Genomic DNA, 142,633 nt, shown 5'->3' on the forward strand with positions numbered 1-142,633 from the left:
GTGACATGGTCATGTTTTGTATACAGGCCTATGTGTTACTGTGTATGTGTGCGTGTTGTGTGGACACCAGAAAGAATATCCTCTGCATGGAAAATGTAAATGGAGAACATCAAATGTGAACTTAAAAATGGTGTTTAAGACATTCATTTATTCTGGGCCGAGACTGCCTCGTCACGGCAGCAGCAAACAGTTATTTACACTAACAGTGCTAACAGCGACCACAGTGCTAACTTCGGCATTAGTGCTGAGAGTGCTTACAGTGTTAAATGTTCAGTAAGTAACTTTTATCAAAATAACTTTCTGTCATATTTGCTGAAACTGTCACGACATCTTGTCAGCAGCAGTTAAGACAGACAATCTCAGTCAGGAGCTCCTAGACCTCATTGTTTTTTCCAATTCGTTGGCCACTGTTCTTCTTTGTGATTCCTGCTAACTGCTATCAGCTAATTTTTAAATTGTGTAATGCGTCGTCAAAACGTCACACCCATGCTGACAATGATCTCATCCTGCCAGCTGACCCGTTTAAAGAAAGATCATTTCAGCGCTATTACTACCTCCGATGCAAGCTTAAAGGCTAGACAACTCTGTTCCCCCATTCTGCAATTGCACCTTTTATACAGAATGGTAAGGCAGCATAACGGCACGGTATTCCCACCTTGAACAGGTAACGTAAAAGAAGCTACTCAGTCAGGCTCAATATCTGCAGCATGTGGCTTTATTCTCCCTATTTATTTGTCTTTGCTGTGTATGATGTTGTCGGCAAAGGAGGGAAGTTCAGCTTTGTCACTGCTGTTGGTGTTTCTCAGTTTTACAGACTCCACCTGGCTCTGATTAGTTGTTTTCAGTCAGGTGTGGTGGATTCTTCTTAATGTCATTAGGAGCACTAGGAGGAGCCAAAAGAACATTAATTCCTCATAGATTATCTGTCGCATGTACTACAGTCAGGATATCCTCCTGAGACTCAAACTTTTGTTTGGTATGCATTTTTAATTTCTCCTAGCTATCTGGGATTAGTAGGACCCGATAAGTATAAAAAAACTAAACATTGTCAACAATAATTAAGTCCCAACATCCTCAAATGACTACTACCACTACATGGCACAAAAAGTGTCAACAAACGAGGACAACAGGTCTAAGTTGCGCAGAATGAAGTATAAGGTCCAGTAAACCCAAAATGTGATGTCCTCATATCAGGACACAGGGTCTCAGGAAGATATAGTCACAGTTTATGCAGATATCACAAAAAAATGATTTCTATAAAAGTCACCTGCTGAACCTTTGGGTGGAACTGGAGGATGGGCGTTGTGCCTCCATGGCAATGCTGTCCTGCCACCGAGAGTGGTGATGGTGGTATCAGCGGTAAGCACGTATAAGCACAGATGCAGTGGTAAATTCCTAGCCAGTAGGATACACACACGGGACTCACATGCACTAACATGCATGTGTGGCTGGCCCGTCTACTACAAGAAAGAACAGAGAAGCTCGGATAACAACACACAGAGAGAGTGCATGACATCATTCTCTGCTCAGGACGCCATTACTCTGATATCGTCACATAGCAAATAGTTGTTTGCTGATACAGTATATTAATGTTATGAATATCGTATACTGAACCTGGTTAATTCCATTTGTTTGTGATCACCATTTTGTATTTGTTTAGCACATAAATCATTGTGTCTACTTGTCTTTTCTAAAGTCAGTATGTAAATAAATCATCTCCCCAAACAGAAAGAAATGTCACAAACATAGCTGCAAGTCCTCATCACTCCTAAATTATGTTCATAGTGTTCTTTTTTTCAATTATGCACAATGCTCTAAAACATATTACCTCCATTAAGTTTAATATCTTTAAGTACTGAAAAACATCCAACTCATATGTCAAGACCTTGCAGGGCTGCACTCAGTTTATGTTGTATGTCTCTGTGGGATACATCCATCTTGTTTATGAGTTCTCTGCATCTTTAACGACGGCTGGTAATTCCACGCTGCTAACCAGTGTTTTCACTGCTGATTGAATTGCTTCCAAAGCCGACAAGAATGTTTAAAGTAGAAGCTATGGAAATGGACCAATTGACCTTTTTTGTGACCCTCAAGATCCCCACGCCCTGTGGGAGCAGAAACTGTCAGGCGGCACCAGAGTCGGGAAATCAAAGGGATCTATGCTGTTATTAGAGACCTACTGCCACTCCTCCATCATGGCCTCCACACACACATTATTGTCACACAGCTATCATTTCAAAAATGATGATTTAATTTTATAATGAGAATGTCAAACTATTTATGGAACATGTTGGCAGATTTATGGCCTTTCTTGGCTTGATTGCTACCAAAATTTTACCAGGGAGCTATAAACTCTGTGTATGTGTATGTGTGTGTGTGTTTGTGTCTGTTGTGTGTGTGTGCCCTGGCGGGGCAGTCCAGCCGAGCAGTCCAGCAGGGCGATTATGTCCTGTAGGGATAACCTGTCATGGTGCTGAGAGCCTAATTGATGCCTCATGCTTTTCAGGGGCAATTATAGCGCCCAAATGTCAAGACCTAATTTGTGACTTTGTAATGTGGACACATGGGCCAGAAGAAGGGGTGACACGGCTGCTCCGGAGGGACTCACACACTGGTTTGGTCAGCAGATGTGAGGGGCTGGGGGGTTACAGCAAGAAGAGAAGGAGAGAAAACTTAACCTGAGTGTCCAGATTATCAGAGACAACTTTGTGTTGGGTTACTTTTTTGAAAGATAAATGATTTTAAAATGTCAACAATAGTTACTTTCTTCTCTCTGTGTATCTTACCTGGATTTCTTTGCGTAAACGTAACAATATAACAATTTAAAACTGAATTCAGACTTTGAAAATGTGTAGGCCATTGTCAGAAAAATGTACTCACCCATCAAAGGTAAAGGTGCTCATTGTACAGAATCGGTCCTTTCAGATTGTTATGTTATTACATATAATATAACTGGAATATTGTTACAGATGCATTAAAGCTGCATCTATCAATATTCTTAACATTTAACATATTAACAATGTATCTTGTAACTTGTAGTGACAAACCTACAAAGGACTGTCTCCGACTGCAGTCCCACTTAGCTCTGTGGACCATTTTTAGCATCTTTCAGCTCATTGTTTTGGTTTTAATGTACTGTTTTGGTTCACTCTCACTGCTCTCATCAAAGAATCATATGTTTTATATTTAAAATCTTAATCTTCAAATACCTGTCACATATATTTCTCTCTGAAATGTAGAATAAAGTAGCACAAAAGTAAAAATCCTAAATAAAGTAGTACTTATTTTAAATCACTGCCTCTTCAACCTGATCTCATTACCAGGGTGTCACATGTGGCAACTTGGTCAGTAGCAGTTAACTACTGATTCTGACACGCAAGGCACCTTTAAGCATCTGTATGAGACATACTAGGTCTTCATATAACCATCATGTAAAACCTTTCGCAACAATGATGTAGTATAGCGACAGAAAAATTAAATAAACACAGGACTTTCACCCAGGAGACCAGTTTTGGTGTCCCGTGCGAAACCAAAAGTCAACGCTTAGTTTTTTAAAACAAAAACAAAAACTATTTAATGTAGTTAATGTGACACATACGTCACATGATGTACTCTTTACCTTACTTACTGAAGTGAAGTGACATAGCAAACATAGTTTCATTTTAACCCAAACCACAATCTTTTTGCAGTTCCATGCCACTGCTCTGATGGCACATAATTCCAAAACTCCATTAGTCTGAAAAAATGCCCCATTGGACTGAAAGCCCATTTCGCCAACAGAACCGTAATCCCAAAAACAACCGGCCATTGCTCTGAAGTCCCACACACTACCACTCAGTTTTACTTTCCCAGTGCCGTATGAGCCAGTGAACCCAGATGTTTTCTGCCAACCCATTCATGCTTTTCCAATGACTTATGTGCCACCTAACGTAGGTGTTTTTTAAGCCGATACAGGCTCTTTTCCTAACCATAACCAAGTGGTTTTTGTGCCTAAATCTAACAACATCCATTACAGTGATGTTGACAAAAGTAATGAATCCGTGGTTTACAGAAATGTAGCTATGATATGAACATCTTTTCTGCTGATTGGGTTGTCTAACTGCAGGGAGTGTGTATTTCCAGGAGAAACTGGACTTTGGAGCAAAGGGCATTTGTTTTGGGGGTAACGGGCTGCTGGAGAAATGGGCTTTCGGCCCAATGGGATATTTTTCTGAAAACAATTTTGGACCATCGGAACAGTGGGCAGGTCCCCTTTTTTCTAGACCTAACCCAGTAGTTTTGTTGCCCAAACCCAAAGTAGTTTTGGTGGTGAAAGTTAAGTTTCCTGTCATTACCAACATTTTTTTGAAACACACATGGCATCTAATGAGCTGAAATTGACATGGAAACTGGCATGTCCAAAGCTGATGCTAGAGGGGTATGTAGAGTGCCATAGTTTGAAGCGTGGGCCACAGACCAAGCTGCTACATTTGACAAAATAGGAGTGAGAGAACATGTTGGCCTCTCATGACTGAACTTTAGGAATTTCTCAGTCTCTTGACATTCAGAGTATAATATTGTTGCGGTTTAACACACTTTCTGTGATCAATATTGCAATAAATTTAGTATATACTCTTATATAAGAATAGAGAATTTCAGTGTTTTTCAATGATGATTAAAACCATGTTGAATTTAAACCAAACACTGCCAAAATCCTGTTATTTAACAGTTTAGCATTTCACAGTATGTCATGTGACTTACATAACTACACCATTTCCCCTTTACCTCTTGTCGACCTGTATGCGGGCTGTATTAGATGCTTCAGATGCCTCCTCCAGGTACTGTGTGTTCAGATCCCTTTAGTTAAACAAAATGTCAGTCAGTCACTGGCAGCGCCTGCAAACGCACCAGGCTGTTGTTCAGTGTGTGTGCCTTGTTAGAGCTAAACTCTGCAGAAGTGACAGTGCCTCGGCTGCTTCTTCTTTTTTCGTTCCCCACAACACCTAAACATTGTTGTTTTCTACTAACGTCTCCATGGAGATGCAAACAGAGGAGCATATTTTCCACTGGAGCTGACAGCTTGCAATGTGGAGTGTCAGTAAATCAGGTATGCTGCTCTAATTGCCGCTTGCGGAAGGCAGACCGCAAAATCCTCTTAGCTATGACACTAAAAATGATTGAACCCAACGGGAGTACAATGCAGCAAGTGTGAAAGATGATTTTGTTTTCAGGCCACAAAACATGCAGGATGGAAGGATGGATGATATTTGGGACCACTGGCTGCAGATTTTTTCCAGAATGCTTCTCTCCTCTCTCTCTGGACACGGATGAAAGCCCAAAAGTATCAAGTGGATAACGCTATACTTACACTTCTGCTGTAATCCCTATAAACACACATGCAGCTCATAATTTGTGCGCACAGCAATTTACTAAGGAATAAACAAACAACAAAGAGCCTGAAATCAATAGTTGCAGGATTGAAATGACACAAAGCTGCAGACACCATCCCTGCACAAACACACTCTTAGAAGTGGCCATGGCTTTAGAGCAACAGGTGAGCTTCTCGGCACCTCCCCTGTCTTCCCCTACGCAGCCTTCTAAATATAGAAATTATGCTCTCTGATAATTGGGGGCAGACAACAAAGCCGACTATATTTCCACCCTCCTCCTCCTGCCGCTGCTGCTCCTGCTGCTAAGTCATATCCCCAGCTGACAAACAGCAGGCCTTAGATCAGAGTGTGAGAGCTTGAGTGCTGAGGGAACACCTGCGCTGTCTGACTGGACTGCGAAGATAGACACAGAAGATCACTGACTTCCACACCTGCCCATGGACCGATGCCATACACACACACACACACACACACACACACACACTTGATTGGGTTTCCTCGAGAGCCCTTTAAGGCCGCTGCTGAGGAGGTGATGAAAGTCAGGGAGCATCCATTAAGCGTGTGAGACGGCCTTCCAGAGTGGGTGCGGATGAGGGGTTTAAGTGTTTTCAGCAAGGAGCCACAGACCACCTGGAGGAGGCGGAGTAGGTGGAACAAAAGCATCTGTCTCAGGGCCAGGTAGACTCCAAAAACACCAGTTTAACAAGTGCCAAAGAGCACTTCTGGGCATCAGGTATCACAAGTCAGGATTTCCAGTGTGTTTAGAGGGATGACCTTCAAAAATGTCAAAAGGGGGGCGGAGGGAGTAACGCTCTTGGATTTGCACAAAGTCTGCTTTTCATGGGCACGAGGGCGATGGCGACGAGCCCTGCATTGAGATTTTAGTCTTTCTGGAGGTACTGCAACAACAAAAAGTAAAGCAGCGGGTCAAAGTCATGGACAAACTATTGCAGCAACACGCTCTTTAGCTGGGAAAGATGGGACAGGACAGGAATGAAGCACGCCCCGTCCATCATTTTCACGCTTGTTAACTTCTCTATCAAAGCTAAAGAAAGACGAGCAGTGGCAGCATCCTTCCAAAAACAAGCACCAGAATCCTTTTTTTCATGTTGCAATAGGCTCGCGTGTGTTTACCCGGTGGACAGGGGATGTCCACGCGCACGCAGGTTATAATACACTCTGCGGTGCTGTCATTAATCGACGACAGAAGCGTGTTGATGTTCAAGGTGTGCAGGTGGGAAAGTCCCACAGTATCACAGTGCAGACAGGAGAGAGTTGGCAGCGGGGTTGACTCCCTTGTATCGAGACAACCCCCCCAACTGGCTCGCCATCACACACACGCGCTAAGATCACAGGCTGAGCTTTCATGCTTGGACACAGATCTTCCCCCAACCGTGGAGGAACCTGTGCAAAGATATGAGAGTGCCTTTTTCAAAATAAAGGAGTAATTCAGCTGTTTTTTAACCTCCTAATTCACACTGTTACACACTTTTAGTTGGTTTAAAATTATGAGACAGTAAAACAATCTTACATTTTTGCCACAAAGAAACAAAACCTGTCTGAAAACAAGAGAATAAGGCATACGTGTCTCATTTAATAGGACATTTCAACAGGTTTATCATCCCCAAACTGTCAGCAGAGGTTACTTAATCCTTATCGCTCTGACCTCCACTTTTACACAGCTGCTAAAGTTGCTGGGCCTGAGCTAAAGGTCACATTTTATTTGGCTCTGATCGTGTTGTTGCGTGACCTCTACATTCAGAGGACTCAGGACTGAGGCTTTGAAGTTTTATGCGTGCATCAGGCCTACGACTCCTCTCTCGGCGTAATGGTGTCCATAAAGAAAGACAACATTGGTCTCGTAAGCGGGTTTATATGTTTAAACTCTGAAAGACAAAGGCAACCAGTAAACTTCTCTTAAAATATTGGTCAGTTAAAATTAAAAATGTTGTGAATATTGGTGATAATACCTTCATCTATGTTCATATAGGCTGACAAAAAATGATTTTAATCACATTTTGAGCAATTTATTGATTGTACTGTCAGTTTGTTGACTTCAATTCCTCCTGCAACACATGTAATAGTAGTTTGGTCAGAATTAATACGTCAGTGTTACAAAGATTCTTTTAAAAATGGATTCACAGTTGCCATATTGTAATAAAGAGCATTTCAGACGTGGGGATCTTTTTCAAAAGTTGCCAATATGTTTCATACTTTTGGTCATATTACAGTATATCAATAGCTTTTTTTTTTTTCAGAATAAAAGACATAATGGTACAGTGTCTCAGTCTTTATATAATCGATACAGTTTCTAGTGGTTTTTCTATATTTTAATGTATCTAACTGTAAAAATATATTCTCAAATAAATAAATATATAACATAAATATATGTATCTAAAATGAATAAATAAATCGTTACACTTTTGCTCTTTTCAAACAGGTTTAGACACAGGTAAGAAAAAACAGAATTCCTTCAAAGTCCTTCTGAACAAGCGACGGCTCTCTGATACAGGACCCAAATTAAAAGTACCATCTCATGATTCCCACGGACTCAGCTGACGTCCCCATCTGACCAGAGGGGAGATGCTCTCTGATCATTCAGCTCCGTTTCCCATTCGTCTCCTATTCCACGCAGGTACTTTTTAGGGTCGTCCGGCCTCTGAAACAAACGCCCCCCTCATGCCGAGCGTGCAGACATTCTAGCCCGTCTTCCTGGCTGCTGAGAGATGGCCCGTGCATTCCTACAAGAGGCCCCCGGTGCCTTTATCCCTGCCGATCGGGCTGCTGTCCACCAGCCTGCACCGGACCACATCCCTGCCTGCGTCCCTCTTCTCTTCTCTCCTCTGCTCCCTGCCTGCCAGGGCTTTAGCAGCTATTCCTGAACTGGACCGGGCCTCCAGCTCTCAGCTGTGTCCCAGGATATCCCTGTACAGCTCTGGCACACGGTCAGGGTCCACAGGCCTGGGCAGGAAGTGTGTAAATTTCTGGTGCCGCCTGGATTTAGTCCCGTCCCTTGGTGTCCCGTCTTTGTTTAATGCCACAAAATAACGTGTCCCTTTGTCTCCGTGTTTGTACAGGTTGGAAGAGTATGTGTTGTACCAGTTCTCCTCAAACTGCTCCCTGAAGACACATTCAGCTGTGAGCTTCTCCTGCAGACAAAGGGTACAACATAAGATGAGTCCTGGCTCATGATGCAGACATAGGATAAATATGAGAAGTGACAATAAAAGCTCCTTGTGGGTCATCACATGGTCAAACATGAGGATTTGGGGCAACATGAATAAGCAAAGCTGGTACTTACAGAGCCATACAGCTCTCCTTTGTCGTTCATCCCCAGATAGAGTCCACTGTCCACCCCTCTAATGCTTATCAACCCAACAGCGAGGCTTATGAATTCCAAAATACCTGAGGAAGAATAACACAGTTGTTCAGTATTTCAGACTTTGACAAAGATAACAGAATATTATCGAAGAAGATCTAACAGTAATAAACTCTGACTGCAGCCTATTGGCACAATAAATACATTTTAACTTTACTAGCATTATAACATTGTAATTTTCAGCACTTTTTCACTCTTTTCTTGCTGCTGATTGTTTAAATAATTATAGAATATATGAAAAGTAATTGTCAGTATTTACCAAAACGACTGTGGTCCTTCCTCGTCCCTTGCACTGTGCCATCCGGAAGTATTTCCAGATGAAACCCAGTTCTGCAGTACAACTGTCTCCTCCTGAGAATCCCTTTCAGGTGCGTTAGATCCGCCGTGGTGCTCCGGGAGAGCCTGTCCCCAGGCAGGAGGTGCTCCCCTAGAAGCGTCGGACTGTCCCCAAGAGGGGTCAGGTAGAAATGGGACCCGACCTGTGGGACACCATCGATGCCGTGCAAGACGCCTCCAACTTCCCCCAGAGCAGCAGCAGCAGCAGCAGCCATCGCGTCAAAGCTCAGCGGGTAAAGTTCAGTGAGGAGGTCCGGAGGGAGCGCTCTTGCGTAGTACACTACCTGGTTGCCACTGTCACTTATTGCATGTTTACGTCCACCTCCTCCCGTTACTTAGCGCGTGTACCCGTTGTGCAAGGACACGCGCGGATTTCTGTCCCCTGACATGAAACACTCACCAAATCTCCGCTCCCGGCTGCACCGATTTCTCCTCTTTCTCACCGCTGCGTCTTCATCAGTTGCGGGTGGGCTGCAGTTGCTGCTCACAGACAGCCCTCATGTTGCATACCTGTTCACAGCGTGATGCCTCAGAGGAGTCGCGGAGGAGACAGGAGGAGAGCAGGGGAGGATTCAGGAGTCAGGGCTGAGTAAACGCTGCAGTGCAGGTAGAGGAGCTCCTGGAAGGTTTTGCGCTCAAAGTGGCAGGGGTGGTGAGGCAGGTGCAAAACCACAGGACTAGTAATGGGCGGGGCTGTCACAGTTCAGACGTGCCCTGGCAGGGATTTTTTTCTCCCTTCTCCTAAGGCATAAAATAAGAGACACAGGGGGAGAGTTGACTGTGGGCTTAAACTGAGCACTTACATCACTTAAAATTAAATTAAATCTGTGAACACAAATATGTGACACTTTAAATCAACCCACAAACAGAAGAAATATTTCAGCGTCTGTTTCTGTGTTTATTTCAACATTTTCTTCACTCATACACATTTGACGCCCTTTAATCCCACAGAGACTTGAAATACCCACGGCATTTCTCGCGAGCTCGGAGCAGCAGGCGTCTCGAGCGGTTCTGCTCTTTGCTGTGTGTGTGAGTGTGTTATCGGTTACGACACCTCAGTGTAAACAGCTATGGCTGCCCTGCGCAGGCTTATCCCTTCACTCACCAACAGCCTCAAAACAGGGACGTTTACGGCGCGGCAGCAGCAAACATCCTCGAAGGCGACAAAAGCTCTGAAAGTTCTCGCGGCCGGAGGGTGCGTCACCGCCGTGGCCGGTGCTGCTGTTTACTACTGCTGCTCGACTACCGGCAGGCGCTCCGGGCTCAGGAGCCATGTCGAGGCTCGACTCTTTCATCTGGCGCTGCCATCAGTTTCTGCCACCGATAAGGTACCGTGGGACATTTGACAAGCTGCGCGGCTTCAGTAGCGACATTGAGCTCACATACCAGCGGACAGAAACACCGGCTGTCGTTAAAATGTTTCAGTTTCAGCTTTGTTTTCCTCATATAAACACAGACTAATGATTGGAGCATCTGCATATCCAACATAATTAGCCTACATCATTAAGTGCACTTAAAACTACAGTAACGTTAATGTGTCGTCATCATCAGGAGCTATCCCGACCTTTGGTGCTGAAGTGGCAAAATGGTCATAGCAGTTCTCACGTCACGTGACCTTCTGGCTGACATGAGTGAGGGTCTTACCTGCTTTTCTGCATATATGTCGATAATTACTACTTACCTTAACACATTAAGAAGAAATAGATGTTATGTTTACATTGTGTTTACATCTAGGGGTTGGACAAAATAACAAAGACACCTGACACCTATATGTGTAATGTTATCCACTACAGTAGCCTAGCAGAGCTCTGTGAAGCCTTTACTGTATGCTTTTGTGCACACTATATGAGAGAGTTTGTCTTATTTATTCAAGTTTATGATCATATAACATATTCCTATAATTTAATCATTTTAAGTATCTACTGAGATGAACTTGGCTACAAAAGTTACTATGGGCCAGGGGCGTAAATACAGACAGTACAGGCAGTGCAGTTGCACTGGGGCCAGTGGGGTGAAGGGGCCCAATTGCCACCTGGAAATATGCCCATGTTCGAAGAAGAACTCACATTAAATCCAAAATGGTGTGATTTTTTTTTTATATGTGCATTCAAAAAGGCAGACCCATCTCCATCATGGCTTTCTGTTTTTGTAAAATATTATCAATCTATAGCACATTTCATGCTTATTCTGCATAAACTATAATTTAACTATAAAAAAAATAATTTCAACTAATAATTTCCTATTGTCTTATGTAGTTTTTGTCATATACAGATATGTAATGATGATTGCTGGGTGATATGTATGTTGATTTTGTCCAATATCAAGTCTCTGTTTAATCATGTTATGATACAATATGATTTAGAGTAACTAGTTTAGGTGCAAAATCTCTCAAGACTGACAAGGTGGGCACACTTTTAAGCAGATGTAACATAAAAGTGGCAATAAGACACGCTGCTGGTAAAATATATGCACCTAAAACTCTGTGTGTGTGCTTCAAAAGTAGTAACTAGAGCACACTGGGGCCCATCATAACAAACCTACGCCACTGCCATGGGCTCCAACTGAGTATTTTCATATTGATTAATCTATTCATTATTTGTTTAATTAATTGTTTAGTCTAAAATATAACAAACTAGTGACATCACAACCTCCCAGAGCTCAAGGTGACACCTTCAGTTTGGCTTTTTTGTTCTACTGTCAGTCCCAGACCTAAAGGTAATCAATTTACAATGATACATATAACAGAAAAGCAGCACATCCCCAAATTTGGAGGCTTAAACCAGTGTATTTAAATTAGAGCAACTATTAGTCATTCTGCAGAAAATCAATAAGGAACTATTTGGAGAATAGATTAATCTTCTAAGTTGTTCACCAAGCAAAATGCCAAACGTTTCCTGGTTCCAGCTTCATTTCTCTATTTTACATTAATGTTATTAAAGATTTTGGGAGGGTTTTGGACTGCTGGTTTGACAAAGTAGGGTTTTTTGGCACAATGTATCCTACTTCCAGTCACGGTGATTAATCAAAACAATTTAATAGATTGATCAGTATTAAAAATAAGCATTAGTTGCTGCATTAGGGAACAGTAGTGTCGGCATATTTTTTTGAGTAACACTGACTAACTGATTATTCAAAGTGTTGATACACTTTATTTCAATCAATTAATTGACTTCATCATTTCAACACTGCTGCTTCACATAGGTTTTTGCAGCATGATTAGTAATAATTAATTTTGCACTATGTCAGATGCTGTTAGAAGGTGTTTTGTCCAGCTTGTGTACAGCGTGTATTTGGTCCTCATTAACCTACATACCAGCACTTCTACAGTCTCTTTAGCTTAGACATGTGCTGACATTGTTGACAGGAGTTTCATAGATCACAGGGGCTGTAAACACCAAACACACATGTTACACAGGTCTGGTGTGCACACGTTGAGCTACAGAAGATTCCTTGTCTCACATTAGAGGGAGGAAAGCTCAACTGGTGTCTACAGGCAGCAGGAATCCAGGGACACAGGAAACTGGACACTGAGTCTTGGCGGAGGGGCTGACATTTGATGAGAGGAGGGGGTGGTTAGAGGGGGTTTAATGGTTAAGCAGAGGGGGGCACACATTCCCTGGGTGTTTGCTCTGTGCCCAGTGGACCTGGCACCGTGCCACCTGACAGAGAGATCCACTCTGTCTTCACCAATCCAGCCTTCTGATCTGGCTGGGTCTGAACAGTTGTAGGGACATTATCTGGTGCACGGGGATGAAAAATAGGGCTGACATAACATGCACCCCATTACTGAATTAAAGCATGGGCCTCTTTGTTGGTCCATGTGAGCGAGGCTTTTCGTGACAAGCTTCCGTGGATTTCATAAAAAGCATCTTTCAGACGGTATTATCACCGTTGTAATGATTTGCAATATTTCCTGATGGTGTGTGTGTTTGTGTGTGTGTGTGTACGTGTGTTTGTGTGTGTTTACAGGCCCGGCCCTATGGTCTGGATGATGGAGATGTGTACATGTCATCCTATGAAAACAGGTTTCGCCTGTTCAGCTCGGTGGAGTACGATGGTCAGCTCTACATGACGCCACACAACTTCATCGAGTCCGTCACTTTGAATGAACCCAAGAGTGAGTGTACTCATATTACTCAGATCGCTCCCACAATACTAAACATCCTGTGGAGGAAGGGAGGCATCGTTGTTGATGTTTAGGCCTTGGACAGTCAGTCAAGTAATCAATACATTGCTGTAGCCATAAATGTTTACATCAGCGCTGTCATGAGCACAAGCCTCTCATCCAAGAGTAGATGTGTGCTTCCTTCTGTGCGGTGATACAGTTGGCAGGTGTAGCTCGGTATCTGCTATGTAGTTCCTTTACATCATCTCTTTGGCTGATATCTCTGATATTTGGCAACTCATACAAAACAATTAAGAGTGATAAATAGCACTACATGTAAGAGGAAAAATATGTGTTTTTGAATTTGGAGTGGACTGTCCCCTTCAACGTCAACAATCTTTACAAGAACTCATCCTAATATTGATTCAGTGGCACTCAGTGCTTGCTGTCCGTGTGATTAAATTGTAGCAGCCTGAGCTCTGTTTGACCAGTGAGCAACATTAAACCCTGCAAGCTGCCCTGATAGTTCCCGAACCATCGGAAAGTACCAGAAAATTGACGTATTTGGTGTTAGCAGCTATATTTAGATCTCGGTGTTGCTTGTTGAAACACAAGTAAGGTTCTTGAGTTACTAAGAAGGTTTCTGGGCTCCTAGAGAAGTTCCTGCAACCAGGCTTATTCAGTATGTCTAAAATGCATAGGACACAACTTTAGTTTTCTTATGTGTTCTTAAAGTGCTTAAATCTGTTTTAAATGTTAGCATTTAGAAGACTGTAACACTGTGCTGCACTGCAGAGGCTACAACACCTGTATAATCTTTGCAGCTCTGTGAAGAAATCAGCCACCTTTGTCAGGAAGCATTTACTTAATTACACCTCCGTCACCTCATCAGATAAACCCCTGCTCCTTCATCCTCCAATTACTTGAGATTGAAAAAAAAATCCCTGTGTTTTTTTCCTGGAACATGACTTGTTGCTGAGGGCCTGTGAAGTGTCATCAGACAATAAGTTGCGGCTTGCAGAGCTTCAGTCATAACACCTGCATAAAGATAGACATCTTTACCAGCAACCCCACTTTTATAGCTCATTTATGTGGCAACAAACTCTCAGAGACCCAGAGAGACCAAACAATTGGGTATGGTTGTCATAAATGTAATGATAAGACACTCTGATTACTGTGATTGATTATGATTTAAGGTGTGTGGCCTGCTGTAACGTTCTCTAATGTTCACTGACATCTAATGAGGAAGGTAAATAAGGAGCGCTAATGTATTAGCGTACCGTGTGCCATTTATCTCTGGTGGCTAATGTGTTGCAATATAGTAATCATGGTGTTTTATGGTTATATTGGGGCTGTAAAAAGAGATGTGCCATTCTTATGGATGTGTAGGAAGGCCTTGGACGTGACCATTATGCACCACTGATGGTTTTATTCCAGAGACAACACATGAAGCAAATGCCCAGGTTCAGTAGTGAACCATCAGAGTCACAACACAAAGTGCTTTAATGTAAATTATTCATATCAGGTTGTCAAATACATCCTCAAATTGAGGACAACATGCTCAGAGCAGGCCATCACATGGCAATCATAATCCCAGCTTTAGACGCAGGCTCTAAAATGTGTCAGCGGAGGGTTATTGTCTCTGTTATCAATGTGATTTCCCGGCCAGGTTTTTTTTTTTTTTTTTTTTTTTTTTTTTTCAACACCTCCATCTTATCTTCTCCTTTATTGACCATCGGAATGCATTCATAGAGATACACAGCTTGTGTTTCTGTCCACATAAACACCTGTTTTCACTTTTGTTCCTAGTCCTATAGTGCTAATATACGCTGAGCAAAAATATAAGGACAACACTTTTGTTTTTGCTCACATTTGTCATTAGTTAAAATGAAACATCAAGACAAGAGTTTTTCTACGCACACAAAAGACTCCATCTCACATTTTGTACACAAATTTGTTAAAATACGTGTTAGTAAGCACGTCTCCTTTTCAAAGATAATCCATCCACCTGACAGGTGTGGCATGTCAAAATGCTAATTAAACAGCATCACTATACCCAGGTGTGCCCTAGGATGGTCACAGTAAAAGGCCACTCTAAAATGTGCAGTTTGATCTCACAACACCAGGGCTGTTGCCCGTAAACTAATGTTCATTTCACCACCATGAGCCATCTGCGATATTGTTGCAGAGAATTTGGCAGCACATCCAACCATCCTTCCTACTGCAAACCAAGTGTAACCACAGACCAGCTCAGGACCTCCACATCCAGCGTCTTCACCTGCCGCCTGAACAGCTGATACAAGAATGAGTTTGCACAACCAAAGAATTTCTGCACAACCGTCAGAAACTGTCTCAGGAAAGTTCATCTACATGCTCATCATCCTCATCAGGGTCTTGACTTGAGAGCTGTTTGTCAGTATAACTGAACTGCTCTCCGTTGATGGTGTCTGGCACTTAGGAGAAGTGCTTTCTTCACAAATCATTCCCATGTGACCAAAACATGCATATCTGTAGCCCTAGCCATATTAAATCCACTCTTGAGAGTGCCTAATAAATGTCCAGCCCAAATCTCACCTGATGTAATAATGATGCTGTATAATCAGCATCTTGATATGTCACACCTGTCAGGTGGATGGATTATATTTGCAAAGAACCACTCACTGATGTAGATTTTGAGACATTTGTGCACAAAAATTTGAGAGACGTAAGTCATGTGTGCATAGACAAAGTAATTTGTTCAGTGTAGAACTCACCATTAAAACATCTCCCAATAAGTCACACGTACATTCACTAACTGTTACCTTGTTTTGTTTAGGCAGGAGAGCGTGGAGGTCCCTCACAAAAAAGGTGAGTTGTTCTGTCATCAAGGTACTTATTGCTGTTTTACACATTCTCCTCTTCATCTGTGTAAAACCTCTGTAATTACTGTAATGCCAACAAACATTGCATTACGCTGTGATTACTCAGGATTTAGAAATGAATGAGTGATTTGGGATTTTCTTCTATTCTCCTAGGATTTAGATAAGATGCTGGCTGATACCCCGCCTGTTTGGAAAGGATCATCTAATATGTTTAGAACGCTTCGTGAACAAGGTGAAGTAACCCGCCGGATGTGTTACAGCTCTACACATAAATCCACTGAGTTTAAGTAATTCCCCTGTGTACTCTTATAAAGGCCCTCCATATATAACAGTGTGCTCTGTTGTGCGTGTCAGCCTTGTATAATCCAGTGTAGTGAGTGTGTTGTAAATACTATCTTATCTCTCCATCGCCCTGGTAACATGTTGTACATTTATTCTCAGGTACCCTCTGCAGGAGGGAATGGTGCATTGATGATATACATAATTATCCATCCCTGTTCCTTGAATACAAAATGCAGTAACTATGGAGGTTCCTGGAAGGAACTAAATTAGTAGTAATTATAGGGAAATAATTTCCTTTACTGAAAACCTCATTTTAACTGTTACAGACAGCATACTTTTTGGTCATTTTCTCAGTGCTAGCCTACTTCTGTGCATTATACCATGCAAAATATTTTTTTTAGAGCTGAAACAGACAGGTCACAGGTAACTATTCTCTTAGTTTATCAGATGAAAATTAACTGGCAATGGCTTGAATAACCTAAAAATGCTTTCAGTCATTTCTTTGCTTTACGGTAATGGAGCCTTTAAAACCAGGAAAAGACAACACTTACGATATTACGATTTCCAAAATCTGAGATGATATGTGGTATTGTATCATGATATTGATATAATATCGATACAAGGTCCAGCCCTACTTACAAACACATGGAATGGTCACGAGCAAATGCAGGCAAGTGACCATCACCTGCAGAGACGATATTGGAAGTGAATGTGGTCAGTGCAGGATGTGACACGCATGGAAAGTTAGCTTGTTAGCTAACGTTAGCCAGCTTTCTAATAAATACAGCAAAATATGAAGTTATTGCTACATTTTCCATTTTTCTTACATACCATGCCTGTCTCCTGACTCACTGCCAGCCAGTGAGGGGCAGGTTGTATTTTTCATGGCCAGTATCATACAGTGTGGGCTGGTTGAAAACAGGAACAATCATTAGGTTTTATGCTGCAGGTGCTCATACAGTACGTTGACATGACATTAGAGAAAAACGATTTATTGTGATAGTCCGACCAAAACTGGACTTTCAAAATACATGTAAACATGTTAGTCTGACTGAAATTTTACTAAATCGAATTTCTCAAAGTCGGACTAATACAACACAGATAATGCGACTGGGAGTCAAATTACTCCTGCATGTATACAGTCACTGGTACCCAAACTAGCCCTAGGCGCTCTGTCCATGCTCCACAGTTTCCATCTCAGGCTTGGATCCAGAAGTGGAATAGCATTAAATGCGTAACAGAAGAAGAAGTCCGTAACAGCATGGCGAAATCTACATCCAGAGCTGTGCGTTTTTGGATGAATGAAATGTACTGAAACTGTAAAGTTGTCCACCATGGTACCAGTTTGCTGCTAGCTAACCACAGCTAACTTGTTTATTGCCTGTTGTTTGGTCTGTGATGTAATAGGTCAACTGTAAAAAGGTCCAATACCAACAAGCTGAAAGAGGCCATATCGCCACCTATTGTAGCGGAGTCAGACATAGGCCTACTTCAGTCAATAAATCGATTCCTCCCTTGTATACTTGGACAAGGACAGGAGTCCAATTAAATGGCCTAGTGGAGCTATAACTGTTGCTCGACTTAACTGCGCATGGAAACGTAGTGAGTAGTGTCTCCTTCACAGATTCTTCTTTGCTTTTGGTTGACGCCAAGACTTTGCTGGTCACAGTTCACCAAAGTTGAAGCAAATATGTGAATTTGCTTTGCCATCGGAAATGAATGCTTTATTCGCCCCTCCACTTCTGTTGAATGGAAGCTAACAGAAAGCGAATATTCGCCAATCTAAATTTTATGAATGTGTAACTGTGCCCTTAGACTATTCATGAGAATCTCTCTTTGCTTAAAGGGGCTTGTGAAATGAGTGCACTCTTCACCTGCAGACCTCAGTAATGTTTCATCAATAAAAAGAAGTTGTTAGTGTGAGTGATGATCTTTTTAATTTTCCCACCTGGGCCTGCACACTCCTGCTCAGTAGGTCATACGAGCCAGTGGAGCATCAGATCTCACTGTTCTGCTCTCTCCTCTGTTGCTTTAGCTAAGTGCCAATGCTGGGATTTGGGGCTTTTAATCCTGCTGTTAAACGTTGCGGCTTTGTCAGGGGAAAAAAGGACTGGATTGATCTGTGAACAAAGCGTTGCTTTAGAGAATGAGGGAGCTGTTTGAACCCAGCTATGTCGAGACATGTCTCACTGGCCACCCCCCTGATCACCGCGGACATTATGAAGCCTAAGAATGGCATTGGATTACATCTCCGGGACTGCCACTCTGTATGAAGTGTTTCTGTGGAATTCTTTGTATTGTCTAACAACATCTACTTGAGCTCAGAGGCTGAGCTGCAGGGAGGAGGAGGAGGAGGAGGGGCGGGCTCCCTCCAGGAGTGAAGGTGTGTGGTATTGGTGAAACATGGCTGGAATCTTAAAAGTTTTTTTCTCTCTTCAACCCATTTAAGCTTTAAAGGCTTTGAAGCTAGAGATCTGTTGTCATTATAGGGCCGTACCTGCCAAACAAAGAGTGCTGGGATGGGCAGAACTTTTTTACATGAACTGTGTCTAATGGCATGCATCACTAATTCTCTTTTCACACCTCAGTTTGTACACGTGTTTCACTTGTCTTTACATCATCGTGCTAGCAGCATAGTTGCAGCCCCTGAAGGAGAGCAGTGTAAAAATGACATCTTTGTTCACCAGTTTTTTTTTCCCTTGAGTGTTCCTCTCTCTGGAAATATCTCCCTGCAGCAAACCCCGTACCTGAATTCTTTTCCCATAACACCCAGAGCAGTCACCCAGAACTATCTGCGCTCGATTCTCTATCTTCCCGAGCAAACAAAAGCTTGGGAATGCTTTCAGAGTCAGAGGGGAGAAGCCTCCTGAGTCGACTGAGTTGTCTCCTGACACTTACTCTTCCCTTCTCCGTGTCACACAACAAAGGGAGCTGAAGGACGTGACACAAAGCCTGAATCGGCCATTCTCAATCAGTGACAGATCACTTGAGAATGTATTACACCTTGTTACCCAAACACGATCAGAAGCCGTAGGCCTTAAATTTGTTTGGGTTTGTGTCCAGATAGGTCAGCTCAGTTGTAAAGCCTGTGTTTGTGTGAGGGGAACACCAACCATGAAGTAAAAGGCACCTTTTAAGATGTTATCAGTGAGCATGAGAAGATTACTGTCTGTTTCTGTGGATGCCGTATTCATCTCAGGCGTATGACTTTGATCGTCTCTAAACACCCTCAGCTTAGTTAATGCTATTTGATGCCGACTTGTGTGGAGAAGGGAACATCTTGGTTTTTGTTTCTCAGCTTGACAAATCTTTCTCTTTTTTCCAGGTGTCATCAGCTACACAGAGTACCTCTTCCTGCTCTGCATTTTAACAAGTAAGAATATATTTCAACTAATTAGGCAGAATTATCCCGAAACATATTTAGAGATTAAAATTCAGTGTAATTAGTTGTTGTTTGATTTCAGAGCCCCACGCAGGCTTCAGGATCGCTTTCAACATGTTCGATGCAGATGGGAATGAAATGGTAGACAAAAGGGAGTTCTTGGTGGTACGAGTCTCTTCTTGATAATCACATATAATAAAATGCGTTTGATCAGTTACATTCTGGGTAATAATTTATCGTCTTCTCACCAGCTGGAAGAAATTTTCCGTAAGAAGAAGGACAGAAAGGAAGTTGCTGAAGACATGATCAGATTTGATCAGCAGGTATGAGCTCCTTTTAAACGCCTGCTCATGGTCATTAAAGCTGCTGTTTTCAATATCTCTTATATTAAGGATGGACCAAATGACTATGCGCAATGTAAAAGGGGTTTTTTGTTGGCAAGTATGGACCCACAGAGGGTTATTGCAGACTTTGCAGTTACCCTCGTCCCTCAGGAGTTGGGGTAGACTAAAACAGAGCTGACAGAAGAGTGAACATTGGACTTGAAGCCAATTCATACTTTCCACATCTGCATATCCATCAGGGTCCTCTTTGGTCCACATGAAGTGAATGTCGTCATCGGCCCATATCTGAGAGAGTCCAATCGGACCCCTAAATGGATGTCTGCATGCAGCCCAAAATTTATGACCATGTGGACTGTATGCATAGCAAGTGTGCCAACTGCGTGCGCTCCTCATCTATGCTTCTCATCTCTTGCACCACTATACTTTAGTCCCAGTCCCTGGTCCTATGGTGTCATTCGGAGGTTGCACATTATATTTTATCTTTTTGCGTTTTTCTTGTTGTTCAGCCAAAAACAACAAACACAGGAGCTCTTCTTGCTGCTGTTAGGTCGCCATTTTCTTTCTTAGTGCTTCTCTTTTTCAACCATTTGATGGTTATGCTGATTGGCAAAAAACTTTACGGTGCATTACTGCCACCAACTGAAATGCAGTGTGACTCAGGAAATGCACACGTGTGTGGGACGCCAGACCGACGTGGACCCTCATGGTGCCATGCAGTGGTGTAGTGGTAATTGATGAGGTGGGTGTACTACTAGGTAGATAGTGGGCATCCTCTCCTATGTATTACAATGGCTTTTTAGCTCATAGGTGGGTATACTGTAACTGGATAGAAAAAGAAGTGGGTATACCCTGTATACCTGAGTATACCCTCCACTACACCACTGGTGCCATGCATGTTCACGTCTGTGCGACAGGTACAAGTCCGCAGCATATCTGAGCCTTTACTTTTGTCAGATGACAAAAACAACATTGCTCTGTCGGCTAGATAAGTAACTGCTAACACATTTGCTTTTAACAACTTTATATGTCCGGTATTGCCTTTCGAGTTTGGTCTGCTGCCCTCAAGTGGCCAAACAAATGTGCAATTTAAACCTGCGCTAATTCATTTGAACACTTGGGGCAGCGCAACAAACTGTAAATACAACAATGACATATTATCACTGTACAAAGTTGACATGGCTAATGTGCTAGTAATAATTGGCCTCATTCCCCATCCAGCAGACACAGAGCAACTTAGCAACTCTCGTGGAGTTGTGTTCCTGCTAAGCATTTTCACATTTAGCTCTGTTTAAATCTACAACAACTCTTAAGGGAGATATCCGGCTCTTAAGCTTAGATACAACACCATGTTCACAATATGTCTAAATTTGACCATTAGTCTTACATGACAACACAGGCTGCACTGAGGTGAATGTGGTCGTACAGGGTAAAACATGCCTGAGGCTTTCATCTCTGTAGGGCTGTCTTGTGCCACATGCAGGTGGATGTAAACAAGCAGAGCTGAAAAGAGCGATAAGAGCGACTCTTTGAGGTCTTATCGCACAAACACAACATGGAGGAGCTTATGCTGCCGAGACACATGTTAGCATCTTTGGACAGTCTTGCATTAATCTGAAGCCCGTATAAGCATCAAAAAGATCATTAGAATGGGTACTCTAGATTTGGAAATATAATGATGCTTTGCAAGGAGACAAAGTTGAGGGTGAAGACTCGGGGTGCATTCACAAAGCTTAACAATAAGAATCTTGGAAGTCATGTCACATAAATTTGATGGCTTTGACTTTGTCAATTGAAGCTTGAAAACTAACCAATCATTTCCCTGTCCTCAAACATTTTGTGAATTATAAATGAATCTTCTCCCTCTGTGCTGAATTTCAGAGCCTGCAGCTGTACGGTCAACGTAAACCCCAGCCGCACAGTGTATGTATTTCCCTGAAGGAAAATGAACTGTTCTGCTTGTTGCATGTATTTTTGGCATGCACTCTTCCTAGCCTCTTGCAGAGTGCGTTAGCACAGGAGACACACACAGGGGCTGACACCACCCGTATTTGTTTCTGTTAACACCAGATAACCTCAGTCACATTCACTGGAATTGAAATACACCACTGTGTACTTCAGCATCATCTGACACATTGTCTTTGTGTGTGTGTGTGTGTGTATGCGTGTGTGTGTGTGTGGTTGTGCAGATGATTTATGTACTCGCCTTTTGTCAGTGAGAGATTCCACTTCAAAAAGCTCTTACCTGAAGACTGACAACGCTTCGCCCGGACCCCCATGTTTTATTTTTACAGTTTCTTGAGGAGTGGTATTTGGGCTCAGGTTACCTTTTGTGATGGGTTTGACCATGAAGATGCCAGTCAGAGAGGAGAGCTGAGAAAAGCACTCAACACACACACGCACACACACACACACATGGAAGAGCCCACAGCTAACAGAGGGACAGACCCATCTGTTTGAAGACTTCACCTTTAGGTGTGTCTTTTTTTGTTTTGATTCCTTCTGTCGTACTGTAGGTATCTTTCCAGCAAAGAGTTCAAAAGTCAAATCTTTTTCAAAAAGACATAACAGGCATGTCTTAAGTGCTGCGGTCGGGCTTTCCCCTGCATATTCTAATTACAAGTGTATCAGGATCTTTTCATGGGATGAGGTGGGAACAGCGCGGTGCATTAAAGAGCTGTTCCGTAATTAGCTGTGGGATCATGTCGTAAATCTCTGTCTCTGGTGAAAAGCGATGAGGCGCAGAGGAAGAGCTGTTTTATCAGCTGTCTCACATTCCCCCTGAGGGTTGAGAGATGAAAAAAAAAGTTGATAAGATAAATAAATATTATGAAACGGAGCAAGCCATACCTAAGCGCACGTGTGGACAGCGGCTGGCTGTTTCTGGTTGGCTGTGCGCTGATGTTGCTTTTGAGTGAGGTGATGTTGAGACTTGAGAAACATTTAAACTGAAGAATTGATAAGTTGAAAGACAGAATGAGAGCAAGAGGCACCGACATGGTTTGGTTTAGAACTAGGAGTTAGACATCTTAGTTTTTACTACCACTCAAGATGGATTTCATGTGATCTTTCCATTGCACAAATTACAAGAACATTGTTTCTGACAGTTGTGTTTCAGTGTAGCTGTAGTTATAGTTGTACCACAGCAGCTGGGAGAGTGAAGGCAGCCGTGTAAACTGTAATAACGATAATGATTGGTTAATCCCAGATCAGGAGCCTGACCTCATTAAGAAAAATAACAGTGTCTTCTATTTCCGAGGCAGAATTGAGCAGGAAATTGGTATTGGTAAAATCTGCACCATTAACTTTAACGTTCAGAACATATTTCACAACAGTGGATGAAATGTGTCTGATAACCTGCATTTACTTTACTGCTTGGCATCAAATGGCATGAATCACCCTTCAGCTCTCACGCCCTGCATGCTTTGGACATGTGCTAGCTGTGTTGGCTCAGTGACCTGCCAAGAGGCTGCATGCATGGCTGCAGAGCAGGCTCACGTCAAGGCTGATGGGCCTCAGATACACTGGATTCAGCCTCGGTCTGTTTCTGCCTGTTTGAGCGTAGATGGATGTCAGTCTGTCTGTCCCTCTGTCTCTGACTTTTTATGTTTTTATCTGTTACTCCACATGTCTGACTCTTTATCTTCTTTCTAGTCTGTGCATCTCTGTTCTCCTGCCTACCTCAGTGCGTCCATTAGGGATGGTAAAGTTTAACCCTTTAATCGTTAACCAACAATAAGAATTTTTGATCAATTAATGCAATCAAATGAACACTTAAAAATATATTTTAGATATAAAACTGTTGCTACAATGGGGAGATGATGAGACAGGGAAGTTTACTGCAGTCCAGGCTGGAGTTGTACAAAGCCACCGGGGCAATGCCATGATGTTGCTCCTGGAAGATGACTAGCGAATGACCCAGAGACAAAGGCTGACACCTATAGGCGTGACAATTTCCTTCACTGGATACTTCAACTTTTCGCAGTACCAAGAGTTTAACGTCTGCCCAGTTAGCCCAAGCTAAGGATCTATGTCCACATAGTGTTTTTCTTCAGCAGAAAAGCAGTGGCAAGGGGGCGTCGGTGGCTTAGTGGTAGAGCAGGCGCCCCATGTACAAGGCTGTTGCCGCAGCAGCCCGGGTTCAACTCCAGCCTGTGGCCCTTTGCTGTGTGTCACTCCCCCTCTCTCTCCCCCTTCACGCTCATCTGTCCTATCAATTAAAGGCTTAAAAATGCCCAGAAAATATCTTTAAAGAAAAAAAAAAGAAAAGCAGTGGCAAGGTGCTGGGAGCACTCATACAGAAATGCTCCTGGTGCTTTTTTAAAGTGATGCACTGTGCATGGGTTTTGTTTCTATGACAACAATAACTTGACGTTGACATTAGCTAGGTAGCTACTGCAACACTATGTTAATAGATGGTTGACTACACAGTTAACGACAAGCTTACAAAGCGAACTGTGATAAAAGCACAACACTCACCAGCAACGTCCCGTGTCCGCCGGCCGATCTGCTCTCACAAATGGGCTTTTCTATCTTTGTTGTGGCAGTAGCCCAGCTTAAAAAGCGGCAGTGATGACAGCAATTTCTTTCTGGAAAGTTCCTAGATTTTCAACTTGAAGTGCTTGGAGCTACCACACAAAAAAGGCGATGCGCTTTGATAAAAAAGACGCTGGTTGCAGCACTAGCGGCTGCATACGCTCTCTCCTCATTGGGAACAATTAAAAAAGATGCAGGTGCTGAGAAAAAAATGCTATTTGAACACAGGCCCTAACACAGCACCCATTAGGTGATGTCACCTGTCAGGTAAAGTTAGCCATGTGATACTAACAGTTTGCCCTATCACTGTGTGTGTGCCTGTGTGGAGCTCACACTCCTGCAGCAGTGGCCTAGTGTCATGACAAACAAAGAGAGAGCGACAGCAGGGCAAATAGACGTGAAGTGAAGCATTTAAAGAGGTACAGCTCTAGATTTTAGCCACTTCAAATAAATAAAGAAACAAAAGTCATGTTTTCCCCTTGAACTTGTCGGTTAACGGTTAATGATCGGTTAACAAGTGTCAGTTATCACTCACTAAAAACCAAAACAAAACAAAAAAATCTAGATTAGTATCCCTAGCCTCCTGCGACCCTGCGTCCTCATATGAGGACATCATGTTTTGGGATTACTGCACATTATACTTCATTCTGCTTAAATTAGACCTGTTGAGGAGAGCACAATACACTAATCCATGTAAAAACAAGATGGCAGCCATCTCAGCCAAATTAGTCTACAGCCGATTCCAACACAAAAGTGGACAAGGTACAAAACCTGATTACAATTTAGTGTTGAAATATATTTATGTATGCTTAATAATGTTTGTAGTTTGATATTGCATTCAAATTTGAGCAATTTTTAGCAATAGTGACAAGCTAAGGAGCCGTTAGGAAGCCGTTTGGAAGTACTCGTTTGAGGATGATGGGACTTTATTATTGTATTATCAGCGCATTTCACACAGTTAGGTGTGACAGACTGCTGCTACAGACAGAACGGACAATCTTAGCTTGGAGCATGAAACAAAGAAAATGAATCCAGAGTTACAAAATGAACAAATCACAAAGCTTTTAGATAGGTTGCATTATTTGCAATTTTGCTTTTGCTCAGCCATGTTCAGGCATTGAAACAGTTTTGAGCAGTTTTAGACTTGAACAGTGACCCCTAGCCCACAGAGTTACAGTTGTTTTTGCACAACAATGTTCAGGCATTGAAACAAAGTTTTATACTTTATTGCACACTCGTGACTATTAAAAATAAACTCAACATTCTCATATGAAGACATCATTTTTCAAGAAAAAAGCCTCTTACTTATAAACAATGCTTTGTTTTTGATACTTACCAGATCTTACTCATCCCAAATAACAGGAGAAATTAAAAATGTATACCAAACAAAAGCTTGGGTCTCAGGAAGCTAGTGTCCATGTTTGTTGGCCCGTCTTCCTCCTCTTCATCTTAGTAACATGTGCCAGATGTACTTTGTCTTCTAACAGCTGTGCTTCAACTGCTGCCACAGGTTCTTAAAAAAGACAGTCAGCATGTGGAGGCCCGGGGCATGTGGGATGTTCTCAGACGTGGCACAAGTCAAGTTCTGTTTTCTGATCTCGCTGAGGTAGCCATGCCCTCATTACTTTAGTTATACAGTAATACTGTGTACCAGGTTCTGACTGTCCTTACTGTATGTTCCATGTTACTGAGCACAGAGGAGCAAGTTCTTAATTTATGCATCTATCTTCTTGTTAGTGAGAGTAAATAAAGAGAGCTCCTCTAATGTTTCCTCTGTGGCATGTTTAATTAATCTGTTGCATGAAGTGTGTTTGTATCGTGCAGAAATGAGAAATGCTGCCGTGGTTGAAAAATTAACCATTAACTCTGAGTAATTATTCAATAGCAGAATCTGGGTATGGCTGTTAACTAACATCTACTTCAAGCTTTCAGCATGGTTAGATAGATGTCATTGTTAATGTTTACCCAGTGTTACCATGACAACCGAGATTTTGTGCAAATTTGGTTGAGTCATTACTGTGATGGATATTTAAAGCCATGAGGAGTCATAATATCATATTTTTTTTAAATAATAAAGTCATAATTTTCCCTCTAATAGCATATGGATGAAAAGACGGAGACAACTCTGCTGGTGCATTTCTTTGGGAAAAAAGGCAAAGCCGAGTTGAAATTTGAAGATTTTTACAGGTGAGTTAAAAAACCTTTTGTCTGCTCTGTAATAAATCACAATGTCCCTGAGAAAATGATTATCTCACAGTGTAATATGGCTATTAATCATTCCCGTACCTCCAACGGCTAAACCTGTAGTGGTTTTATTTGTGACTATGTTAAGTGTTCCTTTGTGAATGTGAGTTTCTGGTGGTGGCGTTTCCTGTCAGCAGTCCGTCTCGCTCCTCCAGGTTCATGGACAACCTGCAGACAGAGGTGCTTGAGATAGAGTTCCTCTCATACTCCAAAGGCCTGCCCACCATTAGCGAGGAAGACTTTGCTCGGATCCTCCTCCGCTACACCAACGTGGACGACGTCAACGAGTATTTGGAGAACGTGCGCCACTGCATCCCGGACGAAAAGGTGAGCTGGTGTTTCCTTTGAGCTTTGTCATCAGATCATCGTTAGCTCTGACAGCTCCCATTCCTCATCTTATAGTACAAGGGGTAGACAAAATATGATGTAATCCAATACGACATCAGAGCTGGATCATCAATCAGCTCCTCTCCAGCAGTATAAGATTTACAAAAGCTGTAGGTCTATTAAAATGGACATTATTATATTGGTGTTCAGGATATTTTGTCAAACCCCTGTCATGTAACCTTGTCACTACCTCTGTTCTTAGTTCTTCACCCTCCCTTAATGGTTTGGTATGTTGTTCACAAAACACAAATTAAAACTAAAAAAGAAAATTTTGAATAACTGTTTGTAGCTCTAGTGGAGTTACGTGTTGGCTGACTGACAGACAACAGTTTATCTGGTTTCCGAGTGTGGTGTCTCCGGTTATAGTTTGGGTTGCAAAATGCAGTCAGTTACAATACCAAATTGCCATTTTACATGTCAGTGTCTATACAGCGGAAAGGGGACTTATTATGCTTGTCCTTATTTTCTGTCATATATATAATGCTACAGTGTCAGATGTTCATATTAATCGTAGCCAAAGTTTCAAATAATGAGGTAAACATATGTAAAAGTAACTCCTGTGAGCAAAAGCTTTAGACCGAGAACGTTTTTTCTACTTTGGCTACAAGATGATGTCAGCTCATGGCGGATGTCTTTATATGGTCATCTCCTCCAGGCACATTACATACGCTGCTACATGTAGCTACATGCTAACATCAGGGAAACATGTTACCTTGGTTGCCAGTGTCGTTAATTTCTCCGGATTTTATTGGAGTTGAAGCTTTATTGGGGATTTTTCATGGTAGAAAGTGCAGTTACCCTCTGTTATCGTCATTCCTTGGGTGCAATGATGGTCAGGTGCAGAGACACCAAGCTAGCGGCCAAGAGCACAGATACAGAAGACGCGTTAACGCTGACCAATCAAAGCAGACTGGGCTTTTTCAGAAGGAGTGTTTTAGACAGAGGGTGACTACAGGTATATTCAGGCAGACTGTATGAGGATAACAAAGTGTTTCTGACCTTTAAAGCATGTAAACATGTTTTAGTAAAAGTATGAGCCTGCAAATGATCAAAATATAATGTATTAATTATTGTGGTTTACAGGTGCTGCTAGAGATATATTATTTTTTAACTTTAAAGAGACGTAGGGAAACTCTGCCCCTGTTTCAAGTCTTTATTCTTACCTAACAAACTGCCTGCTCGTTATAGCTAAATAATTGGCATACAGACATGAGAGTGGTATCAATATTCTCATCTAAGTCCCAGGAAAAAAGTGAAGAAGTGTCTTCCCCAAAATGTCAAACTATTCCTTTAAATTAATTAGTTACCTTTACACAGACTTTGAAGCAACAGGAAGACACAGCAATGAACAATTCCCATGAGCTGCAGCAGTTTGGCCTAAGTGTCATGCTCAAACAGAACTAGTTTATAACTTGTTCAGCTGTCATAGAGACGTTTAGATATGTGATTAACAGCACACATTTATGATATTCATGGTGTTGCACTTTGTTGTTTAGTGTGAGTATGAGAGTATTTTATTCCTCCGTTTCTTCTGGCACAGCCCTGTGAATAAGCTGTTGAGTGAAGCATCCTCATTTTAGCTTTAATTTGTTTTTCCTCTTGGCAGGCTGAAAAGAACCCGCAGCTCCCCAGCCACCTCGAGTAGCCTGTTGCTAGATCTCCATTGACAATCAAGTGGGTCTCATCGTGAGGCTAAGAGATATTTTATGGCCCTCACCTTGTTAAAACAGCAAAGCGTCACAGATTAGTCATTACTCCATTTGTTAGGCTGTTGTGTGTTGCCTGTTTGGCGGGGCCTCCGGCGAGAGAAGGAGCTAGTAGCTGCGGGACGGTCGAGTGGAGATCAATAGGCTCAATGTTTGAGTCATCAGCCAAGCCTGAGATGTTTGGGGATTCATCACTTCTGTTGTTTTTGTTTATTCAAGTATCAGGTTAATCTGCCTTAGAAAAGTCTGCAAACGACCTGACCTCTTCCCAAAAGCTACAATCCTCCCCCCGCTGCTGACAGCTCAGCGTGTCCATACTGCGCAGGGAAAATCCAGCAATGTATACTTTGTCTGTTTGGGTGTGTTATCTACCTGATGGCTTCAAGGTCCCACACACACTAAAGGATTCCCCCCGCAGGATGAAAGGAAGCAGATTATGTGTTGTGTGAATTGTAGCATTATCCTTTGCGAAGTGTCGACACATGCAGCCGTTTTTTTTTTTTATGTGGCACTTTATGATTTCTCATGTTGCATTTCACAAGCTTTATGTTTCATACATAAAGGCGTTTCCTTATTGTCGCAATCTCTTTGCAGGGAATCACCTTTGAGGAGTTCAGGTCCTTCTTCCAGTTCCTAAACAACCTGGAGGATTTTGCCATCGCCATGCAAATGTACAACTTTGCCAACCGCTCCGTTGGTCAAGGTAAAGTCTCACAGTTTGTGGTCACATTATGGTGGTACACTTAAAGGGAGAGTTCACCCTAAAATTAAAAATACATAATTTTTCTCTCGCCTGTAGTGTCATTTATGAGTCTAGCTTGTTTTGGTGTGAGTTGCTGAGTGTTGGAGATGTCGGCCGTAGAGATGTCTTCTCTCCAATATAATGGAACTAGATGGCACTCAGCTTGTGGTGCTCAAAGCATCAAAAAAACACACTTGAAAAACTCAACAGTAATGTGTCTTTCTTTCAAGTCATGACTGTGTTACTCAAGATAATCCACAGACCTTGGTTTGAGCAGTTTCATGTAGGAGCTATTTTCTCTCTACCAAACTACCCCCGCAGCTATATCACTGAGCAGAAGGAAGTGTGCATCTACTCATGGACTAGAGACTCCTGCTCGTCCAAGGTATCCTTAACAGTTCCTATGATATCTAATGAGTTAGCGCCCCACGAATGATGTTACATACTTAACGTTATGTTACACAGATAAGGTTTAGAAAAAGAAACATAGTGAGGGCCTACCTTAAAATAACTCAAAGTTTACTTGGTCTCAAATGGTACTTAACACTGGTCTCCCAGGGTGAAGTCCTGTGTTTATTTGACCTATTCATCACCCCAACCTGCCCCATTTCGCAGATATTCACTCTTTATACTACTTCGTTCTTTACTCCTGTCAGTGCATTGGTCATGTGATCAAAGCCTTCTTGATTATGTGTTTTATACAAATTGTGGTGCATTACTTTTCCGTAGGTATATGTTCAGGTATGTAGTGATGTAAAAAAGGAATGGCATCCTCCTCGGCTGAGCTGTAACATAAGCTAGCTTAGTAGTGCTAAGTGAGCTAGCAGTAGACACATGCTTCCTTCTGTGCAGTGATAACATTGGTGGGCGTAGTTGGTGGAAAGGAAATAGTTCCTACATCGAACTGCTCGCAACAAGGTCTGTGGATTATCTTGAGTAACTGGGTCATTATTTTTGGAAAGAGACATCGCTGTTGAGTTTTCAAATTTTTTTTTTTTTGGGGGGGGGGTGCTTTGAGCACCACAAGCTGAGTGCCATCTAGTTTCATTATATTGAGAGAAGGCAGACATTTGAATGGCTCATATCTCCAGCACTCTGCAACTCACACCAAGACAATCTAGACTGATAAATAGCACTACAGATGAGAAGTAAAATATACATTTTTGACTTTGGGGTGAACTGACCCTTTAAAATTGTGTCACTGGATACTTAAGTTTTGAGGGAGTTATTCTATTTTTCCTGTATTTACAGTGAGTCCATCAGTTAAGGGAAGCAAACTTCCCAGGTGACCTTTATCATGTGTCTCAAGCGAAACTTCTTGAAAACAAAACAATCTGTTTGAAATACAGATAGAAGAAATAATTCTAATATTCAGAACAAATACATCTGTAATAAAGAATAATCTCTTCTTATGTGGTGATTTGTTATGAGTATCTGTTTTTCTTCACTCTCAGATGAGTTTACCCGCGCCGTCTACGTGGCAACAGGCATCAAGCTGACCCGCCACTTGGTCAACACTGTCTTCAAGATCTTCGACGAGGATCGCGATGATAAACTCAGCCACAAGGAGTTCATCGGCGTCATGAAGGACCGGCTGCACCGTGGCGACGGGGTGAGAAAGCAGAGGCCATTTAGATGCCATCTATCTCTCTTTTATGACTCTGAAGGTGACAGAGGTGTCGGTGTCTGGACTTCCACAGCAGCGCTGGCTGATGGGAAAGATACCAGCACTGTCAGTCTTTGTCAGCTACTTCTTAATGTGTAATCTGTCAGGGAGGACACCACAAAGAGCTCACAGATAAACACATGGATGCAAAGTCAAGCCAGATATAACAAGATGCAGGACAAAAAGGCAAATATGGGTTCATGCTGAGCACAGGGATTCATGTTTATTTTCACAACAGAGTACTTTTACACAATTAGCCCTGCTTAAGCAGCTATTAGCATCACAAACACCAGCCTTCCTGTTTAATTACAGCTTTGAGTTAGCACTAATCATGTCTGTTTTTTTTCTTTAGGTTGTGGTATACTTAAATACATCCATACCATAATGTCTAAATTACACTCCTGCCACTTTTTATTACTGAAACACATCCAAACTCTCAGTTGTTGATTAGGGATTTTTGTGAAATTATGCTGCCATCTAGCGGGACATCATGAAATTGATCTTCTTACAGTACTTCTCTCTCTTTCTCTCTCTCCTTCTCTCACACACTCCCTCACACACACACACACACACACACACACACACACACACACACACACACACACACACTCATCACAGGGAGTCCGAATGGAGGAGAAGTTCACCTCCTTCAAGTCCTGCATGAAGAAGGAGCTTTCAGGCAAATAGGTAAAGTCTTCTCACACACTGTCAGCATTCTCTGTTAAATGGGGCAAAAAATAAAAATACACTAACAGTGCTTAAGGTGAGGCTGAAAAATGCAACATGATTATTTTAAACTGCTCCCTAGCAGCGTTTCCCACACACACTATCCCAGCATAGAGTCAGTCTTTTCAGATGTATTTGAGGCCCACACTCTGCTCGCCCGAGGCATCGAGTTACACTGTAATATTAACGCCTGATCAACTGCCACCAGATACCAGCTTAAGTCTGCATACATGAGCAGTGAGCAGTGCAGTTTAAAGCCATATAAATATTTCAAAGGAAATGCACCTCCTGGGAGAGGGCTTGATCTGGATGTTTTTGCAAACAGCATCGCAATATTTAAAATGCCTATTTTGAGAATTTTAGATAAAATAGAAGTTGTCTCAGTTTTCCCTCATTATTAATCATCATTTTGATCAGGATTAAAACGCAGTAAACAATCAATATTTCACTTTAGTACAGTATTTATGTTTTCTGACATGAGTGTAAGCAGTGTCAGCAGTTAAAGGAATTTTGTGACATACGCTTAATCATTTTCCTGCTGACAGTTAAATGAGGAGATTAGTACCACTCTTACATCTGTCTGTTTACGGCCAGCAGCAAGTTAGCTTAGCTTAGCACAAAGACTGGGAACAGAGGGCAGCCTAGCCTGACTGTCCAAAGGAAACAAAATCCACCTGCCAGCACATCTAGAGCTTATAGAGCTTATTAATTAACCCACTGTATCTTGTTTGTTTAATCTGTCCAAAAACCTAAATGTAAAAACAGCAAGTTGCGGTGGTTATTATCATCTTTACATTCGGTTTAAGCTACCTGGCATATTTCCAGTACAGACATGGGGCATTAATCTTCTCATGTAACTCGGCTAGAAGGCAGATAAGTGCATTTACCTGCTGAAAAGTTTTTTTTTAAAGGTACACTGTGTAGGATCTAGTGGCACCTGGCGGTAAGGTTTGCAGATTGCCATCAGCTAAAACTTCTCCCAGAGCCAAAATACATGCAGAGGTCTCTTTCACTACAAAAACAAACAGACCAGGTGATAAAAAACACTGATTAAAGCAGTTTCATGTAAAAAAAAATCTGTGTTTTTCCAATGCTGTTTGGAGTATCACAGAGGGGCTGCTAACTACAGTGGCTGATGCAAAAATCAAGTGCTCCTATCTAGAGCCAGTGTTTGCTTTGTCCCTTCTGGGCTGCTGTAGAAACATGTTGGACTCCATGGACAAGGACCTGCTCCCTATGTAGATACAAACAGCTCATTCTAGGGTGATGAAAACAATACAATTCTTATCTTCTGGTGATTACACATCAAATAGTACATAATTATATTATATTCCATTTCTGACACTATATCCCCCTGAATACTGCACACTGGACCTTTAACTTTCAGCATAAAATGCCACAGTAATTTGGATTTTCTACCATGTATGATAATTATTTTTTATTATTAGTTTTTATTGTCATTGTCATTATTGTTATTATTTATTTAAAGTAAATGAGTGAAAGCTGTAAGCATTTGGGAGAACTATTGTTGGTTTCTGCCTGTGTGCTGGAGATCCACAGCTGTGGTCACTGCAGAGGACCCAGATCTGTTTCTGCATACTTGCAGAACTACTGCTGCACTTCATGACTGTTTGATGAAGGAGGTGTAGGCCTGTAGTTTTTGTTCCTCTGTGGTCCAATATGATGTTGTTCCTCAGTATATAATATACAAGAAGGAATTAACTGCAGTTCTGTTGTCAGAACAATGCAGATGATAATCATAATGGCTGCACAGTGTGTTGGTTCACATTTACAAAGAGTCACACTGGACTTGTAACTATCCTTCTCTCTCTGTTTTGTCACCAGGTGAAAATCCCATCATCAATGCATGTCTTAACTGGACGAGCTGGGCCTCCTCTGTGCTCTCTACCAGGACGGAAGGGGTTAATGCATGCTGCAGCATCTTATTGCACTTTGTTAGAAGTTTTAAAACAAACAGGATGTGGCAGAAACAGGATGTGTTCAGCCTAATGGGAAGCTGTTGCAAGTGGTCAAACAAACAAGAATGACCCATTATGAACATAAATCCACTTAAGGAGCAGTTGAAGTTGTTGTGATCAGTTTGTGTTTCTGCTTTAGCCTGCTCACAACTATTTATTGATTCATCTTGTAAATATATTTATCAGTTTATGAATGTTAATGCCTATTTTCTTTTTTTAAATCTAGAAGTCCGACGCTGTCTTATTACTGCTCTGTCAGTGTATAATGTTCAGTTTGAGCCTCCCTTTGTCCCAATCCTGATTCTGTACGGAGGCGGCATTGCTCACATACTTTGTCCTTCTGTCAGCCCTGCAGCCCCCTGCACAGATCAGCTTAGGACAGCAGCTCCCCTCCTCCCTATCCTCCTCCTCCTCTCTCCCAGAGCGCTGCAGCTAAAATCCTCGAGGATCCCCAAGAGCCAGCAGGCCTGAACAAACTCACCCGGTCAGTGGCTTTTTTACTGTTTAACTACAGGCAGCTAACTGTGTTAATCATTTCTCAGTTAGTAAAGACAAGTGCTATTTTCAAGCCACTGACAGGGATGACCTCTTTATATAAAAATATAAATATGCAAAACACTGAAGCCATATGTTTGTTTCACTCTTGGGACCGTCCACTTAAATTAGTTTTGGAGCAATACATTAGAATCCCTTTAGACTCTGTGAGGAAGAGTTTACACTTTATCTTCTGCTTTATAAAAACACTCCACTTGTATAACTGCGCAGTTACTGAGGAATTCTTAATGGCTTTTTGTTTCCTGGCGTCTTGTTTGCTTTGGGTGGAGTTATGTACTGAAAAAAGAATGTTACATGCTGTAATATTAACCAGACTAATGTATGTATGTAACAGATTACTTTCTGTTTTCATTTTGGATGTTTGGATTTGTTAGTCTACCTCGTGAAGACTTTTGGAAACTTCTTGCCACATGTCATTCTTTCAAATCAGGCCTTGACTGTTACACTGACGCATTTATGATAACATGTTATAATAAATATCATGTAAAATATTTGGATTCTTGGTGATTTTGTGCTGTCTGTCCTCCTCTCCCTCACACACAAACACACACGTGCCAAGTCAGCTAATAAACTGTGAACTGTTCACACCGTCCTCGCCAGGCAAACTGCTGTTCTTCTGTTTTCTTTGCAGCTCCAGCAGACTGATGGCAGCCGCACACAAGAATAAATTAGCTGTTTTATTGTCAACCTGAAGGCAAATCATTAACAGTATTAATCATCAGGAACCTGAGGCTGTGTGGGTGTACGAGACTCTAATCAGGGGCTTTTTATCTTTAAATGATTAATTCAGCAGGGTAATAATTTGCTGTCTCGCACTCTAATCCTGAACTTCTTGAAGTGAGATCAAGGAGGTCCTTCAAACGCTCACTATATCTCACATCACTGAGATATAGAGACAAGTTTCATTTCAATGTTCATCCATTCACTCTCAGACATTGAATTCTTTCAGGTTTATCAAGATCGTATTTATGCAAATGATCCAGCAGTGTTATTATTGACTCAAAGTAAACCAATAGATTTACTGTTTTTTGACTTGACTCCATCTGGTCAGTCCTGCCTGTGGCCATCCAACTTTCCAACTCCTCTCTCACAGTGTCAGACACTCTGAGTCAATAGACTGGCCCTTTGACCTGAATTCACCCATTAGTATTTATGATTCCATGATTTATTTATTATTTTAATCAGTGCATTGCTAACTTAAGGGTACAATAATTCTGTGCAACACTGTCTGAACTGTTCAATATTTGGTGCAAAAATTCAGCTGCTGCTACACTCTGTACAGTTATGGGTAGCAGTAGCTCAGTCCACAGGGATTTGTGTGGGAACCGGAGGGTCACCGGTTCAAGTCCCCATCCGGACCAAAATATGGAGCGTGGACTGGTAGCTGGGGAGGTGCAAGCTCGCCTTCTGGGCACCCTTGAGCAAGGCACTGAACCAACTGCTTGGTGCGCCTGTCCTCTCTCTGACATCTCTCCATTTAATGCATGTGTTCTGTTTGTGCATGTGTGTGTAGTTTGGGCCTGTGTGTATATGACAACAGAATGAAAAAAAAATGAATTTCCCCTCAGGGCAAACAAAAACAAAAAACAAACAAAATAAACAAAACAATAATTCGACTGTGCATTATTCTTTTTATTTGCTTAATTTATTTAAACTACTCTTGAATGTATATTTAACATAAGATGCACAAATTATACATAATTCCTATTCTTATTTTTCTATCTATACATAAATTGTGTTATACATTGCAGTTTGATACACATATTTTCATTTCTCTAAAACTGTATATAGGTTACTAGTTTTACACATTGTAGCTAAATGCACATATTTGTTATATTTTTACTATATATACATACTAGTGTTAAACATTGCGGCATAATACATATATTTTTTTAATTTTACATGCTTTCTATTTTCATACATCTTATTTCGTCTTTGTTTGAATTCTCAAAACTATATATCAGAGCAACTGTAATGTAACATAGTTTCACAAAAGTATTTCTGATTTGATTTTCTGTCATCATAATATTAAGATTTCTTTTTTTCCTGGTCCCATAGCTGCATAAAACATTCCTGATTCAGTGTTCTGAGCTTTGCCTGTTAGTTGAGTGAAGGGAAAATGAACAGTTGCACATGCTTGCCTATCAGATCCACACCTTGCTACTGATTTTCCCATGGACATCAAATCACCTACGCCTATGCCGTTTGTCTCACCCTCTGTCGCCCAGTTCTAGTTTGTTTGGATTGGTAAGAGGTTTCACTTTTGCCTAAGTATGAACAATCAGGTCAAAATAACAAAAGTGACCCCTGATGGGGAGTCTAAAGGGCGTCTCCAGCAATTTACCGCTGCACTTAAAGTTAGGGGACTTATAAGAGGAAGATTAGAGGGGAGCTATGCCCATTTTGAAAAATGATACATGTTATTCCTATTATCTAAGACAGTCCAAAAACATTAGTAAGAGAGAGCACCCAGGGGAATGATCTGAGTATATGGGTACATTTTCTGTTTCAGAGCTGAGAATGCTACAGTAGAGTAAAGCTCATTTGGATTTGAAAAAAGAAAGCAAACAGTCTGTGGGTCCACAAAATCAGGCTCCCATTCATTGTCTATAAAGCAGCTCCAGACTGTATACTTGACGACATCACAAGTTTTAGACAACTTCTGTCGTTACTGGCAAAGAGAGAGAGCAGCTCATGTTCACAAATATTAAATGAGCTTTCCTAGACCATGGAGAGAATTCTTAATTTAGGCAGTGTTCCCCTTTAGAGACAGAAAGAATAGTCAAAATTGATGCAGCAGAGGCAGTTATCTCTATTTTGTCTCTGTAAAAGGTGAAACTTGTGAAACACTACATCCTATAATTCCCATAATGCAACTCCGGAGCATCTTTCATTCAGCCCTCCCTGCCTGGTAAGTGCTCACATCATCAAGGCTATTTTCTGTACTTTAAAAAGATCTCTTCAGAGCCACAGAAGACATCATACAGCTGTTTTCTCAGGCTGAGTTCCTTGTGACAACTAAATCAATCCTCATGTGGAAAACCAGTGAAGTGCCTCTTAGGGAAACTCAAGGTTAGTGCTCCCAGATACTCACAAAGGTCAATCAGCGCTCATATTTATATAAATTACAGCTAAACACACAGGTCATATGGGGTCAGTTGTATCATATTTGGTCTTTTGTTTCGTAGCTTTTGGACAACATCAAGACTAGTCCAGTTTTGTGCTGTAAGACTGAGATGTGCATATTGTTCTGCATATTGTCAGAGTGCTGCAGTGCCAGCCGCCCACGTCATTGGCAACAGGTGGAAAAATCATAGCTTAATTTTTTCTTACATTCAAGCAGCATTTATGAAAATATTTTAAAGCCCCTTTCAATCAGAAAGCAGAAGCCAATGTGTGAAATGTGATGATTAAGAATAGTTAGCTTGGCAGGTGGGCTTGTACAGTGTGTTGTACTGCAGGCTTGCAGAACATTGTGCAGGTGCAGTTGTGCTCAAAGCAGCAGAAGCAGGTGGATCTTGCAGACCTCCACCTACACTGTCACACAATATGTGAACAGCACCTCTGGCTCAAGGAAACCATTTTACTGTAAACAGTAATCAGACCGACTTGATATTGTCACACAACACATGTCCAAAATATGGTGTCAAAGGGATGAAATATAAAGAAACCAGAAATCAGCCTGTGTGAGTTTAACTTGTTTTTGTCTTTGTGTGCGAGTGACACTGTCTCCACATATTAAAAGGGAATAAAATCAGTCCTGATTAGAGCTCCCCTGAAATGATTTTGTGTGTGTGAGTGCGTGTGAGAGAGTGCGCGTGGGTGAACAGACCCCCGTTTCAACACTCGCGAGCATGAACTTATTGAACCCATCTGCTCGCGGTGAGAAATGTGCCAGGCTTGCAGCATCCCGCGGACGTCATGGCAACCTGTGGGGAGGCAGCAGGGGCGGCGCTGTCTCTGCGCGCGTGTGTGCATGTGTGAGCCGTCTGATATTTTGTTGTAGTCTGTACCAGTGATCTGAGCAGGACGATCAGAGGGGAGCAGTGCAGCAGCAGCAGCAGCAGCAGTGGCGGCAGCAGCGGCGGCGGCGGCATCAGACACGGGCGGGAGGCTGGGACTGTAGGATGTTGCGTCTGAGCTGCCGATTAGGCTGATCAGAGCCGGAGCAACGATGCAGTGACAGTCTACAGGAAGACACGGGCACACACTCACACACATACACACACACACACTCACACACATAGAGTGAGAAGGAGGGAGGGAGAGTAAACAGACGAATGCGCACGAGAAATGATCCGCTCCTAGACTATGGCACCGTCGGGCTCGCGTAGTATCAAGAAGGGCTGTCAGAGAGTTTTGTACTGGATCCCGGTCCTCTTCATCGCCCTCATAGTGGCGTGGTCATACTACGCCTATGTGCTCCAGCTTTGCATAGGTAAGACCTCAGCTGTCTGGGTAGTATGAGGACGAGGTGTGTGTGTTTATGTCTGTGTGAGTGAGTGAGTGAGGGGGAAATGCCTCTGACTGGTGTGTGTGGTTTTTTTGGAGATGGGGTGGGGAGACATTAGTGTTTCAGCAGTTTGTGGTCAATGCTGATTTTTTTGGGGGGGATGCAGACGACTGGCTTGTTGTTCATGCAGTGTGTGGACAGTGTCAGTCACATGACAACAACAGTTCAAGCAGGAATTGTCAGCATATTGTTAAAAAGAAGTGCCAGTGTGGTTTTGCATGCCAAACCCAAGTTGAATATTTCCAAATCCTCATCATCTCACAGAATAAGAAGTGTTTTAACAACCTGTTTTTATTCTGAAGGAGCTTTTGTGACATATACATTAACACAGGGTGTATAAAATAGGATGAGTCCATGAGATTCATTATCTGAGTCCACCACTACCACTCTATCAGCACTATCTTAGAGACTTACTGTAATAGCTTCAGGCTTATGTAGTTGCAGAGCTTCATTATCTGAATTTATATCCTCCACCACAACACCAGCAGCATTATCTTTTGGCAAGAGGTCTGACTGTGATGGCTTTTGAGTCAGGGCTGTCTCCTTCCTTCATGCTCCCTCCGGCTGCTGAGCGTTAGATGGTGCGGTTACAGACAGCGAGCCTTCTTGGTGAACGGTGAACACAGAGTTGACCTGGATAGTGAGTAATGGATTCTAGGATGTCTCAGAGGAGTCTCAGCAGCCTACTCATGTGCTCCATTTGGCAGCTTGTCAGACCACTAGGAAAGCAGATCTCCTCTGTCAAAAAAGGGGGATGAAATGGAGATGGTTTAATGAGACCAAACAGAGGAAAACACAGGGAGGGAGGGGCTGTTCCTAAGTCTGAGCTCCTCCAAATGTAGCAAGACATGATATCCAGCTTCAGCTGAAAGGGTAGTTTTTCTGCTCGTCTTTACACCTGAGATGTACTGTAAGGAGTCACTGGGTTCACTAGCAGGACTGGGGCCAGTGGGGTGGCCAGGGGTGGCACATGCCCCTCCTGAAATTTGATTTAACCCCCCATGGTGTCACCCCTCCTTAGTCAGACGTTGCAGTGTATTCTCATAGAATGCTTTGTATGATATCCTATCAAAAATGCATACACAACAGTTGGTATGATATCCTACAAAGTAGCGCACCATGAGTGACATTGCATCTTTGACATACAGTTACGTAATTAACGTGAAATTACAGAGGTTAGGTTTAGGCAAGTTAAGTTACTGTGGTCAAGTTTAGGAAAAGAAACATGGTGAGGATGTTCCCTTAAAGGAGCTATACGTAAGAACTCTAAAGCAAATAGTCGTAAAATCATCCTCAAAGGTCACAGAGACTAAGGAATAATGTTCATATAACATACTGATCTCACCGACAACAATAGTACAGCCAGAATATTCGCATTTAAAAAACATTTTTGCAGTCCGCAAATCATGTTTATCTTTTGAATTTGTGTTTTGGCCTGTTGTGCCACCCACCGCCGTCTACCAGTCACACAGTCAGTAGAGTTTTAGCATCAGTTACAGTTACGACTGAGCTACAGCAGCACGGCAAGCAGCATTAGCAGTGTCCCGGTACATAGCATTAGCAGCCGGCTCCTCATGAGCTGTATCCCGGCAGCAGCGTTAGCAGCAGAGAAGCCGGACTTGCTCGAACGGTCCGCTGGAAAACCGCAGATCAAGGACGCGACGACGCGGCCCTGCCACGGCAGGCACCCGTGGGCAAACAAATCAGTCTCCAGCGTGCCGATGTCCAGCAACCTCGAATCTGTAGGGGAGGGGGGGCGGACATGACTCGTGGCAGTATTTTGAATTTCAGTATTTTGAATTTGAGTGCAGTAACCGTTTTGGCCACATTCTTACATACAGCGCCTTTAAGTGACTCAAAGTTCACACAGTTATGAACACACGACTCCAGGGGAAGGTCTGTTTTTGGTGACCCACCCCAACCTACCTCCTTGCAAGACCGCTCAGGACTGCTTCCTTGTTTCCACTGTCAGCATATTGGTCACGTGATCGCAGCCTTTCAAAATACGTTGGATGTGTATGAATTTGGGCACATTAATTTTCGTAGGATAATATACAGAAAACAGTTTTTTTTAGATTATTTTTTGGGCCTTTTTGCCTTTAATGGACAGGACAGAGTGAAGAGTGTGAAGTAGGGAGAGAGAGAGAGAGAGAGAGAGAGTGGGGGGACGATATGCAGCAAAGGGTTGCAAGCCGGAGTCGAGCTCGCAACCGCTGCAGCGAGGCATCGCCTCTATACATGGGCAAAATGACAATATGACAATACTGAGATGCAAAACCACAGTGAGACAAAAAACAACAACCAAGAGATGCTAAACAACTGCAAAGACACACAAAACGACTACAAAGAAACACTAAACAGCCACCAAGAAATGCTAAACAACCACTAAGAGACACAAGGTGACCACAAAGAGACAAATAACTGCCACAAAGGGAAATAAAATGACCACAAGAAGACGCAAAAACCCCAGAGATGCAAAAACACCACGAAGAGACAAAAAATAACCACAAAAAGATGCACAAACACCACAAAGAGATGCAAAAACACCGCAAAGAGACAAAAAATGACCACAAGAAGATGCAAAAACACCACATAGAGATGCAAAAGGACCACAAAGGGATGCAAAACAAACACAAAGACATGGAAAAACAACCACCAAGACAAATAAATGACCACAAAAAGACCATAAAGTCACTCAAAATGACCACAAAGATGCCAAAGTGTCCCCCTTCTTTAAAACTGTGCCCCAGTCTGGCCCCCTGATTCAAAACTTTCTAAACCCGTCCCTGTTGACCAGAGAGGACAGCCAGCGTCTGTCCCGGGATGACCCTCTTCTCAAGTTACTGGACGCTGTGACTCTGTTATGAGATATTGAGACATCCTTCATTACTGCAGTGTGACAGAAAAGCAAAATCATTGTTTCACCGGGCTTTTTAAGACCATCTTGTTTTGCATTCATTGGAACAAGAGTGACATTGTGATGCGTCCGGGTCACATGGGACGGACAGATGAAAACAGCAGCAGGGGGGCAGGACAGCGGTCGCTCAGGGCCAGCATGTGCTCTGCAAACAGACACAGAGACAGTTGTGTGAAAGTATTGTCAGCTGATACCTCTCGTTCAGCAGCTGAGTTAATCCCATTGTCTGGCTTACATAATTCACCCCAAGCAATCTGCGGTTGACCCACTTTCTTTTAAAGCACCGAACGTCAGCTTTTGAACAGTTGGTCCTTTTTTCCAAGATTGTTAAAAAATGCGGAATCAGGTGCTCTTTGGCTTTTTGAAGTTCATTTATTGTAGGGGACTGACCTTGTTGTTGCAAAAATGCAAACAGGAGGAGATACAGAGCAGCACAGTGACCATAATGCACTCATAGACATTTTAATATATGTCTCTGCACAGTCTCTTAATCACACATACACTTATGCTTCACTGTCAGACTGTGGGGCTTTTAAGGCTGATTTCTGGCTGCATGCCTCGATTTAGCTCCTTGGCTCACCTTTCCTCAGTTCCTGCTTTGTGCGTGTGTGTGTGTGTGTGTGTGTGTGTGTGTGTGCGCGCGCGTGTGTGTGTGCTGCTTCACAGGCTAACAGCTGAAGATGGATGGCTCTGTATGCTCAGCTAATCATTGCTTAGATATTGGGACAAATATAACAGTCTCAGCTAATTTCTTCCAACAGGTCTCTGCTTGTCTGTTTTTATGTTTGACTGTTTCACTGTGGGTGTGTGTGTGAGGGTTTTGGGGTGCTCATCAAGTGCAGCACGCTCCTGTTGTTTCCAGTGCTTTTTGTCAATGCACAGTTATGCTTGTCTACATGAGAGGATCAATAAGTCGAGCTATTCGATTGGGAGTGTGCTGTGTATTGATTTTATGACTGGTGTGGTATTAAGGGGTTACAGAGTCAGCATGTTTCAGTTTTGCTGATTTGAATTCAGAAGCCGACTGTCAGTCTATCATGTACGATACACCACGCAGAGGTGGTCTCTGTGCCAAGGATTAAAAAAAAAGAAACTTTTAATGTTGACCTACAAATGTGTGTTTAATGTTTCACCTTCTTAATTCAACAAAGGCCTGACTGTGTCTTTTCATTTTCATTTTTCAGAGTCTATTGAAGACACGGGAGAAAAGGGTAAGTGTTTTGTAATGCTGTTTAAAATCAAGAGGAATCACAAGTGTCTTTAGCTGTTCTGCATCTGTTAGATGTTGAGTTTAGGCCAGAGGAGGTTCAGCAGCCTTCAGTCTGGCAGAGGCAGCCCACATCAAAACACTATAATCAGCTTGTATCAGCTGGAAGTGTGTCATAAGATTTTTTTTTCCATTACCCCAGTTATATGTATAAATGCAGACTTTTATTCAGAGTGCATTTTGTAGTGTATAGATGAACTGAAAGATACCAGAACACAATTACATTTTATTTTTAGATGTGCTAGCAGCCTGGCTGTAGGGATAACAATGTTGGTCTGTCAGTGAGTCGATGCACCACTTTAGTGCAGAGTGAAATATATAATAACTGTTGGATAGATTGCCATTAGAAATTTACAGAAGTGTGCACACATTCATGGTCCCCACAGGATGCATCCCACTGACTTTGGTGATCCCTGACTTGCAAAGATGAGGTTCATTTTTCAAGGTGCAAGGTTATTTATTGTCAAATAAACAATAATTACAAGAGCAGTTATTGTCAATAAAAAACTAGGGTCACAGATTCTTCCAACAATGCAATTTAAGTATTTATTAAACATAGTAATGATTTAAAATCACACAGGTAGAGAAAAAGAGAAGCTAAATATAAGGATATAAAGTAGTGCAAATTTAAGTAAATGATAAATGTAACATAATTAAGATATGAAGGAAGTGATATACAATGTACAATGTATGCTTTGATTTAAAGGAAGGTACACTGTCTTTATGTAATATACAGTGATCAGCCAAAACATTAAAACCACTGGTGGGTGAAGTGAATTACATTGATCATCTTGTTACAATACAATGTTCCATTGGGAAACTTTTGATCCTGGCATTCATGTTAATGCTACCTGATGCACTCCACCCACCCGAACACCGTTGTAGACCAAGTAAACCCCAAGTAAATGGCACTTGTCGATGGCAGTGCCCCCCAGCAGGACAATACACCATGCCACACCACCTTAACTGCTCAGGAATGACCCGAGGAATGGGACAAAGAGCTCAAGGCGTTGACCTGACCTCCAAATACCCCAGATCCCAATCTGATCGAACATTTGAGGGACATGCTGGTACTCCAGAGGTACCCCCGATCCATGGTGGGTCCTCCTTGGACAGGACTTGGTTCTGACCTGTCAAGGCATGAACACAGGACCTTTGGGTGGTATCCTATAGTTTCTGGCACCAACGTGTTGGCTTCAGATCTTTTGGATCCCGTTGGTTGTGAGGTGGGGTAATAGCACATCCCACAGATGTTTGATCAAACTGGGATTTGGGGAATTCGGAGTCCAGGTCAATGCCTTGAGGTCTCTGTTATGTTCCTTGGGCCACTCCTGAGCAGTTTTTGTGGTGTGGCATGGTGCCATAAGGGGGGGTACCTGGTCTGCACTGATGTTTAGATGGGTGGAGCGTGTTTGGTGGCAACCACATGAATGTCACAATTCAAGGTTTCCCAACAGAACAGTGCACTGTAACAAGATGATGAATGTTGTTCACGTCACCTGTCGGTGGTTTTAATGTTTTGGCTGATCGGTGTAGAGTGACAGCAATCTGGAAATCCATCGGTAAAAAAAAAAAAAAAAAAAAAAAAATGTCTTCCTTTACCTCTGGAGGCACAGCCCGGAGTTTTTCGACTAACCGGAAGTGAAGGGGCCTCATGCCCTTCACTTCCGGCGGTGCCCCCAGGGAATCGCCGTGTTGTTTACAAATACTTCGGGTAGAAAACCAGCAGAGTTTAGCTATATATCACATTTTTCACGTCACTATATCACCGTGTAGACTAATCTGATGTTTGTTAAGTCTATAAACACAATGACTGAACAAACGTTACTATTTCTGTGTGCACGTAATNTCTAGAAAGCAGCAGTGGCTGCAGCTGACAGGGACAGTTAGCAAAGCTAACATCAAGACGTCATCTGTTAAAAGCCTCCTGTTGCCGGATACGACATGAAACTACTCCAGTTAGCTCAATCATGTTGTAACTCAGACATCCGCTGGAAAAAATTTTTTTTTTCATGTTGACGAGACGGCATTACTGGAGCGGTCGCTATGGGCGCGCTATGGACGTGGAGCTTGCTGTTTCTGTAGGTACACATTTCCTGTGTACCTACACCCCCACCCCTCTAGTCGTCTTTCACACAGGGCTGCCAACAGATTCTACAATGTAGATTGCAGAATCTGTCTTGAGAGATTAGAGTGACAGTGACCAGAGTGAGAGTTCAGAGTTCAGCAGTCTTACAGCCTGTGGGATGAAGCTGTGACATCTTGACAACTATTGTATGGATTGCCATGAACCTTGGAGCTAGTCCCCCTCTGGATGAAATGTAATCACTGTAGTGATCCCCTGACTCATCTAGCGCCACCATCAGATTAAAATATCAGTTTGTGCAAATACTTTGGTTGATGACCAGATATCTGCAAAACTAATAAAACTCTCATCAGCCTCTGCTGTATTTTGTGTTTGGTGCTAATCAGCAAATGTTAGCATGCTACTGACATGCTCAACTAAGATGGTGAACACTGAAGCTAGGTCTACAAAACATCAGCATGCTGGCACTGTCATTATTAGCATGCTGATGTTAGCATTCACCTCAACGCACCACTGTGCCTAAACACAGCCTCACAGAGCTGCTAGCTTAGCTGCAGACTCTTAGTCTTGTTTATTCTGGGAATGTAAAAAAAAACACGCTGTCACTGCCTTAAAGAAATACTACACCCACAAAATGACCATTTAAATATCAATTAGCCATGCTGTGCTATCTTCAGTTTGTGAGGAAAATTTTGTTTTTCACATGCCTCCATGGAAAAGGGCGAACGTATTTATTTATTGATCACTGATATCCATTTTTAAATCCTTCGTTCACCATGGAGGCATATGTGAAAGTTTTCTTCACAAATTCAAGGGTACACCGTATAACCAATTGATTTACAAGTGATCATTTTGTGGGTGAAGTATTCCTTTAATATGCAAATTTATGAACTAAACATAATATGTATTTTTCACTCTCATAGTCAGATTTAAATGCAGCTACACGAAACTGATATCTTTACAAAATTTTGCAGCAATCAGCACCAGAGACAACACCAAAATAACTGCTCAGAGTCTCAAATACTGTAAATCTATCTACTGCAATAATATTTCTCCCACCACACAATTTTAGAAATTATTAGATTCTGAATCAAAGTCGTGTTCATGTGAGTGCTGAGTTATTAGAGCTGACTTTGTGCATTTGGTCATATGTCTTTTTACATTTTCATACTAACCCAGTGTGCATCACTAATGATAATGATGAAATACTGATTGTGACATCAAAAATTAAATTTTTTATTTGCTATTAAAAACTAAAGAAATTACACTGACTCACACCAGTGTTATTATTGCAAATGAAAATGGTTAAATGCTCACCACTGATGATAGATGACGATGACTTGTTTATGTTTGTCTGCTTTCAGTTATATACTTGCTGGTGTACCATGTCATCTTCATCATGTTTGTGTGGGCGTACTGGCAAACCATCTTCACCAAGCCCATGAACCCCCTGAAGGAGGTGAGTGTGTCTGTCTGCGATGCAGTGTTACTGTCGGCTGGGATGATGAGGCACGGTGAGAAGTGCAGATGTAGGTTACAGCCTCCCCGTGTGATTGAACACTGCATTTAGACTAATAATACTTTCCAGTGGAAGTGCCTGGAGCTGCTCTGTAATGGCTCTGATCCTGACCGCAGCACTTTGGCTCTGCAGGGTGAACACACACATGCATACATCTTAGAGAGGGCGCCGAGAGAGAAAAAAAAACAAAACAAGCCACCTTTGCATTTCAATTCTAACCGAGGCGGAGCTCCTCATATGAAGGCTTTCTTTTATGAGATGTGAAAACTGGATCACTTGAGGTTTTGGGATTGTAATAAAAGTCACACTTCATGTGTGCTGTGCTGTTTGTTATCATCAGAGTTATTTGTTTCCAGTGTTCAATCATAAATTGCCTGAGTGGCTGAAAGTAATATCTCAGCTCTGTGCTGCTTTGCTCCCATTTGCCTGCTGGGGCAGAAAGAATCAAAACAAATGGAAGACACAGAAATTCCCTTCGCAGCCTACTGAGCTGCGGCTCCACAGCGACAGACATCCCTGCGTAACTGACACTAAGACAGCTTGTAGCTCATCTGACCAATGATTTGACTCTGTTTGAAAAATGCGAGGATTTGATTCATGAGAAATCAACAGCACTGCTCACAGATTGAGCTATTGCTAAATCGCAGGTGTTGTTTGTCTTTCCCTGTGCGTTCCGCCCTACATAGTTTCACCTGTCCTACTCTGACAAAGAGCTGCTGGAGCGTGAAGATCGGGGAGAGTCTCAGCAGGAGATCCTGAGGAGGATAGCCAAGGATCTGCCCATCTACACCCGCACCAACTCTGGAGGTACAGTACAGCGCGCACTGCTGCTGCTGCTGCTGCTGCTGATGCAGAACAACAGGAGCAGTCTAGACTGACATGCAGCTCTCAGAGCTCATTTCACCCCCGTCACCTTGTAAGTCTGTGGTCAAGTGTTAGACAGGCTGCTGCTGACGGCTGTGTGATTGAATTGGCTGTGTCTCCTCAGCAATCCGTTTCTGTGACCGCTGCCAGCTGCTGAAGCCTGATCGATGTCACCATTGTTCAGTCTGTGATAAGTATGGCTCTCTGCTCATGCACCTATAGAGATCAGACCACACCATATATTGCATTCTGGCAGGCAGAGTAAGATTCAATTACACTGACGTCTGACCCTGCTGTGTTACAGATGCATCCTGAAGATGGATCACCACTGCCCGTGGTATGTAGTGGCAATAGGATTTAAAACTAACATCAGTGGCACTGCACTGATGTACCACTGTACTCACATGGTGTTGTTATATCATTGTCATTAAATCATCTCCTTTTCATTAAAGGCCCCAGAGTATTCAGGCTCCATGGTTTCATCGGGGGAAAAACAGTTTTTCTTTAGCATCACACTTCACAGTCACATTCCAGTTAACGGGGCCTGTAAACACACATCACATGGAAGCACAAAGAGCTTGTGTACTGGACAGATTTTAATACAGTAACCTCTCATCCTGCCAGATGACACGTTCTGGCAGCAGAGGGAGACAAAACAAATCTGCAATAATTCAGCTTCATGAAAGAATCTGAATAGAAGCATATGTCATAAAGCAATAGGTGGTTTTCTATAATGCTCTGGTGTGAGTGTGTCCTCAGGATCCCTGATTGGTTGAGAATAACAGGTCTTCTAATTCACATGAAACAAACCTGCTGATTGAAGGTTTCCGTATAAAGCTCTGCCAGTTGTGATGCATTTACCTGTTTTTCAGGCTCAAACAGGACGGAAAGTGGGTCATTTAAAAAAAATGCCTGGAATAGTTATTTGCACATCCACAAAACCCCCAATATTTACTGTTCCTCTGCTCCACTGTGTTTCTTCAGTTCCTGTATCTCTGCATTAAAGGAATACTTCAACCACAAAATGATTATCTGTATATCAGTTACTCACCCTGTGTCACAGTGAATTCGTGAAGAAAACTTTGTTTTTCTTGCATGCCTCCACGGTGAATGAAGGATCTAATTATGGAGACAATTTTTGATGAACTGGAGTAAATAGGGGCCGTGTTAACCACAGCAAATCTATATCAAAACATTTGTTTACGAAATCTCATACAACTTGTTTAGTATAATTCAAGTCTCATGGTATCTAGTCATGTGCTCAGTACATCCCCCAAACACATGCGTTTTGGCGAAAACATTATAATATAAAACACTTTGGCATACTTTAAAACTTAAATCAATAGCCAAGGCTATTATTTGCTTAAATCACTGAAATCAGGAGGCCTATATATGGGACAGGTCTTTAATTCCTTTCACACAAAACTGTTGCTCAGCAAAGATGAGAAATACGATCAAATTGTTTATTTAAAACAGTATGAATATACAGCACATCAGAGAGAGAGAGTGTAACGGTGCTCCAGGATTATGACACCCGGCATACCGTTAAAACAATACTCACAGCTTGGATTATTTATTATGAAAAATGCTTGAATATGAATAACTTACAGGGTAATCGAGGAATGGACACCTAATTTGAGGTAGCCAACAACCCGGTTTGATTCGTCCGAAGAATGTCTATAAAAAAAGAACTACTGGGCCTCTAATTGGGACTAGGCCCTCCAGTCACTTGGACAAACTATCAACATTCAGTGACCAGCGCTATGGCAGGTGTCACAGTACACGGCATTTCGCAGGAGGCAACTGATGATTTTTTGGGACATAACGATCAGATTTCATTCAGAAGTAACCAAAAGGGCCTAAACTATGCACTGCAGGGATATATTCATCATTTTATTGTTGAGAAGGTCGATGAAAAGCTTAAATTACAAGCCAAAATTTACAGGTCACAGTGTACGCTTGTGAACCGCATCTCGTTGCCACTGAAGTTCAGGTTTTTGGCTCAGAATATGAGAAAAGGATAGGTTTTTGGCTCAGAATATGAGAAAAGGATAACGGCCTTTTTACCATCTTTACCAAGAGTGTCTCTCCGTTAGTTTGGTGCTACAGTATTTACACTGAATCATTCAGCATAACGTTTGCCAACCTTTGTTATCTCTGCCATTACAGATAAGTTAATGAAGCTAAGCTCCAGAAGTTAACGTTAGCTTAACTAGAGCCCTTTGGACAACAGCTAACAATGATGTACGATCACCAAAGTACAAAACTAGAACAAAATAGGCTAATGAACTCCCAGGAAACAAGGTGACATGATTAACAAGGCAGCTAGGACCATTTTTAAACCTCAAATCTCAGAAAAAGCTCATAAAACCAAACAAAACTGACTTTCTGTAATGCATTTCAATGAACGTCCAGGCAGAGAATGTCTGAGTGTATGGGAATGGCTATACGCACTGTGATTGGCTGATCGCGTTTGAGGGCGGGACTTAGCCAGAGGTTAATTGGACTAAATAAGACTTTGATCATACTGTATGAGTTGATTAAGAGTTTTTAAACAGATGTTTTGCGATAGTTTTGCTGTTGTTAAATGTGGACCCCCTTTCACTCCAATTTATCAAGAATTTTCTCCGCTTTTGGATTCATCCCTCACTGTGGAGGCATGCGGGAAAAGTTTTCTTCACAAATTCAGTGTAACACAAGGTGAGTAACTGATATGCAAATGATCATTTTGCAGGTGGAGTTTTTCTTTAAGAAAAGCTCTGAACATGTATTAATGATTATATTCCCAAACTGACCTGCATCCTTTCATTCGTGCTACAGGGTGAACAACTGTGTGGGATTCTCCAACTACAAGTTTTTCATGCTGTTCTTGTTGTATTCGCTACTCTACTGCCTTTTTATAACTGCGACAGATCTTCAGTACTTCATCAAGTTTTGGCTGGTAAGTAACCACCATTGATTATACTGTTTTGTTTTGTTTTCTTTAGAAAGTGTTGGGTTAGCACTAAATATCTCTAATCAAATCTGAAAAATGCAGTCTGTGTTAAACATTTGGTATTTGATTTTTCTTTTTCACAAGGCTGGAGGTAGAGCACATTTCCGTCTGAGAGAATACCTGGTATGAACTAGTTAGTGGCACTGAGATAGAAGCACTTCAGTGAGCTCCCCTAGAACACTTGAGTAGAAATCTCTCAGATCCTGCTCAGTCTCAGAGTGTCTTAGTGTCCTGTGTGTGTTGTGTTTTCAGCTGTGTTGATTGTCTGGTTGTTATTTCCCCGTCAGAACGGCCTCCCAGACACTCAGGCCAAGTTCCACATCCTGTTCCTCTTCTTCTCGGCCTCCATGTTCTCCGTCAGCCTGGCTTCACTTTTCATCTATCACTGCTGGCTCGTCTGCAAGAACAGATCCACTCTCGGTAGGTGGCGTGCGTCGTACCTACATGTGTGTGTGTGTGTTTGTTTGTGGATGCAGTAATTATATAGCCTCTGTAGGACAGCAGCTCGCTCAGCTCTGTGTATGCTCACTATCTGCTGCTTATGGTGTCGTCTTTGCACTAATGATGAAGGATGTTTCATTGCATTTTTCCCACCGTCAGTCACCGTCCTCATCAGTGCAGTGATTTGATGAGCCTCTCTGGGCCGTTATCAGACGGAGCAGTCTCTCATTATGTGTGCACAGTGGCACACTTTGTCTGTGCGTTGAGGAGAGTGGATTATCCAGAGGAGTATGTTACAGTGTAATGCAAAGACACAAGGCTCAGAGCAGTAAGCAGCTTAGTAACAGACACTGCTAGGAAGAGAAGTCACACATGGTGGCACAGTCCTCAGATCTGCTTCTCCTGCACAACAAAGACACTTTCATTCAGAGTTGTTTCATTGACGCAGCCATTCAGCGGGAGTCGTTCATGTGTTGTCTGAATGGGCTCCTGCTATTAATCTGAATAATAGATTACAGAAAGACTGAGAGGGAGTGCTGCATGTATTCATCTCCATGTCAGACTGACTCTTCTTCTCCATGTGTGTCCTCTCAGAGGCTGTGCGCGCTCCAGTGTTTCGCCACGGCACCGATAAGAACGGCTTCAGTCTGGGCTTCAGTAAGAACTTCCGCCAGGTCTTTGGTGATGAAGTTAAATACTGGCCTGTTCCTGTTTTCTCTGGGTAAGGTCTCATGGGCAGCTGTCAAAGATATTCAAAAGACATGAATATATATCTTATTTGCACCCCTCTGTTATCTAGTTTTATATTTTGCACCTACTGTTATGTTATTTTAGTCTTTTTGTATAATGGAGTCTTTGTCTCTGCACTCTCCAACTTTGCACTGCAGCTGCTGCACAGCAGTTTCCCTCAGGGTATAAGTCTACTTTATCTTATCAAATCTTATTTTAAATCTTCTTAAGAAAATCCTTTAGGTTTATTTATCAAATAAAATTATATTTAAAAAGAAATATAAGATTAAGAAGGGCAAACTAAAGAAACAAATTCAATAAAGCAAGTCTATAATTATTGATAACTTCCCCCAGCAGGTTGTTTGACAGTCTAGCAGCCCTCATGACCTGTAATTTGAGTCTAGACTGAAGGACAAGCAGGTCAGAGACTTCCGACTCTGCTTCAACAACCACAACCCAGTGCACCTGCGGTGTGGCTATGACTAAAAATGGGATCAGGAAAATCAAATCTGACTTTCAACCAAGCTTCAAGAAGCCACAGATCAGGGTTATGGGTCTCAATAGAGGACTTTTATTTTGACAAAAGACATTTACGCCATACATTGATGCAGAAAAGGAACAAAGTGGTGCAAAAAAATTCACCAAAAAGTACAAAATTGAATGTTTGATGCTCTAAACTTTCTGGCAGAGGACAATAGAGCCCCCCGTTTTAAAAAACCTGAAACAAAACCTACACCCTTGGCAATGCGTCAAAACATGATGTCAAGGGCATCTTTTCTTTCTTTATTACACACTGATCAAGTGTACGTGAGTGCATTATGCTGGTATGTCCAGTTTATGAATTATTAGGAGTTATATAATGCATTAATATTTATGGAGGCCACTTGGTCCAGTTGTATTTTTAACACACGCATCTGTATACAGCACAAACTCGACTCAGAGTTCAAAAAGGTCTAGTGTGTAGGATTTAGTGGCGTCAGTGGTGAGGTTGCAGAACTGAGGCTTCTCCTGTGTGCCAAGTGTATAGCAGATGGCTTGCAAATGCAAAAATGTGAAAGAGCCAGTGTTTGATATGTCTATTCTGGGCTACTTTAGAAAAATATGGAGGACTCAGTAAAAGAGGACCTGCTCGCGAATTTGTGTTTCCTAGGATGCCGAAGGCTTGACCCGCCATACTCTGCCTTACACTGCCTCTAACTGGCTAACTCTGATATTCTTACCCTGACCAAGCAACAAGTACAAGTCTATCAGAGGGAGAGTAAGGCAGGTCATGCCTTTACTGACATAGGAAACACAAATTTGCAACCCGCTTCGTATGTAGATATAAACAGCTCATTCTAAGGCAACAAAAACACAATTTTTTTTAGTGTGGCACGGTGGTGCAGTGGTTAGCATTGTCGCCCTTATGTGCAGAGCTTGCATGTTCTCCCCTGTCAGCATGGGTTTTCTCCAGGTACTCCGGCTTCCTCCCACAGTCCACAGACATGCAGGTTGATTGGTGACTGTAAATTGCCTGTCCAGGTTTAAGTTTAAGTTAAGTTTAAGTTTATTTACTTTATTAATCCCCCTGAGGGGAAATTCAATGTTCAGTGTTCAGTGTTTCAATGTTGGCTCCATTCTCCCCGTGACCCCCATCATGAATATTATGTACCCTTTCTGCCAATAGGTGGCCCTAAATCCTACACACTGGCCCCCTTTAAGGTCATTATGATGATGATGTACAGTTTTTAGGTGCTATATCATATCATGTTAAAATCTAATACTGTGTTTCAAAGTCACGATTGCATCTATAACTGTAATTCATTCATATTGATTATATAAATCCTGTCAATCAGCATCAATATTCACAGCGATGGTACACATCACACACTTCTTCAGTGCCTCTGTAGTTGAAATGATCTGACTCAGGGTGTCAGAGAAGTGCTGAATGAATGAAGTCGCTCCTCAGCTCGGGGATTAGAGAGCCCTGCCACTTAGTTTGAAACAAAATGGTTCAGAAGAGGGGAAAGTCCCAGAGGAGACAAGAGAGCACCATCTTCAGTAAACAACAACAACAACACCACTGTGAATTCATGCCGAAGCTCCAGTTTTGCAAAAATTAGTAATTCATGCTGACAGAATGAATAATATTATGAATATACAGCTTTTTGGCAGTCGCAGGCAAATTATTAAAACATAAACCCCAAGTTTTTACAAACAAACAATTCAGCTCAGATTCAGCTGCTAATGGGAGACAGAAGCTCATTTTGTTGCAACAACTGGTTACTATGGATTTAATTATTCTGTAAACTAAGCCCCCACTGTGATACTCAAACTCATGGGAAGCTTCTTCTCTTATGTTGCTTTGCAAAACAATTTCTTTGTGGTAACAGTGAAGTTTACGCAGATTTATTACCTGCTAGTTATCTAAACATCTTTCTACTGTGTTTACTGCTGGCTTCCAGTTTAGGTGACGGGTGCTCGTTCCCAACCTGTCTGGTGAATCTGGACCCGGAGCAGCCTTCATCACCCACTGGCTCCAACCCTGCCAACAAGGGGTGAGTAAAACACGTAGAAACACACACACATCACATCACATAAAGTAAAGCACAGAAACAAAAGAGCTGCACAACTGCAAGTCAGCCCTCTGTAGTTAATTAACCCTGTAGGTTTAATGATGCAGGGAAATCACTTTGAAACAGTCACAGCGTTGCAATTTTAATTAATAATTCAGATCATAGAATTATGATGATAAGAGAATTTTATTCAGAGAAGAAAGTGAGCCCAAAATACTCCACAGCTGGGGCCAGGATTCCTGGCTTCACCCCTGCTTATGTGTATTTGTGTTTGCAGTGCAGCAGAAGGCCGCCAGTTCCCCTCCAAGCCGCTGAGGGAGTCTCAGAGCCGACTGCTCACCAGCACCCCCTCCTGGTCAGAGAGTGACAGTGCAACAGACAAAGACAGGAAGGGTGAAGTTATATTTCTTTTAATAAGTTTCTCAATAGCTGCCTGCTCACATAACCCCGAGAAAACTTTTTACTAAGAGAAACACTGACTTTTAATGACTTAAATGTTCGTTCAGGTGCCAGTAACCCAGGGATGACCATAGAGAATGAAGCGTAACCAGAGTCACAGATGGAGGTGACACCTTCAAGAAAAAGTGAGTGTTTCAGTCCTATAGAAACTATCCACGTATCAAGATATAAAATCATCATCTATTACCATGTGTTTCATCCAACAGGTCTATGCCACCCCCTCCTAAGTGTTTGTGCCTATCAGAATGTGACGTGGTGACATCATCAATATTTGTTGTTTTCCGTACTGCACCCTGCTTCTGAGAGGTTTACATGACTGAGATCAGACTTATATAGGCCTAATTATCATCCATCAGTATTACTCTTATTGCAATCAGCAACAACTCCTGCTGCTATCTGAAAGTTTTTGGGCTTCAGAACAAATTGCATTCCAACAATCATGTTTTGTTTGTATATGAATAAGCACAGAGCAGCCATGGACGAGATGTTTTGCACTTTGTATACTAGAAGAACTATCTGAGCTGCTTTTGTATGTCCCAGTTCATGTCACGGAGACAGAATTATCTACATGTTTATTTGTTATTTCCGTAGCTTAGCGCAGAGGTAAATGCTGTTTTGAGTTTGCCAAATGTTTGCACATGAAGTATAGAGTAGTAGTGGTGTTGATGTGATGTAACTGATATTCCTTTGGCCATTTTTTTTCCCAGTGAAGTATTTTGTTTTGGAGGGGGGAGGGGGGGACAGGTGTTCCACCCACCATGTTGAGTGTCGTGGAAGTTGAATCGATGCATGCTCTCATCTCAGGATGTCAACACAAACACACCTTGTCGTAGTGAACTGTACCACAGGATGTTCTCCCCTTTGCTTGGATTTATTTACAAAAAAAAAAAAAAAAGTGTAGTCGTTAGTAATTACATTTGAATAAGGGCTCTTCTGACTTGTTATAGCATGAGTGAGGACGTTGCTGTCACACTGTAACACCTGAAAGCTGGTGCTGAGACAGCGTGCGTCCCCTCTGCCAAATATCTAATCAGCTGTCTGGTAGCCTAACAGTACACGTCAAACTGCCGGCCAAAAGCTTCCTGACTGTCTCTGGAGGGCCGGCACACCGGCCGCCAGCAAAAGCCTCTGTGTAATGCTGCAGATCTGTTCACCATCACAAAGCAGATACTGTGGAGTGTTTTTCTAACTCACAACATGATGTTGTGGATGTACTACAGAGCAAAAAAACAAAGATAATCAGCTCCAGCTGCTTTGTGCAGTATCTTTTCACCTTCTGAGGATTCTGTCTGTTCTTGTCTCTGACTGGAAATGATTAAACCATCACTGAAAATTTGGTAGAATGTATGCTTGTTTAAAAAAAAAGCTTCATTGTGACAGTCAGTGTCAATCTATATTTTTCTATTCTTCTGTCTGTATGACTCAAGAGACAATATGGATGTGTGAGGCAATGTACTGTACAGTTGTGATGCCTTAAAGAATAAAATGAGCTCATCTTCAGCCTCCTTCAGCTCCTTGTTGCACGTCCAGAAGAACTCTGAGTCATTAAAGGGATGTAACGGGCCAAGAGCATTGTACGGTAGAAAAAGTTTCAAGCCTTTATTTACAAAATAATCTAAAAACAATCCTCTTGTATATTGCATATTCCTTTTTTACTCCATTGCAGTGTGGAAGATGTGCTGCAGAAAGAAGGAGAAGCGTTTCAGTTATCAGTCTCTGACGCTCGGGGAGGTTAAAAGAAGTCTTGAACCTACACGTCAACACACACCTATGGAAGTTCAGGATACTACTATAACAACACAGCATTTATTCAAACATTTTAGTACATGCGGCTGTTCTACGCAGCATGAATGAACGGGAAAGCAATACATGAAAAAAAAAAAAGGTCATTCAAAAGGCCAGAGCTACAAGTGTAGTGAACTCCACTGGAACAGAAAGATGCATGTTAAAAGGCAATGCTATCATTTTTCCATCGAGTAACAGTTTTCTCTTATTTTATTACAACACTAGAACTCTACAAACCCTTAAATTCAACTAAAATTTACTCTTAACAGAGTAGTTCAGGGTAACCTCAGCATGTCTTACTGCAGGCAAGTGTTTTTATACTTTTTCAGTTTTTTAAGGTCTGGTGAATTTGGTTGAAATCAACTGCAAGACCATGTCGACAAGGTGATGCATGTGTTCATATGTGCTTGTGTCAATGAGGGTGTTTACATGCACAAACAACCCATATTCCTCTGTATGCACCTAGTACATACTGTAAATATCCTTGAAAGCAATTATTCTGAATGTTATCATGAATACAAACAGGAAGAAGTAATGGTATAAAGGAAAATGAGTTCACTTGTTTTTTAGTATCCCCATCTGCATACTGTATAAGCAGATTACACCGGTTAGTTAAAGGCTTCTCACAGTGGGATTAGAGCTTATTCAGGTCATTACAAACATTATCTTTATATGAACAAATGAAAAAACTTCAATGAAATATTAATGTGCACATAAACACACTCCCTTTCTCGTTATCACACAAGAGATCCAATGACAGAAGGGGACATGTGATGTCCCAGCGTCGAGTGGAGCGTCTGTTGGATGTCAGATAACCAAGACAATAAATTAAAGTTTTAAAAGAACAAGAAAGCAGCTAATATTAAGGCTGAACGTGGTGAGAGCGGTTGTTGTGATGCTAAAGGTTTATGTTCTCAATGTAAAATGGGAACGTAGAGAAGGCAACAAAGAGGAGAAAGACACCAGAAACATTGTTTTCAGCTTTCCATATAAAATCAGGTTAGAGCTTTAAAGTGCAAAAACATTTCTACAGAACATTTTAGGAAAACTAAAATCCCATCTTTTCAAGCATGTTAAATTCAACTGATTTACACCGCTTCGTAGGAATAAAAGACTAAACTCACACACACACACATGCAGCCAGCAAGGGCATGTGTGAGGACAGCTGGGATTTTTTTTTTGACCATCATATTCAGTTGTCTAAGGTGAGCAGAGCCTATGAGAAGCAGTTTGCTAAATGACGTGTGTATGTTTTCTTGTTTATCCATTATCGTTATCATCATCCGGGTGGCGAAGCTTGGCTTTAGCGCCGCACCGATTGTGCATGTGAACCGCAGGATGGGAAGAGTTTCAGAAGTGATGTCACGACTGCTGCTTGTTTGCCTCCTCTTCGTAAGCGTTCCCTGTTCCGTTCTGGACGTAGGCTGAGCCGGAGCCGAGCCCATACAAGTGACCACAGTACTTGGCATCATCGATATGATCCTCAAAGAACATCTGGGGGAAAAGCACAAAACACAGGATACTGAGAACAGACACATGTTCATTTAAAGGAATACTCACCTCGTGTTAGGTTGAATTTGTGAAGAAAACTTTGGGATTTTTCTTTGCATGCCTTCAGTTAATGAAAAATCCAAATATCGGAGCAAATTCTGGATGAATTGAAGTCATAGGGGTCTGTGTTTAACAACAGGGAAACTATATCCAGATATCTGTGTACATACTCTCACACTTCCCAAAAAGACAGCTATTTCTGCTGGGGAACTGAACTGAAAGAAAAACGTACCTATGCTCTCTTCAAAGCCAGACTCCATTGAAAAAAAACAATAATTTAACTTTGCTGAACAGGAAAGCTGCTGATCTACCACTGCCTTGATTTGTAGTTTGTTTGTGCTATTGTGTGACTTTGGTAAATCCAAACTAACCCTTCAAAACACCAAACTCACACAATAACATAAACAAACTACCTATGGAGGCAGCAGTAGACCAGCAACTCCTGTGTTCTGTGTCGTAAAATTGCTGTCTTTGTCAATGGAGTCTGGCTTTAAAGAGAGCAAAGACAAGTTTCACTCCTAGTTCAGTTTCCCTTCGATAAAGGTCTGTCTGTTTGGGAAGTACTGAGCATACAACTGGATAAATGACACTTAGATAACACTGCACAAGTTGTGTGAGAGTTCGTAAACAGATTTCTTGATGTAGTTTTGCTGTTGTTAATGCGGACCTCAATGACTTCAATTAATCAAGAATTTTCTTTGTTTTTGGATTCTTCATTTACTGGAGGCATGCGGGAAAAGCAAGATTTCTTCTCGAATTCAATGTAACACATGGTGAGTAAATGATGTGAAAATGGTAATTTTGCAGGTGAAGTATTACTGTAATGTCGTATTATGAAATACATCTGGTTTAAATCATATCCACTGGAACTGGTCATAAACTTACGCTTATGTTAACATTATGTGAAATACAGGCACTGGAGTGTTTCTTCACAGCTCTATGTGCTGGTAAATTATGCTATAAAGTGAACTGCACAGCCATTAACGCGGAATCGTTTAAATCTGTCCGTTTTATATATTGTCTGTCTTTTTTTTTTTATCATTTACAGCTTTGCAAAGCACTTTTTTTTTTAGAAACTCAGATTTCATTAGATGAGTATTCTGAGAAATGTACACATCTCACTGTAGTTTCCAGAGAGCTGCACTGTTTACAAAATAGAAGACAGAAGCAAGCGACTGGTTCATTAGTCTAAGAGAACATAAGTTAATTTACAAAAAAAATCTATTTTGATAGGCAATTTATCACTGAAGTTACTTTGTCCAATATAAAATGCTAAAAGACATGAAGTTTTCTGTTCTCAAAATGTGAAAATTGTGTGAATCTGCTTCTATTAAATATATTCAGGTTACATTTAGAGTGACAGCATATTGTCATTCAGACATGTCACATGATGTTTGTGATGACTTCACTCAGACATGACCAAACATTAATGTAAACTCTTGTTTAAAGCTGGAGAGCAAGACTTTAACCTAGAAATGAAAGTCATGCCAAACAAGGTCACACAATGCTGATTACGCCTATCGCTGCCAGGGAAAGCTCTCTGTATTTCGCAATTTCTAGAGCTGTGGTGTCTGTGTCGACTTTCTCATGCCGGTGCACCAGAGGTGACGCATTTTATGTTAACCAGCCAGAGCTGAAGGGGGCGGGAAGGGGAAAAGACCATAGCAAAGAAGCAGCAGCTACGAGTGCTGCATATTTATTAAGTCATTAGTGCAGCTGACATAATTATACATGAATAATATCGAGAGAAATTGTTGGTTAGATTATTGCTGTTTGTACTGTGTGTTTTTTTCAATTCTTTTTGTACTCTGGTCTGGTACGTGAAGAATCCTCAAGAACTGGAGATTAACTCTTCCACGGTGGTTCATAGTTTATCAAAGTGATTTTGAGTATAAAAGATGATTGCTATAAAAAATTGTTAAAGGGATCTGTCTCTTAGTCTCTGCATGTTTTATCTTGTGCTGCAGCAGCCTTTGTTTATCTGATTGGATTGCATTTAGACTTGTGCCGCGTTGAAAGATACTGAAATGTTACTTCGTATGGCTATTATGTAAAACTGACCAGGGTGCGTATTCAGATATGAGACTTTCATGTTAAATTGCCATCAGATTAACAGTCTAAAACGGTTTAAGTAACACTTTGACCTGGCTTTGCAAGGTTTGAGTTTCACAGGGCTCTCCTCTCTGCCCTGAGGAGCCTACCTCTCTCATCTTGAAGAAAGCCATGCCTGTGAGTAAAGAGTCAGAGCCGGCCTGATGCTGTGGTCCGATCCTCTCCAGCTCCAGTTGCTCAGCTACTTCCTGCAGCCCTCCCTGAAAACACAACACCGTCTGTCTATCAAGTCAAAGTAAAACCTGAGGGCCACACTCACAAGAGATCACAACAGACATCAAGGTGTGAAGCTTTAAAATGAATAAAACAGGAGAAACTGAGCTACCTGCTGAAATATTTATCTAGGTACCTTCAGGTTTTTACAACTCTTCATGAGGTACTTGACATCATAAATGACTGGAAAGTACAAGCGAAGAATCTCAAAGAAGTCCACCTCCTCCTCAGGCAGGTTTGCGTTGGACAGAATCTTGATCAGGTATCCAAAGTCGTAGCCACTACAAAACACATATACACAAACACGTGCACAACTCTTAACTATGTTCTTGTATAAAGCAGACAGCAGGAGGCTTTGAGATATACTGTCACTTCCAATCTGCCATGACACGAAAAATAATCAAAGACAGGCAGACCGGCTGTCTTGTTCTTACGCCTGCACCTGCACACGTAAGGGCAAATAACAACACCGAGATCTCCTTAAGGAAACCTCTTCCCCTGCATTTTACAAAAAGCTCAACAAAGGCAATTTATGAAACAAAAGTTAAGGCGGCTTTGAGGGGAGGCTTGATGGTTCACCTTTAAGGAAGGGAATTTGAACTACTGGCATGGTGTTGCCAGGGGAACAAGTAGGTTTATATTGTATACTGTTTGTTTCCATCGATCTGCCATGCCATGTATTGTGTTTTCCATTGAGGACTATGGATGCACGATATTGGATTTTTTTGCCAATGTCAGATATTCCGGTATTTAACAACTTATTTGGCCAATAATCGATGCTGATAGATACAGCCACTATTTTCTCCACCTAATTTTAGTGATTATGAAGTCTCTTTAAATCTGACACCAGCCAATACAGATGACGTGCCAATATTATCGTGCATTCCTATCGAGGACTCTTGGAAGTAAGTGCTTTCAGTAATGCTTTTAAGTGCTATCCTCAGGGATTTTTGTGTCATGATACGTCGTTGTGCTTTTATTTTCCCCTAATGAACAACAAGTCAAATAAATCAGTGGCTAAAAGAAACTAAAAACGGTGAATAAGACGTTAAGTATACTCACAACAAACCAATTATCCACTAGCAGATAATTCACAAAAAATCAGTTACAATTAGGATGACTTAAAGGTATACTATGCAGGAAATGCTTGGGCTACTCTTTATAAACAGTATCACAAGTGAAAGTGAAAGCAAAATCCAGCTTTGTCCGCTTGGCTTTTGCCTCACTATATTTGCGTTTTTGTTTTGTTTTTCCCCTGCATTGTGTCCGCAATGTTTTTAGCTTCCACCTGCATGCCTGGCTGCTGCTAACATTGTGGAACCTGTTCGCTACCTCCTCCTGCACTCTGTGCCCCCAGACCGTCCTGAACAAAGCAAAAGAAGAAGAAAATACAGGCAGAGAGCAGAGTCTCTGAAGATAAACACACTGTCACACACTTCTAGCGGGTCAAAGGTGATGATTGAGAGGGATTATGTGTATAGTGACAGTAAAGATCATTCTATTCTATTACTTTAGTCAAGAAATCCTGCATAGTATACCTTTAAAGAAATAGGATTTCAAAAACAGAACAAACACAAATACGCCAGGAAACAATATAAATAAAAACAACATGACATTAAAGCCTGTTGGTAAAAATGTGTTCTAAATACCTGAAACAGATGACAGTGGTGTTTCATACCTAAGCTTTGTTTATTTTTCCAAAGCCTGGTTATCTTTAGCCTCAGTTTGCCATGGAGACACAGTGGGAAACTGAGTATGAAATGAAGATGTTAAGCTGCAGATTGTAGAAAAAACTTGCAAAAGGCTGCTCGTCACTAAAGACCAAATATAACTATGTAAGTGTTTATTACAACTGACCAGGACACTTAAGCGGGATATTTATATCCAGTTTAAATGTATATTACAAAAAAAAATCTTAACGCTTTTCATGGTCCTTCTGAAAGGCCACGGCAAATATCATGAGTAAACATTTAAACACAGGGGGATGCCTGTGTGCAGACATAACAAAATATACTACACATTAGCACACTTATAATATAGAGGATTTGGATAAAAGATACTGCGTATCATGAATATGGTGGTGCACAAACACAATAAAATAATACCCTATTATACCAGAATGAACACAATGTGTCTGATCAGTGTTTGATTATTAACGGACATGCAAAAAGTCAAAGTAAGAGATGTTATACCTGGGAGAAAAACTTTTGCAAATATGAATCCTGTTGCTGTGCAGCTCTCTACTTTATGTACAACTGTCTGCTTAAGAAAAAACGTTAAAGGCAATATACCTGTGAAAAGACAGCCACTTGACCCCATCACAGAGCACCACTCCTGATGTCATCAGCAGCTCGGCAAAGTACAGCGTCTCGATGCCTTCGTCCTCGTGCTTCTTGAACTGAATCCCTGAAGTGGTCAAGAGCTCAATGGAGTCCTGTGCGTACATATCTTCTCTGATGAAGACAAACACATGTCACACTGTTATTATTTCAACCACAAAAGACAATTGAGCAAGTATGAGAGCAGTAACTGCACGTCATAATTATAAAAATAGTCTGCACTTTATAAGCTGTGACTCAGGTGCTGTGCTCTGTCAGTGTGTGCAGTTCAAAGACATCTAAATTTTGCCCTCAGGCTTCTAAAATGACAATCTGCATTTGAAACACTGCCAACTAGATGATTTGTTTTGAAGCTAAATGTGTAACTCTCTCTGAAATCACCTCTGTGCATGCTGTGAGCAAGCTGAGATACTCTACCCAAATACTCAACTACATGCTATGGATGAATCGAATGGCACATAAGAAGTAAAAAGAGTGGGAGAAGTCATCTTACGTGAGGTTAAACTTAAAATTGAACTGCCATGTCGATGTTCCCGGAGGGTACTCCCCTTGTTCGTTCATAAACGTGAGGCCCAGCTGGATTATCTTGAGCAAATCCACATTGCAGCGCAGCAACTGGTACTGATAGTCAGCGTTGCTTCTGAACTCTCCGATCGGTCTGGCTACTACACCTGGAAACTCTGTGTCCTGTGAGAAGACAGACAGCTCATGATGCAGAATGTAAATCCGGCTGCATCAGACAGTTTTCATCCCCTGTGCACCACTCACCATAGCAATGTAGTTGTATTTTCGGATGACATGTCGGATCCTCTTCAGCTCTTCCTCCAGGTTGTTGGCCCAAACCTCACATATTCTTTGGCTGTGATCCACAGTAGCTGCGGGCATAGTGCCACTTCATGTACAGAGATAAGACATACAGTAAGAAGAGACGACAGTTGGTCATAGAGCTGCCCCAACATGCTGACCTGTGACAGATCAAATGGTAAGAGGTGGCAGGTCAAAGGCATACAGCATATGACACCCAAGAAGTGCTGACAGACCATTTTGGCTTACAATAGATAATGTTGCAATATTATCTGCATAAAAACAACTTGCTCTGGGTGTCAATTCACTGATACCTCCATGGCAGTTTCAACACTGAAGCTAGTTCAACCTCAGAGCGGATTGTGCCTCCTCTCAGCTGGGACACTTTGCCTTAACTGCTCAATTAACAAGTTATTTAGACGCTAACAAATGTGCTAACACTTGACTCATGACATGCTGGACGCGCTTTGCTTGCTGCTATTAACATTAGCTCGTCGCAGGCAGTCTGTAGCAGCACTTTGGGCTAGCTAGGTTACCTGTAGCAGTTAGCAGGCTACAGACAACATGCTAACATGAGCAGGACAGTGCTGGCTGTCATGTGGGAGGCTGTGTGACACACTTCTCAGGTACACAGCTAGCTCGACAGATAAATATGAGTGTGTGCAAAACGTGAAAGAGACGAGTTAACTAGCTGCACACACACACACTCACTGACACACACTCAGCGCCACTTTGACACTGCAAAGCTCACTGCAGCCTCGTGAACTTACCGTTCCCCAAACCGGGCGGGTGTGTGTTTAAGTGTGTACTATCTGAAAACTGTTAGTTTGTTCTACGTTATTGTGTCGGGGTATTTTCCGCTAACTTTTAAATAGTTTATATTCTGTAATGTATCGATGTCAACCCACGGCTGCCATCATAGCTGAGCCTACAACACGACGTCATCACGTAAGACACACACGTCATGTGCGTATGCGTCCGCGTTCTATTTGTCCAGTGCTCGTGCCTCAATAACTTCTTATGTGTAAAAACGAAAATTAAATATTTAAACATTATCCCATTTCTTTTTGTCCGCACACTGTTACATTTTTTACTCATATTATTAAGCCTTATTTTTCAGTTTTATTTTTTATTTATTAGTCACCTGTTATGACACAAATACATTGTGAATATCTATCTATCTATCTATCTATCTATCTAGGATCTATCTATCTTGGATAACTTTTCCTTTATGTTCAAACATAAACTGTTGCACATGTCTTGCATCTTATATGTGTATGGTGACAAAATTAAACAGGAGGGGGACATAACTGGATTTCATCCCTACTGTTGAATAAAAGTACTTGGTCATCGGTCAACCTGTGTGAGTTCTGTATAGATTTTACCTATTGTAAAGTAAGTAATTTGTCATTTGCCACTTGTGGTATATAGCCACGTGAATTGTGTCGGTTTTATTTGTCCAGGTGATTGGACTGCAATTTCTGCCTACCCCAAAAACACAATGGAGCATGAAAAATCACACTATAAAAATTTGACACAGCTTATTTTTACAATCAGCGTCCCAGTCACTCTAAATAAAACTACTTTCTACTTTCTAAGTCAAGAACACAAGAATGGTTGAACAATACAATTGACAATAACATATTTATTTATTTCAAAAGAAAATTGACACAAATTACACAACTTTGCATTGAGATAAGTTTGACAAATTTGGCTCTTATTCCACCTGAACACATAAACACAGCAATATAAAGCTCTTTCTTTTTTTACAGGGTCAGAATCCCTTATGACCGGACGTTTTAGACTCTATCATATAAATAAAAACAACATGCATTAAAGCAAGTAGCCAAAAAAATATGCCATAGTACAAAAATATCTTAACATGCTTTGCTTGATAATCTTTGCATTGTTCATTAGCAGTATTGGAGTGTACGTCGTGTGTACTGTACTATTAAAGTCAGCAGTTTTAATGCTAATCGAGATGGCACTAATATTCAAAGACACTCTGTAATCTATATTTGTGTTCGCATGCTCTCATCTGCTGGTTCAGTTATCAGTAGTCCTATCACTTACTGCTTACTGAATGAATGCATGAATATTTTATTTTTGTGTCTGGACTCATCACTATTTATACCTGTAGAGGGTCAATTCTCTGTGGTAAGAATGTTGGTTTGTTCACAGCAAAATATTGTGGACAGAAATGTATAAAGTTGCTATTTTTTATGTCTTGAAGTGTAAATTTAAAACAATATTGTCTATCAAGTTGAAACGACCCAGCTGTGGACCTCAAGGTGCCAATCAACCACAACTCACCACTGGCTATAGCTGTAGTGTAATGGTACAAATTCCCAGCTGAGGTCACTGTGTTGTGCTGAGTGAGTTTAGTTCGGTCCCAATAAGTCCTTTGGGGTTGAAACACTGCTACTTTGCCATTTGAACTAAAATTTGGGTTAACTGCTGGAAACTTGACTTCAGACTGACTATGGTTGAGCAGCAGTGCCCATGAGGTGCAACAGCATTTAAATCAGCTGCTAAACAAAATGACTAAAACACAGAAAAATAAAACAAAGTTTCTGCAAACACTGCAACAGAGATGAGTCATTCGAAAGCGTCCAGTTTCACTCTGGTTAACACCGTTAGCTCTGTTAGAACTGTTGCCATTGTAAGCACTTTTGGCGCTGTTAACACCGTAGCTGCTGGCTGCCAGCTCAGCCACCTCCATGATGAGAGCCATGTGGAGACAATCTCTGAATGATATGGTGCTTTCCATTTGCACCGGGAAGTCAGAATTTGTGGGTTTTGGAGTTGGAAATTTTAACTGAATTGCCTTCTGAAGCCAGATTTTCGATTTGGAAAGAAGGAGGGACCTCACCAACCCTGATCTTAAAATTCAAGATGGCTGCTCCGCGCCTCAAAGGTAGTGAAAGCTGCAGTAATATACTGCTTATTGGCACTTCTCTCTTATTTAAGTCTCATTAAAACAGTTTTACACACAGTTCTGTCCAAGTGGAAATGTTGCTAAGGTGCAAAATACAGTATGATGCATTGTTATCAACTGGTATTGCTAACAACGTCTAGGTGTTGTAACTTACGTATTGGAACGTGGTCAACTCAGGTGTGACGTCATTTCCAGCTCAACTTCCAGGGTAAACGGGAACGCAGCAATAGATACGCTCTGATTATCTTATAGAGCTCCTTTAAGTGCAAACAATGCAACTGAAATGATGATTTGGTCTTGTTGGAGCTCTGGTTCTTGTTTCAAGTTGCTTTGAAAACTCAATATCAAAGTGCCGCTGATGACAGCATGTTTAAAAGGTGTACACTGTAATGACAAAGTCCTAATGAATGAAAGTGTGTGGAAGATCATAGTAAAAAGCAGGCACACACAACTAAATGGCTCACCAATAATTTGAGAGGACACCCTCTGCTTACATGTGCACTGAATTGTTCAAAATTGTTCTTAACTCACTCTTTACTCTCGTAAACTTGTTTTTGTTCATCTTAGGCTTTCAATATAATCGTGGCTGAAATATCTCCAACGTTAAACTGTTCACTGGCCATGGAGGCATCAAACTATTTTCAACTTTTTGTGGAGACTCTTATGGGTTAACTGCCGTCAACAAGATACATGACAGTGAGCAATATCCAGTTGTGTTATCACTTTTAGCATTGTACCGGGATAAGAAGTAAAATGTGGTCAGCTACAGTAAATAACTATTAACTAGTATGTATGTGGCAACAGAGAGGGCCCACCACACCACATGCAAACAGGAGTGCAAGTCACTTGTGTAACCCAGTAAAACTTTTCACTGGAGTTGGCCAATAGCTGGGTTACTTGTTGAGTGTAAAAAAGGTACAGTAGTGTTTGTTCAGTGGCACAGTGGACGGAGGGTTGATGCTACACCTTCCACTACGTGCTACATTTGATCAGGCAGTTGAGTAGGCAGCTTCATCAGAGTCTGGATCCCTGGTGCTGTCCTCACTAAGAGGGGAACGACAGCTCACGTCTGCGATCCCTGACTCCTGGTCGCTGCCGTTGGAGAGGTTGGATTCAGATGTTTGGTTCAAGTCCTGGGTCGGCAGAATCAGGCTGCTGTCTGGTGCTTTGGGCTGACAGGGGCTGCTGGTGAAGAAGCCCCCGGTGTAGTCCTGAGGGGTGTTGGCCAGACCGAGGTCGTTACCCAGAGCCCACGCTGTGGGGCTCTTATCAAAGGCGGCTGCTTTTTGGGTAACACTCCACTCCTGCTCCTGTTCCAGCTGAGCAATTTTCTATTGATAACATAAGGCATGAAGACTACGGTCATCCTCTAAAACCAGCAAAAACACTGCAGTAGATTTTTTTTTCTCAGGAGAAATGACAAGCAGAATGAATTTACAGCCCTGTCCTACCTGTTTGTGTGAAGCCAACTGCTCCTCCAGCTGCTGTGTCTCCTCCTGGATGGCCCTCAGATAATCCTCCACAGACTGTCGAGGATGCATCCCTCGGTCAAAGCGGTTGTACAGCCCTCTCCAAAACCTACAAGAAGCAAAAGATTTACAACTCTTACATCAACACATCAACTCTTGCTCCTTCCTTTTATTTCATATACAACTTCTGGTGAAAACCTCTTATTGTAATCACATCTGTCCGGGTCAAATTGATCACTATAAGCTTCTTTTTCTATAAAGGTCCAGTGTGTAGGATTTAGTGGCATCTACCAGCGAGGTTGCAGAACTAAACCTTTTGCACCAAACGTGTAGGAGAGCTACAATGGCTGAAACGCCAACACAAATAGCCTTATCTAGAGCCAGTGTTTCGTTTGTCTGTTCTGGGCTACTGCGAAAACAACATGGCGGAGTCTGTGGGAGAGAATCAGCTCCATATGTAGATATAAACGGCTCCTTCTAAGGTAATGAAAACACAACGATTCTTATTTTCAGGTAATTATATACTAATGAAAACATAGTTATAAATATTATAAACCCTTTCTACAAATAGATGCCTCTACGCCCTACACACGTACCTTTAAATGCAGATTACCATCTAATTGACATTTTTTTGTTTATAACATGAATATAAAGTAGTAAAATGGACAGCTGCTATTTACTGAACTTTATTAACTGCTTCAAAATACAGTACAAAAGCTTTAAAAATGACCGCCAGGTACTCGGCAATAAATTCCGCTCTCATCGGCATTCCAAATGTTTTCTTCAGTGTATTCTTGTCTCATCTGTCTCCACTGATCCTCAGGCCAGTCATCCTGTGACACTGTGTCAGCCTAAGCAGCCTCCTCGTGTAGTTTCTTACACACAATGTTCTCTCCTTTTAATTTTGCTCAAACCAGCTTATGGAAACCCGGGATCATTGCCAATTCTTTTGCCTTTTCCCTCACTAGATGTCAATCAACAAGAGGCGGCTTCAACCACAGATACTTTACCCATGTAAGTAAGGTAAAAAAAAAGTTTTAAAAGTCCTTCCTACAAGAGACCCTAAATGAAAACTGTAAGTGGACTACTTGATTATGATAGGTGAATTATTTAAACATTTGTATAGAAATGAGTCTGTCTCAAGCTTTTTGATTCATGTAAGTGTTTTATCACTGTAACTGTGATTACTTCAAATGATTTCCACTGTGAATGGATTTATTACAAGACAGCTGAATGACTCAGACCATTGTTTTCAACGTACAAGTAATAGGAAATGCGTGTACCAGGCTTTAATACCTAAGTTGTATGTGGTGTGGTTGTTTGTGAGGACCTACTTAAAGCAGTAGGGGGCAGTAGACGGCCGGAGGAGACCCTGTGTCTGGCTGTGGTCTGGCCGGTACAGAGGGTTGATGTAGTCTGCCTGGTTCTTCCATAGATAACTCCACAAAGAGTGAGTCCTCTCACGCAGTCTGTTTGAATGTCAAGAGATAAAGACAACATAAAATCACGCTTGATAAAAAAAGAAATCAATTTAGATGAACATTATGGCACAGAGTCGCCTTATTTGCAGAAAGCGGGTTATGTGATATACTACTGGCTATCACTTCTCTTCAGTAGTCAGTCTTGGTGGCTCTGACAAGATGTCTGTGCTGTGAAAAGGAAAGGAAAGTGATGGTGGCTGCAGGTTTAAATCTCACCCCAGCTCTATCCTCTCCCACTGGTTGTTGCCAATGAAGTTGCCATACTGGCAGGAGTAGATGTGGCTGTGAATGGTGATGAGGAACCTCGCATTGAACTCAAAGGCACAGGGGAACTGCTCCATGAGCTGCCACACGCACTCCAGGAACTGATCGATGATGGGAGACACCTCCTTAGGGTCTCCGACCAGGTGGTTGCACCTGGAGAAGAGGTGAGGATGGTTAGATGAAATGAAACATCTAAAATCATGGAAGCTGTGACAGTAATATTTTTAAGTCAAACCTGTGGGAGAATTTGTGTCCAAATGAGATCCAGTCTTTCTCAATGAGGACCTAAGAACAGAAAACACATTAATATCCCAAAACACAAACAGGACCATCAGTTTCTGCACAATTTCAGTATGTCACGATTAAAGGTTCAGACATAGCCCACAGATAATCCCTGCAGAATGACTGAACCTCTTCACCGTCTGTGTGGGGTCATGTTATTCTGAATTTAGAGGCAATTCCCAAAAGCAGGCTTCTCTGTTATATTTATTTTCCACAGTGGCTCCTGGTGGATTCCAAGTCAGCCTGTGCAAATCCTTCTGATCAAAGAAACAAGCCTTAGGAGCCCAGTGTGGGCTACTGTCAGCTGTAGCCTGAATGCAGCTGGATATATGAATATGAAACAGAGGGTAAGTGACATTCACAGTGCTACTTAAAAAGATGCAATTCTACACTGTAGCTTAAATACAAAAAGGTTTAGTATCTACCATGAGTCCTCTGAGGGTCCTGTAGTACGGATCCAGCAGCACACTGGCCACTGAACACACCTGAGCAGTGCGGTCCCAACCGTCTGAACAGTGAACCAGGACACTGACGCCCTCCTCTGCAACAGCCTGCAGACACACACAAACACACACCATGCAGTGCCACAGCACATTCAGGGTAACATAATACATTTAGAAACATCTACTGTCGTCAAAGTGCAAATATCTAGTATAGGCCATGTGTCGAAACACATGTTAGAAATGTTTAAAAAAAGCACAAAAACAAAGCAAATTCTTTGTTGTTGTTTTTTATGAGAGGGTGCCCATTGTGTACACCATGCATGTGTATGCACAAGGACACACATTAAAGACAAATTCCTGCCCCTGGTTATATGCTATTCCACTGATCAATGCTGGTTTCAAAATGTACCAACATGTCAGAGAAGGCGAGGAAGAAGAAGACTGCTAGCAAGCAATCATGGATGGAAATATTGCATGATCACCATTGTTTATTTATATAATGATATAGTATAGCGGTGTCCTGAACAGAGAATGAAGCCGCACTACCTGTTTATGCGTTGTAATCTGAACTTCTCTGTTCTTTGTTGTGCCAGATGTGCATGTGAAGCCCTGTGTGTGTATTCCACTGGCTAGCTAATCGCCACCACTCTGCACTGCGCTCCTACAGTTGTCACTGCTGTTAACACTGTCCTGACCCACGGCGTCATCGCAGAAGGGTAGCGCCCACCCTCTGGTTCGCCGCCAGGGTAACACCGTTAGCTCTGAATTTTCTACAACTAAACACAGACAAAACTGAGATAGTTGTTTTTGGCCCCAAAGAACAAAGATCAATAGTCAGTGCTCACCTTGACACCATGACACTAAAACCTACGAATCAAGCCAGAAATCTTGGTGTAGTTCTGGACTCAGACCTAAATTTCAATAGTCACATTAAGACAATTACTAAATCAGCCTACTACCACCTTAAAAACATAGCAAGAATAAAAGAATTTCTGTCTAAACAAGATACAGAAAAACTTGTTCATGCTTTCATTTTCAGCAGGCTGGACTATTGTAACGGTGTCTTCACAGGCCTGAGTAAAAAATCAATCAGACAACTGCAGCTCGTCCAGAACGCTGCTGCCAGAGTCCTCACCAACACCAAGAGAGTGGAGCACATTACACCAGTGCTTAAGTCACTGCACTGGCTTCCTGTGTGTCAAAGGATAGACTTTAAAATCTTGTTACTTGTCTATAAAGCACTAAATGGTCTCGGGCCTAAATACATCTCTGATATACTTGTACGTTATGAAGCATCCAGACCCCTCAGATCATCTGGAACAGGTTTACTCAGTGTTCCCAGGATCAAAACCAAACAAGGTGAAGCAGCCTTTAGTTTCTATGCTCCCCGCCTGTGGAACAAACTTCCAGAATATCTGAGGTCGGCTGAAACTGTCAACTCATTTAAATCAAGGCTTAAAACATTACTATTTACTGCAGCTTAGCAGTGAACTAGATATGTAACTTATTGTTAGGATAATCTGTAGCTATTGTTTTTATATTTGTCTGCTGTTGCTTTTGCTTTATGTTTGCTTTTTAAATGCATTTTCTGCACTGTTTTAACTATTTATTGTCTTGCTTTTAGCTTTTGTTTTTAATGATCTCAAACACAATTTTATTGTTCCTTTAATGTTTTATTTTGATGTGTTTCTCTTGTAAAGCACATTAAATTGCCTTGTGTATGAATGGTGCTACATAACTAAAATTGCCTTGCCTTGCCTTGTCTTGCCTCTGTCAGCACTGTCGGCATTGTTAGCGCAGTTTATGGAGTTAGCATTGTTAGCTGCTCATTGCCAGCTCAGCCACCCCCATGGTGAGAATGTCATATTAAAGATTATTTAAGTGTTTGACTGGTGGAGCCTGAAGGCAAGTACTGTCTAAGAAGTCAGAGGGGACTTACTTGAGTAACTCATTTTGGAGGCTGTAGTTTGGGATGTGGTTGATATACTGATAAATGTTTCTATTATTTTGAGCTGCCATGAGGGTAGCCTTAAGTATTTATTGCAGAACTTAAGTATCATAATTTCTAAGTTTTGGTTAGGTAAAGCTCATAACTGAGTGTTCACGGACATAGAATATCTGTATTACACACACAGGATACAACACATACACAGACACACACACAAACATACACACACCTAAGCTAATATTGAGTGCTGTGGTGAGAGAGACAGCGGGGATTAACCTCCAGACTGACCTTGGCGATGAAGATGCCTGCATCCAAAACAGCTTTGATGTGCTTTAGCCAGCCTGAGTTCTCCAGACCTTCCAGGAAGTCAGACATGGAGGGGGAACGCAGCTCACACACTGTAACCACAACACAGCTGTCTCACCAACAGGAAACATGGAGCATACCTGATCATTGGACTTTATTAAACCTCACATTCACTTTCACATCACTAACATCACCCACAACAATGAATTTCTAGGGAATCTGTGCACAGCATGAGAAAATATTGTCTGAAGTGCTTTTTCAGAACAGATTTCCTTCAGCTTCTCACATGATGGTTCATTTGGACCCCAGTCAATGTTTTTAGTCACGCACGGTGGCTCTAGGGATGGCAGTCTGTCTCTCTATCAAACACTTTGGTCCAGACTAAAATAGCTCAGCAATTCTTTCATTTTAAACAGATATTCATGATCCCCAGAGGATTAATCCTACTGACATTGGTGACCCTTGGTTTTTCATCTTGGCCCATCAGTAGGTCAAAGTTTTCACTTGCGATTTACTCTCTGTACATGTGCTACATGGATTGACAAAAAGTACAAATAATAATAGTTCCTAGATGATAATCGTAGTGCTTTTGGGGACACCTAACTTTTCTTCTAATGCCACCATGACATCATTTGTGGTTTTGAGTTAAATGTCTTAGCAACTATTTAATAGATTGCCATGATATTTGGCAGAAACGTTCATATATTTACCTGATGATGAATTTTAATCACTTTGGCAAATCTTTCAAATCACATCACATTTTTTAATTTGTCCAGTTCTTTGGTTGATGACTAAATTCATGCAAAACTAACAACGTTCTAATCAGCCTCAGCTGTACTTTATGTTTAGTGTTTATTAGCTGGAGGTGTGGAGTCACATGAGTTGGACTCAAGTCAAATTCAAGTCACAAATTCTATTACTGTAGACCGGACTTGACAAAATCAAAAAAGACTTGCAACTCGACTTGGACTTGAGCCTTTTGACTTGAAAATATAAATATCTTTCCCCGAGCCCAAAGATTTAAAAGAATATATTTAAAAACGTGCCATAAATCAGTTAGTTTCCCATCATATCCTGAATCTTAACACTATTCATTCCCTGCAAGTCGACACTTAAATAAAATCCACCTGTTTGAACCAATCCGATAGCAACCAATCAAGCTGCAGGAAAGAGCCATGAAGACCAAATGATACAAAAGATAATTTTGTTGGTGAAAAACTATGCGGTAGCCAATAAAAAACTAATTGCAACTTGTTTTACCAAATACATACACATTTAAAAGGCATTTCTGTAAATTTAATATATAACTACTCTGTTGTTAAAATGGCAATACATTTGGTGTAGAGTGCATTATGATTAGTTTAGGACTTGTTACTCAGAGTTTAGGACGTGGACTTGCCTGTCTTGACTTGGAACTTGAGACTTGCTTGACTTGCAAAGCAATAGCTTGGTTCCACCTCTGTTAGCATGCTAAAGCGCTAAATTAAGATGGTGGATATGGTAAACATTATACCTGCTTAACATCAACATATTAGCATTATCAGTTAAAAGTTAGCATTTAGCTAACTAGAACCACTTTGTGCTGGTATAGCCTCACAGAAATGCTAGCAACGCTGTAGACTGTAGTCTTGCTATTGTGTATTTTATGATATGAATGTAAGACTTCCTGTCTTCTGTTTATTTATCTTGTAAAACTGAAACCTACAATTCATTTCTCCGTCCTCAGGGTTCAACACAAATATTTGCAAGTTGACTGATGGGCAGAGTGATATGAACCTGTTTCTCCTCAGCTGACATTTCATAAGCTTGGGATCATTTATCACATTAGCATTCATAATTTAGACACACTTTTAGATAACTGTGTGAAAACATCTGCTCTCTCTGTACTCATTAAGGTGTTGACAGAGGTGACAAAGTGGATTTTGCTGACACTTTATCAGTGCGCTGACCTGTAAGCGCTCTCTGAGGCCACTGATAGGGAGCGAGCAGGTGACTGGGTTCATTCGACCTTTTGTAACACTTAGCAGGGCCGACTTCCACTTAGAAGAAATGTTTGAGCTAATGCTGCCAGGCGGGGGGCCTTCGAAATCTCATTGAAGTATGCAGTGAGGTAGAGAGAGAGCCGGGCAGGCTCTGAAGGGCAGTCGCTGCCTCCAGCATTTAGAGACTTCCCTTGTGCTGCCAGGGGGCAAAGAGTTATCACAACTAAGAACGGCTATAACTTTTCAGACTTGAAATCACATCATTCTCACGCCCTCGGTCTCTCTTTGGGGGATAAGGTCCCGGATTGTCCACTCCGGGAAACCAAAATAGCTCAGAAATAAAATCCAGATGGATTCAAAGTCTTCCTAGGAGCACCCCTGCACAATACCCAGAAATTCTCCTGTGGGCTCATTTGAGGCCTGATTGCAGCACAGTCCAGTCCGCATGAGTGCATATGAAAGCCACAGGGTAGCATGGGGTCCTGCTCTGCTTTAGTAATGTGAAGAAGCAGCGGACTTTAGACAGACAATGTCAGAAAATATACATTTCGTTCCACAAACACTGATGTGTTGAAACACTTCTGACACAGTGATGAATGCACTGCTGTGGCTTCCAAATGGTTTCTAGAGTAAATAAATCTCAAATCAGTATGACAAATCATTTCAGTAAGACAAGATAATTACCTTCCAGCATTTTTTGTTGGCTGTTTCTCATGACGTGGATGTTCTCTATGCCGATGAACTGGAATTTAATGTTGGAGTAGTTGTCTTCGTTTTCATAGCCTTTTCCTGCAGCTCGGTTTGCGATTGCATTCAGCTGAAAAGACATTTCATAAATCATCAAAACATAGTTTTTCAAGAGCAAAATAATAAACTAGAATTACTGCCTCACAGTTGTTTGCCTCTGCCAACCAATCCGGTTGTAGTTTACATTCATGTCTGTCCAGACTCATGTATGCAGTGAAAACTTTGAAGGAATTTAATAATGTGTATTTTTATAGTTACCACTATATTGACGTGTATGATTCCAGTGAATTATTTCCAGTGATAAACAAGCTGTTTGCATGTAAAGATTATTTTTACAGAGTAGTACAGAGGACTGATAGAGAGCTCAGTCATATGGTGCAACAACAAACACCTGAAGCTCAGTATCAGCAAAGCCAATAAGCTTGTGGTGGACTACCAGAGGAGCAGGACAGAACTAAGCTGCAGCCTCTGGGGCTGAAAAATGAAGCGAATGCGAAAGTGACAAAAACTGCATTTCCTCGAATGGCCACTTGGGGCTGGCTCCAAAAGTGAGTCAATCTCCATCAACCCTATGTTAAAATGCCCAACTTTACAACAGAAATAAACGTGTTTACAGCCTGGTACAAAAAATGTTTTGGTCTCTGTAGCTAATTTCCCCATTCATGACAACTGCATAGGGGGTGAAGTTTTATATGACTCATCCATTTACATTTTATCATGACTTAAAGTTATGCATAATTAAGGGTGTGCCCACTTTAAGTAACAGGAGGGTGCAGCCTGTTGACAAGTTGCTACCACAGCGACAACGTTGGTTAGCTTATGGCCCCAGAGTTGCAGAGTATAGGTGTAGCTTTTGCCATTTTAGTGTGTTTTAATTAAATGGAAGGTAACATTTTGGTCATCTAAGAAAAGTCTTGTTTAGCTCTTAGTTGTACTAAAAGACCCTCTAAAAATTCAGATGGTCAGTTTTCGTGGTAAGTTGACTGTCTTTTAATAGTTTTAAGCCTGTGTTTGCTAGCAAAAATTAGCTTTAGCATTATCACAGTTAGTAATAGTGGTAAATGCATGTCAGTAACCAAGCTAGCAGCTAGCGTTAAGGTTAGCTCAACCCTCTCATCCAAATATGGTCACTTCCGGCTCAAAAAATCCAAAATGGCGACAGCCAAAATGCCAAACTCGAGGCTTCAAAGTTGGAGTCCACTGACCAATGAGTTATGTCATAGTAGCTACATCCATTATTCTATACAATCTATGGATAGCACACAAAGTTGTACTAATAACAGTAGATGATGTTTCAAATACGAATTTCTCTGCAAAGAATCTATAAATTGTAAAACGTTAATGCTTCACACACATCTGTAACCCGGTAGCACAGATCTATACATTCAGCACAGTTTCAAGTTGAACACCTAAGATTAGTGTCATTAATTCAGTATCTGATCAGATATCTCCCCTTCTGACTGAGACATGGCACTGGGTGATGGCTAGAAAAGTGTTTTTGCATAACATTATGATGTCACAGTGTAGCTGACCTTTGACCTTTTGAATATTAAAAGTCATCCTATTCTATTAGACATTTGTATGAAATTTCATCATAATAATTGTTGAGTTATGCCCAAAAACATGTTTTGTGAGGACAAGGTAACCTTAGACCACCAAAATCTTATCAGTTTATCGTTGAGTCCAAGTGGACGTTTGTGCCAAATTTGAAGAAATTCCCTCAAGGCGTTCCTGAAATATCACCCTCACAAGAATGGGATGGACGGACAGCCTGAAAACATTATGCCTCCGGCCATGGCTGTTACCGGCAGGGACATAAAAAGCACAACCCTCTGTTACATAATATTGATCACGGTTCAACTTGCACATAGCCAGGATGTTTTCAAGGCTTTTGCTGTGACACCATCCAGCTGGCAAAACGCCGTATGGAAAATAAAGCCCACCTGAACATACAGCATAGTACTGTAAGACTTGTATTTTTGCAGGCTGTTCCTTGGGCAAAAAGGGCTCACCTTAGGCCTGGTGTCCACCACATACATGAAGTCGCTGCGGGGATTGGACCTCAAGATGGCCTCCAGCATCTGTTCATCCTCTAGGCAGCGAGCGCTGAAACCTGACAGGGGCTGGCTGCTTCGGCAGATGGCAGCCTGGGAGGAGGCAGGGGGACAGGAATGTTTGTCTGACAGCTGATTTTAAGTGATTTATTACTTTGGATGACATCTAGAGCAAAACAATCCAATATATGAGAATCAGCATGAATACAGATTCACAGTACTTTTTCTTTTCTTGCATGTTCAATTTGAATTAATGAACCACACAGTTTCTCTCATCTCCATTTACTAGCCACAAGGGAGAGGGACAGAGAGCGTTTTGTGATTCTCCCCTATGGCTCATGAAACAGAGTGGAGCCCCTTCATACAAACTGAGCTCCACACACTGGACCCTCAAGCCTGGGAAGCTGACCTCACACACATAAAGCACTCCCAACTGTCCAGTCAAGGATTAATAGAAGGGATTATAGCTGTGTAGGCTTATTCTCGATTCAGATATAGAAAATGGTAATGATTCATGCTTTGACATGATGACAGAATAGACGTCTCCTCAGAGGACCTTTTGTGAACTTGACAAAGCCTCTGTTTAGATTTCATGGCTGAGGATCTCCTGTTTATGGTGCAGTTTCTCTTTCTATTTTATATCTTCAGTATGTGTTCCTTTTTTATTATACAATTTTGATTCCATGTCTTTTCCATATCCAGGGCCATTTTTAAAATCAAATAAAAACTGAAATGACATTAATAGCAGAGTGGACATCTGTTTATGCTCCGTATCTTCACAAACACAGTCTCATATTGCCTATGGCTCTGCTGTGTTGAAGCAGATGCACATTATTAGTAGAAAGCCCTTACCCCACGTGATTGGTCAGACAATCAGAGCAAATTATACCAAACCAAATAGAGAATCTGGTGCTACTTTGGTGCCATCTGAGCATCATCAGTTTCTCTTATTTCACTTCAGGCTCAGTGCCTTTATCTGATGTATGATTAGATTGTTAAAATCTGGTTTCAAATCAACAATATTTTTTACATTTTTACTTTCAAACTGCTAATGAAATGCCATAATACATCTGCAATACAGCACTAATGACTCAACAGCACTGGCTTGATGTTTATTTTGGGGGTTTGTGACCTTTGAAACTTCTGGTAGGGATGAAACGTTTACCAGTTTAAACTGCTGTAAAATTTCCCAATGTTTAGTATTACTGTTTCAAATTTGAACGATTGTTAAAATCTTGTTTGATTATCTTTGAAAAACTAACATTAAACACTGTCTATCAGCAACTGAAGATAGCAACTTTTTCCTAGATGCAGGCGCAGCGTGCAACATGGGTTTGGTTTACTATTCCTTTGTTTACAGAGCAGGCGTGCAGCAGGCAAGCCCGGTGATACTACTGGTCCCTTGTCCTCATCGACGGTAGCACCAACATTCGAGCAAGCATTTCAAATAAATGCTAATATTAATGCACATTTGACATGGTCTTCATAAAGTAATGGCAATGCTGTTGTTTTACCTTTAATGCAAGTAAAAAGTGCATAGTGCTGCTAATTTTATTTGTGATTTTAACCATAAAACTGAAAGGATTTCAGTGTGTGTATCAGTACTTTTTGGACATTTTAACAATATCACCATAATCGTGATATGAAATTTTTATACTGTTTCATCTCTACTTTCCTGCTTGCATTTTTTTTTGTAAAACCAGAACTTTGGCAGCTTAAACAAGGAGGAAAATGCTGAGGATGACTGATTTGTGTTGCAACAAAAACTGGCCATGCAAAGCAATAAAAAACAAGACTTAATGTCATCATGACATTTTCCATCTTAATATGTTTTTTTCTGCTAAACTTAGCTGCTTTAGGCTTTTCTCTTACAAGTTTCACATCATGCCTGTGTAGGTCACAGAGACAGGTTCTATAAGTGCTACTCATCACTGAGTTTGAGAAATGTCATTGACGCTTCGCAACCTTTGAATTAACATGAGTTGTCAAAGGAAGCATTTGAAAAATAACAAGTGAAAATGTATGCTGTCAACTTACATGATTTTCTTTGGAGTAGTATGACAGAGTGGGAAATCTGCCTCTGCTTCTGAACTTGGAGCTCCCCACTATAACTGGAGGTGTGGCGGACTCAGGCACAAACAGGTCAGCAGGGTAAGTGTCACTCACCTTTAAAAAATAACACAAGTCTAAGCTTCTGCCGTGTCCATATTAGGATAAAACAGTACAACTGGTCATAGAAGTTGGCTCACTGACCTTGTAGCGTTGGTTGACAGGGGAGAGTTTCCACAGGGAGTTTGGGAGTCCCATTCTGCTGTAATCAGCCTTAAGGTTCAAGAAGTCCCATTCCTGCCGTCTCTCCTCCTCATCAACGTTAGGCTTATAGGCGAAGCAATACAGCTCCTCGTAACGTTCTGCAAGGCACAACACCAGCTGACAGCTAAGGTTTGATGCACAAAACCTACACTGTGTAGAAGTTAGACGGATCAAAGTGTTGCAAAAGCACAGGGTGTTGAGGCAGTCACTGATATGGATAACTACAAGAAGATGTCTAGCATAAAAAGGTGTCATAAAAGCCAATATTGGACAGTAATATTAAACTTCTTATGTACTGATCTTGTCCTAACTTTAATTTGAGCACTAACCTCACCAAACTGATCTTAACAGATTACCTGGCTGGGAGAGCCGCTGCAGGGACAGGTGGACATCCTGGCACTCCCGCTCTTGAGGCAAGACAAAATGCAGAACCTGAAAGTTCTTGCAGTGAATGAGCAGAGAACATCCTGACGCTGTGGCAGCTTGTTTCTCCACACTGCACACTAAACTGTGAAGCACCTGGTTGGATATGGAAGGCAAACATGGATCTTTTATTGTATGTTGCAAACACAGTGCACAGCATGATGCATGTGTGCACACAGTGACTACAGAATCTAAACAAAGTAACATGTCATGTGCTTCATTGTGCAATGCATGTCTTATCTGATAGCTGGTGCCTACCCATGTTTCATTGCGCACTCCTGCCTCGTTCTCCACAAAGATGGTGTGTGTGGCTGTCAGGTAGAGGGTGCCCACCCTGCTCCTTCTGGGGGAGACTCTGTCAAGCAGCTTGACATTCTCCACCTGGAGGAGGAAGGACATCAAACAGCATCATCCTCAGCACACGATCAGTTACATACATGACACAGCTGTGTTCATGTGTAAACTGCTGCACTGATACACCAACACACCCAGCCGTCTACTGTGGCTGATAACAATAAAAGGACTCTGGCTGCCTACGTGGCTCCACACACCCTTTAATTAATCCTGTGTGTTTGTTTAATCATTTGGATTCAATCTCTGCAGTCATCCTGACCGCATTTGGCGGGTTTTGTTGGTGACAGATGAGGTAACGTTACAGTGCGGAAACTGTAGCTAATCACTGCAGCCAGAGCCGCGGTTACCTTTGGTAGTCGGATGTGCTCCATCAGCAGCTGAGAGATGAGCCGCAGCTTCCTGCGATCACTAACCCTGTCACAGCACAACTACCAGCAGCACAGCATGTGTACAGTAGTGTTACAGTGTGCTGTGGGTTAGTTTAATGCCTAGGTTTGTAGCGTGCAGGTAAACACTGCCATAATATTGCTACTGCCTGGACGTCTTCACGGAGCTGCACCGCTGGGTCCTAAAGCCCGCCAAATACCCAGCTGTGGCCTGTGTGATAAATGTTAAAGCTCCTCCTGACCAGAGTTACTGACCACACTGTAAAAGTAAGTCCATTCAAAATATTTACTGACCTCAAGCCATTTAAAGAAAATGTGTCATACTGCACATTTTCACTGGAACTACTAGTTAGATAGCATATTGATTGATAAAGTGGTTTCCCAGAGGAAATAAAAATTCAAAATAAGATCTCCTCTTTGTCCAGACTATTTCTCCTAGACATACCTGAGTCCAACATCAATATGAGATTTTGAGCATTTTCACATACTTCTCAAGTTCAGCTCCTGAGAAATAGCCTCCCACTGTCTAGGTGCAGTCCTGTTTTAAGAATGCTCATTTTACTCTCTTGCTGCAGTAATCTTCATTTGTCTGAAATAATCAGCTCTTGAGATAACAGTAAGATTCAAAAGAAAACTTGACTGGCTCATAAATGAGCTTGCACAATTTCAGAAATTTGTCTCAGTGATCACCCTCAAGTCTCATTTCTCTATGTATTGTGTCTGTTCTCAGTTGAGAAACCTCTGAGAAGCCTGTGAGCACAGCAAAAGAACTCCTGCTGATGTATTCTTTTGCTCCTTGTTTCTACTAAGCAGATGTTTATGCAAAACAGATCAGAAATTAGAAATATCCAAATAAGAAGCTGATTTATTTCTGATGAGACAATGAAAAGACTATTTTGAGGAGCAAAATATTGCTTAAAATTTATCGAGCCTGATAATGGTGAGAGAAAGTTAGCTTTATTAATATGATTTTACAGGTCTTTACAGACAGGACCATGGCATAAGTTAGGTTACTTATAGCAAAAGGACTCTGGTTTCATTCCAGCTATCAAACTGAGAAACAATTTACACCTAAGAGCCAGTAATAGATCCTAGAAACTTCAAAAGATGTAAGGTTACAAAGGCCCTCCACACTCACACACGGATGTATAAAGAGAACTAGATACAGTGTTCGAGGCAGGGCCCCATTCATTCCTATTAAAGTTGTTGCTCAATGGTACATGATGCCACAAAGTTCGACTCTCTGGGTATAAAATGATCTGGATCTTCTGCATCATTGGGCATAGCTAACGTCCCGTTAAGTCATTCGCTAACTTGAATGGGGATAAAATGATTGAAAAAATTAATCTTGTGGCTTTTCTAGACATCCAAATTGTTACACATTTCACAGGGGTTGTGGCGCTCAAAAAATGTATCCACTGATTTTCAGATTTAAGCCTATGGGAAAAAGTCTTTTTGGACTCAATGGCATTACGTAACCAAGTGGCAACCTCCAGAGCTGAAAAATTAAGCCAAAACACACAAGTGCCAAAAACTACAGTTCTTTGAATGACCACTTGAGGCTGGCTCCCGAAGCCAGTCAATCCCCATAGACTCCACATTGAAATGCCCAACTTTACAGCAAAAACAAACATGTTCACAACCTGCTACGAAAAACGGTTTGGTCTCTGTAGCTAATTTTCCCCTTCATGGCAACTGTGCGGGGGGTGATTTTTTTATAACTCACCCATTTATATTTTATTAAGCCTTAAAGCATGATTAAGAGAGGGCCGATAGTGTCCTCAGATCCACCTCTCACTCCTCTACAGTGCCATCCTTTCACCCAAATATGGTCACTTCTGGTTCCAAAAAATCCAGATGGCAATGGCCGAAATGTTGAACTCAAGACTTCAGAACAGGAGTCCACAAAACTGTGGGTGAAATCATGGTTACTTTGTCCATTATTTTTACAGTCTATGCACGAGACAGACCCATAAGTTGTAACTGCCACTATGAAAACTGGCTTTAAAGCCCAGTGCACGTCCTGGGGGCCTGGTGGCACAGGGGTTTTCATAGTAAGCTGCGACCAGCAGCTCTACAGCTTGCTCAATGGGTTGGTCCATAAAAATTTCCCCATCCTTTGGCAGCCACAGTTTTTGCCCTACGAGGCTGAAAGTCAGCATGTAGGTCATATGTGTGTGCATGTTTGTGTTCATGCCAATTGACTAAATGAGGCATGGTAATGGGAGGGGCCTATCGAAAAAAGGTGCATAACTTCCAAATGGATTCACATTCTTGCCCAAGATTTGTGGAAAAATTGATCACTTGCCAAAAGACATCTGACTGAGTGATGATGCCACCTGTCAAAAAGGAGCAAAGCATGGATGAATGTCAAAAGGACATTTAGTGTTAAAAATAAGCATTTTTAAAAGCTGTCATCAGGAGACATTCAGAGACACAGCTTAGTTTTGAGACAGGATGTAGCTGACCAACATTTAGGCTTATAACAAGTCCATCTGCATCCTGTAGAAAATGTCCTTATTTGCTCCCCACTGGCCTGAGACTGGTATCGTTTGTTGACTCAGCCTAAATGTTAAGTGGTGTGTCACAATGTAGTAGGTCAGAGGACAGTTTAAAATGTTATTTAAAGCCTAAATTCATTGGATAAAGTATTGTATATTCTGGCACTGGGCATGAAATATCCTGAGTTTGTTTAAGTGATTGTCGGGCTGTTAAACAGAGCGTGAGGCTATTTTGAGAAGCTCCCCAGTGCAAACACAGATGGATCACATATAATTTAAACTAGATGTAAACCCATTTTATCTGCACACCCACACTGAGCTGTATCAGATTATCAAGTTCTTCTGACATCTTTTTTTGTTTTGGCAAGACATATCAAATTTCAAATGTAATTTTATAGTCAGCAGCATTTTGCACACCAGTGAACGGAGCAGCCATCTGTTGCAGGACAGTAGACTGAAAAAAACAATAAAAGCTAGTAGTTAAACTAAGCAGAAGTGATTGACTTAGTGACGCCTGACAGCCCTGCTGCATGCCCACTCCTGCTGCGGCGCTACATTCATGGAAAGGAACTAAAAAAAGCTTGATTGTCCAATGATTGTAAAACACTATTCAGTTCTGACAGCATCACATGGATCAGATCACTCTCCACTGTTTAAATAAGCAATCATATTATGTGCATATTCTAATTAGGACAATCAAGCCTTGATATTTGCTCATGATTGATATGTGTTTTATCACTGGTGCACGCCTAGTGGGTGTAATTGCCTCATATAAAAGGCCAAAAAAAAAAGATATTAAAAAATTATGACACTGCAGAGGGACAGTTGGAAACCAAATATTTATTTAGGGTTGTAAACTTGTGAAATCCCCCATGCATATAAGCCAGTTTTATTTTAACGCAATTCACTGTCCTCAGTGTGGAATTCATTTTTGGAAGTCAGTGTATCCCGAGGGACTTGGAGTAAAGTCAGCTTGAGGCCACAATTAACCCGCAGGCCAAAAGATTCTTGGACATCACAGATCACATTTAAAGGAATCTGTTACTGCTGCCAAAGATGTTTAAACAAAATATACTGTGATATCGTACTCTAACTCACAGCCAAACCTTCCGCCAGTGTAGTTCCCCAAACCACAACACCAAATAATTGTATTGCATTCAGAATTGTGTGTAAAGTTCTGTACTGTACAAGGGTTGTGCACTGACCTAGATAGAGACAGGAAATCACGTTCAGCAGTGGAGGGAGAGGGAGTCTTCAATGAGGATGAATACATCCATAGATTATACTCCATCCTGCTACCTAATAAAAAGAGTATTAAGTCAAACTTAGAGCAGGTATTGTCTCCAGGCTTCGGTCCCCAGACTGTTCTTAAAATGTAATATGAAGAGACTTTGTGCCATTACGGTAAATTCAACGTGGCTAATACTGGCCTGCTAAACAAATTTCTAATGTAATTTATACTTTACTTTACATTTTTCCAGTGAGCTTCACTGAAACCCATCTTATCTGTGTCCTTAACTTGAGTTGAATAAACTGGTTACATTCTTGTCAGATTGAGGTCTAAGTGTTCTCTCACCCTGCCGTTTTTAGACTGGAGGTCAGTCTTGCCGTCTTGATTCTTCTCAGAGCTGTTGTCTGCCTTATCAGTAATTGTTCACTCTAACATTTCCTGGTGACACCAGTGTTAACTGGAGCGAACAGTCCCAGTGTCTGCAAGGCAAACACCACTCAATCTGTTGACCATATCCACGTTTTTGAAGCTGGGTCGCTCAGCCATCAGAGAGCAAATGCATTCAATTGGCTTCACAGAATTAGCGCATGTCAACAATGAGATACGGTGAGCCAGTGCCTCCTTTCCATCCTTTCCATGGTTACAGTGACCACCCGCATGTGAAACAACTCCATGCTCATTCCAAAAGCTAGTATTTTTATGGTCCAGGAGGGCATTATGGCATTATCCCAACTATGTAAATCACGTGTAATCCTGAATTTTCTCAAAAGTTTTGACATTTGTGCAAATTGTATAATATATAAAAATATATTTATATAATGGGCTTATAGATATAGTGTAATTATGTTTGTTAATTAATATTTCAAGCTATATTAGTGAAACTGGCACCAAGGAAACAATGGCAAGCAGCCAAAAAAAGTGACAAGGATATTTATCGTCTCATATTGATGGCAGGCCTCTTAATTTAATCAAATTAAAATCATATCGTGGCAGACTTCGTAATATCAGCAAGTGAAACTTGTGATTTCTTATTATTAATCAGTTTTTTCTCAGTTTTATGCTCCCCAGTCATTTAACAGAAGCCGCATTTTCCTGTCAGTACAGATTTTTGGCTGTATTTAAAGTCTTGTGAATGTTTTTAGGTTCATTATGTAGATAAATGTCATGTGTTTACGAAAGACGGCCAGTATTAACTGTAGTGACTCCAGCGTGCCCACTACTGAGGGAAAACATTGGCTTCCCATCAGCATGCAGGTCAGATAATCAACCCTGCAGCCAAGGTTTGGTGGGCGGTGGGCCATGATATTTGGCTGCTTGGCTGGATGGACAAACTGAGAAAGAGCTGGCTGTTGTCATGCCGTCGAGTCTCTGGCCTGTCGATTGGACAGTGTTTTCAGCAGCCAGCTGCCACCTTCCCACTGAGGTCTGAAGCTGGTTTGAGCTGGTCTTGGCAGATATTCTCTCCACTTCAAACTCAACCTTAGCTTTAATTCTCAGGCAGTGTTTGTTGGAAAAATTTGACTTACTTCTCCCTCCAAAAGCTCAAACTTGTAACTGAAGTTACCGTGGAAATGCCAGGCTGTTGGTCGTGTGAGCTGTGTTATTGATTTTGTAATGTCCACGAGTCCAATAGCTCAGGGAACATTGAGCAATACCTGTCTTCCATTAGGAGGACTTAACCCCCCCAGTACTGTAGCTCGTCCACCCTTCATTGACCAATCAGCACCCATGCTTTTAGCAGCACTCCTGTGGGCTGCACTGGGTAAACACAAGTGTCTGCCTCAATGTTTGTCAACGCCAGTTACCTAACCATTTATCAACTGACAGTAAGCATCTGGGCAGCTGGGATCTATGTGCATTAGAAATTATAGATTCTTCCATCAAGATTCGTTCCTCTGTCCTGCTGTGTGTGATCCCGTGGGAAGAGCTTATGGTGCAATGTTGTCCTCACAGAGTTTTTCTCCCTCAAAAGTCAAGCATGGAGGTGAATAACCTCCCTCCTACCACCACCCTAATTCCCTGGGGCCCCCTCCTCCCCTCTTGCCTCCCTGCTCAGGGGACGTCACTCCCCTGGCAGCGGTGGGACTGGAGGATGGAGCGTAGGGGCAAGACGAGGACAGATCCTATGAAGAAACAGTGTGGACAGAGGGGAGGCGTAACAGTGCTGCTCTGCTCAGTGTACATACCAGCATATGAATTAGTGTTGAGCACAGTGCTAAAGCAGAGTTTCAAGGCAGTTCATGGGTGCACTGGATCTAATTTGACTTTTACCTGTGCTTCATGTGTAGCTGATCTGCTGTGTGAGCTGTAAGAAACGCACTGACACTTCTGAAAGACTTTTTTTTCTTTTTTTTCTCGGTGTTGGACCCTACACCCGTTACATCTGCACAGTCTCGTTCTAACAGGTAGGTGCACGTCTCTGATAAAACTCAGTATTTGTGTAATCAGTATTTGTCAATCCTTTGTAGTATGTGTGAGTTGCTTGTGAGGCACTGGTCTTTGCAGAGAAATTCAACATGTTCAGTTTTGACCTACATGTTGCTGTCACTGCACAATGTAAAAACACACGACATTTATGAAATAATAATGCAGGTAACATTTTACCTGACAGGCTGATGTACAGTAATTTGCATTGTCAGTTTCCAAAACTGAATTTTCACTCTTTTAAATCTGATTTTGTTCTTTGTGATCTTCACTTTTACATCTACTGTATTCTTGGAGACGCTGTAATACAGCCCACATTGTAATGTTAATCAGCTGTCACGTCCAAAACTCATTTCCACCACACTTAAATTGAGATGAATGCATATTTGGACGGTCGTCAGTGTTAATATACGGTCAAGATAGTCAAGGTTTTTGTTCAAAGAAGAAAGCTTAACTTCAAAAGCAAGCCAGAAACTATTCATGTGAGAGCACATTTCCCCCTCATTTATGTTATTGTATTCATGCAAATATTTTAGCCAGGGTGTCCACCAGTCTTACTAATGGAAAAAGACATTTTTAGAAAGGAGACAATGAAAACAAAGAAGACCCTGCAGGTTGTCCTTTATGTCCTTTTTAATTTAATTACTAAAGAGAGATACTGGAATGTCTTTATTGTGTTCTAATGGTGCATTCACGGTCTTCTTATGAATGCCGCTCTTTGAGTACTTGGATCTGCACCATAACCCCAAACAATGGATTTTAATGGGACACTTACTGTATGAACTTTACCACGCTGAAGCACTCAGCAGCATTCCTACAATGCACGTCATAGTTTGTAGAGTTAACATTTTTCAACAGTCCTAATCCCACCTTTATTTCATCCTGATTTTGACAGCATTTTTGTCCAAGAGAACAAGCCTTAAGAGCTGCTCAAAACGTAAAGCACGTGGAGTTCAAACTGCTCACATATCTGATGACCTAGTTCAAATAGGTTTTGATGTTTATGTCCTAGTTAGAAGTTTGCCTCTAAGCCATACCTACGCTGCACAGGTATTTCCACAGTTTTCTTCTCCGTCCCCCCTGTCAGTAGGTGCCAACATGCTGGAGCAGGTTCTGTCGTTCGGCCGCTCCCTGGTGCGCAGGAAAGTGGTCGACCTGAGCAACCTGGAGGACTCAAAGCTGTGCCGCTGCCTGGGGACCGTTGATCTCATTGCCCTGGGAGTTGGCAGCACTCTGGGCGCCGGCGTCTACGTCCTGGCCGGCGAGGTGGCCAAGGGCGACTCAGGCCCCAGCATAGTCATCTCCTTCTTAATTGCTGCCCTCGCCTCTGTCATGGCTGGCCTGTGTTATGCTGAGTTTGGCGCACGCGTCCCCAAGACTGGCTCTGCTTACCTTTACAGCTATGTGACTGTGGGAGAGATCTGGGCCTTCATTACTGGATGGAACCTCATTCTCTCCTATGTGATTGGTGAGTTAGTGACATTCTTTGAATCATGTTATTTAAATGTCCAGTGTGTACGATTTAGGAGGATCTAATGCCAGAAATATTAAATGTGTTTTCCCTTGTGTATAACCACCTGAAACTAAGAATCATTGACACCTTAGAATGAGCCGTTTATATCCACATATGGTCTGGGTCCTCCTCCATGGTATCGACCATGCTGCAAACGGGAGAAGTTTCAGTTGGTTGCAATCTGCAATCCCACCATTAGATGTCACTAAATACTGAACTCTAAATCTTTAAAGGAGATGCTGATTCTCCATTGTTTTTGTTTTTTGCTTTCTCGCAGGTACCTCCTCAGTGGCCCGGGCTTGGAGCGGCACATTTGACGAAATGATAGGAGGGCACATAGAGATGTTCTGTAAGACCTACTTCAGCATGAACTCTCCTGGTTTGGCTCAGTACCCTGACTTTTTTGCCGTCTGCCTGATACTGCTGCTTTCTGGTAAGGCAGCAAATAAAGGCTGAAAATCATAGAATTTAAGTCAATATGATGGTGCAGGGGCTGCAGACAAAGAATGGAAACTAGGTTTGGTACATCTTGTTTAAAAAAAACAAACAACGTTCATGAGCCCCAGCTGGATTAATCCAATAAAGAGATGGCAGGACACTGTGTGATAAGTGCTTAATAGGGCAGGGCAATGTGAGTCCACTGGGAGACCATGTTCACCCTCTTCCGTTTTGAAAACTCCCTGATCATCCTGCTGGTCTTCAGCAGCACCCGCTTCTCTTTCCCACAGTTACACTCAGTCACATCTGGGAATGCCCAGTAAAGCTACAATCGCTGTACAACCTCAGGCAACTGAGAAGCTCCACTGCAGCAGCTGAGGGTTTAGTGTCCTCAGTAGCTGTTAATGACTTGGAGAGGACTCCATATTAACTTCCCGTGGTCAGATTCATGACAGTCCACTGATTCAAAGTGGACATGTTTTGGTTAAATCCCGTCTTTATAACCCTCAGGCTAAAACTGAAAACTTTATCATGCGTTGTATCCATTCGCCTGCCAATGCAATGGTCACATTCGGTCAGTGTGACCCAGAAACCAGCCACTTGTGTTTGACTGTTTTGAAGGACCACTGCTTTCAAACTTGTGCTACTATACCCATCAAAACCACAAAGAAATCAGATCCTGTTTCTGTGAAACTAAAAGAAAAATATAGGTTTGTAGCTATCACTCTTTTGATATAGTCTGAGGCACCCCAAATAATTTTCTGTACATTTTTTTGAAGATTTTTGTCAGTTCTTTCATGAATGTACACTACCAGTCAAATATTTTTGAACAAATTTGACTGAAATTCAAGCAGTTTAAGTCCAGTGAATAATGTGAAATCACACAAAGATAAGTGCTAACACAACTTAAAAAACAAAAGTTTAGGATACAAGAAGCTGAAAAACAATATAAATTTTATAGTTATAATTTTCAGGTAACAAGTAATGGCCTAAAAACTTACAGATGCTCTGCAGCAGTGGAAGTAAATGAAGCCTTAACAGCTGGTGTTAACTATTTCTACAGGCACCCCCAATGTTTGTTGATTACCCACAAATCCTCTCTCTGAATAAAAGCAGTGTTGGAACAGACTGTGTTACTACACCCTACAAAACATTGTTTGGACAATATTGCACTGCAGGAGGTACATTGCTGTCATACTGGCAAGAAAAAGGCAAATAATAAAGGAAGAGAGACAGACTATTATAAGCCTTAGGTCTTTCCTTTAGAGAAATTGCAAAGATAGCCAAGGTATCCGTAAGAACAATTTCGTCGACATCAAAAGGCGCCTGGAAACTGGAGGAAACTTTGACAGGGAGAGGTCTGGCAGACACAGTTTGTAACAGAATCAGAAGGCAAGTTTCTGAGAGTCAACAGCTCGCGCTGATAGGCAACTAACAGGACAACAACTTCAAGCACAGCGTAACAGTGGTTGAAAGCATAGACTTTAAAATAGTGGATGTAGCTGTCACCCATTGGTTTGTGGACTCCGGTTTTGAAGCCTCGAGTCAATTTGGTGCCCATCTTGATCTGACTGAGAACCTGAGGACACAATCCGCAGCCAAGCAGTCGCTCAAAGCATTCCTGCCCTTGAATATGCATAACATTTAAGCCATAATGTAACAGGTGAGTTATATAAAAAGTCACTCTTTGTTTAGTTGTCAAAAACGGTGAAATACGCCATAGAGACCAAAAATGTTTTTGTACCAGGTTGTTAACAGGTTCATTTCTGCTGTGAATTTGGGCATTTTAACATGAATGGGGATTGACTGGCTTCTGGAGCCAGCCTCAAGTGGCCATTCAGGGAACTGCAGTTTTTGGTATTTCTGTGTTGGCCTCATTTTTCAGCCTTCAAGGTTGCTGCCAAGTTAAAAACAAGGAAGTCTCTGTTTAAACTAAAAAGCTGCAGGTTTGACAGATTGAGTGGCAGTAAAAAAGTTATTGCTGAAATTGGTCAAGATAATCAATGTCTTTCAAAGAAGCTTTAACTTCAAAAGCAAGCCAGAAACTATTTACCGGAGAGTATATCTCATCCCTCATTTATCTTATTGTATCCATGCAAATATTTTAGCCAGGATCTCCACCTATCTTACTGACGAAGAAAGACATTTACAAGACAATAAAAACAAAAAAGACTTTTCAGAATGTCTCATTGTGTTCTAGTGATGCATTCACAACCTTCTTATGGATGCCGCTCCTTGACTAGTCAGATCTGCACCATAACCCCAAACAATGGATTTTAAAGGGACATTTACTGTATGGACTGTACCAAGGTGAAGCACTTAGCATTCTTATAATGCACGTCATAGTTTGTAGAGTTAACATAACAGGTTTTAACTGCAGTCTGAGTGACTTTTAGGTATTGAGCTTCAAAGTTTTTGCATTCCAAATAGCAAAAATGATACATGGAACAAGTCTCTTACATACATGAAAATGACACACACCCTCAAGTTATTCTGAATGTAAAATATCAAAATCCTGTCAGTTTTGTAGATGGGTTTTTTTAGGGACGGAACTTCTAATCCTAAGAAGTCCATTTCTACTTGGAGTTATAAGGTTTTATCTTACAAATCACGTAAAGAAGCAATTATTTTCAGAGAATACAAACAGTTTACTAATTTGTTTTAAACATAAAATTAGTGTTGTAACATAGTGTCTACCTATATGAGAAAGTTTGATTTAATGTTTTCTATGATATTTTTCCGACATTCATTTCTTTTTGTAGAACAAATCTTATTTTCATAAAGCACAGCAGGTTAGGTAAAGGTCAGTACTAAATATTTTTTTAAGTATAGAGGTCAATTTTAGGGAGAAATATGATTGGTTATTATAAAACACATTATTCCAGGAACCATTAGTTTAAAATTTGTGTGGCTCAGACAGCCAGAAGCTACTGTAACACATCTAACCAAGACTGTACTGCAAAGAAAGAGGGACAGGTAAAGTATAAGTCTACGCTAGATATATGCTGAATGAAAACATTTTGCTGCACTATACCCTCCGGTCTCTCTCTTCATCTACAGCAAGCTAAAGACCCAAAACAAACCCCTAAGCTACAAATGCAAGATATTGAGATTACTGGGAACTTCTACGACAGTGCTGGGAATAACAAAACAGTATCTGATTTCCATTGTAGAAAGAATGCTGCCAGTGTGTTCAGCTGTTATATCTGCAAATGGTTGCTACCTTGATAAGTCAAAAGATTAAACGTGTTAAAACAAAGATTTTTTTTTATCTCCAATTGTTTATTTGTTCTATGCTTCATTTCAGAGTACATTAAAACACGTAAATGCGTAAATGTCAACATAAACTGTTCAGAAGCTGTGAAATGTGTACCCTAAATGACAAATTTTATTAACTTTGGTGATCCTACTTGTAGATTTTTATGTAGCATGCTAATGTTAGCATTTAGCTCAAAGCACCACTGTGCCTCAGTAGGCTACTGCCTCACAGAGCTGCTAGCATCGTTCATCTGTAAGCTGTTTAATTTAAAGTCCATCAAGTGGCAGTGTCTTTTAAAAAAAGTATTAGGTTTTTAGGTGATACAACTTGATAATAATATTAATAATGATGTGGACAAAGACACATTGCAACTATTCGACATTCACTGATCAAATATTTATCAAAGTAGTGCTGGCATTTCAGTTAAACAGCAAACATCACATCACTGTGCTGAGCTCTGTTGCCTCTCTGCCCATCACAGGACTGCTGTCGTTTGGGGTGAAGGAGTCAGCCTGGGTCAACAAAGTCTTCACTTCGATCAATGTGCTCGTACTCTTGTTCGTCATCATCTCTGGCTTCGTCAAAGGAGACTCACAAAACTGGAAGATCACTGAAGAATCCCTTATTAATGTCACCATAGTTAGAAGGTAATTCATTAATTTAACCATTACAGTTATATGTTTGTAAAGCCCTAAACAACAGACATAACAGAACTATCAGTATTGCTGATAGTCTGATTTGTTTGCATTGATGCATTGGTCTCTATAAAACATGCAGGGCAGCAGTGGTTAAACTTCTCCTTATGTCCCCCATGTTTTTATGTTATGAAATAACAGTTTATGTGTCTCAGGAACTTGTCGGTGACAGCCAACGTGAGCAGTGATTATGGAGTTGGAGGATTTATGCCCTTCGGCTTCAGTGGGACCTTAGCTGGAGCTGCTACCTGCTTTTACGCTTTTGTTGGATTTGACTGCATTGCAACTACAGGTGAGCTACTGATCGGATGTGATAAAAAGAACAGTTCACCCCAAAATCAAGACCACATATTTTTCCTCTTACCTGTAGTCATGAACCAGTTACTCAAGATAATCCACATTCCTTGTTGTGAAGCAGTTTCATAAAGGAACTACTTTCTTTTACCAAACTACACCCACCAACCGTATCACAATCCAGAAGGAAGTGTGCATCTACTGCTGGCTCACCTAGCACCTCTGAGCTAGCTAATGCTACAGTTAAGCCAAAGAAGATGCCATAAATCTTAACATCTCGTGCTGTCACAAGCACAAGCCTCTTGTCCATGAGTAGATGCACGCTTCCTTCTGCACAGTGATGCAGTTGGTGGGTGTTGTTTGGTAGAAAGAAAATAGTTCCCACATGAAACTATTTTTTTGTGGTGCACTTTGAGCACCACAAGCTGAGTGCCTTCTAGTTCCATTATACTGAAGAGAAGGCAGACATCTCTATGGCCGATAACTCCAACACTCAGCAACTCACACCACAACAATCTAGATTGGTAATCAGCATTAAAGGTGAGAGGAATAATATTTTCCTTTTGATTTTGGGGTGAACTGTCCCTTTAAGAGTGACTTAAACAAAGCTAAAGATATTTGTGTGTCTGTGTGTGACAGGCGAGGAGGTGAAGAACCCTCAGAGAGCCATTCCTATCGGCATCGTGGTGTCACTGACCGTGTGCTTCCTGGCGTACTTTGGTGTGTCAGCCGCACTCACTCTGATGATGCCCTACTACCTGCTGGATGAGAAGAGCCCTCTGCCCATGGCCTTTGAATATGTGAGCTGGGGCCCTGCCAAATATGTGGTCGCTGCAGGTTCTCTGTGTGCCCTCTCCACCAGGTAAGCACTGGATTGCTTTTGTAAAACAAGTTGAGGACAAAATATTAATATTCATAGTAGACAAAAGCATTTAGATGTTGCATTTAGGTGTCTTTAAGACTTTCTGGCTGATGTGCATGCTATAAATGGGTGATAATGGTGGAGGAGATCTGGTCAAACTTTCTGACATTGCATCTGTCTGTCTTGTTATTAGATTGATTCCTGTTGCTTATCGGGGCATAGTGGGCGCAGTGCTTAAGCCTCTGTGCTGTCAGATACCTGCATGTGTTTGTAACATACTATTTATAATTGAAGTATCATACATATGGTGGGCAAGTTTGTCTATAAACAATATATTAGTGTAATTTAATTCTGTCTTTCTTCCCTGAAGTCTTCCGAAATCAGTTCTCCCTCAGTTTTCCATAAGCAAGCCCTGGTGGATGTCAGTCACAGACTTCACCTATGATCTGCACTCATGTGCATATTATCCAATTAGACATGTCAGTGCCTGCAGTTGGTGTTAAGGTGGTTACTTTGGGGTCCGCCCCTTGGCAGTTGTTCTCACAGTTGCTACTAGCTGTGAATCCCCTTTGACACACATTTTGGTGCTTTTATATATTTGGAATAAATGTTAATATTTCTGGGTACTGTAAGGACTCACAGGCACATGCTCAAAACAGGCTTGACTCCAAATCAGCTCTGAAAACTGAGAAAAACAACTAAAACCTACTTTCAAACATAAACATGTCTGTTTAAAGGCAATGGAAACAACAGGAAAGAAAGACACCAGTTGACCTCAATCATGCTCTGAAGCTTTGATGATGTGACTGTTAGTGTTAATTTGTGTGTGTCTGTGTTTTGGGCTTTGGACTAACTTTGTTGGTCTTGCATGTCTCTGCTGTCTCATGCAGTCTGCTGGGCTCCATTTTCCCCATGCCTCGTGTAATCTATGCTATGTCGCAGGATGGGGTGCTTTTCAAAGTCTTAGCCCGAATCAATCCTAAGACGAAGACCCCACTTATTGCCACTATGACCTCCGGTGTAGTAGCAGGTGAGAGTCGGAGAGCGTCCAGTGAGATCACTCCCGCTAATCTTTTTCCACTAATCAACTGTGAAAGACACAGTGACAGATGCAGATATTAATTTGCTTCTTTTTTCCTGAAATTGACCCATTCTTTTAAACCTCTTGTATCAATAATTCCCTTTATAGGAGGTAGTTGAGGGAAACCTCAATATACATATGTTGTTTTTCACAGTTGTGCAGGTGCTATGTTTTTTTTCCCAGAATGCCCTCAACTTAACCATGAACCCTCTTCTCCCTAGCCTGTTGGGCTGCATGTTCCCTCTGCCGCGCATTCTCTTTGCCATGGCACGAGATGGTATTCTGTTCAAATTTATGTCCAAAGTGAGTAAGCGCCAGTCTCCTGTAGCTGCCACCATGGCGGCAGGTACCACTGCGGGTAAGAGATGAGGACTCGCCTATTATGGGGTTGTATCGTGGACGTTGTTTGGTGTTTTGATCTGTGCACGTTGGTGGTGGTGACTGCATGTTAAAGTTAGTGATGGTGCTTCCAAACCCATGTGAAAAACATTGCACACATTATTTAGGCTGATAAGTTCACTAACATTTAAATAGGAAGCTACAGCCTGGCAACCTTAAAGTAACGGCAAGACTCCAGGAAGTTACTGCTCCTGGCACATAACACCCTGAAAAACACAATGTCTTCTTTTTTATCTACACCAGTCGTGAGCCTGGAGAGGATTATGTGTTTGGTTGTGTGTGTGCTGTCTGTCCTCAGCTAATCTCACATACTACTGGACCCATCAGCCTAATGTTTTTTGTGTGCACACAGTAATAACTGTATGCTGAAGGGCATCTCGTGGTTGTGGTGATTCACAATTTTTGTATTGACTGCTCTGTTTAATCATTTAATCGACTGATGATTCCTCCCTCCTCTTAACCGGCCGGTAGGAGCTGCAGGTAATCAACAAAATCACATAGCAAAAGGCATTTCCGACAATCGTCTCGACTACAAACAAGCGTTGCCTAGTCTGCTGCAGGCCACATTTTGGCCTTTGTTGTTACTCAAAAACTGACATCCAGAGAAAACCTTGGTTTTGTTTTGAACCCGAGCATGTGCAGATTAATTTCATACCCCATATTGTCGCTGTCCAATGAAAAACACGTATCTCCACTTTTGACGATTTTGACTTTCTACGCACTTTGATGGACACTTCTGACACCCAATGGAGATACGTGTTGAATAGATGATGTAATAAAATGTCTTTCCCTTGGTCATTTGGATACCCAACGCTAACGATTGCTAGGGAATATTATGGACACTCCATGCACTGTAGAAAGTCAAAATCATCAAAAGTGGAGATATGTGTTTTTCATCGGACAGCAATATGTAATTCACTAAAGCTACGTATGATAGGAGATGAATAAATCCCAGTTTTGCTGTCTTCGCTCAGTGAGATTCAACTCTTCTTTGTTTGGGAAGTATACGTAGGGGTTTTATTGGACATCTTGTTTAAGGTTTGTCTCCATATAGCCTGTCTACTCTGCTTACACTTTGATAATGTAACCTGCATATTGTCTCCCCTTCATTCCATTACTGTCATGTATACACACTGAACACACAGACTGCTGCACACTCCCTGTTCCCCACCCACATGCCTGGAGACACACCTGACAGTGATATGCACTTGACTTTCTAGTTACACCATTTTTGTACAGATTAAACAACACATGAAACTAGAGTACAGAGACGCTTACCTTAGTTTGGCTCAAAGACCGGGAACAAGGGGAAACAGCTCGTTAGTAAGGGTGTCGCGATGTACCAGTATTATAAAAAAAAAACTATTTCTTTCCGTTCTCGCTTGGTCTCCCTCGCCTTTGTGTAATTTATTTGCCAAAAAAGAGAGAAAACGCACAATAAGTTAAAGATAAATTTGATAGCATTACTATTATTTTTACTATTGTTTAAAATTTTCTTTTCATATCACGGTTATATCGTTATCGCAATCCACAATTATCGTGTAGTGAAAATTTGATATCATGCCAGCCCAAGTCCAAAGGTAACAACACCTGCCTACCAGCATCTGTGAAGCTGATCTATTAACACGTTATATCTGGTTTGTTGAATTAGTATAAAAACTGACGTATAAAAACACAAAACAAAAAAGGACAAGTTGTGGTTTTACAGGAGGTTGCTGGATTTCCTGGTTTGGAACAGTGACTTCCCGGGGTTTCATTGTGACTTTTAAGATGCCGGGCTGTATTCATATTTAGCACACATACATTAGAGTGGTGTCAATCTTCTCATCTAATCCCTGGCAAGACAGAATATACGCCATTTCCTCATATATCAAATTAAGTCTTTAATTCTGTAGGTTTGATTGAGATTTAGGTTTTCTTTCATAAAGTTTTTTATTTAGAAAAGATGGTCACCACATTGAAGAGCATTAAAGAACAGTTAGTGGTTAGTGGCTGTATTGAAATCAACTTCTCACTTTGCTGCAGTGATGTCGAAGTGTACTCCAGGGTGTGTTAGTACACCGTGACATCACTCCAACAGAGTGCACTTCTGACCACGCAGTGAACAGGATTGAAACTTTCAACCTGAAAGGATAGTGAAACATGTCTTTTTGGCCTGCTGTTGAGTCAGTCTTAAAGTTAAGTAAAATGACTTAAACTGAGATGTTCTACTTCCAATGATAAAATAAAGTAGAAATGCAAATGGTTGACCTTTGGGGACTGGTAAGGTGCTCACTGCCCTCAGGTGTTGGGCTGAGACCTGTAGGATGAATGATGTGAGTAAAAATGGCAGGCAGATGTGAACACTGGGTGTACAGTGTATAGTGCAGCTGATAGAACAGGGCAGGGGAGCTTTCTTTGTTATTTCAATTTTAATATTATGTTATGAGGAGCAGTGGACATACCACGGCTCTGTGTTTGTACTGTGCTGCTGAGATCAAATTCATACCGGAGTCTGCTGCTGAGATACAAGAGAGGGAACACCACAGTGTATCTCACATCAAACGACACTCAGTACGCAGATGATTACAGCTGTCAGCCCAGGGAAACATTTGGCTCCTTTGTGTCTTTTTATCATGAAGACATGTCTGCGTGAAATTTAATTTGCATCTGGTCATGTTTATGTTTATTGTTGGAGTGTGCATCTGAAAAAAAAATCAACATTTTAATTGCAAGAATATTATTGTTGTGGGTGTAAATGTAAATGCATGTATTTTGTGTAAATGATTGTCTCCAGTAATCAGTAATGATCCCATGTCTTGTAAATGTTCTTTGTTTGTGTTAACTACATTTTTGTTTTGCTTGCTATAGCCATCATGGCTTTCCTGTTTGACCTCAAAGCACTGGTCGACATGATGTCCATTGGAACTCTGCTGGCCTACTCGCTGGTTGCTGTGTGTGTCCTGATTCTCAGGTGGGTACATTTATAAATATCGAAGGACTCTTATTTGAGCCACATTGTGAAACAGTTTACCTTGTGGATTTCTAAAAACCCACCACAGGTATGATCACCTCGCAAACGCCTCCTGTTATTGCATCACATTGGTGATGTAAGAGCTGTGAATGCTGCCATTGTGTGAGTGTGAAGTGGCTGCTTGAGTGAATGAAGGTGTTTACTGTAGTTTCGCTGAAGTCTGGACCTGCTGTACACCTCTGCTGGGTGAACTGAGGTGACTCATCACCACAGCAGTAGTAAACATGAACACAGTGTTTGTTACCTGATTGTAACTGGATTTACAGGCCTCGGTTGTTTTGTAAAGTAAAACTAAACACAGTGACAGCGATCTGTGGCTGTATAAATGGTACTGTATATAAACTAGGGATGTACTGATTTATCAGCTGAATTTTGGTATCAGCCAATATTGGCCTTGTTAACTGCCATTGGCCTACAGTCATGTTAATAAAATGACGTTCACCGGTCATCAGTTTTCAGACATTTTCCCCATAGACCACTATTGACATCTATAAGCTGTTGACAGGACACCTTAAACTGCAAACAAGGTCAATTATGACACTTTTTATTATGAAGTTTTGGTCCATGGAGGTTTTATATTTGTAAAACTTTCCTCGAGCCGAGAAAAGCGATTTAAAAATCTGTGATGTCATCACAATGTTAAGTCTATCAGCTAAACAGAATATCGTGGGCACAGCTTGCAGGAGAAACACCACTGCTACAAACTGTTCCAGTTACAGCAGGGGTTCGGTATCTACATATTATTATACATCTATGATTGTGTTTACATGGACATTAATACCCTGTTCATGATCGGATTTTGAAATATCTCGTTAATGTATCTGAGCATGTAAACACTATACTCCATTTATGAGATACCCTAATATGCTGGAGCACTCTAAAAGAAACAAGAATAATGAGAAATAAGAATAACCCAGTTTTTCTGTGGTCATGTAAACACAGTATCACAAATATAATCATAACCTGGATAAACCTTATAAACAGGTTATTAATGTCCATGTAAATGCACTTTGTGATTGCTTACATTATGATGCGTTCAAGCTCTATTCAGTAAAAATGATTATTGGGTTAAGGTAAATTATATTGCTATCGTGATGTGTTCAAATGCAATCTTGTAAAATTGGGATTTTGGGTTTTATTTAAGGTTGTTTCATAAATTTGTATGATTGTATTTGTGCTTGTTCAAAGATTGTGTAATGAAGGGCTGAATGACTTTAAAACAGCTCAGTTATTATAATTTTTTTATAATGAAGATTTTTTTGTTTCCCTGGCACAAAAGGGGAGTAAGTAAAAACAAAAACAAAATAAATAACAACAACAGAAACATCACTATGGGCCAAATTGATATAAACATCGGTATCAACCCAAAATTTCACAATGGGTGCATCCCTAATGTAAATAGGTTGTATGTAGAGACATTGAAAACACTGAACATTTTGCTGTGGTGAAATGCAGACTTGTGACCTTTAATGTCTGACGCCTCTGTGGTCCAGGTACCAGCCAGATGGAACCCTAGAGCGGCGAGCAGGCACCAGTGAGAGAGACTACCTGTCCTCTGAGGAGGGCGAGTCCGACCTGACAGAGTCAGAGTCCCACCTCAACATGCTGAAGGGTGGCAGCTCCACCCTGCAGGCTGTCCTGCACCCTGCTGTCTCACCCTCTGAGCATTCCTCCAGTGTGGTCAACATGTCCATCTGTGTGCTAGGTGAGTGAACCAAGGTTATATAATCTTTCCTTTTTTAAATGGTGTGACAAAAGACGTCCGAATTAAGTGTGTGTTTTCAAACCACAGTGCTGGTAGTGTGTGTGGTCAGCTACCTCACCACGTACCACATCTACTCCATCCTTGGTATGGAAGTGTGGATTCTGGTGTTGCTGGCCGTGTGTCTCCTCATCTTCAGCGGCTGCGTCTTCATGGTCTGTAGGCAGCCTCAGACTAACAAGAAGGTCTCCTTCATGGTGCGTGGCAGCTCAGTAACTTCACCACTTTCATACCAAACCCTGAGTTATTGAGTGAGATTGATCCAATATTTTGCTTGTTGTCATCACAGGTTCCCCTTCTGCCCTTTCTGCCCATTCTGAGCATATTTGTCAATATTTACCTCATGGTCCAGCTCAGTGGAGACACCTGGATACGTTTCTCTGTGTGGATGTTTGTGGGTGAGTGTCTTTTAACTGCTGGTCCAAAGCTGATCCCATCCGGTTACAAACAGCCATGATCCATCGTGGACATTTACAGGAGTAGTTTGACATTTTGGAAAATATGCTTATTAGTTTTTTTTGTCAAGAATTAGAAGAGAAGATGAATACCAAAGGTACTCTGCCTCTGCTGACCAGATACAGAATGTTGATTAATGAGCTTTAGAGGCTATTGGATGGATTCTGTCTTTCGGACGAGCAAAGCTAAGCTAACTGTCTCCTGCAGGTGTCTAAAACCTGCAGTCTTTCTATTGGCCAGCAGGGGGCGACTCCACTGGTTGCAAAATAATGTCTGATTGTGTAGACATCAATGGGAAAATGATACTACTTTTTGATTGATTTATGATCTCAATCTCGAGTTTCAAATATTCTTCGATAAAGCATGAGGTTCATTTAGTAAATTATGGTCCTATTTAGAATAAAATATACGTTAAAGCCAGCTACACGTAAGGGCGTGGCTACAAGTCAGGTCCATCCCTCGCTCCTCCACAGCTCCACCCTTTCACCCAAATATGATCCCTTCTGGCTCAGAAAAAAACAACAACCAAAATGTCAAACTCAAGGTTTCACAAACCAATGGGTGACGTCACAGTGACTACGTCCACTTCTTTTATACAGTCTCCTGCCTGTGGCTTCATATTTACGCATATGAAAGTGGTATCAGTGATATCTAATTCTTGGCAAGAAAGCAAACATGATCTAAAATGTCAAACTTAACCCTCAGAGATGCAACGCCTGACACCTCTTCCTAACTGGATGCGAAGGAGCAAACAAGCAAACATCAGACTGTTTCAGTTTGAAGATGCGGATGTCCTAACCTGCTCCGTGTGTCAGTGAACAGGCTAAGCGACGTGATGCTTGCTCAAAAAAACCCCACATATGTTCACCCTGGCTCTATTTTTGTGAAGCTTCCGGCAAGCTGTTCCTTAGGCTCGATCAGGGCTTTAAAAGGCTCCCTGATTGTTGTTGGCTAGTTTTTGGTCCTCCATCTGCCAGAGGTTGCCCGCTCACTGTATGTTAGAAGGAGGTGTTTCACTGTTTTTTTTCATTAGTATTTCATATCTCTTCCAACATTTTTCTCAGGCTTCCTGATCTACTTTGGCTACGGCATGTGGCACAGTGTGGAGCGCCAGCGTAACCTCCAGAATCCTTCAAAAAGCAGCAGCACCACGGAACACAACAAGACTGGTGGGGAGAAGCAGGTTGCTATGGGTGCAGTGGGAAAAGACCAGGAGTCTTTCATCTGCCCAGAAAAGACCAGCCAGTGTTAAAGCGAAAGACTCTGCGAGGCGACGGATGCATAAAAGCACACAGCAGCTCTGCCTCGATGCACCTGTTTATACAGCTTCGCCATGTGGCGCCTCAGTCACAAGCACATTCAGCCTGCAAAGGCAGCGTCAGTACTCTGTATCAGCGGCCACACGATGGGGAGCCGCTCTATCACTGTGATGGAACCACATCCTGTAGGTCACATGGACAGCATGGAGGCAGAATTGAAAGGACAGGTAACACACTGGAGAGTGATGTTCATTTCTTTTAACGATGAAGCAGTCAGCGCACGACTGCAGCAAAGCTTTTTCATTATGGACTTCTTAGTGCTTGATGCTCATTTTATTTTTTCTGTTACTCTTTACATTTTAAAGCAGATTTATACAAGTGTTTTTTTAAATGTAAAATCTGGGAAATCCGTCTCATCCATTTAATGGCACAGAGTATTATTAGATTTTGATACAACACTCGTGTACATTAGAAATAGTGTTAGTTCATTGATGTTGACGGGTCTCCAACGTAGTGAGTCCCCGGGACTCACAGGTGGGAAAGTTAGTGGGTCCTCATGCTGCACGACAATGGCCAAAATGATAATCACGATTATTTTGATCAATGCTGAGATCACGATTATTTATCACAATTATTAATTGATTTTAGGCACAAAATATTTTTATTGCACTGTCACATTTAAATAAACAGAGCACTGCTTTCACTTCCATGTTGTGCTACTTCCTGCTAATGTACAAATCTTTACATCTCCTAGAAATAACATGTAAATAAAACTGTATCAAAACATTAAACCCAAAAATAAATCCTTCGCCTGAATTCAGTGCATCTCCTAGGAACAAAACATAAATATAACTGTACCTAAAATATAAGCTAGCTAAAATTAGATGTGCCAACACAGAATGCAACCAAATGAAAACAGCCTTTATATTGGACACATATTTTTAGTGTAATGTGATTACAGTTGTTATTTCAGTCTGTCTTTGTGAGCTGGTTGGAGTCTGAGGTGATGCTGGACAAAGACAGGGATTCAATGAGGTAACTTAAGTGACTCTTCACCTACTGCTCCAGGCATTTGATTTTCATTTTGCTCGTCTGCTCTCTGCTGTATATTACTTTTTGCCTCTGCTGCAGCAGCAACATTCAGGAAGGTTTTTCACAGGCTGCCGCTGCAGGGTACACACGCAACCTCCAAAAATAGAGGCTGGCTGTTAGTTTAGGAAACGCTTGATTTGATATGCAGTGGACTTTTCTAAGAGTGGAGCACACATTGTATACATCAGTAGTGGTTTTGTGGCTGTTTCTGGTCAAATAAAAAGGATCTTACTTTTACCAACAAGGTGTATCTCTGTAGGGATCCTTTGCATAATGTTGTCTGACACTTAGAATAACAATCTGAGCCTGTCAGTGGCAAAAGCAAGTACTTCTAGTGGACATACATTGACGGTGCAAACATGCTCTGAGTTATCACATTGCAGCCTGTGGGGCACTGCTGGCTGCAGCATTCTCGCTCAGTACCAGACCAATTTAGAATAATTGTTGTTCCTATTGGTCACAAATAAATATGGAGGAAAATAGTACTGTCTTAACCGGAGTACCTTGCCACCAAAAAAAAGCACAATTACTTAGAAATTGAAGTATTGTATTACTGTATAATACAAGATCTGTCTTGCCACATAATTTAGATGGCCTTGACATTTTTTGAGGTTTATTCTGTTGCATTCAGTGTCGTTCTTAGAAGACTGGAGTCTGCATTGCTCTATAACCACCCTGAGGAGCCTTTTTGTGCTGCACTGAAGACTCAGTTCTTACATTTTTCCCTCTGGGCTTTAAGGGGCCATCCTGTTTTTCCTGTACTGCCAGTGATTTACACTAATCCTACACTTTTCAGGAGGTCAGATACCGAGGCTGTAAGACGTTGGTGAGTGATAGGTTTGATTGATATCTGCAGTGCAGCGTTTTACATGAATGTGGAAAATTTCAGAAGCTTGTCTCAGCAGGAATAAGGTAAGTATCCTACTGTCAGTAGTGGTGCAGCCGGGGGAGAGTGAGTGTCATGGCCACCCTGATATAATTGCAAAAATAATCAAAATAATTGGAGGCCTCTGTTTGTGGTGTTTTTTTTTTTTTTTATTTGAGTAGGTGTGTTCCCAGGAAATGCTTTGTTCCTTACAATCCATGTGGTCATTCAAATTAAAGCTGTATATTTGTCTTTTTAAGGAAAAGGACAACCAGCCCATCTGAGGAACAATGAATCATCTAAAGCCCAGTTCAGACCAAAGACTTGCAACGGGACAAGTTGAAACAGGCAACTAATTGCAACGTGCCATTCTGCAATATTCTAAAAAGCTGTCGGTTCACATCAATACAACTAGATGAGATGGAGTATCATTTCTATGCAACAACTCTCTGTACTTCCGTTCTAAATTCCAGCTTTACAGGCTCGTTTTGTGGCTGAATATAATTTATAGTTTCTTAAAATATGAATGAGGAAAGTGATAGGGAGATACTGGCTACAGCTGCATTTGTTGTACTGATAAAACTGCAAAAAACAGAAACAAAACGAGCATCAGATGGACTGTATTCAAGATAAATACAACACAATAATATTTATAACCAGTGCCAATTAATCAGTCAATGAAATGTGTTTGTGTGTGTCTGTGTGTGTGTTGGGGCACTGTGAGGACAAAAAACTGAGGGCAAACATTCCATCTGCGGTCATTTTGACTTGACCAGTGGACTTCACTACAAGCCGATTGGCTGTTAAAACAGGTGACGTGCTTTATATGCTTTATGTTCTAAAAGCAGCCACCGTTGATCTGAGCATTGGAGTTGCGGGTGACACCATCAGCCGGCACACACCGTTGCAACTTTTGTCTGCAATGTTCTAAAATGGTTTCGTCTTGTTGCGAATCTTTGGTCTGAACTGGGCTATAGGCACTGACACATTAAAACAGGATTGTTGTAGAACTCAAAATGTTAACTGTGCCAATATTAGTCAATGTACATCAGAAAATTAGTGACATTAACTGTAAATTAAGAAACCAAAATTTATCAGTATGAGATTCTGTAACTCTTGACATAGTTTTCAACCAGCCTTTATACTTCTACAGCATAACAGAATAACTGAAATTCAGTCACAGCTTTTGGTTTTGGTGTGCCACCCCAAGATTTTCAGTGGCTCCATCTGGCCACCCATATAAAAAATCTCTGCCGTTGCCCCTGCTGAACTAAGCTACATTAACAGTGTACAGTCTTCCAGTGCTGTCACAGGATGAAGTACATAGAAGTATCCATGATGTCATGATGTAGTATCACTTGTTACCAACTGCGCAGACAATTACAATAAAGTCTTATTTTTCAGTAAGATAGTGTTTGGTGTTTTTTTTGTTGTTGTTTGTTTTGTTTATTTACTATCTCAAGGTAGTTGTGTTTCAGGTTTATTTATCTGTTAACAGGATGTCTGAAAAACTAAGGAACTAATTTCACATCTACATGGAGAGACACTCAGGCATAAATCAGAGAATAACTGATTCATTTTTTATGTAGATGATGCCACCATGTGGCCATTTAAGGACTTCACTGTGAAATAGTCAGCTTTTTTTTTCTTGTCCATACAGTACACCAATCTCATGGTGAAGTAAGGTTTAAGTACTTATACTGCAGAATAAAGAGAAGATGTCAGTGCACTTCCACAACAAATTTGGTACATACAAGTTAAATTAGTTTCAGACTTGTTTTGGTTTGGCACAGACCTTTTGTAGTTATTTTTTGCCCTTGTGGAAAACAAAGTTGAATGATTTAAGGACACAAACACCAATTCTCCTCAAAGTAATCCACCATCTCAGGCTGAATTATGTCCTTTTGCCATTGAAATTCAACTCTAATTACAATAAACTGATTTAAAATGACACATGAAAAGACATCGCAGCTTTATGCAATTCCTCCAGACCCTGGGACATAAATAAACTTGAAGTATCCACTGGTATCCACAAGTATCCACTATCCACAGTATCCAGGAAATGTCTTTGCAATTTGTGTCTTGCTTTGCAGCTTTTTGACAGTACCATGAACGGTTTTGAGTCACAGATGATTTGCATGCAGTGTATATGGACGGTATTACAGCACATTTTTTGGAATATCTACTTGTTGGCAGAGTTTGAAAAATAGAAAAGAAATCCTGATTAAAGAAATTCACTAACTGAATCATTGCTGTTCAGGAGCTGTAGGTACAGGTTTAAAAAAAAATCCATAATATCTTTCTAACGAAGCCTTAATAGAAAGCTTTAAATCAGTGTGCAAGATACTCTGACCATATGCATGTTTGAAAACAACAACAACAACAACAACAACAACAACATAACATGTAATCCTTATTTCTGCAAGATGAAAGTATCCAGGTGCTTGAGTTTATGATGCTGTTAAAATTAAGTGGCTACCTTCATAAAGCTGGTGGTCTGTTCTGGATGCAGCAGACACACGCGCAGCTTGTTGCCTCTGTATGGCATCTCTAGCATGTCAAACGCCAGCGCCTCGGGGACTGCGAGCACCACAGCAAGCAGCCAGATCAGAGTCACCTCCACTGCTTTCCACAGAGGGATCCCAAGTTAGTTCAGACCTATTTAGACAACTTTGTATGTCTGAACTAAACTGAAAATAGAATTAAATAAAATGCTTATATGTTACAGCTACAACAGTAACTGAAACCTAAAGTAGAAAAAAGGGTGAATTACAAATGGGAGAAAATTGCTGCAGTGCTGGCCACAGCTATGGTGGCTAAGACGTTTCAAATGTAAATGCAAACTCGAAGAGAAAACAAACAAACAGACAAAACCATTAACAGAAAACACAAATGTAAAAGTTTGTGTTGTGGCTTTTGCATTTGTGTTTTTTTATTAATGGGCTTGTATTTTTCGAATTTGCAAAGTATCTTAGATATTCATTCAAAATGTCTCTGCCACTGTATAAATCTTTTTTTCACTGAATCATAAATTGAAATTTCTGTTGAGTGACACTCATCAAAAGCGCTGAGCAACCTAACTTTACCATGAATCAGTCTTAATATTGCTGCCTGCATGTACAGGTACAACTTAGGTTGCATTCACCTTATTGGCTAACGTTAACTAAATTAAGTAATGCTAGCTGCTGGGTAGTTAGATTTATTATGGCTCAACATAAGATGCCAGAGTGCATAGATGTGAAAATATAAAGACACTGAACAACACTGTTCATTTGTAACAATCACATAGCAATAGTAATCATAGTTAGCTACCAAACAACGTTTCACTTACTTCTCAACAAACAGGGAAGAACTTTCCTCTTCCAGGTGTGCAATAATAGTCCACCGGCAATGAGGCTCTAGCGAAAGCTCAGTCAGGAACACAATACTTTTCATTCTCAAGCTGTAAGTTTTTTCTCACCATGCCATTCACCCCTTGCACATATGCTCACACACTATCTCTTGGTGTCATTGTCTGGGTAGGTTAATTGAGTCATCAGCTGAGACACAACCAACCAATAAGACAGTGTCAAGCCTTCTCTGTCAGCCTATCATCTTTCTGCTCCTCATTTTAAATGTGGTTCTTTCTCTGCTGTAGTTCTTTCTTGCTGTAGTCGTGCGCGCCCTTCATCTCTTCATCACCACCTAGCCTTCATAGATTCATCAGCCAAATCTGCCTCAGCAGTCAGCAGCCTCAGAGTCATCAGCCACCACCAGGGTCTGGACTCCATGGCNAGCAGTCAGCAGCCTCAGAGTCATCAGCCACCACCAGTGTCTGGACTCCATGGGGGGATTTATCCTGCTGCTTGATCACAAAATATCTCCCTCTGGTATCCAAGCGCCAACAACTTCTGTTAAATCTTAATCAGCACAAATCCTAAATATTATCTTTACTTCATTATTTTGTCTCTCCTGTCAACATCCATTGATGCTTACTTCCATAGTCATTTTGGATTTATGTTTTCTGTTAATGTCCTCATTGTGTTTTTCAAATTTGCAAAACATTTTGGATGTGCAGCTTGTACAAAATGGCTTGGCAAATGTATAAAAACCTTTATTTCACTGAACCATAAATTGAAAACGACACACAAATGTTTAATTTTTTTTGTGTTGAAAGTGTTGATGACCTAATGTTACCATAAATCAGTCCTAATATCACTGTCTCCATATAGCCTACAGGAACAGCTTGGGTTACATCTGATTGGGTAACGGTGGCTGAATAAAATAATGCTAGTGTCTGTATGGTTAGATTCATATTAGTCTGACATTAGATGCCAGAGTACATAAATATATGAAATATAAGGACTTTAGCTAGCGAACTTCACTTACTTCTCAAACGAGCATGAACTTTGCTCTTCCATACGTGTAGGCACTAATAGTCGGCCCAACAACCTCAGTTGAGGCTCTCTTCTGTTGTGGTTTTGCATTTGTTTTTGCCATTAATGCCCAAATTTGGGTTTCATTTGAAAGATTTTGGCCACCATACACACCCCATTTAGTGATGTCAGGTGTTAATCATGAGCAGTCAAGGGCAAAACACCTGCGGTTACATCATTAATTAGGATGTTGCATGGTGTGCAACATATGAAAGTATGAACCTGTCCTGTCCTGATTCAGTGATTACCCTTGAGGGGACTCTTTCAATGTGCATACAGGTGTTTAAGTAGTGTTTTAAGATGAAGAATGTGCAGCTATCCTTGAAGAAGCACTATGATTCATGCTCAGGTCCAGCAGAGGGCTCCAGAGTATGTGTTTCTGCTCTTCAGGTCTGAGGAGGGAGTAAACAGAGGGGCTCTGAAGTTATTTTCCCTTTTCCCCTCAGTCTGTGAGGATGGAGCTGCAAATCTAAACAGGGCAATTGGAGCCTGCAGAGTTCCTACTGAGCCCCTCACCAAAACTCACTGATCTCTCCGGCCCCTGCAGATCAGACCATCCCGTCAGCACACTATGAAACTCTGGTTTGTGCTTTGCCTGGCACTGCTCTGGGTGGAGCTCCAAAATGGTGAGTAAAGTCTCCACATCTGTCTCGTAGATTTATGATTGAAGCAAAATCACTGTTATTTTAATCACGAAAACTTGGAGTGTAACCTGGTGGTAGATAATCTGAGGTTGTGTAAATACTGGCAGGGGCTCTGTCTCTGTGATGGGTGAAATGGGAATAGGAGGTGGATTCAAAAAGAAGTAAATGTCATTCACATAAGGCAAAGACAAACACTTCATCTGCCATCATCCTGTATATCTTCAGGCGTACACTGCAACTAATCTGCTATGTTTAGATTTTCTATAATGCATGTAAATTGTAAATGTTTGCATAAGAGTTGTGTGAAGTTGTGTGTGAGATTTTGCAAAGTATTTCTGCAGACCAACTCAAACCAGCTGCATCTGAGGCATGCAGCAGGCGTTTTTAATTAACTGGCCTTTACTGCTGACCTTTTCTTGAAGTTCTCATTAATGCTGCACGCAAGAATAAAACAACAAACCCTGAAAGTCTACACTACAGACGGTTCATTTGTTTCTTGTCCTTAATGCTTTACATGTTCTGTGCCCGCTGAGAGATACAGAGCACGCAGCTGAAAGAGAGGCTGCAGGTTCTGGACATTTTGTGCCAGTAATAATGATTTCACACTTCCTGTTCAACTGTTGTCACAGCTGGAGGAAACACAAAGAGTAGTTCTCTGGACGGGCCCACTGAACACCAGTCTGGACCCTCGTACAGTGCCGCAACAGATGATTCTGTGACCTATCTGTGTTGTCTTCATTATCTTTGCTCTTGCCTCTAACTCACCCTCCTCCCTCTGTGTATCCAGGCGACTGCCAACAAGTCAAGCGGAGAAAAGATGTAGGAGAGAACCGCATCCGTCCAGATAGGAAGCAGTTGAAGGTGCGACACCCCAGATTAAAAGATGGAGGAGGGAAAGGTCAGTCCCTGTTGACCCAGGTTTTAGATAAGGGACGCTTCTTGCGCCTGGGCCAGAGCACAAACCTGACTCCTGGGAAGAACATCGAGCTGCGCTGCAAAGGCAATTCTATCGGCTGGTCATACCCGACTTACCTGGACACCTTCAACGACTCACGCCTCAGGTGCTGGATCACACGTCAGCTGTTTGTCATGCTATACGTTGATATGATTGTGAAAGTCTTATATTTTTGTTTCCCGCCTCCAGCATCAAGCAGAGTGACAAGTACAGTCAGCTGATCTTGACGTCGCCCTCTGCTGCTGACACGGGGCCCTACAGCTGCTGGGTAATAGTGTGTGATGGCACAGAGTGTGAGAAGGACCACGAACGCAGCTATGTCTCATACATCTATTTCACAGGTGATTCACAGGATACCATAGCACACTGCATTTACATTAGCATTTAAAAAAATCAAAAATTAGCAATAAGGTATTAGGCCTAAATGTCACTTCTGACTTTAATTGATGGTTAATAAACCATTATTATATATATATATTATATTCATTAATGCTTTATTATCAGTGATAAGATCAGTAATATGGCATCACAATGCAGAAGTAGAAACAAACTTTAAGGTTGCCAAGGTGAGAGCCCACACTTACACAAAGCCCCCCTTTATTAGCTTTAAAGCTGCACTAATCAATATTTTTATGTTGACAATGAATCAAATGACTGAGCCCGGTCTCACTCCGAAGTCATCGAAATCCAGCGCTTGGCCAGTGATTTGCGCCGTCAGAAACCAATGAAAAAGGCGTCCTTTAATGTTCCTGGCGGCATCAGGGGGAAACATGGCGGGACCAGGACGAAGATTACGGTGGTGAAAGTCCAAGTAGTGTGGGTGGGAGGGGCGGTGGATGGGTCCAGCAAACACAGACTTTCACGTGAGAGAGTGGTGGTCGCGTCCCATAAGATTCTAAACCCAAACCCTGTTCTTTTTTCCTATCCACGTGTTTTTGCTGCCTAAACCTAACCATGTGCGTGACCAAAACGTCAATATGTGACGAGGTCGGTGTGAAAATGTGTTGAATGACTATGTGTAATGTAAAAGGTGTTGCTCAAAGTGATGAACCCACAGAGAAATACCACCTGCTAATGCAGTTTCCCCTCTGCTTGTTGGACCATTTTACCATCTTTCAGCTCATTGTTTCAGTCTTTCGCCTCCCCTTACTGTTTTGGTTCACTCTCACCGCTCTTATCAACTTTGTATTCAGCCACTTCGGGCAACTGTTTTCAGCAAATAAACAAAAGACAGATAACACAAATAGAAAGACAAAGCTAGCAGCTAGCTGGCTAAAGAGACATATTTCCCCCATGAGTTGATGGAGACCAAAACAGAGCTAAAAGGAGAGTGAACATAGCATTTACATTTCCCAAGTGGTCAGAAACACAACTACAAATTAATGATGATGTTGCTTTGTGTCTGCTGAATGTGTAAATTGGATATTTTCTTGCCAACATGTTCACTTGTCAGTTTTATGGTGGTCTTACAGTATGCTAGTGTTGTGTTTATAGTCAGTCCTGTCTCCAATGAGGAAATGTTGTTAATTAACTGATCTGGCAAGTCGCAAAAATGATGCGAATGACTGTATCAGCAAAATGTTCCCTGACGATGTATATCAGTTGTTTTCCACCCAAAATAGGCAGTTCTAGAATATAATATCCACTCATAGTGACTACAGCATTATTTTTTTTAATTAACATTTAACCAAAATCACAATCTTTCCCAAAGGTGCATTTGTTGTCTAAACCTAAGACTAGTATTTTTTTGTTGCCAAAACAAGAGTCGGAACATGAACTCTGGTTTTGATTTCAAGGTCCTGCACTTGTACGCCCACCATCCCTCCCAACCACCTCCCTCTGAAGCCTACGCAGGACATGAATTGCAGTGTTTTGTAATCCAGGCAGTGATTATGTTGCCACAACAATGTAATTAAGAAAGTAGTACACAAAACATATTTTTGAGGAGACAAGGTTGTTACAGTTTGTTCTTTTGCTGCAAAGTGGCCAAAAAAGTAATTTATTGCAGGTTTAACGAGTGCTTATCAGTTGTTGGTTGTTCTCAGTCTGTGGTTGGAATTTAATTTTATTTTTTTCCATCTGAGGCAAATTATGATTTGTGATATTAGGCTTTATAAATAAAATTGAACTGAATTGGAATAAAAAGATGCAGGCAGTTGGATTTCTATGACATAAAGTGGGCCAGGTCTGTTGTAGAGCATCTGCACTCATGTCTGACAGTTACACATGTAGGCTATCTTATTTGACTGTCTGACGTGTGTCCCTCTAAACAGACAAAGACAACCTCTTCGTTCCCTCTACCATCCACTTCGAGATTGTGTACCTGCGCCTGGACAGGCCCGCTGTGGTGCCGTGCCGTGTGACCGACCCACAGGCCAAGGTGTCCCTGCACAGAGAAGTCCCTCCAGAGGAGATCATAGCCAACGGAACGCAGGTGACCTATGACCCCACCAAGGGGTTTGTCCTGCAGAACCCCAGCCCAGAGCATCAGGGGGTCTTCTACTGCAAGGCTGTGACCAAGGGCACCCCTCAGATCTCCACTAAGTACCAGCTGCTCTATGTGGAGGGTAAGGACGCAGCAGTCACACTTCAATATGATCAAGAACACAGTAACATGTAGTGATGCTGCTCCTGGTGCGGGATCAGTAACCATTTTTTTCCTGTGCCTTTAACTGTCAAACATAACCATGTAACTTGTCACTGTATTGATTAAAAGCACCAAGAACCACTGTGAGAGGCAGTTTCACAAAGTCATGAGTCAAGTGCTGGTTACTTAGCTTCATCAGCTTCCAGGAAAAGGTTGTATTTCAGAGTTGTCAAAAGCCTCCTCTTTCCTCGCCGCTGAGCTCGGCTTATGTGGACGTTTGCCAGCTGAAATGGAAACACAGTCTGGATTTTGCAAATGGGAGGATATGAATTTATAAAATGGAAATTGTGTGTGGTTTAGGTAAAGTAAGCTGCCATGGCGTGTTTGACTGGCAGATGGAGAGAAATAGACTTTGGACTGGTGACAGAGGTTTAACTGTATAAATACCATCAAGCTTTCATCTATAACTGCCATAAGCTGCTTACTGTTTCTTGTTGACAGTTCCTAGCGGGGCACCATTTGTGAGCCTTGAATATTCTCCAGAGTCGGTGAGAGGAGGCGACAACGTCAATCTGACGTGCACAGTGCTGGGGGAGCCGGAGGTGGACGTGAGCTTCACCTGGTCTTATCCTGGTCAGGTAAGAGGGCAGCTCGGCTTAAAACCAAAAATCCAAACTGATTAAGGTTGAAAACCAACAAATCACAACCTTCGCTTGTACATGTCAGTTCACTTCAATTGGACTGTCCCGACAGAGACATTTATTTTGTAACCAGGAGAATAGAACCAACACTATATATAGTTGACAGCATTCTTACATATGGGGTCTCAAGTGTGACCATAGACTATATAAAAGAAGTAGACTTCGCTTCCTGGTCTTAAAAGTGAAGCCAACGCAGAAGTGCTGTAATCCTGCAGTCTTTCTAATGGCCAGCAGGGGGCGACTCCACTGGTTGCAAATAGAAGTCTGATTGTATAGAGGTCAATGAGATAATGACCCTACCTCTCACTTGATTTATTACCTCAGTAAACATTTTCCTAATGTGTATACAGGCTCAGTCACTAGTTTTAAGTCATCTTCCGTACAACATGATGTTCATTTTGTGAATTATGGTCCCATTTAGAGTAAAATAGATGATAAATTAGGATATACTTTGGGGCACAGCCACCCTGTGATTGACAGTTTGCTCCCGTGAAGGCCTGTCAATCAGGATAGAGGCTTATTAATATGCACCCTCTCCAGCTCCCCCTTTGGTCTGAATATGGTCACTACTGGCTCCAAAGAACCAAGATGGCGACGGTCAAAATGCCAAACTCAAAACCTTAAAATGGCAGTCCGCAAACCAGTGGGTGACGTCACAGTGGTGACGTCTACTTCTTTTATACAGTCTGAGTGTGATACTTTGTCAGTAGTACATAATAATTAGTTAATGCCTGCGTCTTCAACAGGGAGTTCACGACCCTTAGGGGGTCCTCAGTTACTGCAGGGGGTTCGCCAACTTAGTGTTGGATGATTTAAGTCTGAATATTTTTTTTCTCAAAAATTAATATATAGCTACATATATCTGAAAATACACTTTAACATTAATCCAACATATTATTACATATTTATATGTATAACCCCTCTGTGCAGAGTTTGCGTGTTCTCCCTATGTCAGCGTGGGTTTTCTCTGGGTACTCCAGCTTCCTCCCACAGTCCAGACATGTAGGCTAACTTAACTGGTGACTAAATTGCCCGTAGGTGTGAATGTGAGCGTAAATAGTCGTCTGTCTCTATGTGTCTGCCCAGTGATTCTCTGGTGACCTGTCCAGGGTGTACCCCACCTCTCGCCCAATGTCAGCTGGGATAGGCTCCAGCCCCCCTGTGGCCCCTAACAGGATAAGCGGTTACAGAAAATAACTTAATGAATGTATATGAGATAAATCTGCCTATTAAGACATAACAAAATACAACATTTAATTTACAGTACACAACATTTATGAAAGGCTGTTACCTTTGAATCTTTGTGCAATCACTTGAGCTAGCTAGCACTAAATCACTGTGCAGCACTTGTTCGTAATAGCGAGGTGAACAAGTTAACCAGCCAACCAACCACCATGACAGCGCTTTAAAAATCCTTTACTGTGGACACAAGTTGTCTCCTTCACTGAAATGTTGAAAGCATGTGCACACCGGGAGGTTTCAAGTTTCCACATCACACATGTGTAGGTTGCATATTTGGCTTCCAAACAAGTTGTGATGTCACAAGAACCAGCTGGTACATCCAGGTGTTAAACTCAGATTTCAGACAAACTTTCCCCCCTCAGCAGATGAATGTGAAAACAAACTCTGCACAGAGAAGCTCAAACACTCAAGTGAGATCATAGTTAGAAAAACACATTTACACATGGCCTGACTGTCACCAACAAATAACAGAATGGTGGTAAGTCTTTGTTTTATTGTTCAGGGCCACCGCCCAGTTCACATCCAGACTTCCTGGAGGCTGGTTAACAGAGGTATGAGCCACACCACGCGGGTCACCCAGAGCGTCATGACTGTGGAAGACATGGAAACCATCGACTTTGGGAACTACATCTGTAAAGCCAAAAACCAGCACGGTGAGACAATTGTGACGACCGACATCATCTCCAAATAGCCCCGGCAGCAGAGCCTGTGTTACGTTTGATGTCAGTGTGTTGCTGAGATATAACTGGAACACACCAACCAGTGAGACCTGATGACATCGTCATGTATATACATTAATATGGGTGTATTTTTAGTTTGCAGATTGTGATAACATAATAAAGATTTGCTACTTCTTTTGTTTTCTGTCTTATTTGGGAATGATCCAAAACAAGTTGTATTTGTGCAGAGGCTTTACTCTTCCTCTGACTCAAAGCCCAAGGAGAGGTTTAATTTAGCAGCAGGACAATGAGCCCACACATGAACCCAAAATATCTGAAGTCCAAAGAACAAGGAGTGTTGACCTGCAAGGCTTTTTCCTCCACAGTCACCAGACCTCAAGTCTACTGAGTGTATCTGGAAACATTTGATAAGAGAAAAGCCAAAACTGTCTGACAGCAAGGTGTAGGTTTTAGATTTCCAAACTCTGCAAAAAGTTGAATGAATGCCAAGAGAAAACTGTAACTCAGATGAGTGCTGCATTTATCAAACACTGAGATTTTGATTTGTAAATAAATGTTAACTTTAAAGGTAATTAACAAATGAAACTAGAGTTGTGGCTGGTGGAGTCAGATTTTCTGGGCCTCTCTGTGACAGGGACAACACCCTGCTGTTGTAAACCCTGGCACTCTGCTGTGTTGGACACATAATCAAACATCACATTTAGCCTTCATGTTATATTGAGATGAAATAATGATGCTGGAAAAGCGAGCAGCAGCCGTCAGAGACCTTCTCTGGCTTTGTAGCATGTTGTGAAGAGGAGAATCTGGTTTAAAGCTGAGCTGTGTGCCAGGCTGACGTCCTAATGCACTCCGTATGTGGAATGTGATCTGCGGGCCCAGAACTTATTTCGGCCCAACGCAACACTTGCTGCAGTTTCCACTTTGTTGAATAGTTGCTGGTTGTTATGATTTTGGAATCCACGTTAGCTTAGCCTGTGAATGTTTGTGGTTTAGAAAACATTTAAGTATATTAGACTCAAACACAACAGTCACAAGGCTGAGCTGATACCTGCTGAGTTCCAGGAAAAACTGAATTCCTATAATATACTTCTGAATAAGGTCACCACAAGTAGTTTCATCTGCTGTGAGTCAGAATATGAAGATCACAGTTATATATCTTGACTTTGCTTTATACAAGACTTTATTAATTGCATATTTCAAACAGGGTCAACAAACCAATAATATCAATTCCACATAAATTACTCTTTTTGAGACACTGCGGCCTCTGACATGTACATTAAAGCCTCTACTGGTCAACTCTCCGCAAAGACCCCAACTTTAAAGCTGCATTTGGAGGGTTCAGTAAGGGGTGATCACCAAGACTCAAACACATGCACAAAGACTTGGATTGGTCCCTTGGTCAAACAAACAAATGTGAAAAAAAAAAAACATGTTTGAGGCCACAGATGAAACTTTAACTGACAGCCCAGGTGTAAAAAATTCCAACCTTTAAAAAAAAAAAAAGTAACCTCAAAGAAACTCGGAACATAGAGGGAGGCTTGTACAGCCCTGATGTACTGACTAGCAGCAGGGTTTTAGTAATATGACAAACTGGCTGTGACTCCTGCAGAGTTAGCTGCGAGAAATGGTGCAGGAATCCCACGGAAGCAATTTCATATTTCATGCGTACTTCAAATAAAATGCGCTCTAAGGAGTGTTGTCTGTATTCACAGCTACTCTGAATTCAGACTTTCCATGGCTGTGGTCTCCAGAGACACAAAGAAGCCCTCACTCACACAACAGGGCTATGTCTGCACGTGTTGATATGCATGCATGTGTGCATCTTTTACTGCATGTGCTGTGTATGTGCGCTGAGCCTCAGGACAGACAAGCCTCTGACAACAAGTAACAAAAATAGTGTATCATATAGAAGTCCTGAGATTTCCTTTCCCCCCCATTTATAGTATCAGACGTGAAAGGCAAACCAACAAGGCGACCTCGCTTATTAAGTGCTTCTGTGCAACTGTTTTTTTTTCTTTTTCTTTAATACAGTCTGTAGCATGTCTGTACAGAAAGTGTGAGAGTTCATCCGATCCTGAAAGAGCCAAAGTCGGGCTGTTGTGTTGCTAAGCGAACAGGAAACAAACATGGCTCTTAATTCCAGAGGGATAACTCAAAAGAGAGGGAGTGCTTCCTGGAAGCAGGGGCCCATCGTTATCTGGGTGAGACAGGAGGGCTGGAGAACATGCCAGAGCTGCGAGGTGACTGGAGGCTGAAGGAGTGGGAGGGTGAGGTGGAGGTGGGGGACACCTTGCGGGGGCTACTCAGGTCTCCGTTGTGGAGCTTCCACATCAGCTCCTCGTTCTCCATCGACAGGCGCTTGTTCACCTTGGACTCCTTCTGAAGGGACTCCTGCAGCACCGCCTGCTCTGTTGACAGCTGTCTGTAATGCATCAATACAACAGACAAGTTAGGAATGCTCTAAAGAACAAATGTTCACAGACACACATATATCAAATCTAATTACTAAGAGTATATACTTGTGATTTGATTAAATAAACTTAAAACCTACAATTACGGCCTCCACAAACCAGTTAAGTTGCATTAAAAATTTACATCCATGTCAGTGAAAACTCAGATGCCTCACACACACATCTTAAACCCGGCAGCACAGAAACTGGAGTACATAGTGTATTTGGTGAGGACAGTGTGTTTGGGACTCCGTCACATTAAACTACAGTGCCCATATTTATCACAGGAAGTTGTCACCCAGTGCAACTGCAGGATGCAGGTCGATACCACAGCGCAGCATGTTCTTAATTGAATGCGGCCTTTCAAAAGTTCAGTGAAGCATGAGGAGTCTGAATTGAGGCGGATGGTTCGATGCTTCAAAGTCTGGTTTCCATCACTACAGATGAGTTCGAACTGTGAGCTCTTACCTTGACAGTGCATAATGTCTTTCCATTCGGGCTTTCAGGTCCTCATTCTCCTGCTGGACCTTCTTAAGGCTCTCATCCAACTTTACATTTTTCTCTGTCTGGAAAGACAAAAACAACAACACATGAATTCCTCAATCATTCTGTTGGTTCCTTTTTAATGATCATGATCATCTGCCTCAGGTCTCACCAGTTTTTCTATCTCCATCAGCTTCTTTTCCTGCTGGTGGAGCTGATTGTTTTTGATATCCAGCACCACTTTGAGACTCTCCAACTCCTGCTCCAGATACAGCGTGTGGGAGTCCTTCTGTGGGGCAAATAAGTGCCAAGATGTTAAGGGACTGTTAAAGACTTTAAATATGAGTACAGCCAGCGTCATAAATGTCATGTGGCCATAAATCCAGAACCATACAACAGAGGGCGCCATGCATCATTTACAAATTAATCATTGCTCCAGACTCACAGAAGCAATGAAACTCTGGATGTTAAGGTGTCATACACATTGACATAAAAAATATAAACATGTAAATAATGTGTTCTGCATGAAGGCATTGTTTAAACTAACAGTCCCTTTTTAGCTACAAGTGGCCAATATGTAATATTGAGCTGTTGCTAATGCTGCTCTAATTATTAATAGCAGATGAGGAGTGGCAGGGTGATGTGAGGTAGTTACCTTAATGACTCTACTGTGCCAGGGCAGAATGCTGAGTGCATGTGGCAGCTACTTAACACTGATGAGGAGTGGCATCCTCACTGTGCAACAGCACTCTGGGAAAATTAAAATCTACACCCTGAGCAGAGAGGGAGGGCGGTATTGTGTAGGGGAGGGAATCTCCAGGCACCTCATGATTCGATTAAGATTCAGTGGAGAATGATCTGATTATCAAACGATTATTGATGCATCAAAGTTTTTGTTAATTTTAAACAAACCGTACCATATTTGTAATTACCCATGATTTAATAAAACAGATGAGTTTATGTATATACAGTGTGCCTCTTGTCTAGGTCCCTTATCCCTTCGACTTCCCTGAAGCCCAAATGCCTCCACAGGCTAGCTTTTAAACCAGGAAGTGCCAGTCAGATTGTATCCATCTGTGGTTGCTCACACCAACCCACTGTGATATTTTTATGTCACTGTAGTGTCCAGTGTTTGCATACTGTAGTTATTTCATCTGAAATAGTATGCAGTTAATGTACTGTTGAACATTAAATGGTCCTCAGTCTTTTTATTTTGAAATGTTAACCACATTAATTAATGAATTAATTCATTTGAAGCACCTCAAGTCTCCTGCCTGTATGAGAATCACATGAAGGGGAGGTTGTGTGTTATGAACATCTCCAGCAGTGGAGAGCAGCCTCTCTTGCCCAGGAAGAAAGCCAAGATGCTGAGCGGGCCTGGCGCAGGGTTTTTGAGGTGAAACAGGCTAAACACAGATTTATTGGCCCTCATTTATCAATCTAGTGTACAAACCAGAGCAGATCTGAGTGCAGAAATCATGCAACGATAGGGTTCAGGTGTGATTCATGAAACATTCTTATCTCGCTGATCACAGTGTAGCAATGATTGGGCGTTGATAAATGTAGTGGCTGAAAAAAAGCTGACATTTAAATATCTCACCCCAATATGTTCTTGGCTTAGAGGCCTTGCTCCTAGAGTTTCAACATAGAGAGGTGTAACACGAGGTAAAAATGCTGGCGTCCCAGGACCAATTTAACCAAATGGTTCTATCTCAATGATTTTACAAAATATAAATATTTGACTTAAAATACTTAGATGTCAGTTAGAATAAGATTTCATGACAATTTTCCGACTCGGTCAGATTTACTGATGTTTAACTGTAGCCTCCACTCACGTTCACATAGATAAGTGACGGGCTTTTCGTACATTAGGGTCATTGTCTTCACCAGAGAGGTGTTTTAAGTTGTTTAATGCTACAATGAGCGTCTCGCTGGTCTCGTTTGTTAACACTGCTGACAGTTGCTCTGCTCAATTAATCTTAGTTTCTAGGTGATGGCGAAGAAGGTATTCACTACTCACTTCACGTTCGCCTCACAACTGTAATTACTTAGTCATTAAAATCAAATATGCTTGCAACATCCACCTTTCATGAAGATGAATAACAAGTTAACTCCAGTGTGTGTGTCACCTGGGTGCTGCACTGCTCTCACTGTTGGACTCCGCCTCCTTTGTTCTGTCAACATCACGTTATTAACAAATATTTAGATAACTGATTATTGACACTTGTGAATCGGTGCCAAGTCATCCATATCTGCATTGAGAGTTTAACCCACTCCTGTTCAAATTGTTTTATATGGTAAAAAATGGTTATTCAACCTAATAGAGTCATAGAAAAATAAGGTCTCTGAAGAAAACGTGTGCTGATTTTTGTTTCTGTTAGTAGTTTATATTTCTGGTAATCATTGGCTTCATAGTTTTGCCATCTTTTGCTCAAGGGCAGGCAACACTGGAGTCATGAGATGTTTTAAAGTGGAGCTCTGCTATAATAAGCACAAGATAAGAGTACCTGACTCTTTTCGGCCAGCTGTTTCCTCCTGTTCTCTTCTGCAGTTAGCTTCTCAATTAGAGCGTTGTTCTCCACAGTCAGCTCTTCAATCCGTCCCTGTGGATATACGCAGCACAACACAGTCGCTGAGTACCACACTGGTTCATCAGTCCATGAGATGACATGCATTGTTTGTGAATTGTTTTAATAAAAGGGAAAAGCAGGTCGAGCTTACAGACAGAGCAGCTCCTGTCTCTTTCAAAGTTTTTTCCAAAGACTGCAGCTCCTCACTGTGGACTTTGTTGAGCTCTAAAAGGTTTACAGGTAATATGACATCAGAAAATATCTCAGAAAACTCAGACTGTAAAAGATAGCTCAGGGATAATCACAATATATAAACCCACACACACACATTGGTTAACTGAGGTAGAACATCAAAAGTTAAAATACACCAGACACTTTCTCAGCTTGAGTCAGCTTCGTTATTTCAGTCAAATACTGTTCACTCACCTTCCAGTGACTTTTCATACTTCTGTTTAATAGCCTGCAGCTGCTCTGTGTGGCTGCTCTCTAGTTCCAGCTTCATGGATTCATGATTGGATTTAAGTTCTCCAATCTTTTAAGAGAACACAGGATAGACTTCATTATTGACCACAGCATTACTGATCTTACTAAGAACTGTACTGCATTAAGCTGTTTTACAGTTATTTTCTCACAAAGCAAAGAGAAGTTCAAACAAACACTGGCATTTTAAAACGTTATCGCATCAAGGATTACACTGACAGAATATTGACAAAGAACACCCCACCCTCCACAGGTGTCTGAGCCTTTACAGAGGGCAGTTTTCCATTAAATGCATATAATAATAGAAGAGCTTATAAATGACACGGCAGGATACTCAGAAGAAAGTAAATCCTCCTGCACAAATGATTACAATCTATTATACAAATCATAATTAAAAAGGTGAGCAGGAACACACCTGCTGTTGCATGAGAGTCTTGCACTTGTCAGTTTCCTCCTGGTAGGTGAGGTGGGCCTTGTCCCACTCAGCCTGGTAGTAGGCCTGTAGTCTCTCCTCCAGCTCTGCCAGGTCCTGTTGGTGCTGCTCCTGCAGTTTTTGCAGTGCATCCTCCAGAGCGACACGCAACTCATCCTTCTCCTTCTCTAGCCGTTCAGAGGATTGGATGGAGGAAACTGAAAATCACAAACAGAAAGGTTGTATTTTATCTTGTTAAGAGGGTGACAGAACATTTGCATGGTGTTTGGTGACTGTATGCAGCTGTGTAGACTGTAATATTCATTAAAATAGGGCAGAGGAAAAATGTTATTAGTAACTGCTTGTGTAAGAAATGTGATATGTCCACTGAGGAACTCCGTTCAGCAAAGTTCTCCTGTGATGTAAATGTGTGACACTAGATGAGCTCCAAAAAGGAATGGAAAAAGTGACTTTCAAGGGGAGGTTCCTCATGCACTTGACTGCATATGCCAACTACACTGCAGTTATTTATAGGCAGATGAAGTTATGTTACAAGTCTCTTTATTCTTTTACAATATCTTGACGTCTGTAACACAATAGACAGATTTCTTCAATCAGGAACGCCTTTCTTTCCTCCACAGCTGCTAATTTGCCATTTTTAAGTTTGCGCAATTGGTGGCTTTTGTTCTTGTGCTGGAAACCAGTCTCACTATTTCCCAACTGTTTCCATCTTCGAGTGTTTATATCTGATCTGGAGTGGGCGACAGTGACCAACTCCATGCCCTGTCTCCAGTTTAAGTGCTTGTGCTCAAACACTGTTGATACCCAGCAGCTGGCGTTGCCTGCCGAGTTAACTTCAACTCACTAGTGAAGTCACACTCAAGGTGTACGGTAAGAAACGCAGCTGTGCAGAACAAGAGCATCTACTGCTGTGTTAAGCAGGTGATTTGCTCTTAAAGGTTTGGTCTCAAATACATGGTAGGACAATAAACTATAACTACTTAGAATTTGACATAATCGATGACTTCAGTAGGGGGCGTAAAATAATATTGAACCCAGATGTTACTCTGCTTTGCTACAAAATACGTGGCAGGTACACTCACTGCTCTCACAAACCATCAGGGCACAATAAAGGTACATGCACTGTTCCCTCATCAAAGTTATCTTACAGTTTAATATCCAGTTCTAAAACACACACTGGGGGGCACGGCACAATATTATAATAGTCATAATGTTTTTTGTTTTTTTTTGCACATATGCTGTATGTTTACTGGCTCACACTATCTGCATTGAGGGTTACAATTTAAGTGATGTCAGACAACTCTGTCACAGACAAACAGTCTCAAATCATGTTGATTATAATGTGTAGTCCTGCTGCTGTCTGAAGGTAAATGAAAAGTTGGTGTTTTTGCACAGCTAAAAACTGAGCAACTGTATAAAGGAACACTGCACTGCATGAAGATTCACCTTACCAAGAGTGGAATAATGGCAGCACATCCAGGAACAGTGGCCAAGCTAACATAGGGACTATCTATCAGGCTTTGGCATGTACAGCTCAACAAACAGAGTCCAGCACTGTGCTACCATGTGTAACAGAGATCTGGTCATATGAGCCTTTCTGGTCCAAATCCACCCCACAAAAACACCTCATGGCTCATATGGGGGAGGGTCCAGTTAATCTAAAGTTAGCTGCATTTTGGCCCACACTCAGCAGGGTGATGGGGTTTGAAGTGTCACAGATGGTGAAAAAGGCAGATCCCTCTTAGATATAACTTTACGTGTGAGGAATGATAAAAGGAGGTGTGGTTGTATCACAGTTTTGGCTGTGGCCCAAGACTGTAATTTATTGCTGTAGAAGGAGTGAGATCACCGTGGAAGCAGGCAGGGACACAGTCTGAGGAAGGAATGAACCAAAAGCGAACTTGTAAGAATGCGTCCGGAACTTTCAAACATCTTTTACTGCACAGAATACAAAAGGTCCATTGGAGGTCAGTGAATGTCTCACAGTCACCCTGAAGTGAAGAATGTGTTAAAGCGCAGATACAACAGTGCTCAGCGTATAAGAGCGGTCATGTGGCAGTCTCGAGGCTGTGACAGAGGGGAGGAGCCACAACACTACTGCTGCCTCAAGTCAGAGGGATGAAAACTGGTGTGTGAGGTTGCCCGTAAGTGCCGAGCTATTCTGTGTGACAGCACTTAGGCTGGACAGAAGATGAGTTATTGTTCCTTAGCCTTCACAAGGCCTCAGGTGGTGTGGCATTCCACCACTGGAAGCCCTTCCTGTGTAGGATCAGAGGTCAGCGTGTAACTCCCTGGGGACTGACACCACTCTACTGTGTGATACGTATGTGATTTTCAGACGAGGAAAAAGCAATTAACAAGTGGAGGAAAAAAACACGGGGGATATCTATGTGATGGGTAAAAGCAAACAAGACTAAGTCGTCCCCTGCATACAGAAATGCTAATATTTCATTCATGAGGCAGTTTTTACACACCAGTTCCACCAAATAAGAATAGTTAACCCATCACAGTACAAACTAACTATAAGCAACTATAACTATAACTATAACTATAAAATACAGATTAGATTAAGCTGCATGACTGTCAGTCCGGAGGAATTTGTGCAGTGTACGAGTGACTAAACTTATCAATGCAGAATAATGCCCAACATACGTTAAAGACGACACAATTAAAGCAACAATGACCCAGATCAATAACTGCATTAGATCACAGAAACAAAATAAGTGAACCAAACAACCCAATAGACATGATGATAAAAACAAACATAGCAAAACCCAATTGTCCTCATTATCTAAACAGATCCAGAATTTTTATCTAAACTGAACAATCAAAATGCTAAAAATACACCGGAAAGAGGAACTAAAACCAGACCCTGTACCAGAAGGGTGCATTTTGGTACTAACAACACTAAATACAACTGGTGTGTGAATAAAGTGATCTAACTTACCCAGCTCTCCTCGAAGGTTGACCAGCTCCTGGGACAGATCCCTGCACTGCTTTGTGGCTACATCACGCTGCGGAGAAAAAAATGTAAACAGTCATGCACATTAAGATGTCACAGCAGTTTTTGTAGCTTAAATCCTAACATTTAAGTTAAAAAAGGAGCAATGTCAGCATTATGAATTTGAGAGGTTATTTACTATTAGACTAAAAGGTTCTGTCGGGGAAACACCCTGACACATAACCATCTAATGAAGACAGGTTTCCCTTCCAGGATATTGTGTTCGACTGCCAAATGCGAATATAGTGACAGTACCAGAGCAACAAGGGAAGGAGGAAAAACAGACATTCAAGTCATGTTTTCAGTCTTTGCACATGCTATCAGCCTAACTCCTTTACTTCTCCCTTTCTGACTCAGTTCTGCAGAGGAGGCTGCGCTGTAGCTGCAGTGCTCCTCCAGACTTCAAACTGACGCATCCAAATTCAAAACAGTTTACCTCCTGTTTAATACCTTTCTTTAAAAAATAATGACTCACATAAACAGCCTGACATACTAACATGACACAGCGTACATTATTCAATTATGAACCTAAGACAGAGTAGCCAAGTAAGACAAGCCGAATATGACTTCAGTGATCAGTTTACAAAAGCAAATAGAGTCCACCCTGTCCTGCTGTACCCTAGATCTGCATCTATTCCTCACTGCAGAGTAGAACAATGTAGAAGCCAGTTACCCTCTCTGCAGCGCAGGGAGCACTAAGGCACGATTTGCTGCCAGAACAGCCCATGATCCAGCCTCAGCCTGAGGCTTGGGTGCCGGAGTCTCCCCCCCCTGCAGCTGTGGAGACCCAGTACTCCAGGATAAACAGTGGTCCAGGTGGACGCACCACCTCCACACACCTCCTCCCAGACTGCTCTGACTACATCTGAGGCAGGACTGAAAAAGCCGCTTCACTGGCTGTGGTGAGTGACTGCAGAGTGCATTACCGTATTACACCTAAAAAAAAACAAAACAAAAGGGGCAGGCTACAGTGTGCACAAGAACAGCCTCCTCATCGGTGAGGTGAGGTCACTTTAAGACAGCACTGAAGGCAGCCGGAGTGGAGCAAACGGATAATTTGTACAGAGCTGCCTGACATCAGGCTGATGGAGCAGGACTTGTGCTGTGCAGTGACCTTCCCAGGGGATACACGGAGAGGCTTCATTACCACCATCCCCCACCACTCATCCAAAACTACATTAAATCATCCCCTCAGCCCTCTGCATCACTACCTTACAATCTGCTGTGCAGCTACAGGCTTCATGGGTACAATCTCTCTGTTACAAGATGATATCATGCTGAGACAGATCACATTTCCAGCTTCTGTGTGAGCACGAGTCTTTACAGTCAATGTATAGAAAGGCTGCAACTCACAGTTATTTTTATTGTTGAGTAATGTGCTGATTATTTTCTTGATTAATGAATTGTTTGGTCAATAACATGTCAGAAAATGGAGAAAAATGTTGATTAGCAGTATGTGTCAATTTAAAATATATATGTGCAGAAAATTACAGGTATATCCAAATCATTTATAATTAATCATTTATCTTTTTGAGCATAATAATTTAGCACAATAACTGTCACTTTTCAGCCCTATACTCATGATGTATAAAACCTTATCATTAGTCTAATAGTTGCTATTACATATGTCTATGTTTGGCTCTGCACATTTTTGTCATTTTAACTTGATATCCAGTTTCTCAGCTGATAGAGCCTATGTAAGTCTAAGGGACATCTAGCCGGGTACAAAGAGTAGACACGTCCCCAGTGTATATCAATATGATACCATGTCAGGTGTAGAATAACACTTGATGGGAGACTAAGATCAATGACTAATTGCTTCAGATCAAGTTACAAGTTCCAAGAAATCCTGTGAATATCAAAAAGCCAGCGAAGTAAAGCGAGATTCTTAATCCTGTTTCTAGTTATATAGGAATGTGCTTGCATTCCTACACTGAAATGCAACGTGTTTCACAGCATTTTCTCTGAGAGAAGGTATTTCAAACCAGGTCCAGTTCTTACACACTCCATCCAAACAGATGATAAGAAACAGTGCTCAGCCCTCACTTAGTGTTTGGCTGCTCTTCATAACCATATCAAGTCAACAGCTGGGACATTCTCACACTATGCTGGTAAGGACCTGCCTCCTATTCTTGGTCTGATGAGTAGCCACCAGATTCCATTGCACACTACATGCACACAGACTCATAAAGTAAAACACCTAACACACAAATCTGTATTTTTGTCTACTAACTCGACATTTTGTTATCAAATTAAAGTTCTGTGTGTTATAGATACTGTAGGTATTAATGTCCACTGGAATCACTGGTTCCAGTGGACAGGGTGAAATGAAACAGGACACGCTGTGGTTAAAGTTGAGACAACTGTTTTTTTTTGTGAGAGAGGAACAAACATGTTGTGTTTTTAATATTTGTTGATGTAATCAGTTTCACAACCCTGCCACCCAAACATGACACATGAGTCAAGCATCAGTGACTAAAGATCACAAACTGTGCCCTAAATACCAGCTGTCACGTTACACGGGCCAGCATCTGATACATTTAAACACATTTTCTCTAGCTTTGTTTTGTATGTATATATTCATCAGTGAATACTCAATACTATTCTAAAAAAAGTGGGCTACAACAGGCTTCCTAATGCCTGGAATGTACACCCAAGTTACAACAGGCAAAAAAGATGGCTCCTACACATCTGAAGAGCAAATGTCAAAATAACTTAGACACCTGACTGCATAATCAGAATACCTTTGCTTTTCCACCCTCATGGCAGCAGGGACTAAGACACAACAGTACACACTGCAGCTCACTGAGGCTAAAATTGGACTGATAGGAGCTCTGTCACAACTGCAACTATCCAGAGCAATGCCACAAGGGATCTGTATGGTGTCAAACTCTGGAGTAAGGCAGGAGTAAAGGGAGGTGCTGTAATCTAGGCCAAAGGAAATAAACGCATGAGTGGCTTTCTGTAGCAGCAATGGTTTACTTTTCTGAAATAGTTCTCAGCTGCTGAGCGCTCAAGCGCACCACCACTTTAACACATTTGTTAAATTCTCGTCAACAAACACCTTCTTGGTACACTGTTTTTTCACTTCCTCCTGAGTCCCTGTGGTTCTTTGTGACACATACAGTAGCACACGGCTTGCAAACAACAGCTTGTTTAGAACTTAAGAACTGATGGAGTCACCAGCCGCTTCTTTTCACTTCATGGCAGCAATGAACCAGGAGGAGTCACTACAGCAGCAAGCATTTGATCCCTCACCCACACCCCCTGCTTATTTGTGTGTGATCAAACACTCTGCCAAGCTGAAAGCGCCACAGCTACAGTGTGGTTTGAAATAGGGTCACTACTGTAGTGTTCTTCCTCTGCACCACCCTGATGCCCTGTAAGTCTACTGTATCTGCAGTACAGGGATGCTAAACTGAATAAAGATTTGTGTGTTCGAGCCAAGTTATTTTTACAACCTCATACTGTACATGTACATTAATGAATTTGGCCTCAACATCCTGTGCTGATGTGTTAGAGGAGTAGCAACAATATCAGATAAGGTCCAGTGAATTGCAAAGCAATGATGGCAAATTTCCAGCGGCCTCTTGAGAAAGTCCTGGCAGACCTGATGTCTGTCCCTTATGCCACTGAATCAAGCCTCATTTGATTAGGACATAAAAATGTTTTACAAACATAAAGTAAGAAAAGAAAAAAGCAAACAACTCAGTAACTATATTAACCTTGGCTCATCAGGTGTTTCTACAATTATTGCCCAAATATTTCAGTGTGCTGGTTAAATGCTGCTAATGTTTGACAAAGGTCAATGCAACAGGCATTTACTGAATGAATTTGTGAATTCAAAACAAGATAAAACATCAAGAATGAGATGAAAATGAAAAACAAAGTTACTTGATAGCGACATCTCAACACTAACACACCTCGTACTGTATTTATGAAATAGAGATGAGTCAAAACATTGAGTGGTGTAATCCTATTTGTATGGTCATACAAATTAAAGAAGCCACTAAATATCATCATATGCCCTTTAATCAACTTTTATTTGGATAATGCATTCCAGTTGTTTCTCTCAATCAACACATACGGTGTGAAAGCTTTGACAAGGACACCTCTAAAGTTAACCAGAGAGACTAAAATAGCTTGTGACATTTTATGTGCTCAAACAGGGTAACAGTATATCTGATTTTTCCTCTGTGTTCACAGGAAAACATGGATATAAATATTTACTAAGTTCATTGGGCCAATTTAATTTAATTTTATAATTCACTCATATTAGCCTGTAGGGCTTGTGAGCAAATACACTTAGAGTCCAGCTCCACATCATAAATTTGCTTTGATAACAGCTAATGAGGGAGTATGGTGGTTGGGGTCGGGTGGAGAGTAGCTGATAGGATAAGCCTGTTTGTACTGCACTGTGGGGAAGATTAATCCCTTGGGGCATCCAGTTCCTGGAAGCCAGTAACATGCCACCACTATTAAAACAGATCCAAAACAAACAGCCAGTTTAAACATCTATATTTTAAAGGCTTACAGGGTCATGCTTCCCTACCTCAAAAACCTAAGAATCTATGAAAGGTACACGTCGGTAGAACTCAAATATTCATGGCATGCTTCTGGGTTGCAACCACAACGAGTTCAGGTCTTCTGTTAAAATCTTAAGAAGAACATGCTGCAGCAGAATCATGCTGCAATATCAATTCATTTTTAACAGGGACTGAATCTCTCTTTGATCCGAAACTGCTTCAGTTGTTAAATGGATGACAGCAACAGGACTGTTTTGTGTTGGACAGCTTCCAAGAAGTCTTTGTGTGCAGCCCCTAATACCCTTACAATTACCCCCCCCCCCCCCCCCCAATGCTGTCGCTGTAAATAGAAATGCCATTTTGTTTGCCTTGTATCAACACAGGATTTGATGTTGCAACACTTGTTGTTATGTCATAAGGATAAATTTAGACTGTGTGTACAACAACACAAATTGAAAAATATGAGACAAAAAGACGAGATCTTAAAGGAATCTGAGATTAAGATGATCCTTCTTTTACCCCAGACATTTTAGCTCTGTTGGCATTTGTGTTTCACCAGCGTATGGCTGTTTTTTTATCTCTGTATTAAAGCAATACACATATTTCTTGTACACTGTTTAACCTCAGCTTTCTATACAAATTATGTAAAATGGAAAAATGGCCTGACATATTTTGTGATACCTTCTTTATACTGAGTGACCTTGTGATAATATGGTAATGTGAGCCACACTCTGATTACAGCTGCATAATTGATCCAATACCAACAATCACAAACTGAACCAGGCCAGTGATCTCCAGAGGTGTGATGATTACCAACAGCAAACACAACAAGACACAGCATAACATGCAACTGATCTTTTATATTTCAACACCTCTCCATATTTTTCTCTGAATTAAAGGGTGGTGTGGCTACAAAATGTTGCAATTGTGCCATATGCTTCATTATTTTCTCTCTATCGAATTATTTGCCAGTATAAATATCCAAGAGTCTACTATATAATTAATAATAACTATATAATTAGAAAAACTAATTTCCCATCATAAATAAAATTTTAATACCTCAGTCAAAGCTTGCTGCAAGACGACAGCGACAGCCTCAAATCCACGGTTACTAGCTGCCAGGAGGTCTCTGAACTGCTGGATGCCCTCATCCTTTCTCCCTTCCTCGCCGACACTTGCTGGCACCACATCTGCAGGTCCACTACGCTGGCTTGGTTGGGACGCTTGCTGCTGAGGGTGCTGCTGGCGGGAGCTGGCCTTGGGTTTGTTCTTGTCCACTGTGAAAGAACACGGTTTGAGTGTCGTGACAACGTTGATCATCATCATACCCCCCTCCATAACCGCTACAGCTGGTCTGACAGCAGCACCACCCGCCCTAGATGCTCATGTCAGGGTCACAGATGCAGCAAAGCTCTAGTGTCAAAGTGCTGGATATTTTCTGCAGTCTAGAACTGTTCTGTCCAATCAGTCAGTCTGATGGTTCCCAGTGCTGCTCCTCCGACAGTCCAGACGTAAAAATGGATCCTCTGAATGCAATCAGTTCTCCATATCCTAATTCAATCTAGTGCCGTGCAGACACTGGTCACCAAGGACAACTTATTTTAGCGAGCCAGTGCTACTGTAGCTTTGATTTACATCAGTTTTATAAATACATCACCCCCACACAACAGCTACCATCAATCCTACAGATGAAAAACACTTTGTTTACTCTGCTACATCAATGAGACGTCAGAAGAGTGGAACACTAAACAGACAAACTCACTGCCACAGAGTGTTACAAGAGGAAAGAAAGGGATTTAACATTGATATTGGATACCTGTGTGCTTCTTTGAAAGCAGTTTGTTGACTGGGAGACTGTAGTGAGTGTTATGTAACACAGTAGTGAGGATATCCTGAGACACATGGGGAATACCAACGAGTGGAATATACTGTACCACTAGTGGCCTGTGGGGATACTCACTCAACTGTTTGCTGTTTTAGATGACAGCTGTTGAAGCCAATTAGGATAACAAACAACGAATTTTGACAGAGTTGGAAGTGAGTTTGGAACAGCAAAAAGGTGCTGTAGTTGAATCCACTCAAGGGCACTCTCTTACCACTGTGTAGGCATGATCCCTGTCCATGAGGTGTTAATAATAATTTCCTTTCCGAACCATAAGACCTTTAGCATATTCAAGTTAAATTTAGATGCACCGCACAGGGTATCATTTTAGAGCATCATAACATCCCAGAATAACACCAGCATGTAACTGTGGGATATAGACATCTTTCTGAGCAAAATCATGCTGCATTACTTGGGTGCTTTCCAAAGTAAGACCCAACAGTTTCTATTGGCAGTGAGGAGAAGGTATTTCATCTAACAAGAGGAAATATCTTCTCTGCCTACTGTAGACAGCTGATCCAGGAGCTGCGGAACAGACAACCCTACACTGACCGGGGCAAAATAATACTGTAGAGAGATTATCACTCCACACTGTTGTGATGGAGCAAGATGAAAACCTTCTACGTGAGAACAGGATGAGATGCATTTCATCTGAATAATTATATGCTGCATTAATGCCACAGGCTGACTTGAGTTTACACAGCTTCATATCAGGATGTGCAATTCACCTCAAAACTAGTTTCTCAGTGGCCTCTCAGTGTCTCACAGCCAAAGTAAACTTCAGAATAAAAGACAGGCGCAGCCTTCAAGACAAACAAAACAAGACACACACCTTACTGTACCTTGCAAGTGAAATGTTGTCGCCTCTAATGTTTTAAGTTGGTGAACAAGTTTACATGTGTGAAGTTTTCAGATTGAAATACGGAGCATATATCCTTTGATACCAGAAAAATAGTTTTCCATCTCAGTGTCTTGGCTGCATCCTTATAATATACATAAAATTCTTTTTACATTGAAATGCTTTTTTTTAATTTCATTTTGCACCATGTACAGCATATTAGTACAGCTTGAGAAATGTCAAAATAGAAAATCTTTTCTGACACAGATCCAAATTGTTGAGCTGTGCTGCTCAGCTTTCAATCATTTTGATGATGCTGCAGTTTAAATCTAAAAGGGTTTCTTTAAATCGGGGTGCCCTCTGCTGGTTGTGCAAAGGGCACAAAGAGACACCATCTCAAGTTGTATCACAGCTAACACGTACCACATATGTGCCTGCATGCAGAATAAGGTCAAGCTCCATGACAGACTCAGGCTGTTGAGCTACTGCAGAGTGGCAGTTCACATCATACTGTGTAAGTTTCTATGTGATGATGTTACCAACATGGGAGTGAAAAATAAGTCATTGTTAATAACGTGAATCTCTTATCCCTCTGTAATGATAATGTATCATCTGTTCATGAAGGCTTTCTTTTAAAATCTGATTTAAAACATAGTATTGGCTGTTTGCTTTTTGTCTGCCCTCTTTTAACAGTGGGTTAATCAACATGTTCGCTGATACCACTTCATCCATATGAAGACGAACTGGGAGACAGAAATCTTTCCACATACTGTATGTTTCTTTCCCCCAGTTACCATCTTGTGCTTGTGTCCAGGACCAGAAGTGGACATTATGCAATAGATCTCTGCTGAATTTAAAAAATTCATGTTCTCACCTTTTTGAATGATTTATAATGGTCTAAAGAGGTGGGTGATTCAGAGATTCCTATAGTGAATAAAATTAAATGGCTCCTTTTAAAAGATCTTATTGAAAGATGCATACTGCGTATTATTCCTGACTTTATCATCTCACATTTCAATAGTATTTCTAACTGTAATGTTTTTTTTCCCCTCAATGCACAAATCTGCACTTCATCTTTCATCTGATTTGACTATCTCCCTTTGACGGCTGCTCCACGGCAACAGAGGACCTGCAGCTATTTTCTGTCTTAACAGCGTTGATGACACATGTTGCCCTCTTTATTTCATACTTCCTCCCAGGCTCAAAGAATCATTTTGTACCAATTCAATTAGTACACTTTACATTAAATACTAAGTGACTAGTAACTCCACAGCATAGTTCTCCGACAGCTGCTGTAAGGAGATATCACACAATAGCACAAAGCATGATGGGTGATGAGACCCCTCACAATCAGGCACTTGTTATAGCACTTGGTTGACACAATACCAGACAATAATTGTCAGTGTGACATTCCTTAGACACTTACTTAAAGTAAATGATTAAATAAATAAGTATTTTAACAAACTGATACATAAGACATCTTGGTCATAGTAAAACAATGATGATTTGAAGTAAACTGATGACTTTCCTTTGTTTAATTAAGACATAATTCTACTGGGTTATTAAAACCTTTGAGAGTGTAAGACTAACAAACAAATCACCAGAATAAATGTTGGCAACGTATGTTTCTGAAAACCAGGAATGTGTAATGTCTGAATGTTATCATGTTAAGGACACAATGAAACTTGGTGTTTCTTGACATATGAGCAACACTGTGGTTAATATGTAGTTATGTTTAGGCACAAAAACCACTTGGTTATGGTTTGGCAAAAGACCATGGTTTAACTTAAAATAACTGCTTTAGGTGCCACAATCACAGATGGCAATGCCACTGATGTCTTGCTAAAAAACACCAGGTCTATTGACAAAATAGCTGCCATGAATTCTGTCCATGTCTTGCTAAAAAAAGGACAAAAATAACCGCTTATGTTGACTGTAGCTTTGGAACAGTGGCCTGCAGCTTTGTAGCCATCTCTCTGACGTCTCACGCCATCCACATCCACCAATGACAAAGTCAGCTTGTATACATGTATGCTGAAATACGTCACTTTAGAAACATATCCCTGGTTTGCAAAAACGTACAATGCCAACATTTTCTTCTTGGCTGAAACTAAGTCACCATATTTGGTCATAATCTTCCAGAAGACGGGTGCTTTAAATGATGTGGAATCCACAGGAAGCCACTGTATTCCCACAGTCCTGCTCAACAATCACAACAAGGGTCCCATGGTTCAACCCAGAGACCACGAACCAAAATAACCTTGGTTTATCTCAGGGTGAAACAGGAGCACTGGGTGGCCCAGAGAGCAAGACGAAGTGCATTTTGACACACAGACATATAAAAAGGTGGCCTCAAAATGAATGCATGACATCCTGAAATGCTGACTTTTAAAAAGAAGACCATTCTGAAGTTTCTTTAAAGAAAATTATTCCTGAATTCGATATTCCGATATAATACTTCTGCTCAGGGTCACTCGTTTTGGTGACCAAGGTAGGTAAATGAAAGTTGAACCTCCTGTTTTGCCAGCGAGTAAATAGCATCACTAAAAATAGATTTCAGAAACAGCTAACTGCATGGGTCTACGTGAGAGGCAAACACTGATAGGCTTGGCTTAAATATTACAGCACAGAGACCCAAAAACCATGACAGTGTTAGCAGAAATATTAAATACTGAAAAAACTGACAGACCTGCTTGGAAAACCACAGTGTTCTTCTGACATCCTGACAGCACCTGAATGTTTCGGAGTAAACCCTTGGCTGTCAGACGCACGTGGAAGTTCGACAGGGAGAGCCTCGGAGACCATAACATCTCTCAAAAACAAAACAAGACGGCCAATGTATTTAGCCAAAAATTATTTTAAAAAAGTTTCCAAATGCAGAAGCTCAATACTGGCTATGAACCACATGCCATGTTGTGCCTCAGTATATCATGCCTCAGGTGACAGCAGAACCAACAAGGAGAAAACAAATAAATTAATAAAAAACAAAAGTAAGATTTACGCCACTGAGACAGCGCTGAAAAAAGTAAAGGCACCCAGTTCAGCATGGCAGGTCTCCCAACTCAAATCTGATTCCCAGCTGTGAAGGCTGGAAGATACAGAGAAGGTTACAGGCTGGCCAGTGGTTTGTGGCACAGCCTGATAGATGTGATGGTGGCAGGAAAAAAAAAAAAAAGTTAAAATCTCTTAATCCTCTTGGTAAAGCCAGGCTCCAGTTATTCACCAACACTTGAATCTCTCACAGCAAAGCAAAGCAGCATCTCCAAGCTTAGTGATGGCGGTGCTATAGCAGAGCCAGGATGCTAGAGGAGAGCAGAGGGGGGTAGGGTGGGGAGAGAAAGGAGAGGGTGGAGCAAACAGCGTAACTGCAGCCAATGGAAATTTAATCCAGCCCCCACTCTTCCTCTCATTTTCTCTCTGTCCCTGTGTCACCAGCAGTGGGATGGCGAGAGATGACTGACCTGTTGTGGCATGGTTTTGTCTGATGAGCTGAGCTGGAAACTGCTTGGCTGGCACAGCTCTCTGTGAAAATGTGTCCTCAGCTATGACTGTGACATGTATTTAATCCAGGACTCAAAACAATGTGCTGACTAATTGAGTGTTATAAAAATCAGCAAGTTCTCCATCCAGTTCGTGTAAAAGACAGAAAGACACATGGTAAGCTCCAAAACATGCTAAGGCCAATAAAACAGAGCACACATTACAGCTTTAGTGTGATTAATGTTTACAGATGTGGCCACTGATAAACACCAAGGGTACGAGAACTTTAATGTTCTGGTCAAAATTATCGCAAACCATCCTTGATCTACCAAACCACAATTCCTTACAGCACTGAGCAGCAGTTCATCATTAGTTTCAGCTGAAAGCAGGAGTACTCTCTGAAGACAAGTCACAAGGGCATAATGTCCACTGGGAATAATTTCATGCCCCTGGCTTTTAAAGTTTCAGGTTGATGTTCATACTAGAACCTCTTAACATTGCCCTCTTACTCTTCAGCCACCAGAAAAGAAAAAAAAAAAACCCAATACATTCAAACCAATTTTTTTTTCTGGGAAAAAAAAAAAAAAAAAAAAAGCCCTGTCTTTTCATTTATAGCTCATTCTCTTCTAAATACATACTAGCCTTGAACACCAGTCAAAGAAAAGGCAGCACAGGGTAGTGCTCTTTGTAGCTGACACAAATACATCATTACCATAATGTATCAGGTCTCTATTAAGAAAACTACACAGGGCAAGCACATTAACAGTACAGAGGTTTAAACTGCATTTCTATTTTCTTTTTATCTTATACTTAACCATAACACAAAGCACAATAACCAATATCCTCTGAAACAAAGCCCACACACTTGACAAGTCATCTAAGCATTAATTTAAAACACAGATAATAAATCAAATAGATGCAATTTAACTCTTACCAGGTCCACTTGAAGGTACACGAACAATTCTTGGAGAAGCAGTCTTTTTCAGAGAACTGGCTGTAGAATTTGAAGAGCCTTTGCTGGTGGAAGCAGCAGGTTTGCATGCTGTGGCCAAAGCTGTCACAAGCAAAAGATCCAGGTGAGATGAGCGTCTGGAGTTAATCTGACCCATATTGTAGACCAAACTAGCAACTGACCACAACCACAGACAGCTTTTATGCTAGACCTAATTGATGAGGTTTGATGAAACATACAGTTTAACTGAAAAACAAAGATGCAAGTAATTTGATTTAATCAACATCAAAGGGCCCTTACCAAATGTGATTACCATACAATTTAAACATTAGAAAGAAACAATAGCTTTTTGTAGGTTAGTGTTTTGGGGGAGTTTAATCACTTTCAACCCCAGTCAGATTTAAAAGGGCTCTTTACTTATCAGTGTGAAGATTTGATAAAAGTCAGTGTGGTCTCACTCATATTTACTCTTAAAAAGTGAGTTCAGAAAGGGAGACTTAAATTTCATTAAAACAAAAAATCATTTAAAAAAATGAGAGACACATTCTCGTACAGGAAAAAGAGTCTGTTTGTGTGTGTAGAGATGTGATCTCACATGGTCCAGTGTTTTTCCCAGGGGTTGTGATGAGTCTAGCTTTCAGCACAACCGTTTTGAAAGATGATGGTTTATGTGCCGCTCCTCCAGAAACTGTTTAACAAGTAGAAAAGTGTTGGTTCAGTTTTGAAGACTGCATGTGTTTAAGTAAATGCACTAAAGCATGAGCATTTCAGTACTTCTTTCTATAAAGATTTTAGTGAAGTACTGCTGTAATCATCTCAGACATGACATGTCAATCTACTTGGAGAATGTAAACAGAGCATTTATGGTATAACAAGATCAATCTCAAGTGCAACAAGGTTAGTAACATTTCTTTGACAATTTAATAATGTGATCAAATATAATGATTAAGGTAAGGAAGGATCCCCTGTCTTTTACCTGAATGACTGTTATTTACAAAAGACAATGTTAATCTGGCCATTATGACAAAAAAAATTACCATAGTAAGATGCAGCAAATAAAGAAATCTATAAACAACTGAATGAATATCTAGCATAAACCGCCAAAATGGTAATATCCAACTCTTAAAAATTCAACACTTCACCACGGCTACTGCAATTATGATTTAACTTCCAGTCTCACTTACTTCTCCAAAGCTTTTTATCGTTTCCATTAAACGCAGCTAACAAAGGGATGATACAAAAACGATAGGAGCCAACAAGCAGGCATGTCAAGAGGGTGACATCACAGTTGGATGCTGCACTACCCTGTGCCATTACAGAGGAGCTGTTGAAAACATGAGCTGGAAATTCAGTCCAAGTGCAACTTCGAAGTCCTGTGTAACCAGCCATTGGTTTCTGATTTAAAATGTGAGAAAAATGAAGAAAAATAGCACAACTGTTCCTTTTTCTGCACCTCAGACGACATCAGTTGTAGTGTATGTCTGCTCACTTTCCTCCAGGCAACGCTGTGTGTGTGAACTAGAGTGGAATAGAACCCATTGCCATGACAACCACATAAGGGGTGGGGGTCCCCAGATTGGAAAACAGGTCCTCTTAGCCAATCATAGCCATGCATGCTGTTGAAGATGCTGGGAGGAGAAGAGTCCACTGTCTGACAGTGTTCCTCTTTATTCAATACACCAGTAAGAAATATAAAAAAAATACCATTATAACACATTAGAACCATCTGAAATTCAGCAGCAACACAATGATTTGCTGGCACTGGATTCGGAGTTCAGCTCATTCATATAGATTTTTGATAGCTTTGAAAGATGTTCTTTTTTCTTACAGAGCATGAAATAAAGAAATCTGAAAAATGCCACAATGTTTTTTTTAAAGATGCCAAGCTCCTGTATCTTGGCAGATGTGGAGGTATTAAATCAGAGACAGATTTGCCCCAGGGAGATTTACATCAGCCCTGAAGTGGGTCACTGTTCAGAACAGAGGCCCCTCCCCTTCATGTCCAGATGTGTCCTAAAAGCACAATAAACACCATGACCTGACCCTGGAAAACACCTGCATAAAACTGACTTTCTACCTTCATGTAACAGCCTGTGGGCACTGAACATCCTATTTCTAAAAACTGTAAATTCTTGTTAGGCTTACCTTGTGTACTCCTTGCATCTTCACTCTGCTCAGTGTGAACACTGGCCCCAGTAAGGCTCCTAGATGGCCCTGGGGCCTTGCGTGGTAGTCTAGAAGAAGGAGTAGGGGGAGGGCCCATAAGAGAGCGGCGAACGGGAGTATGAGGAGGTCGGGATCCATTCAGTTGAGGCTTAATACTTGCTGTTGAGTCAGTTCCAAGGGATGGCTCTCCTGTTGCCTGAACTCTCTGACTGCCTGGGTTGCAATGGAGCAAAAATAAACATCAGAGGTCAGAACCAATATCCCCTTTATTAAATGGACAAATACTTAGCTCACCAGTGTAGCGGTCATGAGTACAAACACCGGCTGTAAAAATGTCCACTGAGCTGAAGACAGGCTAAATGCGGGCTAATAAAAGGAGCCAATCTTTCCCTAATAAGTGACAGTAGTATAATGAGTGACCGCAATTTTCATCGGATGAATGCTGCTAATCCTCTGGCACCTGGTCACCACCTTTACCTCACCTGTGTGCTGTGCCCTAGAACATCCCAAACATAAGAAAATACAAGCCAAGGGCAGGGCCTCTAAAGATAAATACACTTCCAAACACTTACAGTGAGCCATAAATAATGATTGAGAGGGGTTAGTTTTGATTGAGTCCAATCCAATCCAACATAGTATATCTTTAAAAGCTTAGAAAACAATGTAACCATTAACTTATAAAAAAGAAATAATTAAATGATCCCCAACAGCTTACTTATTTCTTCTTACATTTAACATAACAAATGTACAAAACTTACCTGCATGTATCTTACATACTACAGCAAGCATGTCAAAAATTATCAAATACAAACAAACAACAATTAGAAAAAATGGTTGAAGTGTAAGCAAAATACTGCATTCCAATAAAGTGTCCCTGTAGCCGGAGCATATGAAGGTTACTGCTATTTTACTGTGCTCAGGGCACTTGTTTCAAACATTGTTTTCTTACTTAAACACTATTGGTGAGCTCAAAACCTCCCTTTCCTTCCCCTGCTTTTTCCACTTGCACAGATGGCTTCCCATCAGAGGAAGAGTCCCCCTCCTTCCCCAGGACTCCTTTTACTATCAAGAGCAAAAGGGCAGAGGGAGTTGGCTGTTTATCCCCAAGAACTGGACAAGAGACCGGAGGTGACATCTGTATCCAGCACTGTTCCTGTGGAACAAGGCTGAGCTCATCAGGAGGAACGATAGTAGGGCTATCAGAGGAACTGCTTGATGTCACCCTCTAATGGGGAGACTCTTTTACTACAACCTCAATAATTTCAGTTTACGATGACATGTTGAAGTGAAGCAGCGCTACACAAATTAAACTTAAGTAGTGTCATTATTTTTATGTCATTTTCAATTATCTGAAATGATGGCAGCAAGCTAGTGAATAAGTCAGAAATGTTTTCTAATCATCTGAAGAGTATAAAGCACTATCTTGTATCATTACCATGTTGCTTTAAAGGATCCTGCTGCAACTACAGTACATAACTGCCACACAAAACCATGTACCTCTGGTGCTGTCAACTTCAAGCCAACTTCACTACTGTGCTTGTTTCACCTACACAAATGGTTACACAGACCTATTACACAACTCTCTGTGTTTACACAACAGAGAAACTAGTTAGGAAATCATTAGCTTTCAGCTTAAAGGCAGGTCATGAGACTTATGAGGATACTGATTTTGACCTACTGTCAATGTTTATTTACTGACATTTATCGGTCAACTTTCCCTTTGTGACACAAACAAAACAATTTTAAAGGGCAAGTTCACTGTGTTTTACTTTTTGGAGGTTTTTATGTCCTTCTGTATCTTTCCAGTAGAGTTCTTTATGTATTCAAATCCGAACATTCAAGATTTGGTTGTAACAATAATGTTCAAAATGCTATTTTCCCAAGGCCTTCTAAAACATTTTCCCACATGACCTGACATAGATTTCTGCATCATGATTTTACTACATATAACCCCCCTTACCCACCTAATGTATCTCTTCATGACAGAGCCAAGCCTCCTTTGAAAATCATCTGTTACTGATATTCCTTTAAAAAATCCAAACTAAACCTTTCAGTTATCATCAGCGTTCGTCGCTTTAATCTACGTCATCAAGTGGGTGTTTCCATGTGAAAAACCTGGAATGCAGACGCACCCACCCTTTAAACTTTTCTAAAGACCCCTGCAATGTTATCACAGGCTGAGCTTCACTGTATGACAAAAATCACAAAGCATGCACAGTATCTAACATTACCCAACTAATATGCCTTACCTGGACTGTTCCTCTGCTTGGACTGTTGTGTCCCTACAGCTTTGGGGGTCCTGTTTTCATCCCTTCCCAGTGTCCCCTGCCTCTGCCTGGCAGACAGAGTGGCTGGTCTGGGACTGGCAGCTGGAGGTTGTGAAGATGGTGGTTCTCTTGTTTGTCTAGGAGATGGCCGTCCTCGAAATCTGCTCTTTCTCTCATCACATGAGGCTCCAGCTGATGAAGATTTGCTGGACTCTGCCTGCAAAAAGAGCAATTTCTCAGTCCCTCTGAATGTTAACAGCACTTGAATAGTAATAATTGTTGCTGAATTTTTAATTGTTCACATTATATTTCCATACTCACCACCAGGCTGATCCTCTTAACCTCCCTTGAGGAGTTCCCAGTAGGTCTGCTTGTGGCCTCTGTCCGTATGGCCTGTTTATTCTGAGAGGAGCAACTCAGATTGCCTGGTTTGCTCTGGCCCAGGTGGGTGTCATCTTTGGGAATGGTAAAGCTATTTACGATCCTTAGAGATGTTCTCTTCTCCCTGGGTGGCATAGATGACAATGATGAACTCTCTGATGAGCAGCGAGGTCGAGTCTTGAAAAGAGGTTTGTCCTGACCCAAAGCTGAGCCTGATCTGACCTCAATTTTGTTTATCATGCCCTTTTTTGGTGTTGGTTTGGGATCCGTTCGGCCACTTCTATCGGGGGATTTTTCTAAGGATGAGAGGCAAAAGGTCTGGTTGCCAGGATGCTGTGCTGCAGCGCCTGCTACTTGGCATGAGGCTGCCTGTTCTGTTTCAGAGCTGGCATTACTGCATTGGACTGCTGGAGCCTGTTTGTTTGCAGCTGGGTGGATGTAAGGCTGGGACACTGTACTCTTGCCCTGTCCCTCCACAGCAGTATGCCCAGATGACTGTACATCTGTTGAACCTGAATTAGCACCTCCTGTATTGACTCTTCTCTGAGCATCACTGACCATTTTAGTGGCTGTAGAGACAACGGAGGTGCTACTCCTTAACTTGGCAGGACTAACCCTGACAGTTGCTCCTCTGTGTGCTTCAGTGAGTTCATTGTTCACTTTAACTTGAGATGATTTTTGCAGGGATGTCGAGCCTGGCACTGACGTTTGACGTACACTTCTTGTCATGACTTTACATTTTACACTGCTGAAGTCTGACTTGGGGAACTTCTTAATTCCCATTTTCTTGACTTTGCTGGCTGAAGGCGGCAGTCCTGCAACCAAATGGTTAGGAGTCACAGAGATTTGCTGCTGTTTAACAAGGCGGAGTCCGGGGCTGGCTGCCTGGCTTTCAGCGCAGGGAGACTCTGAGAAGGAGGGGAGGCTGGGTATCATGTTTTGTAGTGGCGTGGAAGTATGAATATCCTTATCAGTGTCTTGCATAGCTGACAAAGTGGACACAGAGGTCCTGCCTTGTTCTGGTGTAAATGCTTCAGGGAAATGGGGCATCGGCTCCGCTTCAGCACCAGCAAACGGAGCCTCTTTTGCACAATCTGCAGGAGATGTTTCACAGACAAAGGTCATCAAAAGAACTCCTTCATTCTCACTTGGCAGAGCTACAAGAGAGTTGGATGTTGCCATATCATTTTCCTCAGTGAGGGGCTCTGCCTGAGTGAAAGT

At 41.5% G+C, this 142,633-nt stretch overlaps 8 protein-coding genes across 14 annotated transcripts in view; 4 read left to right on the forward strand and 4 right to left on the reverse strand.

Annotated features, from left to right (window-relative positions):
• Window positions 1-7,307: 7,307 nt before the first annotated feature.
• On the reverse strand, window positions 7,308-10,299 carry fgf20b (fibroblast growth factor 20b). The gene is made up of 4 exons (XM_050043076.1): window positions 10,190-10,299; window positions 9,008-9,825; window positions 8,671-8,774; window positions 7,308-8,518 (listed from the first exon to the last, which is right to left on the reverse strand). Exons 2-4 carry the CDS (start codon window positions 9,297-9,299, stop codon window positions 8,273-8,275), a joined length of 642 nt encoding a protein of 213 aa, XP_049899033.1. The 5' UTR covers window positions 9,300-9,825; window positions 10,190-10,299; the 3' UTR covers window positions 7,308-8,272.
• Window positions 10,086-35,080, forward strand: micu3b (mitochondrial calcium uptake family, member 3b). 3 transcript variants are annotated; one of them, XM_050043073.1, is made up of 15 exons: window positions 10,086-10,412; window positions 13,054-13,201; window positions 16,005-16,036; window positions 16,204-16,282; window positions 19,658-19,705; window positions 19,797-19,879; window positions 19,966-20,037; window positions 21,937-21,978; window positions 26,102-26,197; window positions 26,690-26,778; window positions 26,973-27,162; window positions 29,523-29,631; window positions 31,125-31,282; window positions 31,955-32,023; window positions 33,908-35,080. In XM_050043073.1, exons 1-14 carry the CDS (start codon window positions 10,155-10,157, stop codon window positions 32,021-32,023), a joined length of 1,473 nt encoding a protein of 490 aa, XP_049899030.1. In that variant the 5' UTR covers window positions 10,086-10,154; the 3' UTR covers window positions 33,908-35,080. The 3 variants fall into 3 exon arrangements, with proteins under 3 accessions (XP_049899030.1, XP_049899031.1, XP_049899032.1); XM_050043074.1 differs by having other exon boundaries at window positions 26,991-27,162; XM_050043075.1 differs by lacking the exon at window positions 26,102-26,197 and having other exon boundaries at window positions 26,991-27,162.
• A 3,511-nt stretch (window positions 35,081-38,591) lies between these two features.
• zdhhc2 (zinc finger DHHC-type palmitoyltransferase 2) lies at window positions 38,592-56,411 on the forward strand. The gene is made up of 13 exons (XM_050042006.1): window positions 38,592-39,034; window positions 43,211-43,237; window positions 46,744-46,838; window positions 47,585-47,705; window positions 47,887-47,956; window positions 48,067-48,099; window positions 50,583-50,703; window positions 51,045-51,177; window positions 51,793-51,919; window positions 54,372-54,464; window positions 54,760-54,875; window positions 54,989-55,066; window positions 55,148-56,411. The coding sequence occupies exons 1-12, from the start codon at window positions 38,908-38,910 to the stop codon at window positions 55,027-55,029; spliced, it is 1,104 nt and encodes a 367-aa protein (XP_049897963.1). The 5' UTR covers window positions 38,592-38,907; the 3' UTR covers window positions 55,030-55,066; window positions 55,148-56,411.
• A 130-nt stretch (window positions 56,412-56,541) lies between these two features.
• On the reverse strand, window positions 56,542-64,686 carry cnot7 (CCR4-NOT transcription complex, subunit 7). The gene is made up of 7 exons (XM_050042007.1): window positions 64,516-64,686; window positions 63,710-63,833; window positions 63,435-63,628; window positions 62,894-63,055; window positions 60,739-60,883; window positions 60,479-60,589; window positions 56,542-58,220 (listed from the first exon to the last, which is right to left on the reverse strand). Exons 2-7 carry the CDS (start codon window positions 63,824-63,826, stop codon window positions 58,089-58,091), a joined length of 861 nt encoding a protein of 286 aa, XP_049897964.1. The 5' UTR covers window positions 63,827-63,833; window positions 64,516-64,686; the 3' UTR covers window positions 56,542-58,088.
• A 705-nt stretch (window positions 64,687-65,391) lies between these two features.
• On the reverse strand, window positions 65,392-81,290 carry mtmr7a (myotubularin related protein 7a). The gene is made up of 14 exons (XM_050042005.1): window positions 81,097-81,290; window positions 80,654-80,776; window positions 80,329-80,491; window positions 79,913-80,070; window positions 79,697-79,825; window positions 77,618-77,752; window positions 75,543-75,675; window positions 72,859-72,968; window positions 70,605-70,730; window positions 70,133-70,182; window positions 69,850-70,050; window positions 69,487-69,621; window positions 68,135-68,261; window positions 65,392-68,014 (listed from the first exon to the last, which is right to left on the reverse strand). Exons 1-14 carry the CDS (start codon window positions 81,118-81,120, stop codon window positions 67,673-67,675), a joined length of 1,956 nt encoding a protein of 651 aa, XP_049897962.1. The 5' UTR covers window positions 81,121-81,290; the 3' UTR covers window positions 65,392-67,672.
• Window positions 81,291-86,680: 5,390 nt separating this feature from the next.
• slc7a2 (solute carrier family 7 member 2) lies at window positions 86,681-103,651 on the forward strand. Of its 3 annotated transcripts, none has more exons than XM_050042305.1 (12): window positions 86,681-87,272; window positions 88,379-88,759; window positions 89,082-89,237; window positions 92,983-93,148; window positions 93,352-93,488; window positions 94,130-94,352; window positions 95,243-95,382; window positions 98,683-98,785; window positions 100,339-100,550; window positions 100,638-100,804; window positions 100,897-101,005; window positions 102,128-103,651. In XM_050042305.1, the coding sequence occupies exons 2-12, from the start codon at window positions 88,390-88,392 to the stop codon at window positions 102,313-102,315; spliced, it is 1,971 nt and encodes a 656-aa protein (XP_049898262.1). In that variant the 5' UTR covers window positions 86,681-87,272; window positions 88,379-88,389; the 3' UTR covers window positions 102,316-103,651. The 3 variants fall into 3 exon arrangements, with proteins under 3 accessions (XP_049898262.1, XP_049898263.1, XP_049898264.1); XM_050042306.1 differs by having other exon boundaries at window positions 88,382-88,759; XM_050042307.1 differs by lacking the exon at window positions 95,243-95,382 and adding an exon at window positions 95,655-95,791 and having other exon boundaries at window positions 86,682-87,272.
• Window positions 103,652-109,140: 5,489 nt separating this feature from the next.
• pdgfrl (platelet-derived growth factor receptor-like) lies at window positions 109,141-115,677 on the forward strand. The gene is made up of 6 exons (XM_050042341.1): window positions 109,141-109,320; window positions 110,126-110,399; window positions 110,483-110,634; window positions 112,567-112,860; window positions 113,382-113,518; window positions 115,326-115,677. The coding sequence occupies exons 1-6, from the start codon at window positions 109,266-109,268 to the stop codon at window positions 115,512-115,514; spliced, it is 1,101 nt and encodes a 366-aa protein (XP_049898298.1). The 5' UTR covers window positions 109,141-109,265; the 3' UTR covers window positions 115,515-115,677.
• Window positions 115,678-116,665: 988 nt separating this feature from the next.
• Window positions 116,666-142,633, reverse strand: part of mtus1a (microtubule associated tumor suppressor 1a) — a 30,834-nt gene continuing 4,866 nt past the window's right edge. Inside the window, exons 2-15 of one of the 3 annotated variants that reach the window (XM_050042733.1) lie at window positions 141,353-142,633; window positions 141,014-141,248; window positions 138,744-138,977; window positions 137,194-137,286; window positions 136,581-136,700; window positions 130,506-130,723; window positions 124,867-124,933; window positions 121,902-122,116; window positions 121,433-121,538; window positions 121,158-121,231; window positions 120,944-121,039; window positions 118,609-118,722; window positions 118,422-118,519; window positions 116,666-117,925 (exon numbers count right to left, since the gene is read on the reverse strand). The exon at window positions 141,353-142,633 is cut by the window's right edge and continues 833 nt beyond it. In XM_050042733.1, the coding sequence (XP_049898690.1) occupies window positions 117,697-117,925; window positions 118,422-118,519; window positions 118,609-118,722; window positions 120,944-121,039; window positions 121,158-121,231; window positions 121,433-121,538; window positions 121,902-122,116; window positions 124,867-124,933; window positions 130,506-130,723; window positions 136,581-136,700; window positions 137,194-137,286; window positions 138,744-138,977; window positions 141,014-141,248; window positions 141,353-142,633 (3,180 nt within the window). In that variant the 3' untranslated portion in view covers window positions 116,666-117,696. Of the gene's footprint in view, window positions 117,926-118,421; window positions 118,520-118,608; window positions 118,726-120,943; window positions 121,040-121,157; window positions 121,232-121,432; window positions 121,539-121,901; window positions 122,117-124,866; window positions 124,934-130,505; window positions 130,724-134,855; window positions 135,423-136,580; window positions 136,701-137,193; window positions 137,287-138,743; window positions 138,978-141,013; window positions 141,249-141,352 lie in introns of those variants that run through there. The other 2 variants (XM_050042732.1, XM_050042734.1) reach the window with 2 other exon arrangements.

The sequence above is a fragment of the Epinephelus moara genome, chromosome 4 (genome assembly GCF_006386435.1).
Source record: "Epinephelus moara isolate mb chromosome 4, YSFRI_EMoa_1.0, whole genome shotgun sequence".
In the NCBI taxonomy this organism is placed as follows: domain Eukaryota; kingdom Metazoa; phylum Chordata; class Actinopteri; order Perciformes; family Serranidae; genus Epinephelus; species Epinephelus moara.

What these genes read in the sequence shown, in the direction of transcription:
- fgf20b (XM_050043076.1), bottom strand. Translation starts at nt 9,299, where the DNA reads ATGGCTGCTGCTGCTGCTGCTGCTCTGGGGGAAGTTGGAGGCGTCTTG. An exon ending in GAAGGACCACAGTCGTTTTG is followed by an intron (nt 8,775 to 9,007) that starts GTAAATACTGAC and finishes ATTCTTCCTCAG; the next exon opens with GTATTTTGGAATTCATAAGC. An exon ending in AAGGAGAGCTGTATGGCTCT is followed by an intron (nt 8,519 to 8,670) that starts GTAAGTACCAGC and finishes CTTTGTCTGCAG; the next exon opens with GAGAAGCTCACAGCTGAATG.
- micu3b (XM_050043073.1), top strand. Translation starts at nt 10,155, where the DNA reads ATGGCTGCCCTGCGCAGGCTTATCCCTTCACTCACCAACAGCCTCAAA. An exon ending in CACTTTGAATGAACCCAAGA is followed by an intron (nt 13,202 to 16,004) that starts GTGAGTGTACTC and finishes TGTTTTGTTTAG; the next exon opens with GCAGGAGAGCGTGGAGGTCC. An exon ending in CAACCGCTCCGTTGGTCAAG is followed by an intron (nt 29,632 to 31,124) that starts GTAAAGTCTCAC and finishes CTTCACTCTCAG; the next exon opens with ATGAGTTTACCCGCGCCGTC.
- zdhhc2 (XM_050042006.1), top strand. Translation starts at nt 38,908, where the DNA reads ATGGCACCGTCGGGCTCGCGTAGTATCAAGAAGGGCTGTCAGAGAGTT. An exon ending in TGTGCTCCAGCTTTGCATAG is followed by an intron (nt 39,035 to 43,210) that starts GTAAGACCTCAG and finishes TTCATTTTTCAG; the next exon opens with AGTCTATTGAAGACACGGGA. An exon ending in CATTGTTCAGTCTGTGATAA is followed by an intron (nt 47,957 to 48,066) that starts GTATGGCTCTCT and finishes GCTGTGTTACAG; the next exon opens with ATGCATCCTGAAGATGGATC.
- cnot7 (XM_050042007.1), bottom strand. Translation starts at nt 63,826, where the DNA reads ATGCCCGCAGCTACTGTGGATCACAGCCAAAGAATATGTGAGGTTTGG. An exon ending in AATTTTAAGTTTAACCTCAC is followed by an intron (nt 63,056 to 63,434) that starts GTAAGATGACTT and finishes TGTCTTCATCAG; the next exon opens with AGAAGATATGTACGCACAGG. An exon ending in AAGTGGCTGTCTTTTCACAG is followed by an intron (nt 60,884 to 62,893) that starts GTATATTGCCTT and finishes TGTGTTTTGTAG; the next exon opens with TGGCTACGACTTTGGATACC.
- mtmr7a (XM_050042005.1), bottom strand. Translation starts at nt 81,120, where the DNA reads ATGGAGCACATCCGACTACCAAAG. An exon ending in GCAGCGGCTCTCCCAGCCAG is followed by an intron (nt 80,071 to 80,328) that starts GTAATCTGTTAA and finishes TGTGCCTTGCAG; the next exon opens with AACGTTACGAGGAGCTGTAT. An exon ending in GGACACAAATTCTCCCACAG is followed by an intron (nt 70,051 to 70,132) that starts GTTTGACTTAAA and finishes CCTCTTCTCCAG; the next exon opens with GTGCAACCACCTGGTCGGAG.
- slc7a2 (XM_050042305.1), top strand. Translation starts at nt 88,390, where the DNA reads ATGCTGGAGCAGGTTCTGTCGTTCGGCCGCTCCCTGGTGCGCAGGAAA. An exon ending in CCTGATACTGCTGCTTTCTG is followed by an intron (nt 89,238 to 92,982) that starts GTAAGGCAGCAA and finishes TGCCCATCACAG; the next exon opens with GACTGCTGTCGTTTGGGGTG. An exon ending in TGACTGCATTGCAACTACAG is followed by an intron (nt 93,489 to 94,129) that starts GTGAGCTACTGA and finishes TGTGTGTGACAG; the next exon opens with GCGAGGAGGTGAAGAACCCT.
- pdgfrl (XM_050042341.1), top strand. Translation starts at nt 109,266, where the DNA reads ATGAAACTCTGGTTTGTGCTTTGCCTGGCACTGCTCTGGGTGGAGCTC. An exon ending in CTGGGTGGAGCTCCAAAATG is followed by an intron (nt 109,321 to 110,125) that starts GTGAGTAAAGTC and finishes CTGTGTATCCAG; the next exon opens with GCGACTGCCAACAAGTCAAG. An exon ending in CCTGGTCTTATCCTGGTCAG is followed by an intron (nt 113,519 to 115,325) that starts GTAAGAGGGCAG and finishes TTTATTGTTCAG; the next exon opens with GGCCACCGCCCAGTTCACAT.